The 144,179-nt window shown below is 41.9% G+C and overlaps 1 protein-coding gene across 2 annotated transcripts; it reads right to left on the bottom strand.

Annotated features, from left to right (window-relative positions):
* Window positions 1-58,986: 58,986 nt before the first annotated feature.
* LOC148036643 (uncharacterized) lies at window positions 58,987-108,288 on the bottom strand. 2 transcript variants are annotated; one of them, XM_087678682.1, is made up of 11 exons: window positions 108,143-108,287; window positions 92,849-92,917; window positions 92,543-92,716; window positions 69,711-69,923; window positions 69,519-69,550; window positions 69,339-69,398; window positions 68,036-68,083; window positions 60,928-61,038; window positions 60,546-60,623; window positions 60,244-60,309; window positions 58,987-59,539 (listed from the first exon to the last, which is right to left on the bottom strand). In XM_087678682.1, exons 1-11 carry the CDS (start codon window positions 108,171-108,173, stop codon window positions 59,486-59,488), a joined length of 936 nt encoding a protein of 311 aa, XP_087534808.1. In that variant the 5' UTR covers window positions 108,174-108,287; the 3' UTR covers window positions 58,987-59,485. The 2 variants fall into 2 exon arrangements, 1 of the variants encoding a protein (XP_087534808.1); XR_015690971.1 differs by having other exon boundaries at window positions 59,472-59,539; window positions 60,489-60,623; window positions 108,143-108,288.
* Window positions 108,289-144,179: the final 35,891 nt, after the last annotated feature.

The following is a 144,179-nucleotide window of genomic DNA, read 5'->3' as shown; positions in this document are numbered from 1 at the left end:
TTTAATAAAATAATTAGATTGTCACAATACATAACATTATCCATGATATTAGTATTTTATATGAGGAGATGAAGACATGATTGGATGACCTTTAGAAAGATCAACAGCAAGCTAATGTAGAAGTGTAAACAAAAAAAGAAGCTAATTAGTGAGTTAATTGTGAATAGCGACTAGTGAAAGCGATGTAACAAAGCATGTAAGGAAGCTTAGAGTGAACCTAGATGAGAGTGGGCTTGGATCAACATTAGAAGATTGCTAAAGTTGAGTATATTAAAAAACACTTTGAGCAATCGAAAGTTTAAGGTTGTGAAGGAGAAGGTGATTAAGTCCACATTAAAAGTTGTGCTAGACAAGTTATTTACTGTGAATACACAATCCATTTGTGATAGGGTTGATATTAGTATAGTGACTTACTAAAAAATCTTTCAAGGTATGAAGGCTAGGTTTTGTCATGTGCTGAATAAAAATATAACTATGTCTATTTTTAGACCTTTAAAGTTAATAGAGGCTTGACGATAACTTAATGCAACGGTTTTGGAGATGATAAAAGATCCCATATATATTGAAGGTATGAGAATACTAAAGATTGGGATAAAAAATGCATGAGGTGAAGTTTATCGAGCTTAACAATTATTATTTAGATCTATATAAGATGCAGATAGTAATGGTAATGTATTATAATATATTTGTTGAGAAATGTAATGGTAAACAACAGTTTGTCATAAAATTAGATGAAAGTGAGATCGTCAAAGAAGTAAAGCTTGAAAGAGTTAGTGTAACTTTGATAAATAGAGCTTTATAATTTAACATGAGCAACCTAGGAAAATTTAGTGTTCAATTAGAGCGCCATGTGTGGTGGCTCACTACATTTGAGTTGAGGTGCTATAGCTATTCTTCACGTATACCAAGTATTTTAAACATCACCCTTCATCATGAACATGGTGAGATGCTCTTAGTTGAAGGGTATGGTTAATACTCGATGGAATGACATCTTACAAGAGACTTGAATATTATAAAATGCATGGGTGGAATCTTCAATGGTGCAAATGTAAAGCATCTATATTTATATTACTTAACAAAGAAGGTGGAAGGAAAGGACACGAAGAAGAACTGGCAAAGGGTGATAAGCATTGTACTGATGTGCGAGAAAATTGTGATTTGTGCATAGCTTCTATGAAAACATGGTGTAAGCATGGAAAAAAAGTTTTATAATATATTACATAGTGCGTATTAAATCAATATTTTAAAAGTATAAAAAGTATATCAATTATTAAGCATATTTTTACTCATATAATATATTTTTATAGCATATCCTTGAGACACATGGGCCTTGCAGAATAGGAAAGTATTAGAGTTTGGTTTACATAAGGGATGAAAAATTCACATTAGATAGTGTATGGTGTATACCCAAGAAAAATTGATCATGGTGGAGGGGTGAATGGTAGCAATCCGATGATCTAATTGCTATCTTGGTGGTATAGGATTATAGTAGTAGATGAAGCTCAACTCTTGTGGAAGAGAGAAAATGGAAGTATTCATGAATTGGTTGCAAACGTGATTGAATCACTTCGCATTACTAAAAGAACATGTTACAATGCCTCAAGTGTAAAAGAAAACCATGCCAAGTGGCTAGAGATAAGACTTTGAGAAGGTAGTAAATGGGTTCGAAAATAGCTAAGATAGTAAGATAAAGAATGTATTCAGTAGCATGAACGCAATTCATTATTTAAGAAAAAAAGAGAGTATGTCTATGTGAATGAGTCTTAATAATTAAGCACTATAAAGAGGGTTTCACTTTTTATCTTATTAATTGAGATTAAAAATCTCTTGTTGTATAGGAAAGATGGCTAGGTCTAAGGTAGCTACAAAGAAACTTTCCCTCAAAATCCCATATCGTATTCACTTTCATGGAATATCTACTAGCTTAGATTTAGTCTTGGACAACGACACTTCATAGCCTATGAATGAACTATGCCTTCTTAACCTAACCTTGCTTTCTCAAGCCGCGTTGAGAGGGGTTCTCCTTAGCATCTCCATTAGAAATGCAAGTGAAAGCCAGTTAGAATAGCCTTTAGAGAAATTAGGAAGTATCAATGTTCTTTTGAACTTGTTATTTTGAAGGTGAGTTTCTTAAGACTTGCTCGTAAGATTATGTAAGACCTCTACCGCACATAAAGCAAGAGGTGGTTTTTGACATAGGGTCAGGATAGACCCCATCGCTTCACAAAAGAATGTCTTTATGCTCTCTAGTGTACTGTAGAGGACTTTTTGGTGGACGATGATTAATGCTTAGCATTGTACGATACATGCGAAGTGTATCACTATAACTCCCAAGGGCTTTCAACTTGTGAGTACTTTTTAAGCAGTAAAGGATGCGTTCATTCCAATGGAATGAATATAGTTTGTAATGTACTTATTTTTGGAATAGTGTTCTCCTTGTGCATTGGACATGTGACTATCCCAATGTAAAATTGATGTACTTCCCTAAAATTATAAAGCAAGTTTCTGATCTGGTCTTTCACTCTCAACTTCAATGTGCATCTTTGATGTAGTTTTTTCTAGCACTATCAATTTCAATATGAAAAAATGTAAAATTTTATCATTTTCATTATAAACTTTACTATAGATACCTTTACATAGTATATGGTGTGAAGTCTTTAAGGATAGGCAACAACAATGTTTTTTTTTAAATAATTGATCAATCCATAATTTTGGTGCAATATATTTTTAAAATACCAAACTATATTAGAATGTGATGAAACTTCACACGTGCACTTGTTAGATGGCCAAAAGTTTAATATATTTTTTAAAGAAAAAAAGTGAGAAGATTCCTTGTTCAAATCATGGCGTTTAGAGTCATTTTTCTTGAAAAAATAAAAGGGCTCTTGGCCACCAAATAGGTGCATATGTGAAGTTTCATTAGAAAAGTGGCTCAATATGTTAAACTTCAGATAAGAGATCTCTTTTTTTTTTTCAAATTTTTTTTTTTGGCTCTTGGTCACTTAACAAGTGTATCTGTGAAGTTTTGTAAGAAAAATGACTCCAAATATACTTTAAATAAAAGATTTTCATTTTTTTTGTTTAAGAAAATTGAGATCCTAGCCATCCAATGAGTACATGTGTGAAGTTTCGTCAGAAAAGTGACTCTAGACGTCAAACTTTGAATAAGGGGTTTCTTGGCTTTTTCTTTTATTAAAAAAAATTGGGCTCTTGGTTACTTGATATGCGCACATGTGAAGTTTTGTCGCATTCTGACAAAAGGTTATGGATTTACTTTCACATGATGGACCATGCATATGAAGCTACATTAATCTAGTTTTTAAGTTTAAATGGGTTAAAAGTTCATTCTTATTCTTATTATCATATTTTACTTTTATTACGTTCTCCATTCTCATATCCCTAACCTCTATCTGTCCTCCATTCTCATATCCCTAACCTCTATCTGCCCTCCATTCCACCCTCCTTGAGAGCTTGCATGGCACACATCAAGTAAGCCACTTGTTTTGCCCTGGCAAAGATCCCAGACACCATAGCCTGCCTAGAGTATGAGATAGATTCTCCTTTAGTACAACAGTAGGTACTCCCCCTTGACCACAAAGAGCGCCACAAAAGAAGAGGAGATGGACATTAGGGACTATTTCCCTTTGAGAGATAAGGAGAATCCAACATGCGTATGATCTTCTCATCCCAAAAATTTTCTTTAGAAGGTTATTCGAGAAATATTGTAAAACATGTGTCTGAAAGGGTTGGGAATGTTTTGAGCACAAGTGGCTGATAGCCCATTGCCATGCTAGTAGACAGCCATGGAGGCCTTGCACACAATTGTAGAAGGATTCTCATTGACCTATTTGATTATACACAACTAGCAGCCATCCATGTAAAGTCCGTCATAATCACAACTAAAGACTGAACTTTACCATTTGACTTTCACACGACAAGGAGACTTCTCGGCAGGTTTTGGCATGAGTGTTATAAGACCATTATGCTTGAAAAGCCAAAATATTTTGTGTACTATGTAATATTTTTGTGTATGTGTATCATGTGACATGTACTTAATTCAATTAGTTTAAGTAAAGCTTTTTTTTTGTTCGTAAAATACATGACACTTATTTTTTGTTTAATGTACACACGCATCAAAATTAGTAATAGGTACAGATACGAGCTACGTTAACATACTATGTGTTGACATAATTAAATTAGATTATGTTAACATATGTGAATGTATCATTGATGTCCCACACATTATCATCACACTTACACAAATCACACATTTATTCAAGGAATATTTATTTATAGGAACAAAGAAAAATATATTATATTTATTAAGAGAAATACATGCAATGTTTGATAATAATGACAAATATAAAGAGCCAATAGCCAATAAGAATTCTTATTTGTTCCTTAGCATTTTCATTGCTGGAGAGGAGGGACCAACTTTTGATGAAAATAGTTTTTTTTTCGCTTAAAATTTGATACTCTTTTCCTTTAGCTCTTTCTCCAAGAGAAGCGGATCTAACATTTTTGTAAGCTCACATAATGTAGTGAGCACATACATTGCTCCACCACACGCTTGGTTAAATAGATAGAGAAGCTTTAATCTCATCATTAGCACCACCTTCTCTAAGTTGAATGTTGGAGGTATTGCTTGAAAATGTCAAAGGGTCTGAATTTTCATGATTGTTTCCTCTTCTCGTAGTGACCACTTTTTGTGGAAAACCACCAAGTTGGCAACAATGTTGCCAATATACTCCTTTAGAGTCGAATCCTTCTGTCGATCCGCATGTTGAGATCCTCCTTATCTTAATGCAAATACATCTATATATAGCATATCCTAAATGACATGATTAAATCAAACGACATGATTAGTAACTGATTTAGAGTTATTGAAACACAATGAAACTTGAAGGTAGGGTGCATCGGGTTTCTTGGAGTCCATTGGTGAAATCTTGGCAAAAAATGATACATGCAGTTGCTTGGCATCTAGGTAGGAGATGCATACACTTGCCTTTTCTGAAGTCCTAGTGTCTAAGTTCCTACCCAGATACCAAATTTTGGATAAGGTAGCTACATGCATCATTTTTGCCAAGATTCCTCATAAAAGTCAAACTTTAAACAAGGTATACATCATTTTTTACCAAGATTTCATAAATGGACTCAAAGGGATCCAATGCATCCTATGGTCAAGTTTTGTTGCGTAAAAATGTATAATAGCTAGAAATCTCACATTTTTTAGATCATATTGTATCTTCATTTTCTCGTGTGTCAATGAGTCCCCTCCCTGGGTAGAGGGATCCACAAACTCCTTGGTAGGAAGTTGAGGCCTTGGTCTAAAAAGATCGTGATGTAGTGCTTCAAACTCAACATCCAGCATAAGGTAATCTTCTTCACCCAATGAAATCTACTCCTTTGCTACTATGATGGCACTCACTATGTCTAAGCTTGTGCAATTATATCTTCCATAGAGCCTTTGACATCATTGGATGCATATCCATATAATCATAATCAATGGGGTCTTCCATTGAATCCTTGACTAGGATGGGGAGCAACTCTTTTTCCTTCATTTCCAAGTATTATAGCTCATCCAATAGAAGAGAGTACTATACAACATCTACTTCAATGGGTGTCAAAAGGAGGTGAGGGTTGTGTTTTTCGACTTATGGCTCTTCTAAAGAGAATGGCACCGTGAGAGCCAACCCCCACCATGTGACGTTCCTCTTGATTATTTATTAGCTCTTTACTTGGATTTTCTCCCTTATATGTAATAGCAACAACTTGTGAAGTTCTATCTTTATATCTCTCCTCCTCTATGGGTTTATCCAATGAAAGGAGGTGAATCACCAATGCACAATTACGCTCCATGAGCTCCAAAGATGTTGTTCCTAGTGTATTGTCCATGGGAATAGTGCATAATATGTTCAAAGGATCCACGTGGGCCATACACCTATTTACCACTTTTTTTTGGCTCTTCCTTGCTTGAAATACCATGAGCTGTTCCAAAGGCATCCAAGTCATATTAGATCCCTCGATGGAGTATGTATAGATGGTGACGGTGGTCATAGAGTTTTCCAAGACTCGAAGGGGGGGATTTAGCGATGAGAGCACGTGTTCAAGGTTGAAGTTCTTTAAGAAGACCCTTAAAGATCTCATCATCCTAGCTAGCAATGAGAGTCTCATGGATCCATACATCAAATTGTACATGCGCATCCATTGTAGCAACAAAAAGGAGGAATATGGTGGATGTAGAGAGACGAAGAGAGTGTGTAAAATGAAATAAAGAAACAAGAACTAAAGTAGTTCCATCTTAAAAACCCTAAGTTTTAAACCATCAGAAAACTATTTGTATACAATATTTAATTGTGGCTTTACGTGCATATGCAAACATGCTGATGTGACAATTGCATATTGTATCAACTATGAACTAAAAGGAGCCCCTCCTCCTCTCTCATCCCCTTGTATAGGTATGCACGTGTCTATCAGATGGTCAATAAAAGGGTATTATATATATTTAAAATTTTCATTGTAAATTGTAAGAATATACATGCACTCTATTAATTAACATGGAAAGGGAGGCGCCTTCTCCCCATCCCTAGGTGGATGCTTGAATGTAGGCATCTTATCTTGCTTAAAGAAATGTGTATATGAGTTCAAAAGAATTAAGGTTAGGGTAAATATTTCTTTTTTTTTTGTGCAGTTGGACACATGTATCTTATATCAAAATTTATAGTACGTGTATACATAAACATGTTTGGATAGCTTTGAATATCATTATATAAACATATGACAAGTTAAAAATAGTAAAAATTTAAAATATTACAAGTGTGATTTTGCAAAGCGATAATATTCCATCAGCTTAAAAAAAGTTTACAAGTGTTGGATATTATAACTTGTGGAGTTGAAATTTTAAGGAGACTATATTTTTTAAAATATATGAAGCTATGCACTTTTCAATGGAAATAATATCCTTAGCTTGGCTTTAAATATTTTTACCATATAATTTAAAATAGAAGGTGTATCTTGATCAAGGCACAACCATTCACCCTTAAGCATCCTCTGTCCATGATGCTTAAACACTAGGCATAAAGTTTGTCATGTGACAAAGTACTTGCAATTCGGAAGGAAAGTTAGCTAGTCCATCCTAAAGTTTTAAAAAAAATCCATGAAGAGAGTAAAATTATACCTGAAAGCCATGTCCTTGTTGTGACTCAACACTTTGTTGTGTCAAGACCATGAGTGATTTTTGATATCTAAGTTTTGCCTAGAATCCTTGTTACGTAATCCTCTGATGCACTTTTCATGATATATGTGCTTTTGGTACGTCTTAAACCCTCATATTTCTTGAACACATATGTAAAAATTGTAATTGGTATGAACTAACTTTTCTGTACATTCTTTGAGCCAATGCTTGGCTTCATAGAGTTCAATATGTTCGCCGAACTTTTATGCTACACATGTGTTAAATATTACTACAACACAATGGTTATTCTATGCTATTGAGATTTAGTATGTGTATAGACTCAAGGGTTCCATATTCTCAACTCTCCTTGGACAATATATACTTGAAGTCATAGAAAAATATAAGGTTTTTTGTGAGCTACTTGGCTATATGCCTGTCTATCAATTTTGAGGTGGTAATACTTTAAAAAATATATGAAACTCTCAACATTTTGCTACTCACAACAATCCAAATGGTATGCTTCTATGAATACAAGACAATTAGTTACATACATGTTATACCAACACCTTTGTTACAATGTGAGAATTAACCTTTCTTTGTTTATGAGCTAAAATTTTACCCTTCCAGTGCTTTAATATATTTGCAATTACATATGCTTTCACCCTAAAAGTTCCCTTCATACTTGATACATATGTATCCAAGATAAAGCAATGATACGTATTTATGATTCAATTTCCTTCTTCATCTTTTCTATTATGTACTTCTATCAATATAATGGTTATTCTTTTCTCAAGCATTATAACCAAGGCAATAGATGCAAAGAAGTATATGTTAAGCCCTAAACAGTAAGCATCTTAGGTCCAACTAGTAATCATCAATATGCCATATAGATCAACATGGCATTAAGAGATGATTACAATTTTACAAATAAATATAAACATTGATATCGAAATGCATATAGCTATATACATTGACACAGTACAAATTCAAATTTAAGACATCACTTTAATCATACCATTTACATAAAATGAATGAAAGAGTAGTATAAGAGTACTAAGGGAATTTTACAAAAAGAAATGGCATTATAATGAATAGAAGTTTGATTGACTCAATACATTGCATAAAAATATAAGTGTCAAAGAGTAGTTGATACAAGGATGGTAACCACATGACATGAAATCTGAAAAATGCATGTCAAGAATGGAGTGGTGGGAGAACTTGCTTGAGCTATTGTATCAAACATATACCATACACACAAGAGAAAAATCACTCAAAAATACAAGAAGAGAGATGAAGACAAAAATATTTTCTTGCCAATTTCTTCTTTTTTTATGCACAATACAATATATACAAAGTATAAATAAGATATAATATAAAGAAAAGTGGCCCACTAAGTCAAAAAGTGCATACTTGACTATACTAATTAATTGACACTATAACTATACCAACTATAGGTAGATGTAACAAACTAAATATAATAAGTGATAAGTTAGTAGCCATGTGAGGATTGTAATGATCATTGATGTGCTAAGTATAGATATACGAATCCATCTAACTAGGCGGTCTATCATCAATGTCTGTATTGAACTTATCATCTCAATACACCCAAAATTTTAAAGTTTATTTGCTTCCAATGCCTTTGTGAAAATGTCAATTATCTGATTTTGTTTGTTGACATATACCAAGTCAACATTTCCTGTAAGTATTTTCTCTCTCACAAAGTGGTAATGCACCTCAATGAGTTTTGTCCTGGTATGGAACATTGGGTTCCTAGCTAATCATATGTTGCTCATGTTGTCACAATGGATGCTTACATATCCAAATCACTAATATGCTACCATAGCAACACCTTTATACTCAGTCTTTATACTTGATAAAACAATTGTAAGTTACTTTTTGCTACTCCATGTAACTGTTGTACTACCAAGAACACAATATTAGTGAGTTTCGGAATCTCCCAATTTCCATTTTTTGAATACTAAAAAGGTGGTACTAGGATAACATGCCCATAAGTTTCTCAAAACCATATGATGTGGCCTATCATTGGAAAGCACTTGAAAAATGGAATCTCTTGAGCTATAGAGCACTCAATTTGGAGTTATAGTGTTCAAGTTATGACAAATCCAAAGATTTGACTACGTGTCTCAAACTTATGGAAAATTTTCATATTCCCCAATATGGTGTTCAAGGGAAAACATGAATATGCTAGTAGATTTTCTGTTAGACATGCTACCAACCCAATCTGCATCTGTGTATCCAAATATATATATAACCTTACCTACTTCATAAAAATTTCCATGATACAAAGTGAACTTCACATACATCAATATTCATCTAAATGTATCCAAATGAGGCTTTCTGGACATCTGCATAAATCATTTGACAACGCCAAAAACATACCTCAAGTTTGGCCTTGTGAATCAGACTCCCTACTATCCTCTTGAACATAGTAGGGTCTTTTATCTCATCCTCAACATTAGCACTGGACTTCACAATTTTCTCCAATGGCACTAAAAGAGACTTACACATTGTCATACCATATTTGAATAGCATATCCAAGCCATACCACCTTTGGACAACCATATACCATCATCACATTTGATTACCTTAATATCAAGAAAGTACCGTAGCTCACCAAAATCCTTAATCTCAAACTTCTTCTTCAAAAAGTTCTTAACTTCAACAATCCCATTGCCATTGTCACCTATAATGATCAAGTCATCCACATAGATGACTATGATAATTAAGCATGCATCAAAGTGAGTGATAAGCATTAAAAACATAAAAGCCAATGTTGACAAGTTACTCTCTGATCTTGCCAAACCATGCTCTAAGTGCTTGCTTCCAACCCATAGAGTGTCTTCGTTAACTTGCGTAGATATGCGAGATGCTCTAAATCCCCATTACTGTTGATGGCTACTCTATATACACCTCTTCTTGCAATTCATTATGCAAGAAGGCATTCTTTATATCCATTTGCTGCAAAATCCAATCTTTGGCTGCTACCAAAGCAATCACACATCTAACAATTGCCATCCTAGCAAATGGATTGAATGTCTCTTCATAATCTATGCCGTATGTTTGAGCATAGCGTTTTGCAACTAGCCTAGCCTTATACCTGCTAATAAAACCATTTGCATTATGCTTAATTTTGGTAGACCCACTTACAACCAATAGCTTTCTTATCCTTAGGTAATTATACTAGATCTCAAGTTTTATTGCCTTCTAATGCAACCATCTCCTCATCCATTGTTGATTCATCCCAATGAGCATGACCAGCAGTATTCTTAAAATAAGTGGACTCAATATCCTCAACCACCTTTACCATATAAGCATAATCGTGAGCTGCATAACCTTTAAAACTAAATCTTTTAATAGGGTATTTAATCCTACTAGACTTATGTACCACTAGATCACTTAGTGAAGCCTTTACATTACCATGTGCTCTATATATACATGGTTTTCTAATTGAAGGAATATCAAGCTCATCATCCGAACTCTTTGAACCATTGGAATTTCCATCAAACCCCAATTGACTAGCATGCACATCATTACCATCCGACACTTTCTTCTTTTCTTTGTCTTTACTTGCAATATTTGTAGATGTACTTAAAGATGTGGGACTACTTAGTCTCGCAAACCAAGTGCCTAACTATAGATGTAGTAGTAGATGATGTTTTTGGTCTACTAAGGCAATGTGATTCTTGCTTTTCTTTTTGCATATAACTATCATGTTTATCATTATCATCCAATGCATCACCACTAGATGCATATCAACTACTCATGTCATAAAAAACCCTACTCACTCTAGACTCACCTATGATAGGGTTATAGCAATGATATCATTTTTGCTCTAAAGACTATCCAATAAAATACAATTTTTAGCCTTTAAATCAAGCTTCTTTTGTAGCTCATCTGGCACATGAATATATGCAATATAACCAAATACTTCAAGTTTAACACATTAGGCTTTTTTCCTATAAAGTATTCTTTGAGGGTTTTTCCATAACTTGCAGCTGTGGGAATTCTATTCATAATATAGATAGAGATATGAATAGCACCAAATAAAAAATATTTTGGCATACTCTTTTTAGCCATAAATGCTCGCGCAACTTATGCAATATGTCTATTTTTTTTTCTACAACCCTATTTTTTTGTGGAGGATACCTATAAGTAAATTGTCTCTTTATCCCATGAGACCTAAAGAAGTCACTCAACTCATTAGAGAGGTATTCTCTCTGTCCATTTGATCTCAAGCACTTAACTTTTAAGCCTGTTTATGTTTCAACATCAGTCTTGAAAGCTTTGAAGTGCTTAAATATATCACTCTTTTCTTTCATAAAATATACAAATAGCTTTCTCAAATAATCATTATTAAATGTGACAATATTTATTGTCACCAAGGAATATGTTCTATATAGTCCCCAAATATCTATATGCATAACATTAAGTATATTCTTGCTTACATCTCTATTATGTAAAAAAAGTTATCTTGCTCGCTTACCAAATTGACATGCTTCACACACTTTACGAAATTCTGTAACTCTAAAAATAGGCAACATGTAATCAACCCTTTGGAATGCATTAATCTTAGCCCTTGCATATTTGCATGTCCAATACGTTTGTGCCATATTTCAATGTCTACAACCACTCCTTTACCTTTAGCATACATAACAACATTCATAGCAAGAATTCCAATATTTAAAGTGAATATGCAGCCAACTCTACTTTCTTTTGTGACCAAATTGCATGCATTATTAAAATCTTCCACAAAGCATCATTTTGCAATATGCAATCCTTGCTCTACCATTTGACCAACATATACTAAATTCTTTATAATGGATAGCACATGTAATACATTTGACAGACTCTTTGATCAACCATTATGCAAGGACAAGGAAACTTTTTCAACGTGTGAAATTGGGTGGCATGAATCATCACCAGTCTGCACATAACCTAGATTTTGTAAATTCTACATCTCTTCAAACCATTCAACATGATTGATCATATAATTAGATCCACATGAATCAACATATCATACATCATCATGTGTCTCTTTTTCTATAATAGTATTCATCATATGTTGCATAACAAATAGATGCTCATTTTTTGTCTTCATTCTGTCTCGTGAAGCCACTATTAGTAGAAAAATGGACTACAATATGACTTGTTTTTTCACAATAATGATAAACAATAGCAGAAATGCATCTAACTAGGCGATCTATCATCAATGTCTACATGTGTTGAGCTTGCCATCTCAATGGTACACTAGATTGACACTTGAGATGTTCTATCTCAACACATTGTGTGTTATATGGATGCTATGATACAAGAGTTTCATGGATTAGAGCCAATTGGCATGGAGATCCAAATAGATATGTAGAATCAATAAATCAAAGGATTTTTTAATCTCGACTTCTAGCAGATCCATATTGTCCACCAGTACAAAAGAATCACTCACCACAGTAAAATAGTTGATCAAGAGTTTTGTGCTTCACCTAAATCTTGCATAATATCTGCATATCACAAAAATATAGCACTTCAATAATAATCAAAATAACGAATTATTCATCAATTTTTGCAATATAAAAGAGAGAATTTACCTATTAGGTAGACTATCTACACTACTCTCTTGATTGCAGTAACAACAATATATATAGAACTTATGATCATCAAAACCTATTGAAATCATAGACATGAGAAAATTGTGACTAGATTGTTCAATTGATGGATCCATTTTAACATAAAATATCTAGATAGTTGCATGAATAAAAGCAACACAAAATTGGACGAATTTACCTATAAATTGATTTGTTGAAGATAAGATTGAATTGTTATTTATCAAAACCTAGAGCTATTGAATCTTTGCTTTACCTTGTGTTAAGTGCTACAACAAAAATTGATCTAAAAGTTAGAACTAGCATCAAACCCTACTATAAAGATAGTAGAGAAGGGAAAACACAAAGAGGAAGAAAGAGAGTGTGTGTGAGTGAATGGGAGAGAGAAAGTAATGAGCATCTATTCAATCTTGCCTAAATTGATCTATGCAAAAACACAATAGCAAGAGTTAGTATTTACATGAAGGTATATTGAAAAAAAAATAGAAAATAGAAAAACAGAGAGAGAGAGAGAGAGAGAGATATAAGCACTTATACAAACTCACCTAAAATTATATATGCAACAAAACAACAACAAGGGCTAGAACCAACGTTATACTGTATTGAAAAGATAGCAACAAAGAAAGTCTAGGGAGAGAGCTCAGCACCTTCACCTACTCCAAATGAACTTTGTAAGAAAATACCAACAATTGGAGCCAATATCAAAATCTATTAAATATACAATAAAAATGAGAAACAACACATAGAGGGGGGAGAGAAAAAGAGAGAAAGAGATGAGTACCTATGCCTCCTGCCCAAAACAACTATAACAAAATAATAATAATAATATTAAAGAACATCAAACCCTATTGAAAAAATAGCAAATAAGAGAAAACAAAAAGAGAGACCGGCACCTATATTTTGCCCAAATTCTAGAGCTACAAGGAGAAGAAAGTGGAGAGATAAGCAGAACACTCAAAACCCTAATTACTCACACCAAAGAGCTCCAATGGAGGTGGAAATTTACCAAAATGGAGAAGAGAAAGAAAATAGTATGCTACTAAACTTTTGGATCAAACTGATTTTGTGAGAGAAAAAAGTAAAATTAAAAATTTACCAAAAAATGAAAAAAATACGATGTGAGAGAAACTCAAATTTTGTCTACTATTCATTCACCTCTTTTTTTAATCCCCCACTATCCTATTTTTAAATCAAAAACCTAAGATTTGGAGAGAAGATTTATCCTCCATGGATGTCAATATCTAGCCTTCCTATTGGACAATCCAAAAGGCCCACAACTTAAACTATATTATTTTTAAGGGTCCATTTTTTAGTCCAAATTTAAATGTAATGCTTTATACTCGTGCTAATCAAGCCTTCGAAGTCTCTCTCCAAGAAAATTGTGGCCCTTTGAAAGTGACTTCCAAGTATGCATCCTATATTTAACAAACTCCATTAGCTCTCCATTAAAAGCAAGTTGATGCTCAGTTCTCATCACCCAAGTGCTTGAGGTGTTGAACATCATATTCTTGGTTTTCTCAAGGTTTTACCTTAAGGTCCCTATCTCTTGAATTCTCCATCTTCATGTTTACTAGCATTTTCTTATTGGCTATGTGGCTATGGATATCAAAGCTCAAAGCTTGGAGATGGAGCTTGTTTGAGAATGCATCTTAGATTGTGGAGCTATCGATAGGTTCATGGGAGGTGGCACTCGATCGGATTCAAAGATAAGCTCACTATATTCGTGTGTGTAAGAGCGTGCACAACTATGTGAGAGGTAGCCATAACTCTTGGCTTAAAATGCTTGAAGCAATAAGTGGTCTGTGGGTCTTGGCGGTTTTTGCAAGAGTGGCAACATTTTGGTTCCATTACCAAGACCAACAGATTCAAGCTTGAGTGCTTGCGCACGCCAAATCGAGTGATGAAGTAGGAGTTCATCTTTGAAATGACACTTGGTCTTAGGTAGGACGCAAGGGAGTCAGAGGCCATTCGATCTCTCTTATGGATTAGTTTAGATTTAAAAAGCTTTTTTTTGCATTGGTTAGAGTAGGAGAAGTGTCTTTTGATCATATTTGAGACACTAAGATTTGGAAAATAAGGAAAAAGAAGAAAAATATAGGTCTCTGTATAAGCAAGAACAAAAAAATAAATGAAAAAGATTTCTAATGTCTGGGAAGAAAAATAGAGTGTAAGGGGAGAAAGAGAGAACACAGAAGGTGAAAAGGGGGAAGAGAGAGCTCATTTGCACACAATGAGATGGAGAGAGAGCTATTGAGAGAGAGACAGAGAGCTACATGTCCAGAGATAGCAACAACATCAATCCTTGGCATTTTCACATTTAAGTCTCCCCTGATATTCATTGAATGAGGTTAGCACCCTTGGTGCATTGATGGACTCTTATCCAAATCTAAGATCTATTAGGGCCCACAACCAGCTTTTCAGTAACCCAAGTTGGAATCCGTACTAATAGATGAGACCATAGAGCTGTTTGTATACTCAAAAACTTTGACTTAGGAGTCCAAAGTGACAAAAATAACGGACCACTTGCCACTTACCCCAGATAGAGATCTAAGTTGACCATCTCAGCTGAAAACTCATCAAATCACCTATCAAGACCCAGAAAGGACTCAAAATCCGTTGCTAGGAGTAATCACAAACCATTAAAAAAAGCTTCAATGTCATGAAATTGATTGGATGCGATTGACTCCATCGAAGGTTACACTCTACAGTGTAGACACTTAAGCGTATGTGAAAGTTGGAAAGCCCAATTTTGCACAACTCACATCGAGTCACACCACTCAAGCATATAAGTATGTGTACATTTGCAGACTAACTAGATTAACAAGGAACACACTAAGGGGGATTAAGCTAAAATAAACCCACTAGTAGAAGTGCAATCGCGGGAAGACAAGTGATTTGGAGACACTGGGAACAAATGTTTAGGGAAGACAGAACCATCTGATCATTGAGGGAAGGATCAATTAGCCAAGGTTAGAGACATATTTAGCAGCCTAGATGACCTCATAGAAGCACTAGTGGGTGGTCAGGAGACAACCACCATGGTAGGTACCAGCTTGACTGAGAATGACCTTGATCTTGACCTTGACCTTAATGTGGCAGGGTATCTGGATGACATCTGGCGACTTATCACACAATATGACTAGTAGACAAGGATAGCACATCATGGAAGACCAACAACTAATATCATAGTTGACCTTGAGGAGGAGAGGAGACTAGAAAGGATAGCATTGCAACACATTGCAAGCTATAGCCACGAGCAATGTGGTTAGAGGTTGCACTAGGAGAGAGAGCTCAATAAGGTTCATAGGATCTTGGCCATCTCAGGTAGAAAAAAAATGGGAGGCAATGCCGATAGGGAGAGAGCCTTAGAACCCTACTTTACAATGAGCGAGCTACTAACAAAACGATTGCTAGAAAATATTAGCATCGAGATAGTGGGTAGCCATGGCAGTATCATTGCTAGCTAGGATGGGAGTCATCCCAAATACCAAGAGCCCAATGAAGATACCCATAGTGGGCAAGAAACTAGATGAATATCAAGCAAGCAATGACCCCTACAGCTTTGTTGGGTGGTTTGAGTAGGTGTGCAAGGCTAAAAACCTCATGGACCCCACTCAATGAACACAAGCATTCAATCTTTGCTTGGGAGACAAGGGATGGACTTGGTTTACTGGTCTAGATAATGCCAACACAATAACTTCACTCATCTAAAGAATCTCTTCATTAAGAGATTGTCATAGGTAGGATATTGCAATAACCTCATTGTTAACATGATGAAGGTCAACCAAAAAGACAAAGAGGGCATACGAGACTACTTCACACATGTGAAGAGTCTCTACAAGAGGAAACTTGTAGAGCTGAGCGACCTAATGAGAGAGCAGCCTGCACCATATCCACAACGAAGAGCTCACCCAGAATCTCCATCACTTTGTTATTCATTCTCTTTCTAATAGTTCTAACCACACAGACGGCCCTCGAAGTGTGCATTTGCATACATGTCCTTGCTTCATATTTGATTGTAAAAGCTGAAAAAGTTGTATATAAGCATCTCGATTGATACCAACACTATCTAATGTCTTTTGCACCAACTCAGTATCCAAAGAATGATCCTTTATAAATGACTCCAAGCATTGTTTCTTTGACATTTTAAATTTCTTATTCTCCAAAATATCTTTTGAAACTATTGAAGGAAGAAGATGACAATAAAATGGAGATGCTTTTAAAGAATCTCTTTCACTTGCATTCGATTAAATAAGAGACCTAAAAAAAGTTAACATCACAAATCAATACAATTAATTATAAAAAATACCATATTTAATATTTTTAAATTGAAAAAACATTTATCTTGTTGCTTGGATTCTTTTATTACAACCATCTCCTCCTCGTTTGAGACTCTAAATATTTTTAAGAGCCATTTGTCAATTTCGAAGGCCTAAAATAGTTTGCTTTTGTTGACAAGATTTGATGCGTTTCTCCAATGAATGAGTCCTACATTGATAACTCTCTAGCATTAACTCATTGTTATGTTTTGATAAAAAACAGTTCTCCAATCCGAGGACATCCTTTTTTACAACAACCAAGTCAAGTGTATAACCTAGAAACCTATTATAACCATCACCAATAAACCTAATCAATGAAGAACTATTATAGAAAGGCAGAGTGCTATTTTTGCTAGGATATTTGGGATATAGCCTGCCATCTAACCAATTTAGATCAAGATTCTTCTTTCCTTCAAACATGAGTATATGTTTTGTAGACTCTGTAAATTTAGTAATGGGTTTTGTTTTCTTCCTTATTGGTTCATACTCACAATCTAACTCAATTTGAAGATGATAGAGAGGTCTTTTACTGGAGCTACAAAGATAATTGGATGATTGATCCGATGTTAAGGATGTGATTAGAAGATTGGATTGAAAAACTAAGTGAATTAGAAATAAGAAGGAAAACGCGAAGAAGAAACTAGTAAGGAGGGGAAAGAAAGAAGAGAGTGAGAATGGAGGGAAGTAATCAAATGTTGAACAAAATTCAAATTGAATATTAGTTTTTACTTTAATGAGGATAAGTAAGATCTTCATTATGACAAAACCTTTGTCACCTTTATGGCAGTCTAGATTTCTAGGTTTGATGTGACCATGAGAATATCACGACTATGCCTTATTAATGATTTTTGATATATTTACTTACCAAAATATAAAAGTTTCTAAAAATCTAAAAAATAATTTTATTTCCTGAAATATTTTCTCTCTCTAGGATCGCTTACATGCATTTTCGAGATCTCAAAACTCTCCTAATGGTAGATATCATTATAGAAGCTTGGTTCACATTTGTAGCACCCTACCTCTTGAAAGAGAAGACCCCACCTACAATTTCCTTTCCACAAAGGTATGTGGTTAATTATGACCTTGAAAAACATGGGAGATATGAATTCTCCCTTATCTTCAATGTCAATGTCCACAGAAAGGAAGATAGCCTCAAATTCCTTCAAAATTTATATATGTTGAATATTTGTAGTTTTTAAAAGGACATTATGTTGTTGCTATACTTTTAAAGAGAGTTGTGATCGCTTATGTACAAATTCTAAAATATTTCAGAGTTAGGACAATTAATTGTAACATACATGAGGTGTTGTGGCCATGGAGCTTTGGTTCTCTTAGATTGAAAAAGACCAATAAAACCAAGAAAGCGTGCTTCAAAGGAGGTTTGGATTTGAGTCAAAAAGAGGATAGGGTGCACAATCCACATTTATGCCCTCTTCTTCTTCTTCTTCTTCTTGCTTGCTTGAGCTTGTGCTTGAGAGAGGGAGTGTGAGAGTGTTACGGAGTGAGTGTGTGAGGGCGAGGGACCGGGGAGGAGAAGCTCTCCATCTTCTCCTCTCTTCTTCTCTTCTTTTCTCTTCTCTTGTCTTGCTCGCAGCTATGGAGCTTAGAGCGTGGAGCTTGAGGATGAAGCTTGCTTGAAGCTTGTACTTGGATCGTGGAGCTACCGGAGTGCACGGGAGAGGAGGCAACTCGATCGGCATGGAGGTAAGCTCACTACACCTGTAGATATGGATGGCACGTTGGATATGTGAGAGGTCCGTGGGTCTTGCCAGTTGAGCGAAAGCTCCCACAAGGACCAAGCAAGCAGCACTAGAGAAGTGGATCTCACCAGCTTGTGCAATTTGATTGACAGCTTGGTGGAGCACAAGAACGCGATCATGTCAGAGAAAAGCTTAGACCGCAGGCCGAATGAGGAACTCAACTTAGGAGTTTTTCCAGAGGCGATCCAGTAGCTGGTAAGTAGCTACGATGTGCACGCTCGATATGAGCACTGCGATAGAACAGTAGAAGCCATCATATCAGACTTGGAGGAGGAATGAAAGCTAGCCCACAAGGCACTGCAAGGCACAGTGAAATACAACCAGAACTAGCATGCTAGGAGCTTAAGGCAGAACGGAGAATTGGGCAAGGTACATCGGGTGTTGAATCTGGCAGGTAGAAATCGGACCGATCACGAGAGAGCCTTGGAAGGAGACTTCACATTAAGTGAGCTTCTCATGAAGCGATTGCTTGATAACACTGCTGTAAGAAGCTGGGAATAAGGATTTAGTGTAAATAACATTGATATTATGCCATGTCACACTGACATTGGTATAAAAGGAGAGGACATGTAATTTTACACATCTTTTTGACACATTAATACAATTTTAGTCTTTCTCTCCCATCTTGCTCACAGCTTCTATGGCTTCTCCCTCTTTCTTGTCTTTCTCTCTCTAAATCTATTCTTTCTCTCTCCTCGTCACTCTTCTTCTCTCTCTTCCTACAGTCTTTCTCTCTCTTCTGCAGTCTTCTCTCTCCTCTTTCTCTCTTCCTAGTTCTCTCTCTGACAAGTGATATCAGAGCATTGGTCTTTGATCCATTCTTTAGTCTTATTTTCCTCTATCAAAATCAATTTCAGATAAAAATTGTACAAGACAGTGACTAGTGGAGTGCTGTAGATAATCTACAGTTAGTAAGAGACTACATCTGGAGATATCCAAGGTCAGATATGGTGGAGGATGGCTTAAATGACAGGTCGTTATCAAATTTCATGCAAAATTGGAGGTAATTAGGGTAAAGAAGAGTTAACCGGGCTTAGTTTGGGAACAAACTGTGGTTACTTTGAAAAGAGGGAGTTCTCTTTCCCCTTTCCTGGAGTTTCCTATTGGTTTCATGGAAGTTCAGCACCAAGATCTGTTCATTTCTCTCAAACCCCTGATCTTCTTGGCCAAGAATCTCCTGGAATAGATCCCTCTCTTCATGAGCTTCAGAATGAGCACAAGATTGCTCCATCTTGGCTCAGCCAAGCAACCAGGAACAACCCCGAAAATTGTGACGCAATTTTCGGGCTGATTCCAGCTGCTCTTTGCTCAGGTTGCTTCTTCCTCAGGCCTTGGCACTCTCTCTGATCCTTTGGAAGCATAAAATATCAGTGAAATGGAGATATTCAGCCCTCTTCAAGGTTCTTCAGCTTCTTCCTAAACCCTAGGTGAACAGTCCATGGCAGCCATGAAAGCTTCAACCCAACCTTCCAATTTTCAACAATTTCTTGAAGATTCTTCATCCTTTTAGCCCGTGGGATCATCTCAGCAACCAAGGATGCTTCAACAAATTGCAAGGATTAAGCACGAAATGGTTAAAGATTGAAGCTCAAGAGCTTCCATGCAGCAAAAATTTGGGGGAAATGGGTTTAATGCTTCAATTTCAAAAATTTGAAGCTTCAAGCTTATTCCTAATTACTGAATACACAAGGCTTGGGGATTATTTTACCAACATTGGACAACCGGAGGCTCTATCAAGCATATGAAGATTGATCAAGTCATCATCAGCCATGTCAAAGGTACTCTTCTTCAATTCTTAATCTTTCTCATTAATCCAATTGCTGAGCTTAATCCATTTGATTGAGAGATTAAAGAATTGAATAATATCCATCAAATTTCAGTCAACCTTTGCTTGAATCAATCCATTCATGAATGCAATGCTTGCTTTATGCATACTAGTTCCAATCAGTGAATTAGAGGCTTCAATCTAAAATTTCCAGCATAATAATTGAATCCCATTGATTGAATCTATTGATTGATGAACTTGTTTACTCTAATCCATTGATTGGCTGAATTTCTTTTACCCAAGCTGAAATATTGTAAAAGGGTAAGTACTAGCAATCAGTGAGTCACTGAATTGCATTGGTAAGACCCTTCTCTTATCCAAACTTTCAAGATTCCATTCAATTGCATCTCATGAAAGGCTGAATGAATATTTCAGAAATGCATCTCATGCTAATTAATTAGAATACTAGCCTCTGCGATATACCCACCTAGGAAAAAGGTGGATGCCGAGGGAGATAGTGGGATAAAAGAGAGGTGACCCTCCCTCACTATCAAAGATCCCGAAGGGGTGCAACCAACCGACCTGGGGGGAACTTTGCCCACCTCCCGATGATTCGGAGCCTGTGTAAGGAGCCTGTCATGTCGTTTTATCCCTCACACAGGTACAGCGAGTGGAGAATTGAAGGTTGAAGACTTTCCAAAGGCTCAAGTACCTACAGGTCCAAAACAGGATAAAACAGGGAATTTACAGGGCACTTACAGGATACTTACAGGTGGTTACAAGTACACCCTTCATTACTGAAGTATAGATGCAGGTACTACAGGGTACCCATAGGCTCTATACACACTTTTACAGGGTTTGGTAACCATTTGGGGTTACTATCTTGCACTACAGGGTCAAAATAGGACACTTACAGGTCTAGACAAGGTGCAGGACTGAACAGTTTAGACTCAAAAATCTAGCTACAGAATTTTCTATCCTAAACCTGTTATAGTGTGCTATAGCTCATCTTGAAGAAGGAATTCTTAGCTTCGATTTGAACTAAAAAGTTCTGAAATCAAAATTCCCTAGCAAAAGTTATAGCCATTTTTCTGATAGGGGGTACTACAGGACTGCACTATTATGGCAGGACATAAAGGTAAAAATAAGGTCCAGGAAGATTATGCTCAGCAAATCAGGGATTCCATGCTGGATAATACACTTCAAGAGAGCACTGAAGAGCTTCAACAACAAGGAGAAGTCAGTATACTTAATAATACTTTGTGTGCCCATGAACAAAGACATAGGGAACGACATGAGGCCATCTTGTCAAGAATGGAGCAAATGGTTTTATCTACTGATCAAACGAAGTCTTCCATTGATAAGTTGGTGGATTCAATGACTCAAACCAAGGCTTCTATTGATAAGTTGGTGGAATCTAATGCTTAACTTATGGCACAATTTTCTCAATTGATGCAAATGCAAATGGGATCAAGAGAAGCTAATGAGAAAGCTTGTTCAAACAATGGCCCTTCAGTCCCACTTTAGCCATCTAACCAAAATGGTCATGGATATGGGATTATTGGAAGAGAGGCATTCCAAATAGTCAGTATGATGTAGAAGAGGCTTCACAGAGGCATGATGACTATTTGGGCAGTTTGAATGGAGCCAATTCTCAAGCTTTTGGACTGAATACTCAAAATTCTAGGGGTGCTCTACCAACAGAAAGATTGCATAGTAATTCTCAGCCACTTGTTGGAAGATTTCCATCTCAATTTGGAGGTTCCATACATGGTAATCATGATCAGCCTATTTTGGGACAGCAACCCTTTCATGAAAGAGAGCTTAAGGACAAAATTGTTCTAGCCAAATTTAATGGTCAGTCATCTTCACCATCTGATTTAGAGGAGTGGACCTCTAAGATGGAGTCCTACTTTGACATATTACCTAAAACTGATGACATGAAGATTCACTTTGCTTCCTTGCATTTGGAGGGATTTGCCCATACTTGGTGGAGGTATATTAAAAAAGAAAACATACTTGTAGAGAATTGGGAAGCTTTCAAGGCACTTATGGTTGAAGTATTTGTTTCTCCTCTTGAGAAAGAGAAATCAGCACAGAGATGGTATGGTTTGGAACAAAAGGGCCTAAGTGTAAGAGAGTACACTAACCAATTCCTCAACCTGACCATGTATGTGGAAAGCATCAATGATGAGGCTAAGCTTCATAAGTTTATGTATGGTTTGGAGCCATCTTTATCAGTTGATATTATGGCACAAAATCCTACTTCACTCTTTAAGGCTATTGAGCTTGCGGAGCGCTATGGAAGAAAGTATAGAAGAGAATCTTCATTTCAGCCTGGTCTTGGACAGCCAAGGACTGTTTTAAAGCAGGGGCAAGTTGGTAGCACTTATGGCAGTAATCATGTGCCAAATGGGAGCTTACGGGTACCAACTTATTCTCCATTCAATGCTTCAAGACCTCAAAGTAATTTCAGGACATCAAACAATCCAAGAGTTGATTTCAAACAGGGGGACAGCAAGCCTAAGTCCATCTCAGCCAATACAAATCCTAAATCTATTCCTATGGATCTTTATAAAGAAAGAAAGGACAAAGGCTTATGTTTCAAGTGCGGAAAAAAGTATACACATGATCGTGCCTCAAAGTGTGTATACAAAAATGTCAAACCCAAGCTTCAGAATATGTTGGTTTTTGAGGATTTTGAAGATGACATAGATGAAGCTAATGCAATGGCACTTAATGCTGAAAATGAAGATCTTGAGAAGGAAGTTGGGCAGGAGTATTTTTATGATCCAGCCAACTCTTTTCCTTTTGATCCAAGTGGAAGTGTTCCATTTGATCCAGGTGGGACTTGTGATGAGTTACTTGCTGCCACTAATTGTTCTATCTCTATGGATGCTTGGACAGGATCTAAAAGCCCTAATACACTCCGTATGAAGGGAAGCATATGTGGAAAGACAATGTTCATCCTGATAGACACTGGCAGTACTCATAGTTTTGTGAATAAGTCCATCATGGACAAGCTAAATTGTGTTTCCACAGATTTACAGCAGCCCATTAGAGTTCAAGTGGCTAATGGTGAAGAGGAAATCAGTACACAGATATGCCCACAAGTTTCTTTACAATTGGCTGAAAATTTTGAAGCCAAGGTAAACATGATCACTCTCGAAATGGGGCCTATAGATATTGTACTTGGTTGTGATTGGTTGATGACACTAGGCAGGATCACTATGGATTTCTCACAGTTGTATATGGAGTTTATCTCCAATGGACAGCTTATCCATTTATAGGGAATTCCTAGTAGATCAGATTTTCAGCTTATCACCATTCAACAACTCAAAAGAGAGTACAAGAAGCGCTCACAAATATTTGTTTTGCATCTGAATAAAGAAACACAAGATCAGCCCAATAATTCAGTAAACCATCCAGCCTTCATAGCTCTTCTTGAGGAGTATAGAGAACTGTTTGAGGTACTTACTTCATTGCCTCCTAAGAGAGCAGTGGATCACCCCATTGATTTGAAGCCCAACTCAAAGACAATCAATACGCCACCTTATAGATTATCAAAGTGTGAACGAGAGGAAGTAGCCAAGAAAATCAAGGAACTTCTTGAAATGGGATTCATTGAACCAAGTTCTTCACCTTATGCATCCCGAGTCATGTTAGTCAAAAAGAAAGATGGATCTTTCAGAATGTGCATTGACTATAGGGATCTCAATAAGATCACAGTGAAGAACATGTATCCTATACCCAAGATTGATGATTTGCTTGATGAGCTTAAGGGGGCTCAATTTTTTACGAAGATTGATTTGAGGTCAGGGTATCATCAGATTCACATGCGAGAGGGTGATGAAGTCAAGACTGCTTTTAGGACTGATCATGAGCTCTATCATTTCTTAGTGATGCCATTTGGGCTTACAAACGCTCCAGCTACCTTCCAAAGCCTGATGAATAAAATTTTACAATCTTTCCTCTTTCAGTTTGTCTTGGTGTTCTTTGACGACATTTTGATCTACAGCAAGACTTTACAGGATCAGTTGGCACATATGAGGAGGGTTTTTGATGTATTGAGACATCATAGGCTTTTTGCTAAGGAGAAGAAGTGTTCTTTCATGCAGACTGAAGTGGAATACTTGGGACATATTGACAGTGAAAAAGGAATACAGGCTGATCCCAAGAAGGTGCAATGCATAAAGGATTGGCCAACGCCTACTACTACTACCTCTCTTAGAGGATTCCTTGGTTTATCTTCATTCTATCGCCAATTTATTAAGCATTATGTGGCAATTGCAGCTCCTTTGACTAATAGGTTGAAGAAGGAGGCTTTCTTTTAGGATGTTCTTGTAGATAGCAGCTTCAACCAGTTAAAGAAACTCCTTACCTCTGCTCCTATCTTAGTATGCCCGGACTTCTCCAAAGAATTTACTATACAGTGTGATGCTAGTGACCGTGGCATTAGGGTTGTTTTGCTTCAGGAGCATGGAGTAATTGCATTTGATAGTCGTAAGCTTACAGATAAAGAAATGGCCATGAATGTTTATGACCAGGAGATATTGGCTATCTTGCATGCAATCAAGAAGTGACACCATTACTTATATGGCAGCCGATTCAGAGTACATAGTGATCACAGGGTACTTAAGTACTTCCTTACTCAGTCCAATCTTACTCCAAAGCAACGTCATTGGGTAGCTACATTATAGAATTATGATTTTGACATTACTCATACAAGGGGCAAAGATAACATAGTGGCTGATTCTCTTTCTCGTATGTAGGCTTGCAAAGTTTCAGCTATGACAGAATTGCATAATGACTGGATTGAAGAATTACAGGAGGCCTATCTTCTAGATTAGGAATTCAGCCAAATTTTTCAGAAATTACAGCAAGGTCTTATGGAAGAAAACTCTCATTACCAGCTTAAAAATGGTCTTATTTGGTTGAAAGGCAAGATTGTTATTCCCTCTACTTCTTCTTTTAAGCGAAAAGTTATGGAGGAGATACATTCTTCACCTCTAGCTGGACATTTAGGAGTTTTCAAGACCCATGACAAGATCAGTAAAAGCTTTTATTGGAAAGGACTATGGAAAGATGTCAAGGACTTTGTTATGAAGTGTATGCCTTGTCAGTAGAATAAGGACAGCACCCATAAGCCAGGAGGTTTGTTATAGCCATTGCCTATTCCTACGGGTAAATGGACTCATATTACTATGGATTTCATTACTAGCTTACCTACTACCAAGAAGGGATGGAATAGTATTTATGTGGTGATAGACAGACTCACCAAGGTAGCCCATTTTATTCCAACCAAGATTCAGTTTACTGCTTCTCAAGTGGCCAGCCAGTTTATGGAGTAGATTTTTAGACTATATGGATTACCGCAGGTGATTGTCCATGATAGAGACTCAAAGTTTATGAGTAACTTTTGGCAGCCGGTATTCACATCTATGGGCACTAAATTGGTTCCATCTACGGCTTATCATCCTCAAACTGATGGACAGACAAAAAGAGTTAATAAATGGTTGGAGACTTATCTTCGCCATTTTTGCTATGATGTCCAAACCTCATGGGATTCTTGGTTACACTTGGCTGAGTTTGTTTATAACAATTCTACTCATGCGAGCATAGGAGCTTCACCCTTTGAGGCTTTGTATGGTTACAAGGTGCCCTTATCCACAGTCATCTTTAATGAAAAGATTAATCCTCATGGAAAGGAAGAGTTGGAAAGAATGCAGACCCTTCTTCAGCAATGTAAGGTGAATCTAAGGAATGCTCAAGATCAAATGAAGATGTATGCTGATGAGAAGAGGAGGCCTTTAGAGTTCCAAGAAGGAGAGCTGTTTTTGTTGAAGGTGCCCAAATCCAAGTACTCTACATTAAAAGATGGATCTAGTAATAAGCTTGCCCACAGGTTTTATGGCCCTTACCGGATCCTTAAGCGAATTGGAGATTTGGCATATAGACTAGAGCTTCCCTCTTCTACAAAGATTCATAATGTCTTCCATGTTAGTCAGCTCAAGCCCTATTATGGTGATCCAGTGGATATAGTTGATGAGCTGCCACCTATTGATGAAGATGGTCTTATTCAGTACATCCCAGAGGCTGTTATAGGTCAGCGTGAGAAGAAGCTTCGATCACGTTCTATTGTGGAATATTATATCAAATGGAGAGTTTTGCCACCTGAAGAAGCTTCTTGGAGACCTGATTCTATATTGGATGAGTTTTCTTTCTTGAGGGATACATTGGTGGCTGAAGCCTATTGCTTAAGGAGCTAGTGATGATGCAGACAGGTTCAGGATAGCACGCTGTTTTAGAACAGTTTTTATCGTGCCTAATTTTCAGAATTAAGCTATCTACATGGGCTTAAAGTACTCTTCAAGAGCTTCGTTTTGATATATGGTACGTCCCATTCGGACACTTCTACTAGAAGTTATGGCAGATTTGGTCCAGCAGGGTCTGTTTACACAGCAAGCTGTCTACTTTGTTTTGAGATTATATGTTGAAGACTTTATGGCTCCATATGCTTCTGAAGTAGTCCAAATCATGTATATAGCTGGGGCTTACTTTCGTTCTTCAATTTTAGGTCATATAATTGGTCATACTTCATTCATTTCCTATTTGTAAAGCTGTAAAAACAGAGGAGTACTCTGTTCTATCCATCTTTTTCTAGTTATTTTCAGGTTTGTTTTTTAGGGCAAAAACTTTCAGGAAGGGATAGATTGTAAGAAGCTGGGAATAAGGATTTAGTGTAAATAACATTGATATTATTCCATATCACACTAACATTGGTATAAAAGGAGAGGACATGTAATTTTACACATCTTTTTGACACATTAATACAATTACAATCTTTCTCTCCCATCTTGCTCACAGCTTCTATGGCTTCTCCCTCTTTCTTGTCTTTCTCTCTCTAAATCTAGTCTTTCACTCTCCTCGTCACTCGTTTTCTCTCTCTTCTTGCAGTCTTTCTCTTTCTTCTGCAGTCTTCTCTCTCCTCTTTCTTTCTTCCTAGTTCTCTCTCTGACAACCGCAGTAGAGCATAGTGGTGCAACCCTAGCAACATCATTACTAACACGATTAGGAACAAACCAAGGCTCTAAGGGCCAGTCTAGAATCCCAATCATTGCAAAGCAACTCGACAAGTACCAACCCCACGATGACCCATATAGCTTTGTAGAGCAATTTGAGCAAGTCTGTGAGGCCAACGGCCTCACTGACTTAACTCAATGCTCTCAAGCATTCGGGCTTTGCTTAGGCGACAAGGGTAAGACTTGGTACACGAGTCTAGATACCGGAGAATGAGCGGATTTTAACAGCCTCAAAGATCTCTTCATCAAGTGGTTCTCTGAGCCCGGATACTCTGACAATCTGCTAGTGAGACTGATGAATTTCAAGTAGAAGGAGAAAGAGGACATTCGCGACTATGTCACCCACGTAAGGAGCCTCTTCAAGAGAATCCCCGTGGGCAAATGACCTACCGAGAGAGCGGTGTCCACCGTATTTATCAGTGGAATACGGAGCAAGGAGCTGTATAAGGCCTTGGTAGGTAATTCGAGCTTACAACGAGAATCGACAAGTAGGGTGTTTAAAGAGGCCATTAAAGTGAATGACCAGCTGAAAGAGCGGAGCTCCAGGAGCTCAAATTTAGAAGAAACCAACACGAAAGTTTGGAGAGAGTGTCAGCCTCTAGCGAACGATTAGGTCCAACAGCCCAGGACAAGGGAAAGGCCTCTGAGACAAACCAAGACTTGACTGAGGTGAAAATGGAGATAGCCAAACTGCAAGATATGTTGAGACGACCAACGCGTCCATACGTACAATGCGTGTATTATGGCGGAAGCCACTTGTCGGCCGAGTGTTGAGACCCTAGGTCATGACCTTGCACTAATTGCAATAGATTTGGTCATGATGTTACGCATTGTAGATTACCAAGAAGACTCCCTTACTCACAACCCTACGGCCAGCCATACCTAGCGAGTAGACCCCAGCCATTCTTCGGAAGGGCGACCCCATTGGCCCTTCCTGCGCCTAATGACGTTAAACCGCCTGTTCCTAGAATGGACATAAATCCTACAGGTATACCAAGACCGCCTGGTCCCTACGTGACTCATCCACCAACTGACATGCCAATCCACTATGTGGAGGAGCCAAATGAGGAAGAGACTTATGTATACCCATACGTCTCGCACGACGATGAGGGCAACACAGTCCTTATGGACTATTGGTCAGTGCCGATGATGGTGTTAGGAAGAGGCCGAGGTAGAGGCCTAGGAGGGCAGACACAGGATCCAATCATATGTTGGACTTGCGGTCATCCAGGGCACGTCTCATCATGTTGCCTTGAACGGGAGAAACCAAATAGAGATAAGGCAAACCTAAGATGCCCAGAGTGCGGAATCACTCACCTCTTCATTGACTGTCCCAAGTGAAAACCATCCTCAAGTTCAGCCAACGTGCCATCTGTCCCATTGGGGCTTTTCGGCATTGAGAATCTTGATGGTGAGGCCACATCTATCCCATTGCATGTCATGACCCCAGCACAGACAAGGCAGGCCGGCATATCGTTGCCAGGTCTGAGCAACCTCAATGCAGCCTCGATTGGGAAGAAGAGCCATAGATGGAGAAAGAAGAAACCCGAAGCTAAGATCACGCTGAAAACTGAGACTACCACCACTCTGTCTATGGGAAAGGTTACTGATGCGGAGGCAAAAACCTCAGCCCCTAAGATGGCCAAAAAGGGAAGTGCTAGGCCCTAGGGGAGTACCCGCATTCTAAGCGCCAACTAGAGGCTATCGAGAAAGTGAAGGAATGGGTAAGAGAGGCCCAAGAGCACCTAAAAGATGCAGAGCCCATCCTAGAGGATGAGATCAAAGATCTCTCCATCATAAGCACGCCACAAATACGAAGCTTGACGCTGCACTCTATGCCTAAGTCCTTACACGTTAATGCTTTTTGGGAAGGCACCAAGACGCATGCAGTCCTACATGTCTTAGCCCTGGGCGACACAACTCAAAAGGGAATTGTAGACACAGGAGCGGGGGTTAGTGTACTGAGCCACACAGTGCTTCAGATGTGGGAAAACCCGCCTGTGGAGACCGCCAGGTTCAATGTCACACTAGCAAACGTACAAAAGTGAAACCATTCAGGGTACTTAAAAACTGGCCGGTGAAGATTGCAGGTGTCCAGTTCTCAGTCGACTTTATAGTCATGAGGGAAGTGGACTACGACACCTATTAGGCCGACCCTGGATGCGCAATGCCAGATTCATCGAGGATTGGGGTAACGGCTTAATCTTCCTAGGCAATAGGACAGAAGCTGTGACGGTAGAGATGGACACATGGAAAACCTCACCAGTCGACTTGAATGCTATCTCCGCGATGCTTAAGGGTAACACTTAGGTCAAGAAGCCCTATGGGCCCTTGACCAAGTATATCCCATGCCTGGAGGATGAGCGAGACTGGATACATGTCCTTGCTATGATCGACATGCCATTCTCAGATTATGAGGCATACGAACAAGCCATCCATACAGTTGGTAGGATGACAAACACACCCTCCACACCAATCTATATGATGGCAAGAACTCTTTGTGGGCGACCTAAGCCTGTCACGTTCCAAGTGCCAATTAACAAGAAGGAACTCCAAGAGATTTTGGAGTATTTGACTGGCACGCTAGCTGGCAATCCAGCAACAAAATTCAAGCCACTCTAGGATTTGCTAGATGGACTTAGGTGGCAATGGACCAAGGTGCATGACTTAAACCTCATGTACAATTGGGCTCTTGTCTCTGACCAAAGACAAGAGTTGTGCCAAAACCTAGCAGACGATGAGCAGTCGGACGAAAATGATTCCACAGACAAGTACAAAGACTGTCATTCCTTCAGTGACGAAAGTAAGGGTGAAATAGACACGGTGGAATATGACACTGAGGGACGAGAAATAGAATAGATACGAGTGGACTCCATGCCACAGAAAAAGGGTGCCTTTAGGATGGAATGAGGGGTCATGCGCATAGAATGTGACTGTGCATGGTTGGAACACATAGGAGCCATAGGTTTCGAACGAGCAGGCCTAACCCGACCAGGTACGACACCAGTGCTTAGAGCAGAGTCACCCTCTGAACTACGACTGCCAGGAGAAACCACCTCTTTTAGCGAAAACAGTGAGTTTGATTCCGAGTCCAAAGTGAGCTCAAATAGTGACCCGGAGATACCTCAACCATCCAAGACTAGACGCACCAAGGGGGACCTACCCGTCCACCTGAGGTGCAGACAATTGAAGGAAGATAGGGCAAAATAGCCTAGGGACACACAAATGGAGGAGCAAAGGAAGCCATAGGATCTCCCGAGGAGATTTACGAAGTTCAAGAAGGTTGACAGGGTAGTGATCCTGTTGGGTGCCAAACACCAAGGGAAAACGAGTGAACCCATCGAGGGACTAGCCAAGGTCAAGGAGCTGAACCTAGCACAGGAAGGGGAGGCACCCCGACCGGTCTTAATTGCGAATGACTTGACTAAGGAAGGGGAGACAAGTCTTGTTGCTCTCTTGCGAGAGTATGTAGACGTGTTCGCTTGGTCCCTAGAGGAGCTTAAGGGGATGGATCTGAGTGTAGTGACCCATAACATACCCATGACACCACACACAACACCGGTTTCTCGGCTAGAGGCCGGATGAGAGGAGTTTTCTTTTGCGGCTAGCTTTTAGATAAAATAAAATTTCAATAAAGTTAGGTTAGAAAGCCATGTAATAGGCAACTATTTTGCATGGTTTAAAGAGCACGGTTACGACCATTTTTTTTGGCAGAAGCTTGACTCTATCAGCAACGACCATACCCAATGAATCCAAAACATGCTCATGTAGTCAAAGAAGAGATTGACAAGCTAATGAAAGCATGATTCATCTACGAAATCGAGCACATGGACTGGGTGTCGCCCATAGTCATAGTAATGAAGAAGAACGGAAAGATTAGAGTGTGCATCAATTACAAGAAGGTGAACGCTGCCACTAAGAGAGACAATTACCCATTGTCGTACACTGAGCAGATGCTCGAAAGAGTGGCAGGCAAAGAGGCCTACAGCTTCCTAGATGGCTTCTTTGGATACAATGAGGTGCAAGTGCATCCTGTTGATAGGCATAAGACTGCCTTCACCAGCGAATGGGGCATCTTTGCTTACATAATCATGCCCTTCGGGATGACTAATGCCCTAGCCACCTTTCAACGCCTCATGTGTACCATATTTAAAGACATGCTTCGCAAGGAATTGGAGGTCTTCGTGGATGACTTGTGTGTTCACTCAACCTGGCGAGGATACTTAGGCAAACTTCGAGCAGTCTTTAAGCAGTGTCACCTATATCGTCTCTCCCTAAACCCCTTAAAGTGCCAGTTCTGGGTGAAACATGGGTACATCCTAGGGCATGTGGTGTTGAAAAACAACACTGCCACTGACTTCTCCAAAGTCAAGGTTATTTTTGATCTTCCGCCCCCAATTAACTATAAGGGATTTCAATGATTCCTAGGCCATATGGGGTACTATCGACGGTCTGTGATTGCCAGACCTTTGTACAAGCTATTGATCATTTTCAAATGGACTGAAGCATGTCAACAAGTGTACGAGGAATTGAAAAAGGCTCTGACTACCTGCACAGATCTTACGAGCCCCAGATTGGACCATCACTTTCCACGTATGTATTGATGCTTCGAAATTCGCCGTGGGGACAGTATTGTGCCAACCTGGTGAACACAACCTCGACTATCTAGTGAGCTTTGCTAGCAGACAACTCACTGAGTCCGAAATGAACTACTCGACTGAGAGAGAAGGCTTAGCCATGGTATTTGCGGTAAAAAAGTTTCGGCATTATCTTTTGGCTATGCCTTTTACTTTCTTCGTGGACCATCAAGCCTTGTTGTATCTAGTGAACAAACCCTGTGCTATAGAATGCATAGCTCGATGGCTCCTTCTACTTTTAGAATTTGACTTCTCCGTGGTGGTACGGAAGGGAAATCAGCACTACATGGCTGACCAAATGTCACGCATTCCCACAGGAGAGGCCGCTAGACAAGGCATTATTGATGAATTACCAGAAGCCCATCTGTTTAATCTTTCCAACGAAAGAGATTTATTCAAGGCTGATCTAATACCATACTGGGCAAATGACATCATCCATGTACTAGAGCACGGACTACCTGAGCGGCCAATAGAAAATACATGCCTTAGGCGACTCATCCTCAAAATCGAGCCCTATTAGTTGATAGCAGGCCAACTATATAGGTTGGGGCAAGATGGGTTACTGCGTAGATGCATATGCGAGCATGAGATGCATGATGTGCTCACAGAGACGCATAGCGGAATTACTGGAGGACACTTTAGCAGAGACACGATAGCCCGTAAGGTGCTGCAGTCTCAATTGTGGTGGCCCATGCTTTTTCACGACGCACCACGATTCGTTAAGCATTGTGATGAGTGTCAATGGACAAAGATACCGATTCACAAGGATCAAATGAAGTTAACCCCAATCATTGCACGACAACCCTTCGAAAAGTGGGGAATCATCTTCTAGGACCCATTAGTCTTGCGGCACAGTATTCGCAGGCCACGGACTATCTAACGAAATGGGCGGAAGCGAGAATAACACTCAAAAATGACACTAGAACGAATGCCAAGTTCTTATGGGAACAGGTGATCTCACAGTTCGCCTGTCCCATCGAACTAGTCAGTGACCAGGGCATGCACTTTATCAATGAAGTGATAGCACATTTTCTATCCACCTTTCTTATCATCCATCGAAAATCCTCTCCATACTATTCTCAAGCAAACGGACAAGCAGAATCCACAAATAAGATCCTTGTAAATGTCCTGACCAAAGTAGTCTCTACTTTGCGCAACGACTGGGATAATAAGCTGATGGTAGCCTTGTGGGCTTACCGTACAGCTTACAAAACGTCTGTCGTCCAGACCCCCTTTAGGTTAACCTATGGGACTGAGGCAATTCTACCAGTAGAGTTCTTTGTCCCTAGCCTGAGAATAGCACTTCAAGAACGGTGGGAAGGGAAGGAGGCATGGACGCAACGCCTAGTAGAGCTTGAACGCCTCTCAAAAACATGCCTTCTGGCCGCTCATGCGCTCATATGCGAGAAGACATGACGCAAGAGCTGGTTTGACAAGCATGTCAAACAGTACAACTTTGAACAGGGCGACTTAGTGCTCTTGTACTCAGTCAAAGGATATAAGAAAAAAATGAAGTTTAGAGGTCTTGGGCCTTTCAAGGTTCGTGCAATCAGCCGAATCAGCAATGTTGAGCTCGAGACTCTAGAGATGGCGAAGCCATCGGCTTCTTTAACGGCAATCACATTAAGAAGTACTACCCTCTCGCGCATCTGTTGCACGAGCCACCAATGTTGGAACCCCCTGTCACAATACGAGTCGCCACAATTACGGAAGTTGGTGATGAGGACGAGGAAGTTGTAGAACCCGCATACCTCCATATCACGGTCACTGGCTAGCAAACATGCACTTTCAATGCCTTGATCGACAAGGGAGCAAACTTCAATGTCTTAACTCACAATCATTGGACCCAACTTGGTAAACCACCACTACAGCCCACTAATGCCCAATTAAACCCATATGGGGACCTCTCATACACACTCATCGGCAAGTGCCAAACCGCTGTTGCTATTGAGTCTGAGACTGTACCAATGATCTTTAACATGTTGCTAAACACTAAAAACACGGGCATAGAGTCACTGCTAGGGCAAACCTTCAAGAAGCAAACTCGCTGCAATGTCGATTATGAGTCACAGCGCATCCACCTCACCATAGGCAACATCTGTATTGATACAACCTTCAGCAAGGACTACTTGATTCCGTTAAAGTCCGCAAGGCCACCGGTAGAAATACTCGCAACCAAGTCTACAGAGGGGGGTAGGGCTCAACCACCACGCACCAAGCCTCACGGGCCACCACTCACAGCGGTAAAAGCTAAGGCCCAACAACCCAAGTTTCAATGGAGGCCTAAACAACCGTGACCACTGCCTAGGAGTAGACGCCCACGTCTTCGTAGCTCAAGAGACTCTAAGCCCAGGAGGCCGAGACGCAGTTTTACAGAGATCAAAGCATGATTAAGACAAGATGGGTTCCTAAATCCCGCTTGCACATGCAAGGATACTTTAAGGGGAATGCTTGGCTGTGGATCCCTAAGACCAGAGCGGCCCACAACATCATTCAAATGCCACCCTCTTGTTTAATCAACCCGAGCCCCGTGGAACCTTGGAACTAGAAGCCGCATCGTTTTTCGAGCTTGCCTCCTACCAGCTCACCCATGCATGAGCTCCGAGGAGTTGAGCAAGACTATCGGCCCAAACCCCAAACAACGTTACCCCCTTCAACCCCTACTAATGACGATAAGACTTGCCAAGCCCAATCCGAGTATAGCAGCCCATCCGTAGCAGCCACTACTCTGACACTTATCCCCACGGGACTCAACAACTGCATCATGGGCAACTACCACCATCTGCCACCTCACTTACTAGCCCCATCAAACCCGAGCCACCTACAGGCCTTAAACCATCTTACGAGCAGAAATCATTCTTAACTCTAGCTGCAAACCTAGCCGAAGACACAGGGGATGACGTTATTGCTTGTCTTAGACACTTGGATGCCATGTTCATGTCACTAGCTCTAAGTTATGACCGTTTGGACTTGGGCCTATTGCAAGAGCCCTTAGCGATGAAAGTTCGCACGATGCCTTGTTCCTAGGAAACATTCAAATTCGCCTTTGTCAAAACACCCCACTCAACTGCTGAGTTACTACGTGCTGAGATATCAAGAGACGAAGCCATCAAATAACGCCTCATTATGTCTTACAATAAGCATGTGACTTCCTCCATCATTGACAAAGAAGTCGAGGAGTTGAAAGCATTAGCTGATACTGACTCCCCATTTTTATGAAACTGGTACACTCTGCGATTGTAGTGGAAACTCGAAGGATACCAAATCATGACCAATGCTGAGCAGCACCGTGCAATCAAGACATCGGAGTACGACCCAACCTACGTCGCACCCACCTCATATAGAGTGTTAACCACTCTTTGTGGCTAACCCATGGAAGATCACATCAAGGGACACCCATATCTTGATCGCCTCTTGACCGAGGAGGAGCTCCACGTTGCTAGCCGCGTCGATTCCGGCGATTTCCTAACCGATGTTCTCACTTACATCACACAGGTAAGTACCCGGCCCTCCATCTGGACCCCAAGGCTCAGTTGCAATACAGCCCAGAATTCTATACTTGGCTCATGCACAAGTTAACCTTATACCCGAATGCTGAATACCTTGGATCTCCTAACCTTCAATCCTAGGAAGGATTCTTCTCAATTTGGAAGGGGAGAGGGTACGAGGGTAGCGTGAACGTGAATAGGGTGAAGGTGAATCAAATTAAAACCAATCAAGATCAAGTAAACACAATAAAAACCTAAGAAGCGGGTGACGTAAGAGGGATGCCACAAACCAAGTCTGAAGAGGAGAATTTATATTGGAGTTTAATGATGTCCTTCAACAAACATAAAATCCTTCTTTTCAGCAAATTTTTGTATGTCTAATAATTATAGCACTAATGGAAAGTATGGTTCATGACAGGAGCGAGAGATGTTGCAATAAGACTAGTCCCACTGACTCCCCTTCACAGAAGAAGAGTAAGCATAGTACGGCATCAGCCTGGAAAATCGAGCTTACAGTCAGCTAAAATTCCACAGCATTCATAACCTTGAGAAGATGGTTGGCCAAGGAGCAGGCCACAAGGAGGATAGTGGAACAGTGCCACCTCCACAAGTACCTAGAGAAGTTTGCACAAGAACCTGACCACACGAAGTGTGTGGAGTTCTTGAGAATGTACAACCCCGACCGAGAGTGTGGAATGGTGATGGTGGGAAGGAGGGACAATGCCCAACAATTGCAGGTACTGCTAACCCAGGCCTTGGTGGAGAAAGCACTGGGACTGGAACCTAGGGTGGAGAAAAAACATAAAAGGGATGTGTATGCCCTACTAAAGATGAATAGGAAAGAAGTATTGACAAATGACGGCATCAGCTTGCAAGACATCCCCGATGCTGAGATTCGCCTACAGGCAAAGTTGGTGCATGCCCTTTTCTCCAGCCAACACTACAATTCCCTTATGCACCAGATTAGTGTACATGTGCTAGAGAATGTGGCAGCCTGCACCCTGGACAAGATGGATTGGAATGGCTATGTGCGCAAAAAAATAGACCAAGCGGCCAAAGCGCTAGCCTTGGGCAACAAACAGGCAAGTGGAGAATCCCGCTCATCTACGAATACGGAGAGGAAGAAACCCCCCTCGAAAGCCTCCTTCATTGGGTATGTAAACATACTAAAGGCCATCATCCAGGAGGCCAAGAAAGAGAAGATGCAAAAAGAATATGACTTGTTGATCATGCAATACGAGGATCTAGCAGAAAAAATAGGGTAGATCGAGCAGGGCATGAAGGAGTTTACCACAGGGGAGGAAGGGAGGAAACAAGAAGAGGAGCACCACCAGCGAGAAATGGAAACAATGACTGAAAGGTTGAGCCTCGAAAGAGAAGAATAGGAGCGAATGGGCAAAGAGTTGGAAGATCAACAGTGGAGGCTCATAGCCTTGGTGCAAAGATAGGGAGAAGGCATGGAAGAGATGAAGAAAAGGGCTGAAGTGTGGGCAGGCTAGAATGATCAAAGGGTGAAGACCTTGGCGCATAGCCTAGCTTTGGCGGAGAAAGAGAAAATCCTAGCAGAAGGCAGAGCAGAGGCAGCCCAAGTGGCCTTCCATACTTAGCAACAAATCTTCATGAACACCTTGATGGATGCCATGCATGAGGAAGAAGGGGAAGTCATGGAGGTAGTGAAAAAAAAAACTAAGCATAGCGTGCAAGGCAACACATGCCCTCCCAACCCATGGTAGAGGGGCTAAGCCTAGGGAGAACACCGTAGGTATCTGCTATCGGCCGCCCTAAAACCCCAGGAAATTGATGCCTTAGGGTTTGTAGAAGGGATGCAACAGCAAGAGCGCCTAGGGAGTGAGACAGAAATGCATGTTAACCTAGGAGGATTTGAAGAAGAGGTGGTTCCACAACCCCCTTCACCTCATCCTGAAGGGTAAGGGTAGCCAACAGACGCATCTACGGATAAGAAAACCACCCTGAGGGAGAAGACGAGAAAACTGGTGGAAGAAGCCAGACAAAGATTAAGAGCTAACCCTGTGGCCCAACCCTCTATACCCCTCCCACCATGCCCAAATGACATGCTCCCCAGTTCATGCGGAGCTCATACTTTGGGAGAGATAGGAACAAGCAAAGCAACCCTTCACCTTGAGCTTCCTCACCTCCAATGCCCTGCGCAGAGTTCTTCCCACCAAAATAGTGGACGAGGTGATCAACATCGGAAGCCGCCTGAGTCAACAGTGGTTGCAAGAAAGAGAAAAGAATCCCACCCTTTGGGGCACCAAGGATGCGGAATATTGGCATAATAAAGTTTTTGAAGTGCCTTGGTCCGTGCCTTGATACAAGTGCCAATCACTGTGGCAAAGGCACATCTGTGATGACAACGTCTTCACATGGATGGTCTTCTGTAACACTCTCCCTTCAGAGAGGAATGACCCTGCTTACATGGCATACCCTCAACGAATAGGAGTAGACTTCAATACAAATGCCCACAGCCGTTACGACTTCCCTGTAATATACAACCCATGTACCATCACTTTATCCTAGGCCCTCACCTTCACCTCTGACAGCCTAGATGCCACCATGACACGCTTTATCACCAATTTCTCCTCCTACCCGAATCCCGCCTTCATCACCACTTGTAACTATCTTAGGCTCCTAAAAATCCAACTTAGGCAAGACCCCACCCCAGTCGAACACGGCCTTTCCCCGCTCTTCTTTGATCCTAACGCAATCGACAACTCCATGATGACCCGCCTCATGATGCGGGCCAGCCTTCTCCCTTCTTTCTGCATTATTGTTCTTGAAGACATGAGCGACAGCCGGTTCACTCGGCAGCCATCCTTTTCTCTCCACCACTCCCCTCCAGTTTCATTTGAACCTTAAGAATTTCCTACAGGGTCGAAGATTTTTGAGCCACTCCATTAAATCTCCTTCACCACCCCCCTTGAGAGAACGAGAACTAACAAGTCCCTACAACTAAACCCAATCCAAAAAAAAAACCACATCCGCGTGCCGGTCCTGGCACACTGCTCACAATCCCTCCACCTAGGGGTCCTTAAGTTAGGCGCATTCGGTGACCGCGGTCGGCCAGCCCCGCTCCTAACCCCCTAGTCCTTTTTTGCCCCCACTTCATGCTTAGGGCACACCAAGGGCAGGACACACCTAGGGAGTCAACACTCGCCTATGGTTAGACATGTCACCCTATGCTACACTCACCACACCTCCCTACTGCACGAACGGGGTCCTCAAGTGTGGGACATCACCCAGGCCTACTTGTGGTTAGACCTAGTTTCCCATTTCACTAGCACGCGTAGAGGGCACCCCACAATAAAGAAACTCCCCTTAGATAAGAGCGCCGCACTTTCTCCTCGTAGCCACTGCAAGATGTGCCAAACCATCAACTTCGGAGGCCCCATCACCCACTTGACGGTATTGCCCACACTCCCATGGCAGCCCAACCCGCCTATGGCCCTACCATCACCCCAACAACTTGCCGACCGCTTGCCCTTCCCCAACAAACAGCTTGACATGCCATGGGATTGGAACCTATCTCAGAGGGGGGTAATGTTAACCTCAAATCGGAATGGCGAAAAAATAAAGGAAAATGTGCAAAAAGAACAGAAAGAGAGCAAAGACATAGAGGCGGCCTCGAAAACTAAAAGGAGACAAAAAGAGCAATTTTAAAGGAAAGGCGTCTCAAAAAACTCTAAAAACTCTCGTAAAAGAGCGCCAGGCTCCCTCCTATGCCACTTGTAAAGGAATAGACAGGTATAGGCATGAAGCAAGAAGAGGGAATTAGAAAAAGGGACCTTGCCACAATGGCTGGTGATATAACAAGGGATGGGCGCCCATGGGGGTTTTAGGGTTTGTATATATAAAGTTTGAAAAGTGAAGGAAAGCTCATTCTTTGGTGTGTGGCTAACAAGAGTCCTCTCTTCTTCTCTTCTTCTCTTCTTCTTGCTAGTGTGTATGCTCTTGAGGGAGGAAGTGTAAGAGTGTGAGGGAGTGAGTGAGTGTGTGGAAGTGAGGGATCAAGAGGGTGAAGCTCTTCACCATCTCCTCTTCTCTTTTCCTCTCTCTTTCCTTCCTTTCTCTTACCTTGCACGTGGCTATGGAGAATGGAGCTTGGAGATGATTACACCCTGAGAGGATCGACGGCACATCTGCTAGGTGAGAGGATCGACGGCGCATCTGCTAGGTGAGAGATAGTCATGAGAGCTCACTTTGAATGCTTGAAGCAATAAGCGGTCCGAGGTCTTGGCGGTTGAGCAAAAGCTCCCACAGATGCCAAACCTGTGAGGCAAAGACAAAGGCATATGAATTCCAATTATTCTGCTCTGGTGAAGGCTGAATTATTGAAGCTCCTTAAAGTTGAGTTCATTTATTCTATAGCTAATAGTAAATGGGTTTCGCCCATTGTGGTCGTACCCAAGAAGAATGGAAAACTTCGAATATGTGTGGACTTTCGAAAGTTGAAGTCGAAGACGAAGAAGGTTCATTTCCCTATCCCATTCACAGACCAACTGTTGGATACAGTGGTAGGCCATGAGTTTTATTCCCTCTTGGATGGATTTAGTGGATACAACCAAGTTCAAATTGCATAAGAGGACCAATCCAAAACAACCTTCACAACAGAATGGGGAACCTATGCTTATAAAGTGATGCCCTTTGGGCTGTAATGCTCCTGCTACCTTCCAACAACTCTGTAATGATGGTTGCCTTCCAGAACCATCTGCATGATTTCATTGAGGTGTATCTCGATGACTTCTGTGTCTATAGCCTAATTCGGGAGCATTGGGGACACCTAGAGCAATGTTTTGACAGATGCCGAAAGTATGGGATTTCTCTCAACCCCGAAAAATGTATTTTTGACATCTCATCAGGAGTTCTTCTAGGCCATATTGTCTCTGCACAAGGGATCACAACATATCCAATGAAGATTGAGAAGATTGCAGCACTAACAGCACCAACAAACCTCAAGAAATTGAGAGGATTTCTTGGCCATGTGGGCTACTACAAAAGATTCATTGCACATTTTGCAACCAAGGCAGCCCCTTTGCATAAGTTCCTAAGGAAAGATGCGGATTTCCTTTGGATTGATGACTGCGAAGAAGCTTTCAACACCCTAAAACAGTGCCTTATCAGAGCACCCATCCTACAGCCTCCTGACTGGACAAAGGAGTTCCATGTGCACACAGATGCATCGGTTGAAGGGCTAGGCACTATCTTGTGCTAGAAGGGTTCTTTCAAGTTGGATCAACCAATATATTATGCAAGCCGAAAGGTTACTGATAGAGAACGAAACTATACACTGACAGAGCTTGAGTGCTTAGCAATGGTGTTTGCATTGGAGAAGTTTCGACACTATCTGTTGCTGTTGATGCATTTCAAGTTCTACGTGGATCATGAAGCCCTGTCCTTCCTGATGAACAAACTAGATGTTAAAGGACGAATGATGAGATGGTTGCTCTTGTTCGAGGAGTTTGATTTTTAAGTGGTCACTAAGCTTGACCCTTTCCATGTCCTAGCCGATCATCTATCACGGATCCTGACAAGGACAATTGCCGCACACCGCTACGATTGGGTTGATTGACTTATAGATACCCTTTGGGCATACATAACCTCTTATAAGACAGCTACAGGACAAACTCCTTTCCAGTTGGTGAATGGCATAGAAGCCATCTTCCCTATTGAGCTGGAGTTGCCCTCTTTGCAAGTGGCAGTCAAAGAACGCCTTGGAGATGACGAGTCTCTCCAGCGTCACTTGCTGCATTTGGAATGTTTAGATGAGATTCTATGGATGGCCCTACTTTGCATGGAAACAACTCAGGCGTGATGCAAGGCCTATCATGACAGCTTTATTAAGCACAAGGAGTTCAAAGAAGACGATATTGTCCTGGTTTATGATTCTCGATTTGGCAAGTTTCCTTGCAAGCTTCAACAACGCTGGATGGGTCCCTATAAGGTACTTACCGTCAATCCTAATGGTTATGTCCAAGTGCAAGCCGTCGACGCTTTTGAGGATCCCTTTCTGATCAATGGCTATTGCTTGAAGAAGTACTTCCCTCCCTGGGGATCTTGACAATCATAGTCGACCCACCCTTTCCCTTTTGGGCGTCGCATTATCCTTCTCTTCGTGCTCTTGTTAGCTCTTATGATCTTCCTCATGAGGCAGTCTCGTTTTGCTAGCCCCTCCTAGCCACCTCCCATCCTTACTCTGTTCTCCTCTCGTCTAATTTAGCAGTGGTGATGTGGATGGTCCTGACACATGGTATGTCTACCATTCTCTTTATAAAGAAGAAGAAGAAGAAGAAGAAGAAAAAGATCTATCGGTCATGGGAGAAAAGGACTTAGGTCCCTGTCATGCCGACATATTCTTTGGAAACACCCTCGGGAGTAGGAAAGAAAAAAAGAAAAAAAGAAAAAACAAACAAACTACTATGGGAGAAAAGGAAGCAATTCCCTATCATAGCAAGCCTCATTCCAAGAAAAGGTGGTAAACACCCTTAGATGGGAAGCTGGCTGTGGAAATGGTGGCAACACCCCGCACTCTAGAACAGTTGAATCACTAGCTGACCCTTTTCAGATGCAACTTTCCAGAGCCACCTCCCTTGGTGCACTATATCAACAGTCTCATTCGAAGGACTGATTCCCTACAATAGACTACCTTTTCCAAAGACGGCATGCTCTACAGATCAAACCAAGTACCATATATGTTGGTTACCTCCCTGAGTATGCCTCTTCATCGGCACCTTGTCGACAACCAACCAACGATCTTCATCAACCAACAATTGAGTGATAAGAGCTTTCATCCTAATCGGATGGGGACGTGCATATAGTCTGCCCTCTATATCTATCAGTGAGCGTGAGACAGAGGGTGGGGTGAGTAACCAGTCCTTTCCCTTCAATTCAAATGAGAGGTGAGCTATGTGGAATGGAGTATTGCACGCACGGGATGGGCCTCTCCATATACAAAGCACTATCTGTTCCTGTGCACTGCATGATAAGGCTCCCTGGCCTTCCTTCTTGCGCCATATGCCGGCACAAGGTGGGATGCACAGTTGCACCATCAAATGCGTACAATGCATACAATCTTTGCACAAGTGACTGTGAGGCTTACATCAAGGGGTGTAAGGAATGGGCTACCCTTGTGTATTCTCTAACAAAGTGTCAGTCAGAGGGGAGTCAGAGGGGAGGCAGAGTGTGATCAGTGTGTCCTCAAAACAATCATTGAGAAGTGCGGATTGAGAGACGTTGCGACATTGGAGTCAAGTACGCTTTCTGTTTCCCTATGCACCCACGAGATGGGTCTCTGCCACCATCATAGGCCATGTCACCCTATTCTGTACACTGCACGACAAGGTTCCCTGGCCTTCCTACTTGCACCTATGCCAGATAGTTGGAATGTACGAATGCACCATCAATTGTGCATACTGGCATAGCACCATCAATTGTGTACACTGGCATACTCCCTCCAAATCATTTTTCCCTTATTCAATTCTAAACCGGGTGTGAGTTATAGGATTTTATGCTTATTCATTGAGTGATGTGCGTCACAGGGCGAGTGACTGTTCTATCATCCTCTAGAGTGCCCGTGCGCTGAGAATTCTATTCTTCATCATCGACACTTAAATCAATGGAATTTACCGACAAAGCTACCTCCCTAGGTGTTGTTGCATGGTCCTTGCCATGCTAGACATGTTTTGTGGTGCGCCCTGGTCCCTTCTATCGACGACGCTCCGATCTTCTTGCATCAACAATGACGGTTCCCTTCAGCCATATCCGAAAATGGGCCAAGCGTTGCTCACCCTACATTTCTGTTTGTCAATGCATGTTATGATTTAAGTATGGGGACGTCAGCATCCAGTCGGTTGACAAGTCCTAGGCCGTGTCAATCAATCTACTCTAACCGGTAAGGTCTTAAGTGTGGGGATGCGTCCCTACGCATCCACTGTGCATACTCCCTGCATATGTCATTAACCAACCATGCATATTTACCACATACTAGTTTTGCCCTGATGGAGTCCCTTCCCCACCCAGCCACCCTCATATCCCCTGTCGTCGAGGCCATTTCCCTTGCGATTACTTTTATTGTGCATTTTTTTCCCTTTTCTATGCAAACACACCCTACATTCACCACACTCCCAATCCAACCTCAAAGCCCTGTTTGTCCCTTCCCATGACACACTTTTCCTTTTTACACCCCTCTGTTCCGACTTACTGTTTTTGCGTTATTAATTTTTGAAGCAATTCCCGCCAATTTGACGTTTTTCCATGTGAACACTCCTTCATTGTTTCATAATGCTAATTTGCTATACCAGCCCTGTCCTACGTCTTCCCTTGGACATTTTTCCTTTTACCCACTTGTAATTCCACTGTACGCTTTGTCCGTGTGTTGTATAGGAAATATCAAGCCAGCATTATGTAATTTCTGTAGCTCCTAAAATAGTCAGTCCCTTAGCTCAAAAGGTATATGCCTCACTTTTTTGTCGCACAGGGCGGCTACCTTCCTTCAAGGGAATGGTGTGCACAGCTAAACAAGAAGGAATACCCTCAGCTCATCATAGCTCCAGGTAAAAATATCACAAAATTCTTGGATCAAGGACATATAGTCCTTCCTTTCTTCTAGATTGAGCATAGGCCCTAATTTAATTGGTCGTGGAATGTCCAATGTACCAAGGTCCAACTCAATCACATTCGCATCTCTTATTCTATCTTGAGCATGATTGGATATGAAGTCTTGTAGTCAAAAATATTTTTTAATTAAAGATTCCACTCATAGCTTGCATCTTTAGTTTGTAGGTATTTGGAAGTGCAACAAAAAGAATAGTTATTTTAGAGTAGAGGCAAGATGAGGCATTTGTAAGTCGTATGAAATCCAATTTGTGTATCTTAAAGTTGGCATAAGAAAAGGGAGTGGCATGGAAGATGGTGTGAATTCTAGATTTAGCCAGGCTTTTAGTTCTTCTAGTGAATATTGAATATTTTCTAGAAGAAGGGACATAGGGGCAAAATCATGATCATTAATCCTTTGTTTAGCTAATTGAAGTAAAATCTTTTTACATACGAAATCTCTTCGAGGATTTTGAGCCTTCATTTTTCTCATCAGGAGACATTCCTTTGGACGATACACTATTTGCTTAAGGGAGGGGAGAAAAGTCCCTCCAAAGGTGATAGATAACCCAATTGAGTGAGGGAGAGTTATGTCTTGTGCATAAAAGAACTCTCATAGAAGGGATTTGAAATGCATTCTTTCCATGTGTACATTTGCAAAACAAACATGGATTACTATCTTTCGACATATTTTTGAGAGGTGACTTCCTTCCATGAGGTTTCCTAATTAGAGAAACCTACATCAATTATACAATAGTTTGTTAATGTTACTGCTGGAACCATCCAACATAATGCCTTTTCATTTTAAGTTGAAGATGTACAAATCCTTTTTGCTGATGGTTCATAGAGGATAGTGTTTCTATGATTAAAATTCCTTGGTTTAAAGGAAGGGTGTCCTCTTCTACTACCACGAGATGATACCGAGTCTTGAGAGTAGTTGCCACTTTTGTAGATTTGTGATGCTGAATCATTGTTGTTGGCTTTAGGGGGGAGTAATAGGCATTTATCGATAAGTTTAATGCCATCACCTTACATATTTGCAAGTAAACTTCCATTTCTATGTGTGTCTTCTTCATAGCAAAAAGAATCAAATCTCTAAAATAAGCAAAGATCAATGATGCTTTGATAAAGACATGGCATTCACCAATCCATTTGAAGAAGAGAATCATAGATTTCCTTAATGATCTCCAATAAATATTTTTTTCAACATGATGGATGATGAACCACAATGCATGGTCAAACCATAAAATCAAGCTATTCTTGCATTTTGACCTATGATTAATAGCATCACATGCACACTTCATAAAAGGCTTGAATAATTCACACAACCATATAGGAATTTAGCATCATTTCTACCATTTGGTTCCTTGTGAGTTTTGGTGGCTATACAAAGACCGTATGGTGATGAGAAACAATCTTCCTTGATGTGTCTGCGTGCACGTATGCGTGCGTGCGTGCATGTGTAGTATTAAGCTTTGATTTTGCATTTGTGCCTCTATGTGCTTGCACATATGCATGCATGTATGTGTGGTTTTATATACACACAAGTGACTTTATGTTTTATGGGATACATGCAGTAGTCTAGATATATGACTATGCGATATATTTAGTATTTAAGAAATGTAATTAGGGTGTGCCAATGTGGATTTCAAAGAGTGCACTATGCTCAAATATGTAACTTGATATTTGTGTGTATTTTATTGCAATAACATGCACACTTGTGTGCACTTGAACACACTAGTTTTCTAGGTGGCTCTCTTTTGGTGGTTGTGACATCATCTCTATGTTGTCCAAATAAGATGGTGTCATGCCTGTTATATAGTGATCATGTTGAGCAATCAATGGTGGTAACATATGCAAAGAAGGTCATTGTGTGTCTTGGTGGCATGGCCTATTTAACTCATGAACAAAGGGCTACTACGTTCACTCTTGACCCCTCAGATTGACTAGAATTGTGCCTTCCTATCCAAAAGTAAAGCCAACTTCTCTTATGGCATGGCAAGGCTAGACCAATGCATCACCATTTACCTATGCAAGTTTTTGCATTATGTTTACAATAGATTGAGGTCATCTAGAATAGGTTACGCACTCTTTATTAGCCCTATATGAGATACTTACATTTTTAAATATTCTTTACTCTTAAGGAGCTGTGTAGCAAGCCTATGTGCAACCACTTACACGAAGAGATCTTTAGTGACATTCTTGCACATTTTCTTTGGGTGGCTATGCAGTAGCCACCTAGAAAGCAACCATCATCTTGGAGAGATTTCAGGATGTTCTTCAAAGGTGGACATTTTAACTCCAGTTTCAAAGGGGGTTACTACTCATCGCATGGTCCTTAGCACACCATGGCACACTTGCTTCTTGTACTAGATAAATAGCACACTTGCATCAACTCTCAGTAGGCACATGTATAAAAGTGCTTCTATAACATATATGCACAACCTCCCCTTCCCCTTGTGGAGAACATAAGTAATTTGATTATGTGCTTTTGTGTACTAATACATATGATATCTTTTTACAAGAAACATGCAATTGTCTTGAAATGCTAGAAAATTAGTACAAAAATCTCTAATGCATGTAGATATTTAATCTTTTGTTATGATTATTAGCAATCTTTCCCTTCGTCCCTCCCTCCATCATTTCTGCATGTGTGTGCATGTGACTGAGTGTGTATACCCATGTGTGAATGTATGCGCCAGTGTGACACATGTTTTGGGATCCAAAGACTACATCATGGCTTACTAAATCTATTTTGGTCACAACTTTCTTACCATGCTTAACAATCTACTCATAGCTATTTGGGATCTCTCTCTTATATATGCCAAAAGGATGAATGATATATGGGATTAAAAAGTGTTACATTTGTATGTTTGTATGCATGTGTGGATGTTGGGAGTTGAGAGAGAGAGAGAGAGAGAGAGAGAGAGAGAGAGAGAGAGAGAGAGAGGTGTATTTGTATTTGTATGTGCTTGCACATGTGCATGTGTGTACATGTGGTTTTATATACATATAAGTGGTTTTATGTTTTATGGTGCGCATGTGGTAGTCTAGGTATATGGAAGTGTGTTAGATTTAGTATTTAAGAAATGTAACCTAGGTGTGCCAATGTGGGTTTCAAATGGTACACATGCGTTCAAATATGTAACTTGATATTTATGTGTGTTGGGGTTTGTTAGTTTTTATAGATGTATATGGTGCGTGTTATTTTGAGTGTGTAAGCACATATAGAGAGGTTAATGTGTGCATTTATGTGTGCATCCGGGGATGCCTGGGAACATTTACTTGTGTGTAATGAGCATTGCATTCATTTGGGGTGATCCTCTCCCTTACAAGTCAAGGTTTAGGTTTTTTCTTTCATTAAGAAAGACAAGAGAGGTAATTCTCTCACTAAGAAAGAGGAGACACGTGATTCTCTAGAAGTGAAGAGAGAAGTGATTTTCCCTTTCCAAGGTCTAAAATGACACAAGCTTTTGTGTGGAAGTCAATCTTAAGGTTGAGGCCCAAGGCAATATAATGAACTCTCCTTATCTATGGCTCAAGGTGGTTGCATGGACCATAAGTTAAGAATAGAGTTTAAAAAACTACTTTTCTTAAAATAGACATGGTGAATCCATTTTTTAAATATATTGGAATAGAGCAACGCACAGAGAGATATTCCAAAATTGGTGTTGCAGAGTAGGTCTTGGAACAGCCACATCTTGCACGAAGATCAACCTTTCCAATCTTGGCACTCAAGTCTCACTCCAAGAAGAGAAGCTCTTGGAGCCTATAAAAGGGAGACTCTCCTTGGGTGTGGGAGAGGTGAAGGAAGAATCACTTTGCATGCATCTAAGAGGAGGAGAGAAGGCGGTTTGAGTCTCACAAAGTGCTGTGGAATCTCTGCTAAAATCAAACTCCAAGAGGAGATCCCTACACATATTGTGGAGGAGAGAAGGTGGTTCGAGTCTCACAAAGTGTTGCGAAAGCTCTGCTGAAATCAAGCTCCAAGAGGAGATCCCTACACATATTGTGGAGGAGAGAAGGCGGTTCGAGTCTCACAAAGTGATGTGGAAGCTCTACTGAAATCAAGCTCCAAGAGGATATTTCTACCCATATTGTGTAGGAGAGACTTAAGAAGGATCAAAAGGTGCCAACTTTCAAGTTGTGCAAGTGTTAGCTGGTTGTATACCGTGCAAGGAACCGTGATCTTATTTCCAAGATCTATAAGTTAAGAACTAGTTTATGTGTAACAGAGGAGCTTGCTCCTTGTCAATAATATAACTCCACAAGGGGGGGGACTGGTCCATCTTCTAGTCCTTAGTGTCTTTTCAATCTCTCTATCTTTTTCTCTTTCTCTCTACATCTTTCTTTTCTCTCATCTGTTCCCTCTCTGCGCCAGCATAATATTCACCATATATTTTTTAAGTATATAAGAAGGTTGAGTGTATATATTGGCCCTTATAACAGTGGTATCAGAGCAGGTCTCTTTGCTTTTCTCAAAGTAAAGGCGATCCTTGCAAGAAGAAGGTAAAGATGGCAATTGATGAAGTGCCTACAAGTGAGCAATTACAAGCTCAATTGACAGAGTATCGTACCTTGTTGGAGATTCCGAAGTACGTCAATTGATTGACAACTTTAGGGCAAGGGAAGAAGCTACTTATGAAGGACCGGATCCTCCAAAAGATGGTGATACTGGAGGAAACACAATTGTACCAATTGATGGTGAAGGTGCAAAGCATCCGATTGCTGAGAAGCTTCCTAGAAGGAAGAAGGACTTTCAGGTCAATAAGAGTAAAAAGACCTCACCTCAAGTGAGGCAGATAAGGAGGAAGTCATCTCCCTTAGCAACCAACTACTCCCTTGATTACTCAAGTTCCTCCTCCTCATCTTCTAGTTGCTACTCTCTTGGTTCTAAGTCTCGTGCAATCCACAAATGGACAAAGAGAGACCATAAGCAGAGCAAGCTTAAGAAGACTAAGAATTTCAAGTTTGGAGATAAGGACATAAAGTTTGACTCTTACTCTGGTAAGAGATATCTTGCTAAGGCGTTAGCCTTTGTTAGGTAATTTGAAGTTGCTTTTTCTAATGGTAATTTCTCAAAAAAGTCCAAGCTCAGGTATGTAGGCATGCACTTCAAAGACACTGGTAGCAATTGGTGACTAACTCTCATTTTGGAGGGAAGGAAACCTATGACTTGGAAAAATTTCAAGAATAATTTTTATGTTCAGTTCTTGCCTCTCCTGATTTTGAGAATGATGTCAAGAAGGAGTGGGATTGGCTAGGCCAGAAAGAGCATGAAAAGGTCACTAGTTATGTGGACAAGTTTTGGTCTACTCTTCTCAAGGTTACTCCTTTCATGAAGATCAACAATGAAGAGAAGAAAAGGAAGTTTGAAGCTGGCCTACTCCCTCATTTATAGAGAACCATGAAGGTGTATCCACATGAAATGTTATCTTGCATGATGGAGTCTGCCATCATAGCTGAAAGTTTGCATACACCTGGTATACCTCAAAAGTTGGAGATGAGTTCTTATAGAGCTAGACAAGAGCAACTCTATGATGAACCAAGAGACAGGACTACTCAAAGAAGACCTACATCTACCCATGACCAATATTCAAAGCCAGAGGGTAACAAGAAGAAGCCCAAGTATCTCTCACCCTTTGAGATACAAAAGTATCTCTCAAAGCCAGAGGGTAACAAGAAGAAGCCCAAGTATCTCTCACCCTTTGAGATACAAAAGTACAAAGAGGAAGGAAGGTGTTTTCTTTGTGGTGAGTTAGGGCATATGAAGCCTGATTGTCCTCACAAAAGGAAGGAAGCAAATGTGATTAAAGATCCTCCTCCGCCATCCTCAAATTCTGTTCTAGATGTGCAAGCTAACACTCATTCAAATGAGAAGAAGAGACAACTCTTAAAGGGTTGGGGAACACTCAATAATCAACGAGTTTTGATCATCTTTGATCCAGGGTCCACGGATAATTTTGTATTAGCAGATACTGCTGAAAGGCTACAAATTCCACCGGAAATTCATTACTTGGGCCATTTTGTTTCTCACAATCTGGTGAGAATGGATCTTGAGAAGATTCAAGCCATTATTGAATGGCCTGCACCTACTTCTGTACATGAAGTTAGAAGTTTCTTGGGCCTATGTTTATACTATAGGAGGTTCATACGAAATTTTGCATATGTTGTATCTCCTCTACATGACCTTACTAAGAAGTGAATGCCTTTTTGCTGGGATCAAGGCAACTACAATACTTTGAAAGAATTAAGTTTCTCGTGACTCAAGAACGAGTTCTCATAGTTCTGGATCTTCAAAAACCTTTTGAAGTTCAATGCAATGCTTTTGGGGATTGCTTTGGAGCTGTGCTTAACCAAGAGCATCATGCAGTAGCATTTGAGAGCTGACGCCTCAAGGATCATGAGCTACATGCTCGAGTATATGAGAAAGAGCCTATGGCGGTGGTACATACTCTTCAAGTATGGAAACACTATTTACTTGGTGCATATTTTGTTATTAAAATAGATCACCAAAGTCTAAGATACTTCCTCACTCAGAAGAAGCTCTCAGAGAAACAGATGTGTTGTACAAATTTCTTATCTATGTTTCACTTTCAAATCCTTCACACATCTAGAACTAAGAATGTGGTAGCAGATGCTCTATCACGGCGACCTTGAGTGATTGCAGCACATGCATCTCCATATGCTGGACATAGTTGTATTCTACCCACTACTTAAGCATTGAAAAGATATTTCTTTTGGCCCACTCTTAGAGCTGACATTGAAAGTCATGTGGCTAAGCTATTCATTGCTCATATTTTCAAGCATCATGGCATGCCTAAGTCCATTATAAGTGATCGAGATCCCCGCATGACCAACCTCTTTTGGCAAGCTCTCTTCGAGAATCTCAGGACTCGGTTAAAGTTTTCATCCTCTTATCATCCTCAAACGGATGGGCAGAGTGAAAGTGCTAATTCTACTGTTTTGGACCTTTTGAAATTCTATGTTTCTGATAATAAAAGAGAATAGGAAAAGTATTTGCCTTTAGTAGAGTTTGTATACAATAACATGGTGCACTCTAGTATCGATGAGTTTGTTAGAGACATTGATACATCTTTCACTCAAGTAAAAGCTGCTATCCAAAGGACACAAGAGAAGCATAAACACGAAGCTAATAAGCATCGCCGCCGTAAGTTAGATCTCACTTTAGGACAGTATGTTCTTCTTAAGTTTCAGAAGGCTTGCTTGAAGAAACAAAAAGGTTAAACGGGTAAAGTGGTTAAGCTTTCTAATTGCTATTATGGCCCATTCAAGATCACAGATAAGATAAATTATGTGACTTTTTGTTTGGATCTACCAAGTCATTGGAACATTCATAATGGTTTCCATATAATTTTGCTACGTCCCTATATAGGAGAACCTCCAATGGAACCAATCAATGAATATTTCCATGACATAGAAGAAACATAAGAGTTCCTTGTGCCTAAAAGAATTTTACACCATCAAGACAATACTCTAAGATTAGGTGAGGTATTACAGAAGTATCTGGATAAGTTTAAGAATTATCCCCCATCGACGCTCACTTTATGACTGAGAGAGAACTACAAGACTTTCCATATCTTTTTAAGGACTATGTATCCCCTCTACAGTTGAGGTCAACTATTTACAAGCCAGATGGATGTCACTAAATTGATTGCTTATTATGCATTCTCTATTTAGTAAATTTATGTCAATAAATTAACAATTCACTTTTCTTTAAGTGTTGATGATGATCTAGCATGGCCATGAGACCATTTAGAGATCAGTATTCCTAGTGTATCATTTAATGGAGTGATCAGAGCACTATGGCAGGGATATCTAGTATAGGAAGTGCAAGTTATGAAGGGGAAAGGAAGTGTTTGCCAAGTGTAAGAGTGCACGCAAGAACCAAGGAGTTACACATAAATGAAGATGGATTGAGTTCTAAGAAGAGGAAGTGCATTAGCATTGTGTATACGTATTTATGTGTGCATCCAAGGACGCTTGGGAACGTTTACTTGTGTGTAATGATCATTGCATTCATTTGGGGTGATCCTCTCCCTTACAAGTCAAGGTTTAAGGTCTTTTCTTTCATTAAGAAAGACGAGAGAGGTAATTCTCTCACTAAAAAAGACGAGAGATGTGATCCTTTGGAAATGAGGAGAGAAGTGATTTTCCCTTTCCAAGGTCTAAAATGACACAAGCTTTTGTGTGGAAGTCAATCTTAAGGTTGACGCCCAATGCAATCTAATGAACTCTCCTTATCTATGGCTCAAGGTGGTTGCATGGACCATAAGTCAAGAATAGAGTTTAAAAAGCTGCTTTTCTAAAAATGGACATGGTGAATCCATTTTTAAAATATCTCGCGATAAAAAGCCGATCTCTAAAAACGGCCTGCGTTAGTTATCGAAAACGGCGAGATCTATAACTTTTGTGTTGGCTATTCCAAAATTGGTGCTACTGAGAAGGTCCTAGAACAGCCACATGATGCATGAAGATCAACCTTTCCAATCTTGGCACTCAAGTCTTTCTCCGAGATGAAAAGCTCTTGGAGTCTATAAAAGGGAAGCTCTCCTTGGGTGTGGGAGAGGTGAAGGAAGCATCACTTTGCATGCATCCAAAAGGAGGAGAGAAGGTGGTTCAAGTCTCACAAAGTGATGTGGAAGCTCTGCTGAAATCAAGCTCCAAGAGGAGATCCCTACACATATTGTGGAGGAGAGAAGGTAGTTTGAGTCTCACAAAGTGATGTGGAAGCTTTGCTGAAATTAAGCTCCAAGAGGAGATCCCTATACATATTGTGTAGGAGAGAAGGAGAGACTCAAGAAGGATCAAAAGGTGCCAACTTCCAAGTTGTGCAAGTGTTAGCCGGTTGTATACCGTGCAAGGAATCGTGATCTTGTTTCCAAGATCTGCAAGTTAAGAACTCATTTATGTGTAATGAAGGAGCTTGCTCCTTGTCAATAATATAACTCCACAAGGGGAGGGGGGGATTGGTCCATCTTCCAGTCCCTAGTGTGTTGTCAATCTCTTTATCTCTCTCTTTTTCTTTGCATCTTTCTTTTCTCTCATCTATTCTCTCTCTACGCCAGCATAATATTCACCATATATCTTTTAAGTATATAAGAAGGTCGAGCGTGTATCTCCAGTCTTATAACACAACCAATACTGGTATTTTGACATTCTTAAGCCTTGTAGCATAGGTAATATCAAACATTCGTTAGCCCCTAGGATTGATATGTACAATCACCACTACAAAGAATCAGGAGGTTTGTATAAAGAAGCTTGTTCAATGAATTGGAAGAATATATGCCATTGAAGTTCTCTACAACTTCTTAAAATAATAAATGGTCCAGATTCCTCTTCTCTCATTGTAGCATGAGTGGCTCTATGCTAGGCACATAACCAATCCATTTTCAGAAAAACTTGCCAATAGAGGTGGCTCTCAAGGTCAAGGATCGTTTTATGTATGGTGCTAAACCTACTATTCGAGAACAATGTGATTTTTTATCTATGCATGTTTGAAAACACAATAGTTGAGTTCATACATGCCAACTATACACCCATAGAGGCGAGCTCATCACCAACAAGGTTTATATCTCTTGCACTAGCATAGGAATCATGTGTCCGCCACATTTGTCAATCCTCCCTACCTGAATACCTTGTCCACACACTCATATATTACCATGTGCATGAATCAAAAAGTCCAAAGAAAACAACATCAGCAAAAAAGTTAAGAGATGATTTTTACACTATGAGTTTGGAGGTGCCGATTATACATCCCAGTTAGCCAAGCATGTCATTGACAAGGTTCATATATATTGTTGTCTACATAGATTTTTAGAGAACAGTGTCATAAATGGTGCTTACCTTGATAAAATAATGCTGCCAATGGGTCATTTGGGCATGGGTTGAGTTTGAGGGGTGTGTGAGTTCAAATCTTGAGCCCTGCATCCCCAGTGGCACAATATATATTTGTTTCCAAAATAATGCTAAATTTTCCTATTGTATATGCATCCACTTGAGGCGATAATTTCAATTTGTTAATTTGCTCCTTTAGGTCATCCCCTATTGCCTCTATAAACCACTAGGCATTTCCACAAAGAGTGACTAATCTTCTAGAATATGTGCATAGGATTGAGAAGACGACAAATCTTTAAATCCTTCCAGTACTCCAAATTGAACCTTTAGAAATAGTTGGAGGCATTGATTTCTGATAGAAGGACAATGAGCCCAAATGCACTAATAATTGGACATAACAACAATTGATATCATGGGCCCCAACCATATAGGGGCCCACATAATGACATGACAATGACCTCTAAATTAGGTGGTACATGAAGGTCCTATGCAATAAACAACCCATGTGCTACATTTGGAATATTAGATGGAGCGGTCATGTATCAAGCACACCAAAAACTAAAAACCTCTCCATTTGTAGGTGAAGACCATTCATGCCATCCTCCATAGTATCTACAATGGTATATCTATAAAAGAGATTGTAGACAAGTGGCAAAGGATGGTCATGGGGCATCCTAGTTTGAAGTCTAAGAGGTAAGGGATGTTGAGAGACATCCATCACCAAATCGTACACGGCTTTGTTGTGTTGTGTGTGGGGCCAATATAGTGATGAAACATCATCATTGCTAGGCAAACATGCATCCCTATGTATAAGAATTATATACATTGTGAAAGCACAACTTGATGATCCAAAACAAAATGAAACATAGAGTTAAGAGAAAAGTTATTGTATCATAGGCCAAGCATGATCCTATGCTATCGGTTCTTGGGCATATAAGCCCTAAGGTATCTTATGTGTGTGGCACCCTCATTGGCATTTGCTGTACAGGTCTTGGCATCTATTGCACCAAAATGGAGTTAGCTCCTCGTAAGAGTTAGAGTGTGCATCCTCCTAATGTGTGCTAGAGCTCTCCAAAGTATGAAAATAATCTCCTTCGCATCCTACGATTGGAGCCCATACACCATTTGGAGGTAATGGTGTCCTAGAAGATGAATTGGAATCTGTTTCTCACACGTTAAAAAAGTTATCAATTTTCAATTGAGTAACAAAAATAGTAAAATTAAAAAGTAAATTCTAAAAATCTCAATGTTGATTCACAATTAAAATAAATAGGAGATATGTATAGGTTTATGAAAATAAAAGACCCCTTGGTTTTCATGAGAAGTCTTGGGTGTTTTTCTAGTGGGAAATGCAACTATTTTATGAGTCTATTTGAGTTCTTTTTTTTATTTTTGTCAGTTTGTTGAAGTATAATTTGTCTAATTTTTAGGAATCTGTTATATATTTGGTTTTGTGAATAAAAAATAGGGGGCAAAATATGCCATAGTGTAAGTAGGTCATATGTCTTGCCTAGGTTGTATGGGTAAACATGGGTTTATTGCCACATTTGTAGGTATGAATGTGCACAAATAAAGTTGTTGAAAAGTAAGATTAGAATACAATGAATGAAAACATTGAGTTGGCTTATGTTTCCTAAATAGACAAAAGGCAATGGTCAGGCATCCACGCCCAAGGAGATTGAGATGGAAACCTAGCATGGATATCGAGCCTTGCAAGCAACACTTCCTTTGTCACACCGATTTGTGAGTATATTTATCTACACTATTTTACAGTCACACACATCTTCTATCTTTCTCTCTATATCACTATATGTATTACACACTTATACTTTTGTTCCTTTTTTCCTTTTTTCACAATTTAACTTGATTACAAATGAAACAAAAGGAGTTTGGAAAGACCAACATGGAGGTGGCTTATTAGAAGGCTAAAGTCATGAAGCTAGAGAAAGACTATCGCTACAAAGGGAGACATGCCTAGCCCACATAAGCCACATTGCCAACAAGTAAGGATGTATCAGTGGGACAATTGATTGCAAGGTGATGATCATGGTAGTGATGGCTTTGATAGTGCCCATGTTGATGCCACACAGTTGCATTTTTTATACTAGATATATTAAGCAGGTAGATATTGCATATTTATATCTTACATTCCATTATAGACCTTGCATATTCATGTATTCATAATGGATGGGATTATTAATACATCTAATTGTGAAATCATTGTATGTGCAAGTACTTATCATATTTTGTCTCCAAGAAATGTGTGGAGAGATTTCCACTAAACAATGATCTAATCCATAGATAGTGATCTTGATTTCATGTAGACGTTGAATGTGTGTTTGTGTTTTGAATGTCACAGTTAGCCACTTGAGTATTTGAGAAGGATCAGAGAGACCTCTTGCATCCTTAGTGCACGCGTGCAGACGCACACACAGTGTGTGTAAGCAAGAGAGAATGTTGGGGGGAAGGAGAGAGAGAATGTGAGAATGGTGAATTGTAGTCAAAAGAATTTGACTTGTGTAGTAGCTTCAACAAGAATGTTGGGGGGAGGGGGAGAGAGAATGTGAGAATGGTGAATTGTAGTCAAAAAATTTTGACTTATGTAGTAGCTTCAACGAGCAACCGTTGCTTAACCCATGTCGTGGCATATGCAGTCACTTAAGTTGCACAAATATCATTGCTTAACAATAGCATTTGTGTCACTATGAGCAAAACATATGTGAAGTACTATAAACGATGATAGTAGATGACAATAGCATCATATAAGCAATGAAAGTTGGCATCGTTTTATAGACCCTTTATGTAGTACTGTAAGGATACTAAATAAAAACACTAATTCACCTTTAAACTTGATGAACATGCAAGATTGAACATGAATCCCTAGATCACGGGCTTCAAGAATTAAAGCTATACACAATTAAAGAATCGTGATACCATTTTGAAAAATCAAATAGTGATAAAGAAACTTGATAATTGTGTGGCCTCAATTTGTATAAGTGAGCTAGGGAGAATAATATTGACCACGAGATCTTTGATGAATTTCTAAAATCCTATAAGAAATGCCCCAAAACAAGATCCATCCTCTGTAAGGGCCCATTAGACATTCTATTTTCTTAAGTGAGCTCATTAAACAAGGTGTTATTGGAATAACAAAGAAATCTTGATTGTACATCAAGGGGTTGGAGGCATAGCAAAGAAGAGCACACTATTAACTAGGATGGAGTGTTATTATCTCCAGTAGAAGATGGATTGTTATCATCTACATCCAGGGGATGGAGGCATACTAAAGGATGGAGTGTTACTACTTGCAACAAGGGGCTAGAGCCATAGCCAATTCAAGGGTAGTAACACTCCATTCTCCTTGTTGGCATAGTAAAGAAGTGCACACTATTAACTAGGATGAAGTGTTACTATCTACAACAGGAGATGAAGAGTGCTAGATCAAGGCATAAGATTTTCCACACTATCTTCTTTAGTATGAGGTATATACTAATATGACAGGGATCCCCAAGCCTTTGATGGAGGATCTTTTGATGGTAATGTAGTCCAACAAAACCTTAATAACCATTACTGGTTGAAGATAGCCCATGTGGTTGCTACAAAGCTTTAAGAACTACCAAAATAGTCCATAAACTTCTCTCCTCAAATATAATGTTTGTGGATTGATATGGAAGGGCAGAAGGGTTGATAAGTCTAATTAGTTAGACTTGGCCAGCCTAAAAGAAATGGCCAATGCCATGCCATTGAGATTTGATAGGAGACAAGGTTAGCTCAAAGTTGAGACGATTGACATCTTCCCATGGCTAGTACATTTCTCTTGGACCATGCCCTACTAGGGCATCATGAGAGGTTTGAGGTTATCTATTTGTGCATGGTTAAGCTACTTTTCTTCTCTTCTCACCATGACCATGTACATGCTTCTAACAGATCATGAGTACATCTACAAATGGTCACTTGGACAAGTTCAAATGGGTGAGATCCCAAGATCCGATTTCCCAATAAACAGTAAAACTTAACATCGTTGAAATTTATGTCAGGTGTGCCTCCTTTCTTTTCTCATGATGTGCAAGCACCAACTAGCTTCCTTCCTGGCCGATAAGCATTGCTTCATCTGTACACACGTTTATCCACATAAAGTTCTGTGAGACTAATAATGTTGCCCTCTATTAGGCATGCACCATAGATGTTGAATATATGGGACTTCAATGGCAAGGTTTGATGGAGAGGCCCTGGTGGTTGTTTGAGGGACATGTGGCCCTTGATGATGATGAGGGCGGATGTTCATGAATTTAAAAAAAGTAGTTAATGATGAAGTAACTTGTGGGTCTAAGAGGTTGACATTGAAGGTATAGCCTCTGCTTGCTACGAATGTTGATAACCTTGACTTTGCATTTCCTTTCATGAATGTCTTGGAAGTGCTTAGAAAGGAGTGTGACAAGGGTGAAGGCCTTCTAGGTGAGGTGGATATGAAAAGGTATCCTCCATCATCCATGACCTGCAATTAGAACTTCTTGTGCAATCATTTTCTACACCTAAAAAACCGCTAAGAAATATATAGCTATAAAACATGAAATGTCAATGAGAAGGATAAAGGTGATCATAAAACAATCTATTCCATCCTCCAAAAGCGAGAGAGAGAGAGAGAGAGAGAGAGAGAGAGAGAGAGGTTTTACGAAAAAAGAGAGAGAGAGACCATTCCATTCAATTGCTGTGACTTTGTATCTTTTTCTACATGATGACCTGGAGCCATCTTGCATCTTGTAATCTTGTACCTTTTTTTGTAATTAATGCAATTACCTTTTTTAAAAAAAAGAGACATCATTCCATGCTCCAAAAGTATTTGTAACATCCGAGAGTCCAAAAGACCTTACATTCCATTTTTGGAAGTCGGCATTTTCTACTGATTGAGGTGTTCTTCCAAGCTAACAAAACTGGTGACCAAAACCTTTCTTATCGGGAGTATCTATGCGCGACATTAACAAACGAACACGTCCAACCATTCATGTTTGAGATGGCCATTATTGTAATCTTGAAAGAGTCCCAAAACAGTTAATACATGTGGCCTTCCTTCAATCTTGCAATGCTGTAGTCATAATAGCTGAGGCACCAGAAAACCCAGATTATAGGATTTCTGAATCTAATCACAGAGCCGTACCATTAGCATTCCCACCAATCATTTATGGCAAGGAAAACAATGTTATTCCTTCCAGAGTAGTAGTTGGACCAAGTAACTGCATTCAAAACAATCACATACGTTGATTATCAAGCTTTTACCAATAACTAGAAAAGCAAAGCTGGAACAGTCTCAACTTCAAAATGGCAGCCACTTATAAGTGATTGTGAAAACAACTATGTTGAAGGGCCAATCAAGGCAAACAAGAAAGTAAAAGAAGTGACCTATCTAGGATCTTAAGCATCAGCATCAAGTGCATCAAGATTCAAGGTCATCAAGCATGCATCAAACAAGCACCCAACCACTAGAGTTCCAATGACGAAATAAAGTGTATAAGCAATCCAAAACCCTTCAACAGCCATTATAGTAAGCAAGAAATTACAGCCAAGGGCAACAGGTATACTAGACAGTAAGAGCAAGTATGGATTAGCTTCACACATATAGCTTATTAGAGGGGTACTCCTAGAGAAACACCGTCTCCTGTTTGTTGCTGTTGGCTTTGTCTTCTGAGGAAGATTCAGAAAGGGATAGACTGGAGGTGGGGTCAGGATCAGCCAGTTGTGGAAACCTTCAAGTAAAGCACACAACGGTGCAGACAGAAGAGAGATTGGCTACCTCCCAGGGAAAGATGCACGGCCTACTGCGATCTATCTCTAACAGCATAGCGGGTGAAGAAGCACACCAAGGCACCATTCAAGAGATATAACCAAAATCATCCTTTACTGCTTCACTCATGCACAGAATTCCTGTCCAGACACGTACTTTCTCCGAGTGAATGGCCGAGAAGGTTTTGAACTCTGCTTCCTTTCTGAACAAAATCTTCATTATCTGCCAAATAAAAAGCAGCAGCAAAAACTACAGCCTTGAGAAACAGATTTTGTTTGCAAAACCAAAATCCCACAAGTTAGTTTTAAACTGCTATATGACACAATAAGGCGGTCGACTACTCTTGTTAGGTGTCTGGCAAGGATATGCCCACAGATAAAGTAGTAGGTAAAAACTTATACCACTAGATGAGTTGGGTGTGGGAAGATAAGCAAGATCTACCCTGGCAAAGTATTTACCAGAGCAGCAACATCCGTCCTTGCAATCAAACCCCCTATTCTTGGATCCTCTGTCAAAACTCCTTTTCCACTTGGAGGCTGCCATGACACATGAAATCCACTTAAAATGTTGTGCCTTGCGAGTTTATGAAATTGATGATTACTGGCAAAGGATCCAGTAGGCTTCACTGCTTTTACCAACTATATGGACATTTTATGCTTTAAGATAAAACTAAACAATAAGACCAACATTGGCAAGTTCTAGAATGTCAGAGATACTTGCACATCTGTGAACAAGAAACAATAATAGAAATGTCTAATCACACCAACTAATCCATGAATGCTTGCTATTGTCTAAGTGTTTAGTGCTGTAGTTACACCCAAATGTTAACTGGTTACTAACCCCATTTAATAGACCTCCTGGCCGTAAAATAGTGTAAGGCAAGCCACTTGACTTAAGCTCCTCCTCTGCAACCGCCTTAGCTTCTAGGACAACTTTCAACACCTGAAGCGTCTGCAACCAGTTACCATGACAGGAGTCAAATGCTTCACATAACACTGCTTAATCGAATAAAATATCTGCTTCTGATCATTTGGGATGTGTTTAAGGGTGCAGCATAAGAGTCTGCATGACGTGCGAGAGAATCGTGCAGTCAGTAACAGGTGTGATACAGACTTCAAGAAAAAGGTCTCCTGTTAAGGGTCCGATTCTCCTTTGTTCAAAAAGGGAACCTTGTGAGCATAGTTACAAGTGCACATTTTTTAGTGTGGGATTGAATATGTGTGTGTGTGTCCATTATCTTGGCCTACATACAGTTTTATTCGCCATTCTTGATTTGGATAAGGAATCGTATCGATGACTTTATGTCGCAAGCAATGGAGCTTTGAATATACGTATATTGTTGGCCAGGAAAGCTACATTGCTCCTTGCTTTCTTCAATAAAAACAGCCTTGGGCTATTACGTTGGCAGTCCTGTGTCTAAATATGAAAGCTGAGGCATACTGGCATTGGATACCAACCATTGGCAAGTGGTATTGGGTCGCTTCAAGGCCGTCCTTAAACCTCATTTGATAAAGACTAGAAGCAAATGTTGTTTCATGCTTAGTAGTCAAGGAGGCCTCTTTTACATGATAATTCTCTAAGAAAAGAGAGGATACATCGGAGTGCTGTGTTCGAAGAACCATTGGCAATTCAACACCTGCTCAAACCCTCTAATCTTCTAGAATTGAGAATGAGATCCATTGATGTGTGGTTGATGAGGAGGGTCAGGTATTATCTTTCCTGGCTGCATGCTGAGCTCATGCACTTGGTATGCATCATCAACCCATTTGGAGAAAAATCGGCCTCATGTTGCAGCCATTTTTGCCTGTGCCTATTGGGGTTGAAGATGATGGAATTGATGGATTGGAAATTAAAACATAATACCCTGGGATGTCACCCACTCTCTTCGAAATAAATGTCCTCGATAAAGTGTACAGGGGTATATATTGCCTTTACCTTGGATTGATAAGCATGGGAATGAACAGTGGCTCCTGGATAAACTGTGGGGATGGTGGAAATCCAAACTCAGTAAAATTAAGAAAAACAAAAAGCCTTTGAAGCAAACGCTTTTCTTTTGGAGCTGCATTGTAAGAGTCTCCCTATGGGACAAAAATTGGCCATGCATGGTATTGTTTTCTCCTGTTGCCATAGACATTGGTGGGAATAATACAAGTCCGTATCTACTAAAGATTTGCCCAAAAACTAGAGCATTTTTGGATGGTCTTTCTCAACAATTGCATGCCTGATTTTTTAGGGCGATCTGTCATTACTCCCTCTTCTTTCATTGGGTCAGATACTGGTCTCTACAGACTTTTTAGACTCATAGGAACCATGCTTTTATAGGTGATCGACCATTTCAGCCGTATGTCTTTAGATTTTCACTGTGGCAACCATTCTATGAATGTTGCCATGGTGATCTAGACACTTTCCACTATGGATGTTTCCTACCACTCTTGGCCACCTTTTGAATAGACATTATAATGAAGTCTTTTCACCTTGTATAGTCAACTTTAAGAGTTATGAATAGTGGTTTCACAAAAAAACATGAAACGAATAAAAAAGCAAGTGTTTTCCACTATCCAAGTTCAGCCCACAGCTAGATGTCCTTCAAAAGCGATGTGCTGAATCCGTACAGCCTGTGTCCACAGCAATTGGGTGCATGTCTGTATTTCATAGTATAGAGGCCAGATTGAAAACTTGGGCCAAGGAAGCAGCAAGTGATAATGCCATGCATAATTTCATCTTCCTTGGTAAAGGTTTTGGCCTTGCACAGATGTGGTATTCAATGATCAGTAAGTCAGGTATTTTGGGCAAATGGCCTAGTAGCACATGTCACACCTTAGGATCCATGTTTTAATCTTGTTAAAGAGTTTTTCTTACTGCCCTTTGTTGGTGACAATAAAAACACTGCAAGCACCCTTCGTGCCTTAAAAATGTGTCCGAGATAGAAAACCTCACATCGAGCAGATTTCAAGGTATGAGCATTATGGAATATTCTTATAGTCCATTTTTGAGGTGCCTGACCTTACTGTCTGCAGCTCAACTTTGCTTCATTTCCAAATGCTTATTGTGGATGCAAGCAGATTGCTAACACTCTTCATGCCTAATGTACGATCTCTCGCAGCCATAGAGACAGGGAACGTCCATTCCGGCACTTACGAACAGATTAACGCGTTCTGGGAGGTCTGAGCCTAGGAAATGCTGACGGAACGTTCGAGCCCATTCCACCCCATTCCCTGGCCATTTCCCTATTTGGAACAGCCATTCCAGCAGGCCATTTTTTTAAAAAAATGTCATTCCTGCCCCGTGTCTTGACTCGTGCCTGCTTGTTGTGACTCAACCACCTTGATTGCCGCCTCGTGAGTCATGCCCTAACTCCCGCCTTGACTCCTACCTTCCAACCATGGTCGCGCTTGTAGTCCACGCCGCACAGTCTACCCTTGTCGCCCACGATCAGGTGAGAATCTCTCTCTCTCTCTCTCTCTCTCTCTCTCTCTCTCTCTCTCTCTCGTGGACTTTAGAATCCAGATCAGTCTTCACTCTTCACTCCTTAAGGCTTGCCCAAATTTAGGGGTGATTCATCAGGGATTTGCAATTTTGCCCCAATTTAAAGCATCTATGATTCAAGCTACAATCTCCCCCATATTTGGGGCATTTTGGATCAATTGTTGGCAGTTGCCCCAAAATTTGGGGCTTTCTCAACAAGGATCGGGGCCCAAATTTGGTTGCAATGTCCCCAAGTTTGAGGCATTGGGATCCCGGGATTTGAAAGAGCCCCCAAATTTGGGGCATTTTGAATCAATCATTGCCCCAAATTTGGGAGCTGAAAATGTGCCAAATTTTGCGGTATTTTCAGCAAGGGAATGCAGGCTGGAATGCCCAAATTTGTGGCATTTTCAATAAAAGGAATGCAAGCTAAAGCATCAAAGTTCAGGCATTTTTAGCAAACATTTAACACATGCATGTTGAAATTTTGGCTGCAAATTTCTGCAATTTCATTGAACTTTACTAATTATTTGTCACTTTTATATAGATGGCAGCATTGACATCTATTGGATCTTCATCGTCCTCGGTAGGTACTTTGTCAACAACTAGACAAAGTCGAAGCACTACTTGGTCATGGTGGGATCAGCTAGATGCAGGGGTGCCATTGAGAGGTGGAGAGGCTCGCCCTTGAAAAAATGCAAACTTTGCTTTATGCTCGCACTAGTGGGGCTGATAAAGTGAGAGCCCATCTTCTACATGAGGAGAGGAAAGAGGTGCATTTTTGCACCAATGTATCAATTGAGAAAAAGGCAAGAGTTACTTGACTGCATAGCCACTTCTATGGGGAATTCACATGCTAGGAGAACGCCAAACATAGCAATGGATCCAACAACATAGACTCCAAGGCCAGTAAGGCATGGTACTTTATGCAGAAGATTGTAGTGCAGGCTGTTGGGGCAAAAAATGTAGTGCAGTTTGTGGCAGATGGTGAAGCTACAAACACGGCATCAAGAAACATTTTAATGGCAATGTATCCACATATCACCTTTAGTCCATGCATGGCGCTTGAATAACTTGTTGAAGGATATTGGGGACTTGCCATGGATTGCATCTCTTGTTGCGAAAGGCAACAAGATTGTCACATTATATGTAATCATCAGTACTTGCATGTTGAGTTTTGCATGAGAAGTAACAAAGAACTTCTCAAATACTCGGATACACGATTTGCATATAACTTTCTTATGCTTGGCTGATTGCACTATTGCAAAGGTACAATTAGGGAACTATTTGCTAGTGATGAGTATGAAAATTGGACTAGGGCTGCCACTGCTACTACTGTGTTATGTAATGTATATGTCTTTGATAGAGATTTTTGGGATGAGGTGAATCGCACCAACCAAATGGTTGATCCTATCATGCACATGTTGAGACTTGCACCTGGCATGGATCCATGCATTGGGAAGATCTATGAAGGTATGGATCGCATGATTGAGAAGTTGGAGAGTTTGGAACCAAATGTAGACAAGTATCAGTAGATCAAGGAGTTATGCATTAGTAGATGGAATGAGTATGACTCACCTATGTATGCTGCAACATATATGCTTGATCCTGAGTTTCAAGGAAAGATACAAGAAAGAGACCTTGAGGTGGTCAAGGCTTGGAACACATTGCTTGCAAGGCTTTATCCTAGCCGTGAAATGCAATACAAAACTAAAAATCAGCTCTCTGTGTATTGGGCAAACATTAGGGATGCTTGGTACAGAGGATGCACTAGAGGACAGAACAAATATTAGGGCTACTTTATGGTAGGAGGACTACGAGGCAGAAGCTCCAGAGTTGTAGAGTTTGGCTATTCGTATTCTTAACCAAACAATTAGCTCTTCTTGTTTGGAGCAACTATGGAGCTCATTCAATCATATTCACTCAAAGAAGAGAAATCGACTTGGTACAATTAAGACAAATGACCTAATTTATGTAAGCTCCTATCTTCGCTTGCTAGCTCGTACATAGGCTGATTCTTTTATACGTTGGGAAAAAGATGATGACGATGATGATAATGGTGATGGTGATGGTGATGGTGATGGCTAGGATGATGTTCAACAAGATGAGCATTTAGGCACAATGGAGCCATCTTCCATGAATGAGAGCACTTAGCGGCTAGCCTCTTGGAACTTTAGAGTATTGATTTGGAAATTGGAGCTCTTGTAACTTGGATCTTTAGACTTTAAAGTTTAGTGCATATTTTGTATCTTTGCAATGCAGACTTGTTGGACTTATGCAACATTGTTGATTACAATGTTGAATGCGACAATCCTTTGCTGATTACAATGTTTTGAATCTTTATTATTGTTGAAACTTGATTATTATGTCTCTAATTTCACGAATTATGGTTGATATCTCTAGATTCTAAGACTTAACTCTCTTTTTTTTTCGTAAAGATAAATGAATTACGTAGTGAATATTTACATCAGACCATCAAGTCAACATTCTCTCTGTATCTCTTACTTTCTATTACATCAAACCATCAGGTCAGCATACTCTGTCTCTCTCACTCTCTCTATAACTAATATTTACATGAGGCCTATAGGCTCACAGAACAACCAGAACAACCTACTACATGAACAATACTAATAGATCACACAGAAGGAACAACTAGAGTAGAGCGAACAATCGCCAGCCAAGGAGCAGCAATATTCGGAAGAACCAAGTCCACTGACATCATAGAGGAGATTTGCCAACACTAGTCTACGCACACGGGCCACATGCTCATGGATGCCCGCTGCTGAATCAAAAATAAAGGCATTGCGAGTACGCCATATATGCCACATGGCTGTCCATCTAAGGAAATGAAGTAGACAGGAACAATCTAAACTCAAAGAGGACTTGGAGGACATATTTCCCATAATCCACGAACGAACTGATAGGCAGTGCTGAGTCACCGAGGACCACACACGGGAAATGAAATTCCAAATCTGTCATGTTAGGGCAAGAGACAAAGAGCTGAAGCAATGTCTCATCACACGTAGTGCAGAAAACACAACGCCCAACAGAGATCTTTCGAGCACGAAGCACTTCTCCTGTTGGAAGGCCCCCAATGAGCAGCCACCACATGAACACTTTTCCTTGATATGGGACCTTAGACTTCCAAAGCTAGATAAATCTTTCCTGCCACTTCTTTTTACTATCCCTACTATGCCATAACCTATTCACTTTCCCCATGACCCATCTCTTGGCTTCCACCATCTGATGATATATCTGATTAGCTGACCTTTTCTCAAAATCATCAGGAAGCACAAACATCCAGTCACGCCAAGGATCCAATGGCTATAACGCAAGCAAAGGAAAGAACCTCTAAAGACTGTCCTATACAGACGACCAAATGCCCCTATATCCACGAGGCACCCTAAAGCATTGATGAATATGGCTAAAGGAATAAAGACGGAGCTACCCATGAATAACACCATCACCGACTGTCGTCAACCCCAACCTAGCCATCCTCTGTGTGTGTGTGTGCGCCGTTCCCTCCGTTCCCATTCCCTGTTTCCCGTAACTATGCTCGCAGCACTTCTTAAATGTGCCTGAGATAGAGCACTTCACATCTAGAAGGTATCAGGGTATGCAGGTTATGAGATATCTTTTATGACCAGTGTTGCAGCTCATTGGATGTATCTGACCTTACTACCTGCAACTCACGTTGCTTGATTTACAAATGCTTATTGCAGATGCAAGCAGATATGATATTTTGTTGAACAATTCACAGCAACACTATATGAGGACACAGGAGGAGGAAACAGAACAGACAGAAATTCTCAATACACAGCCAGGTCAATTAAGCCTTTGCATTTACTGCACTGGCTCAAGTCACCAAGTTCAAGCCTCAGGAAAGGGTATGGAAAAGACTGCTTAGTAAGTCTTTTCGGCAAGTGGGCAAATGGCAGAAGGCAAGTTAAAGGCTTGCTGGATTACAATATGGTGACAGTTTAAAATATTTTTGCAGGCTCAACGTTGCATGAAAAACAGTTTACAAAATATTTGTACACTATTTCGAGTAGGAAAGAGCTTTCCATGGGCTGAACAGGAATTCGCAGGCTTTTGGGAAAAGCTCACTAGAGATCCTGTGTTGGTTTTACAGATCTGCAGAGAGCTTTTGTGGTCCAGTTTGATCTTGGGTGGGGTCATGGCACTTTCAGCTGGTTAAGGGCTGAAGTACATCAATAGGATAATTTCTTTGCATACTTGGTGGAATATAAACGGACATTTTGTAGCTACCACCTTCTAGTTCTGAATTCCATTGTTTGTAACAGAGGGTCTATTTTGTAGCCTGTGTTTGGAGAACAAAGTAAAGACGAGCATATGTTACATCAGTTCCCATTCGTTGATGGCACATTCAAAATGGAACAACCATTTCTGCAAACAATTCATTCCCTACTGTGAAACTTGGAAGTTCACCATGCAAATTTTTAGTTGTCCTTGGATTACCAACCTGAGCATCAACAGCTATTACACTGTCTCCAACACCGATACTTGAAACCTGAGAAGATGTGATGGTTAGATTGTCAGTTTCATGAACCTCTTCAACAGAGCTATGAAATGAAAGCTGTACCAACAGGTTTAATTTCAATTAAGAATCTCTAGATATGTCATGTGACACGCTGCAATAACTGAATAGTGCGAAAATAATTGTGTTTCATGATGGACAAGCCTGAATGAAGCACTCTGGATTGAATTGGCCACCTTCTAGCACAGAAGGGAGTAAAGTCATTTCTAAGAGCTTATCTGCAGAACTTCAAGGTCTTTCACGCACTATGAAATTGTGCAGGTGGAACAGCAATATTTGATACAGTGAACCAAATGTCCAGCATGCCTGGTTGAGGCTTATTTTCAGGAAAATGGGCAATATGGCAAGCCTGGGACTTCTTATGTCATGAAATATTGTGTTTCTCTAAAGTACAGGTTTTGACCTCCATGCTAAATTGACAATGGAGTAGACTAGGACCGACTTACATTGAGGATTTTACCTGCTATATAGGTAATGTCACAACTTTCTACAGGATAAGATTACCTGAATTTAGAACCTTGCAAAATAAGGCATTTGCTTCAAAAGCATGAGGTGAGGGCCAACTGTAAAATAGTTAAGTGCATCCATTTAAGCAGAGATAATGCAGTCTCAAATCAAAACCTTCTCTCAACCTTGACCTCCAAAATAAATGCTTTCACCTGAAATAAACCATTTACCACAGAACTTACCGAAAATTATTCCAAAATCAACCCATATTTTCCAGCTATGTTCAAATTTTCCCAGTACTGTGATCTCTGCTTTCAAAAAAATTTTAAGGAAATTTGGCCATTTGCTAGTCATACAGCAGAAATTTTGAAACTTCACTTTTAGCAAACTTGAAAAGAAGGATTCTTGCTGTCATACTAATGCCTTCGGAATATGTGCACTCATCAAGTTTTGTATTACATATTCCTTCAATGCCTCATAGTCTTAGTCAAAATACCAGTGCTCTGTGCATATATACAACAGCCTTAAGTAGCCCAAATCGCCCCCCGCCCCCCCATCCCCATCATTGACTACTCTTGCAACTCAATTTAGGTGGAACAGGTTGTATCTGACTATCAAGGGATTGAGTTTGCATCACATACCAAGAGGAACCTTTTCACTCCAGTTCTTTGCAGCCTTAAGTAGTTCAACCCCCCCACCTCATCATTGACTACTCTTGCAACTCGATTTAGGTGGAACAGGTTGTATCTGACTATCAAAGGATTGAGTTTGTGTCACATACCAAGATGAACCTTTTCACTCCAGCTTTTTTAGCAGCATTCATCACATTGATACAGCCATCCTGTAACAAAGTTGGTGGATTAATAGTATTTGCTTTCTTTTTTAATAAAGTCTATGAATAGATAAAATTTTGGATTGGTCTTAAACATGGCTCAAATATTTTGTTTAAGATAAAGCACACCTTGTCAACTTGTGCATTTTTTGTTCCTCCTCCTGCATTCATAGGTTTTTCCTTAGCTTGCATTTTTCCTCCTCAATTCCCTCGTACTATAACTAATAATAATAAATACCTCCTCAATGTTTTGTTTCCTCAAGTGCCTCAAACGAAAACTAGTCACATGAAAATACTCAACCAAATTCAGCCATCTCTTACCTACTGTACAAACAACTGCATCGAATGTATTTGATTTCAAAGCCTTGTCAAGTGTCGCAGGATCCATTACATCTCCAATAGCCAACATAGCTCCTAAACCCTCAACTTCTTGCCGAAACTTCTCGCCCCTTTGAAATGCTGTTACCCATGAGCCAGCTTTTGCTAGATTTCGTACCACTTCCATACCCAAACCTCCTCCACCAACCACCAAAACTATTCGACACAATGAAATCAGAGAAATTCCATGAGTATAGGGAGAATTTGTTTGGAGAACTCGTCTTTAAGCTTTTATAGCTAGTACAAAAACAGGAAAATAAGAGTAGCATGTCACTCATCATAAACCTTCTTATAAGAGCAGACACAGGGTGCAGCTAGGAACACAATGTCTTCTCTAGTGACTGCAAAGCATCCATGAGAGGTGTTTCAGACTAGTTGAAACACAATTATCAAATGTCTACTTCAGAGTGTTACACCCTAAATGCAGACCTATTACCCCTCAAGTACCAAAAAGCAGGACCAAAAGCAAGCATTGGAAGGAAGAACATGGAGAAAACAGTGGTCTGAAGCAAGGAACATGACCAACAAAAGAATATACACTTACCAAATCTTGCCCAAGAAGCAGCAAAGCATAATGCTCTGACACCATGTTGTGTGGTGGGCTTAAGAGAGGTTGGGAACACAAGAGTCTCGTGTATTTAGAGCATCACAAGAACTTGTTGCTAGGTGCTGAAGAACAAACAAGATCGAGGGGACAATGTTGGTAACTTCTAACAAGCTATGATCATGCAAACCTTCCCCAAAGTGAGCCACCACAACCAAAGGGAACCACGTGTGTATCACCAATTAAGAGGACGGAATAATTAACGAGGTGGCACGTCATGAGAGTGCCAAGTGGGATGCCTTTATACAGACTTCAAATGTATGAGACTCAAAAGACTAAGTTCAATTATTGACATACTGGGACAGCTGGAGTGCCATTACCCTAGCTTGGCCTGGAGCACTTTCAATGGATGTGTCTAACAAGACATTACCCTTAAGCAACCTAAGAGATCTTTTGTATTCAGGCAAAGCTGGACCTTCATAATTGTATTTGCTTTGGTCAGAGCAGGACCCTGTTTCATCCTTCATCTTGCTGTACCTTTATCTTTTGCAGCCCCTTAGCTCATTCAGGTTTTTTCTTCCCCAATATGTTTGGAAGGGGGAGAAGGCCTTCATGATTGTATTTGCTTTGGTCAGAGCAGGACCATGTTTCATCCCTCATCTTGCTGTACCTATATCTTTTGCAGCCCCTTAGCTCATCCAGGTTTTTTCTTCCCCAATATTTTTGTTGGGAAGGGAAGAAGGCGGGGGGGGGGGGGGGGGGGGGGGGGGGGGGGGGGGTGGTGTTGTGGTGGTGGGGTGGGGTTGGTATTAACAGCAAGTTTCCAGCTCCATATCATGGGCATTTGCACCAGTGTTTGGACATCCAACTTTGCCATGTCTGACCATGTTAGTGTTAGCAGAGTGTACATCTCATGAGTGAGAATCTGTGCAGTGAGGTGCACACCAACGTTTTGTACTAGTCACAGTCTTCACTGGCCAACCATATTTTTTGCATGCCTACAAATCTGGTTGACTGATCATAATGTCTGGCACACTTTTTGCCTATTTATAGGCAAGCTCCCTCCTCCACATTCACTCACTTAGATATTCATCCTTCAGCAAAACTCCATCCAGTGGAGAGAGGGAGACTCTACACACTGCTGATGACTCAGTGCCCTTTGTACTGTTCTTGTGTCTTGGTATATAGATTCCATTTCCCAAGCATATTCTCTTTGACTTATTGTGTTCTTTGCAGTCTTCTCTCTTCTTTAAGTATTACAATAGTATCTCTTTCCTTCCATTGCTGCCCACTATTTTGGCATGGTATCGGATGGGAAGAAAATTGTGGAGTAACTCCTGGGGTTTGCATTGAGGAAACACAATGTGTACAACCATGACAAAAACACAATGATGCAGACATAGACCTGCAAAACTCAAACCCTTAAAGCAAAACTCAAAACTCAAACAAAAGAACAAACACAAGCACAAGGAGAGAGAAAGAACTCTAAAGTGAATGGAAGCTATAGATGAATGAAGAGAGTAGATAGTACCCAAGGGCAGAGCAATAGTGTCGGATGGCTAAATAAGACACCTTTCAAATGCAAGGTCTTTCTTTGGCGAGTGATGATTGGTGGTCTTCCTCTGGCCTCGGCCCTTGCCAAGCGTCGCATCTCGAATGGCAATTGTTTCTTCTGTACCACACCGGCGGAATCGGCCCGACATCGTTTTCTCTCTTGCCCGCTCGCCAAGAATATCTGGTCACTCTTGTCGCACATTTGGCGTGCGGTGGTGGGGTCCTCGCTAACTCCTTTCGACTGGGTTTTTGTGCGCCCGAAGTATCCCACACCGCCACAGTTGCCTGTGAAGATCTTATTTCACTTTTTCAGATATTGGGGATGCTGGCACATTTGGACCACGCGCAATGCTTTTCTCTTTGATTCGGCCTCTAATGTACCGCGACATATTGCCAGGCTTAAAGGGCTCTTGCATTGGCAACTAGATCTCATCCGACACTCCGACTTGCTCCCTCGGGAGGATTTGCATCCGTGGCATATGGCAATTGCCTCTGGGTCGTTGCCATGATTGGTGTAACCGTTTTAGTGCATTACTACGGGGATTCCCCACACGTTGGCCTAGGGCCCTCGTGTTTCTTGTAACCAGGAAAAAGAGAGAGAGAAAGAGAGAGAGAACCTCTTCACATGATGGCTTCGTGTCATCATGTATCTTGTAATCAAGTAATCTTGTATTTTTTTCGTAATTAATACAATTACCTTTTACGAAAAAAAAAAAGCAATAGTGTCGGAGAGTGATGTCCACCAAAGATGGATCCAAAGTATTGTAGTGACCAGTTGGAGATGAGAGAGTGCTGAATAATGAAGGCAGCAGGCTGGTCACTACAATAGTCAGAGGCTGAAATCTGGTAAACACAGCAATGTACCACCAAAGAAGGCTGAAAACTAATCACCCGAGATAGAGAACTGTCCAGTGACAACAAGAGAGGTGTTTGCTGATGTAGGCAACCTGCTGGACAGAAAAAACATAAGTATTGCAGTAGTTGCTTGGTAGGAGCAACAGCCTGTCGCCTAGCACCAAATGTTGAAAACACAGGTTGCTCACGTGCTATGATGACACAGCAGATGGAGACCTCCAAACAACAAGGCGATGGCTGGAAACATGCCGCTTAGGGCTGGATAGTGCTGAGCTATAGTCAATGATGCCTGGAGAGCAGATGGTAGGTGGTTGATGGCTGAAATCTTCACAGTAGAGTGGGAAACCTGCACAAAAGGATGAAAACTAAGGGCAGCCTATCTATTTATAGATATGGATGGACCCTCCCAAATTAGGGTTTCATAGAGACTCTCTCGAACTACGCACCATTTTTGTGCTTTTTATTAAAGAAACATGTTTTGAGGCTATTTAAGAGGCTAATCAGCACATGTAATGCATTTCTTAGCTCAATATCCCCTCTCAAGCCCAAAATAAGGCTTGGAAGAAAGAACAACCTACATTTTCCCATAGTGGTCTACCAAGACTACAAAGGCGATGGTTACCTTACCAAGGGAGTCCAAGTAGTCATCCTAGAGAGGACAGGGCATTGGACAAAGGGTCCTCATCGACTCCACTGATCTACTAAGTCCTACAAAGGTGGATGGAACCACAATGAACTCTTTTCTTCTTCTTCTTCTTCTTCTTTGTGGTTTTAAAGGTGTTTTTCAGAGATGGTTTATGGTCATTTCAATAATTGTACCATACGGGAGAATGAGAAGAGATGGTTATGTCCAACCCATCACAAAACAGACAAGCTACCTATCCACTCAAGGGTGTTGATGACGAGGGAAGGATGATGAAGTAATGGTGGTATGGTTTATAAACCGCTAGTGGAAACAATGTAGGATCCGTCTAGTGGTGCTCTGCACAATTAGTATGTTACATATTGTTAAATGATCATGTAGCAAGTGCCACTCACACAATGTCGCTCGTGGAGAAATTGTTCACTTGCCCAAGTGCACTTTACAAAGTTGATGAAATCATGCAATGCAAGGGAAGGAGGTACAACAAGGGGAAAATGTCCAATGTCAAAGACAAGTGCCGACTCTCAACTATAGATGGCGATGCCAAAGGAGAAAGAGAAGTTGGATGTAAGTCTTCTATGTGGTGCCGAGAACCATGATGTAAGAAAGCATCCCAACGCGAAGAACAAGATAAAAATCATTGTCACGATAGCATCAAGAGAGATATCACATGCTCTGTCTCGAGAGGGGAAGTCTTCATGCTAACAGAAGAGCAAAACTCCTAGGACAATGAAACCATGAATGAAAGGGTACCTATCCCAAGTCTCAAGCCCAAATAGGATTGGTGCAAACTTGTATGCTAACCCTACACTAAAAACAAAATCTTGCAAAAGAGATGAAGATCTACAAGCATAGAGGTCACTAGTGAGATGCTCCAAATAAAAGATGAAATAAAAAGCTAACTGAATGAACAATGCAATGATGCAAATGTATATATGTGGGACAATAAATGCAAAGAAAGACTTAAGAATGAAAATCTAAGGACAAAATCCTATAGGCTCCGCTCAATAGCCTAAATACCAAAGACTGTGAAGATGGAGATAATCTAAGGATGTGGCCACCATCGCGTATGCCCACTAGCAAGTCTCTGCCAATGAAACGCCTGCCAAGGTGGTGAGGTAGTCCTAGATGGAGGTGAATGTGAAGTGGATGCATAAACGCAATGGGATCAAAACTCGCTAACCAATTAGCCAGTCCCTTAGGAGTAGTTGCAGCAGTTTGCTATGGTTTTCTAGGCGGAAGACCCTAGGACTTGGTATGAAACTCCTTGTCCATATGGCTTGATCTTTGGCAGTGTGCACAAAACCTACTTTTCTTAAGAAGTTACTGCTAGATGGGTTTGGTTTCTTTGGTTACATCTGAGAAAGAGGTGTCGCCCTTTGATTGGCTTGCCTTTGTATCTTGCGAGTTCTTGTCACTGTTGGTTTTTCCTCCTGAAGAAGAGGCAACCAACCCCCTTTGCTTTGAGTAAGGCTATGTGAAGGCTTTCTTATGGACTTGATTGTGCAGCCTTGTGTAACGCAAGAACTAGCACCCAAACTCGTAGAAGATCAACAATCTAGGTAATGAGATAATATACTTGATAAATGAAAGTATTTGTTGGGCAACTTGTTCAAGAAGAATGTGACCTGCTAACTTCAGGGAGCTAGTAGTAGCAAACTCAACGAGTAACCACTAATATTTGGCCAACTTCACATTCAAATCATCCCCTTTCTTTATGGAAAACTCCTCAAGCTCAAAATTGAGATTGATACATCAAGTGCGATATCTAACTACATAGGGGTCAATAAGATGACTCCAATACTCAGATGCGAGGGAAAAATGCTGTAAACTGAGAGTGGAACTCAAGAAGTAATCTCTGCATTAACTCCACATTGGCACGCAGCATTGTGGGCTCTCCATTGTTGGATGTGATCAGGGTGAGCTAATCGAGGGTCTGGCATAGGCTCCAAACCAATGACTATTAGCAAATATGTCAGTTTACATGTGAGTATATGGATGCTATCTAGGGCTAGGCACATTATTGTTAATTTAGGCATTTTTTCTAGTGGACTCTTCATGTTAATTTGGCATTTATGATGCCAATCGACCAACATTAATGTTGGCCAACTGGCCTTTATTTGAGGCACGTTTTATGCCTATATATCAGGACTGCTCCTCCTCAATTAGTATCATTCACCTCCTCAGGTTTTGTGTTGGGAATGAAGGGTCACCGTGCCTTTTATTGTGTTCAGTCACCCTTACACTTTCTACTTTATATATATTCAAAACCTGAAAATGCAGTACATCACCATTGTACCAAATACCCATTGTGTCATGCTAACTCTCTTACTCGATTGCTCTCAACTCTCTGCACCTTCACTCTCAGCTCAGCTCACACACAACCTTCACAACAAATTGGTATCAGGTCACAAGCTATGCACGCTTCCTGAAGCCAGTGAGAAATTCATCAGGCCGTGTGACAAGCAAGCACAATCTTTAGGCACTAGTCGTCAATGTCCAGCAGGTGCAGGAGAGGCAATCGGACCAGCGGACGGTATTGCAAGTGTTGCAAGAGTTGCACACAGGCTCGACGGGTAGCAGGCCTAGGCGACACGCTGCAGGAGACCAAGCCTAGGCGACACGCTGCAAGCGACCAAGCCCAAGCGACACGCAACCGAGCTCAGCGCGGACGTGACAGTACACGCTTCCCGAAGCCAGTGAGATAGTCATCAGGCCGCGTGACAAGCAAGCATGAGCTTTAGGCACTAGTCATCAATGTCCAACAGGTGTAGGACAGGCAGTTAGACCAGCGGACGGTATTGCAAGTGTTGCAGGAGTTGCACACAGGCTCGACGGGTCGCTGTAGGCGACATGCTGCACGCGACCAGGCCCAAGCGACACGCAACCAAACTCAGCGCGGACGTGACAATCAGTAGACGGGCTAATCCGACAAGACAAGCGGTGACCTGTTCGACAGGTCATCCATGACCAAGCGGGTCACGGACCCATTCGCCAGTAAATATTTTTTTTTCTTTATCTGAATTTTATAAAAAAAAGGGATTCTTTTCCTTTCCCTACCGGATGTTCGTGCGTACAAGCACAAAATACAAATCTGTGCACATTTACTCCTGAAAAATTGGGGGTTTTCCCAATTTTGGGGACTTTAATGCAGAAGTAGACAATCTGACTCAGAAATTGTAAAATTGGTGCACATTTACCCGTGGAATTTTGGGTTTTTTTCACATTTCTGTGAAATTTCTTCAATTTCAATGAAATTTGTGTTTATCGAACCCGAGATATTTGGGGCTTTTACACAATTTCATCAATTTGTGCAAGAATTCCAGGTATATGCACTTAGGTAATTGAATTGATGCAATTTTGAACAGATTATCCTCAAAAAATTGAGAATTTTGATTGAAATTGTCAAATTTGTGCTCGAGAATGCTTTTGGAGCAAAAATTGCAGTGAAATTTTGGGGATTTCACATGTAGCTGGTGGCTTGGTCTCTAATTTTGTCAGAAATTGCTTGAGAAGTCCAGCAAACGACATTTTTTAATTCTGAAAATTCATTTGCAGATGTGAAATTTCTGCAATCTTGGGATTTTCACTGCTAGAAGGTACCCTTGTGCATTGTGGTCACTTGTGTCATATTTGGGCTTGCCTTTGGTGATTGGTTCTTGAGGGTGCCCATAATTTTGCAACCTAGTAGAAACAATGCTATAATGTCTTGGCGCAGAAGAAACATGTAAAGCCCATCAAAACAAAGGGAATCAAACCAACAGACATGAAACAAGACGAGTGGGATGACTTGGACGAGCTTGCTCGCTCTACCATCGAGCTCTCAGTGTCAGACAACTTGCTCTTCAACAATGAGAAACTGAATTCAGCATATGCAATGTGGCAAAGGCTTGAAGAAATGTATGCTTAGAAAAGTGCAGCCAGCAAGGTTCATTGACTGAAAAAACTGATGGACTTTCGCATGAAAAAGGGTACAGCCATGTCTATACATTTGAATGAGTTTAACTCAATTTTCAGTCAACTGATTGCTTTGGATTTTCATATTGATGAAGAGTTCAAAGCTACCTTCTTGCTATGCACCCTACTTGAAAGTTGGGATACTTTCAACACAATCTTGAGTAATTCGAATGCTCAGCTGTTATACTCTAATGTGGAGAGTTCTTTGCTGATGGAAGAACTCAATAGGCAAAATAACTCAGCAAACAAGTCTTCAAATGCATTATATACTAGAGGCAGATTTTAGCATAAGAGCAGTTTTGAAAACCGAGCACGCAGCAAATCTCGTGGAAAGAATGTGGAGTGCCATTATTGTGGCAAAAAAGGGCACTACAAAAGGGATTGCTTTCAGCTGAAGAAAAAGAAGGGTAAAAACAAAAACAATGAAGCCAACAAGGCTGAAAACAAGGACAGCCAGCATGCCAAAAAGAGCAATGTAAAAATAGAAGAGGTTAATGTAGTCACTCATGATAATGATAGTAACGGTGATGTACTTCTAGCTTCTTCTTTGGATGCACATGCATTGGTTGCAGATTCTGAGGATGATATTCACACTTGGATACTTGATTCAAGTGCGTCCTTTCATGTCACACCATATCATAAGTGGTTCTCTAACTACAATGGTGTTGTACGTGGTGTTGTCCACTTGGGGAATAACTATGCATGTAAAATTGCAGGCATTGGCAGTGTGAAATTGGCATTTCAGCATGGTTCTATGTTTGTTTTACATAATGTGAGACATGTACCTCAGCTCAAGAAGAGCTTGATAAGCACGTGGCAACTAGATGATGAAGGCTATCACACCACCTTTGGGGATAGCAAATGAAAAATATGTAAAGGCTCTTGCATTATTGCCAAGGGGTCCAAAAGTGATACTCTGTATCCTTTGCATGTATCTAGTGTGCGTGACCATGTTGTCGCCATAATTGAGCAGCCAAGTGTTTCTTTGTGGCATAGCCAGTTGGGACACATGAGTCAATTTGGAATGAAAGTGCTCTCTCGTTTGGGTTATTTACCGTGTTTGAGGTATGCTGATTTTGAACAATGTGATCAGTGCATTTATGGTAAACATGCTCAAACGTCACACAAAAGATCTCTTTCTCTAAAGTTTTCACCCTTAGAGTTAGTACATTCAAATGTATGTCAAATGCTAGGGTTATCTTTAGGGGGGGAGAAGTATTTTATTACCTTTGTTGATGATGCCACACACAAAGTTTGGGTTTATCCAATCCGTCGCAAAGATGAGGCCTTGGATAAATTTAAAAAATCCTTGGCACTTGCTGAAAATCAAACCAGCAAGACGTTAAAATGCCTTCGCTCTAACAATGGTGGGGAATATGTGTCCAAAGCCTTTCAAGACTTTTGTGACAGCAAAGGAATTAAGAAGGAGCTTATTGCTCCTCATAATCCACCCCAAAATGGTATTGCAGAGCGTATGAATCAGACCATTCAAGACAAGGTCCGTACAATGTTCTCACATGCTGCTTTACCCCATGGTTTTTGGGCAGAGGCTATTATGACAGCCGTGCACTTAATTAATTGGTCGCCAAACAAGTCTTTAGGGGAGGGAGGGGGAGGAGAGTTCCTCAAGAAGTGTGGTCGGGCAAGCCACCTTCGTATGCATACTTGAAAGTGTTTGGCTGCAAGGCATTTGTGCACATACGCAAGGAAGAACGCAGCAAATAAATGTATTTTCCTATGATATGGTGATGAAGGTAAAACGGGATATAGATTATGGGATCCCGAGAAAAGAAAAGTAGTACACTGTCATGAGGACATGATACGGTGATGAAGGTGAAACGGGATATAGATTATGATATCCAGTTGCATCTCACATATGCATAATAGATTATGGGTTAAAGTAAATTTACGAGCCCAGGATCCAAAGAAATCACGGGATGTCAAAGGCAAAAGTTGCTATAAGTTATGCCGCATAGGTACTTGCTGGCATTTGGTGCCAGTTGTTGGCCTAGGTCATCCATTTGGCCGTAAGAGTCAGTTGGTGACACTAGAGAAGTAGCATTTAATGATACCTAACGCCAATCTGATGGTCAAAGATGACGCAAAGATACTCAAGAATGAAAACTGCCTACCCAATTTATGTATTGGCCAGTCAAATTATTTTTCAATGCACCAAAATAATTATTAGATTAATTTTTAGTATTTTAAGATTGAAAATTAATATTTAATTATGGAAAATGTTGAAAGGGTAACAATAGTAAATGACTGATTTTCTTCAGTTCTTTGCATCTACAAGCTGTTGTGGCGGGGCAGTAGTTGCATTTGACTGATTTTCAGTCATTCTTCGCGACAAAACTCTGAATTTTCTCTCTCTACAATTTTTCCTCTCATCTCCTAGCCACTTCACAGCCTTACTCCGAAGATCTCAGCATTTGGACTCTTGGAGGCTGAAAAGTTGCAAATTTCTCTTATGTAAACCCTAATTTACAGTAGAAATTAGAGTTTAGCAGCAGCCTTGGGAAGCGTGCCAAAAATTGGAAGCTCCAAGGCTTGGATTCAACAAGGCTGAAGGTGAATTTCAGCTGAATTCAGGTGGAGGACTAGCCAGCCATTGAATTTGGAGCATTTCCATTGTCTACGAAGTGGGTGAAGCCCTATTGAGTGTCCGAATCAAGGGGCAAAATAGATTGAAGACTTGCTGGTCACTTTGGACAGCAAGGGGAGTTGAAATACCGCAAGGGATTGGGAGAATCCCATTGTAAGTCAAATTTTTATTCAATAAAGCTAAAGAAATACCGAAAGGGGCGCCATTTTTGGGGCCAATCGAGTGTGCATTGTCCAAGATATTTTCAGATTTGCATTTATTGTTTGCTACTATAATTAAGTTATAATCAGGAATTTACCACCCTATCCGAGGAGGAAGGCTGGTTTCATACACAGCAATGATGTCATCTTCCGGGAAGATCGCATGCACAAACAGCCCGAAAGAATAGAGGAAGTCACAAGGGTTGTATTCCGGGAGAATGTACCAATTGGACAGCAAAGAATACCAAATTAGACAGCAGCAAATACCTGCTGAAAATGTCCCTGAAAATGTAGGGAATGATGCTGTAAATGATCGGCAAGATCTTGCTCATGATGTCCCACAAATTTAGTAAGAACATGTGTACCTGAAAGAACCTAAACCAGTTATATAGCAAGCTGTTAATGCACATTTACAAGCTGAACAGCCAACAAATATTGACCACTAGGTCCGTAGGTCGACCAGAGTGCAAAAACAGCCAAATAGATTTGTTCCTGGAGTAAATTATGTGGCTGATTATGTCATGTTAATAGATTGTGGTGAGCCATCATGCTTTCAGGAAGCAATGGACAGACAAGATAGTAAGAAATGGCAAAAAGCAATGCTATCAGAGATGGAATCTCTCATGAAGAATGGCACTTGGGATTTGGTACTTTTGCCAAAAGGACAAAAAGTGCTACCCTGCAAATGGGTTTACAAAATGAAAGTCAATTCTGGTTCTTTGCCCAAGTATAAGGCACACTTGGTTGCTGCAAGAACATGGAATTGATTTTGATGAAATCTTTTCTCCTGTAGTCAAAATGACTACTTTGCCAACCATCTTGGGCTTGGTTGCATCTGAGGATATGGAACTCATACAGATGGATGTAAAAACTGCATTCTTACATGGTGATTTGCATGAGGAAATCTATATGCAGTAGCTTGATGGTTTTGTTGCCAAGGGAAAAGAGCACATGGAATGTAAACTCAACAAAAGTTTGTATGGGCTGAAGCAGGCACCATGAGAATGGTATCACAAATTTGATACATTTATGCAACCTCAAGGATTTCATCGTTCCCAAGTTGATCACTGCTTATATACCAAGATGGCAGCAAATGGCAGCCTTATTCTCTTGGTATTGTATGTGGATGATATGCTAATTGCAAGCAAGGATGTTCATGCCTTGGACTCCTTGAAGCAGAGTCTACACAATAGCTTTGATATGAAAGATCTTGGTGAGGCAAATCACCTTCTTGGTATGCGTATACTCAGAGACAGATCAAAGGGTCTTCTTTATGTGAAACTTAGTGCAGATGGCAGCCCTACATCAGATGATGGTAAGGTTGAAATGGCAGAGATACCTTATGCTTCAGCTGTTGGTAGCTTGATGTATGCTATGGTTGCTACATGTCCTGACATTGCATTTGCGGTGGGAGCAGTTAGCAGATACATGGCATATCCTGGCAAAAAGCATTGGAAAGCAGTGAAGGGTATCATGAGATACCTTAAGGGCACAAAGAATTTGTGTATTTGCTTTGGTAAGCAAAAGTCATCTATTGTTGGTTTCACGAATGCAAACTATGCTGGCCATCCTGACTGCAAGAAATCTACTTCAAGATATGTGTTTATGTTCACAGAAGGGAGCAATCTCTTGGATATCTAGGTTGCAAAAGTGAGTTGCATCGTCTACCACAAAGGCAGAATATGTGGCTTCCACAGAGGCATGCAAAGACACTTTATGGCTTTCATGTTTGGTGAGAGAGCTTGGGATTACAAAGGCTCCTATCCTCCATTGCGACAGTCAAAGTGCTATCATGCTAGCACGGAATCCTGTCTTTCATGCAAAGACAAAGCACATACAAGTGAAGTATCACTTCATCAGGGATGTACTTGACAACAAAGGCATTGAGCTTGTCAAGGTACATACAGATGATAATCCTGCAGACCTTCTCACGAAAGGTCTCCCAGCCAAGCGGTTTGCTCATTGCTGTCAGATGATGGGGGTTGGATAGTATATGTCTTTCAACTTTGTAAATACATACACTTAGCTGATTTTTTTCTCTACCTTCAAGCAAGTTGTTGTTAGGTGGGAGGTTATTGGGAATAAAGGGTCATCGTGCCTTTTATTGTGTTCGGGTGTGAACGCACCCTTACACTTTGTACTTTCTATATATTCAAAACCTAAAAATGTGGTACATTGTCATTGTACCAAATACCCATTGTGCCATGCTCACTCTCTTACTCTACTGCTCTCAACTCTCTGCACCTTCACTCTCAGCTCAGCTCACACACAACCTTCATAGCATTCTGATGGAGGGAGAGAGTTGGTGCTGGCACTCTGTCAGCCAATGACTCACGTTGGATCTGTACTGTCTCATATATTGGTATATGGATTCCATTTCCCCAATTTCTCTTTGCTTCTGAGTTTGTTGTGCAGTGTTCTTTTCTTTTGCAATGTTGCCCTTCCCTTTGTCTCTTGTGTTTAGCAGTCTATTACAATAGTTTTTGATCACTGTATCCACTTTTGACGTGGTATCAGATTTCAGGATCACTCTTCCTACTGCTGTTTTATGCTGGTGCAGGTCTATGTTTTGACTTTTTGTCTGTTGCTTGGACCTGTTCTTACTATTGCAACTACTCTACAGCCTAAGCAACCATTGTCTGCTCATTTTCAGCTTGTTTTCTATTATCTTTCTCAGTGTTTTGCTGTCTGCCATCTGCATTTACAGTTTATTGAGTTGTTTCACGGCTAGGGACCCGTACTGACCCTTCCACATCTGCGTTTTGGGGACAGCAGGCTAAGGCAACCTGTTTTCCTGCAAGTCGACTACATATATTACAGTTCCTGACTGCATTTTGTCATCCGCATCTGTGTTTTGCTCTCTTGCTTCTATGTAGGGCTAGAGGGGCAACAGTATTTCAGGTCGGTTCTAGCTGTTTTTGGTATGTCTCTTCACTTTGTGATACACTGCTCAGCTTTAGAGATTCATGTATATCCGGTTGTCGTGTTCTCATCACTACACTTTGGTTATTGTTGATCTTTTCTCTATGTGCTTTCTTTACTATTTTGAACTCCTGCAATCCTTGTGACTCTATATTTTTGGTATACTTTTCTCCTTGAAGATCTCTTATCTTTCTTCCGCTTCTCTGTATCCCCCTCACCATGGCTCCTCCATCATCTCCTCTTGATGGTCATCAGCATGTAGATATCCTTTACTCATCTACAAGTGTTATGTTGGAGACTTGCCATTTTTAGCTTTAGGTTTCTATGCGGATACTATCTCTTGGTGCTTCACATGTTCCAGTTTCAAAGAGGGGTGACATATAGAAGAAGCAAACGAAGTCTCAATGCTATTACGGTGGCAAGAAGGGACACCTTCAGAAGGACTGCAGGACATAAGCAACCTTGTGGCAAGAGCACGAGCAGATGGTGACGATGGCTCCTCCAGCATCTCCTATTGATGGTCACCATGCAAATATTCTTTACTCATCTACAAGTGTTATGTTGGAGACTTGCCATGTTCAGCCTCAGGTTTCTGTGAGGATACTATCTCTTGGTGCTTCACATGTTCTAGTTTCAGAGAGGGGTGACATACAGAAGAAGCAAACAAAGTCTCAATGCTATTATTGTGGCAAGAAGGAACACCTTCAAAAGGACTGCAAGACATTAGCAACCTTATGGCAAGAGGCAAGAGCAGATGGTGACGACTCTCTCAATGAGTCTTTCTCATCTCCAAGTCCAAGTTTAGGCTCCAGCTTTTTGGGCCCTGCACTAGCTGGAGGGGCCTCTCTTCCCGATTGCTAGTACACGTGATGCAGTCATCCCTCATGACTCTCCAATGCTAGAGAAAGTGTGAGAGGGTGGTAAGGTGGGGCTGGTGAGCCTCATCTATATAGGTATACATGTGCATAGGTTCCATAGAGGGATTTCCTTGATGCATTGACCGAAATGTGGCAGGTTCAAATCCTGCAAGCTGGGATTGACATTTAGGTTCATAATGAGTAGGTTATTTAACAAAGAGCAGGATTGGCTCCTAGTCTTGTGCTCACATGAGGAGACACTTTGGCAAACTAGCCAAAGGTGCGGAATCCATGGTCACATATGTTTAGAGGTATTTTTGAGAGGATGGTCTTGTATGCTAATGCGAGACGTTGTTGACAAATATTGAGAGCTGCTATGATTCTTCTCTATTTTCACAAGCTAGTACAATCAACATTGACATTCAGACTTTCTCTGAGGCATCTTGGTGGTGGGCTAGCCACTCCCACCTGGATATCCATGGTTCTCTTCTGGCGGTTATGGTTGTATAGCCTTTGATGGGTTCTTCTCATTATATCATTCTATTATAGCGGATCACCCATGATCTAAGAGAGGGAGTTAGTAAATATACCAATTCAGGTGTGAGTTTGTACATGCCAACTAGGGCTAGGCACATTACTACTATTTTAGACATTTTTTCTGGTGGACATTTCATGTTAGTTTGGCATTTATGATGCCAAACAGCCAATATTAATGCTGGCCAACCAACCTTTATTTAAGGTATATTTTATGCCTATACTGGAGCTCCTCCTCCTCAATTAGTATCTTAAGGGATGAGTGCGCAATGGAAGTATAAGTCAAGAGTGGAGCAACAATGTTGAGTGCAAGAGAGTGAATCCCAAGATGAGTGTACCAAATTTGTTATGGTACACAAAGAATAAAATATATTTATATATTAGGGTACAAATACCTACTACATAAAATGGAAATATTTCTTGGCAACTTGATTAGAAACAAGGTAACTTGATCATCAAAGACCTTAAGAACCCCAATGGTTGAGAACTTAGCGAGTAGACACCGATACTTAGCCAACTTGACTTCCAAGTCATCCTTGTTACTTATTGTAAAGTTTACAAAGTAAATTTTAGTTGGCAAAAAGGACAACTTATAGACTTAGGCCATGTCAAATGGAACTAATTTTGATTATTTTCTATCGATTTTGCCTACACAACTCATTTTCTCGCTCTAGTATAAGGCACGTTGTCGTATTTTAGCGAATTTTGTTTTTATCTCCTTGTCTGTGATCTTGAAGTTTTTGAGCTTTTGATCCAAACTTATGCAACAAACGGTCAGTCAAGTGTGCCGAACGCTTGAATGCTAAGTCGAAATGTTGAAGCTGAGAGTGAAACTGAAGCAATAAACCTTGCATAAGCTCGACAATAGCTAAGGTGTTACGAGTCTTCTACAAGTAGACGACCTTGTATGAAACAAGTACAGGATCAAGTTGAGGTTCGAACCCTTGTACTAAATCTCATAGGTTTTGAGAGTCTAAGACATGCCTCATCAAATCTGACCAAGTGGTGTAGTTTGACCCATTGAAACAAGTCTTATCATTAAATGCATGCTTGACCGATCAAGAGCTAGAACTATGAGGTATCTGTGAAGATGGATAGATAGGATAAGATGGAGGATAAGATGGTGGTGGTGGATAAAAAGTAGGGGAGGGATGGGAGTATATATGTGGATAGGCAAAAATAGGCTACTAATGTCCAATGAGTGCTTATTGCTGCGATGGTACCGAAACAGGTCCATATGATACTTTAGGTGTAGATGGAGGCACCGAGACACGATAGCCTTATCCAAATGTCAACTAGGGCACAACATAATGATCGGATGGTTCACTCACTAGGTAATGCCATAGAGGCAAACTGCAATACCAAACAATCCACACCAAAGTATATCTGGGATGTACTCCCAAAAGGATAACCCAAAAGTGTATGTATGGGAGGTCGAGTATCCATCACAAGTACACCACCCAAAAACAAGTATGTAGAGGTCATAAAGGCTGTGCATAAATGTGCAGAATCCCCTAGTGTCTTGTGTGGTGCATAATTTGGTGCACTTAATGCAAGCGGAAAGCAAGGTGCGTGGGAAGATAAGGGAGGGAGGGATGGATGGGAGACCAAATGGATTTGTGATGGATGTTGTTGTCGAAAACATGGTTGGTTCCTTTTGTCCATTAAATGCATTAGATAAAGATGCACCTACTCCATATTGGCCATAATAAATAAAATCATTTGAAGGAAAAAGAAGGGACAAAATACTTACAAGTTCTTTTTTTAGCTTCTTACCTAGTTTTGAGTTCATAAAGAAATACGCATCTTCCTCATTACTCACAAACCAAAGTTTGTTTTGAAGAGTCTCTTCTTGACGACCATCCCCCAATCCAATAGAAAATACAGAATCAATCGGTATAGAATTTGAAATAATAGGATTCGTACTTCGCATTGGAGAAAAGAAGTATTGTGAAAGCGATGTGTAATCTGAGCCAAGTTCCACTTATGGATGGCCAGTCTGTAGTGGAGATTTCGAAGGTTCTACAAGATCATTAGTTCTATACACCGCATCTAAAGGAGAAAACTCAAGCTTACCTTCAACCTCCTGTTGAGCCCTACGCTTAAGGATGATTATACTCTGTGACAGAAATTTGATATGGTCTGTGGACTCCATCCATGGTAGTCCGATGGTTCTCCATCCATATTTAGATCGTACAATAGCAAGCTGAGAGGTCCACTACTGATCATTTTTGTCCATGTTTGGCTATGGAGACTGGAGCAATGTTGTGAATGTGCTCGAAGCCATCTGACCCTTCTGTTATTCTTGCTTTTGCAAATGAGCTTTCTGATCAAAGGCCAAGGTTTCTCAGAGAGTACCTAACTTTGATACCACGTGAAGAAATGTTCTAAATGCAGAAAACACAAAACTAATCATACGACAAAGAACAGATTGATAAATATAGAACTCAGTTAGGGTTAGGGTTAAGGTAACTCAGAGAGTGAATAGAATGAATAATGAATATATTGTGCCCATGCAACAATCACACTATGTAGTGGATACTGAACCTCAAACTCTCGTATCTCTAGAATTAAGGAAGAGGTTATAAGCTATAGAGTGTGTCGTACTCCGAACGGATCCCGAATCACAGCAAAGGCAACCTCTGAGTGTCAAACACCAACAAACGCAGCCAAGAAAGGCTAGATCTGATGCAGATGGCACTGCAAGAGAGAGAGAGTAAAAACGCAAGTATTCGAGGAGAGAAAAACTCGGCGATAGATGTTAGGTGCAAACGCAGCCTGTGGAGCAGAGAGAAGATTAGGGCAACAACCAGAAACTATAAACACTACATGTTGAGGAGAAAGAAAATCACGGTGACAACTCCAGATTGCTAGCGATAGCACCAAATGTTGACGTCAGCATCAAACGCAAAAGACAAACTACAAGTGACAGCTCCAAGGTACCATGTGACAACTACACATAGATGGTGAAGACTAGAATCAGATGCAGATGGCTAGAGGAAGCTCTGGACCATGATATCCTCCATGAACAATTATGGACAGTAGAGATACAGCTCCCGAAACCTAAAAAAACGAGATCAAGGGAGAGTGGTGGACTGCATGTGTATTTATAGAAGGTTTAGGGCACCTAAATTAAGATTTTGCATGTGGAACATTGTAACTCTCTAGGAACGCGTTTCTTTTTAAAATAAGAAGGGCTTTTTCATTAACTAAGCCTGTTTTGGGGTTGATTAAGTCAGGCTAATGCATTTTTAGCTCAATAAGGCACATGTTGAGAATATACACCAAAGTATTAACAGTCTCAACCAAAAGGTACTCAAGGAACTCTACTGTCATGAGACAAGTATTTTTTGAAACCTCACTTAACATGTGGATTAATTTTTTATCACATGATTAAGTAAATGTTGCACATGTGAGGTGCAACTGGGGTTAGAGTAAATTTACAAGCCTGGGACCCGAGAAAATCACGGGATGTCAAAGGCAAAAGTTATTATAAGTTATGTTGCACAGGTACTTGGTGATATATGGTGTCAATTGTTGGCCTATGTCATTCATTTGGCCATAAGTGTCAGTTGTAGTGACACTAGAGATGTGGCGTTTAATGGTACCTAACGCCAATCTAATGGTCAAAGATGACACAAAGAGACTCAGGAGTGAAAGATGCCTAGCCAATTTAATTATTAGCCAATCATATTATTTGTTTGAGCACCGAAAAATTATTAGATTAATTTTTAGTAATTAAAGGCTGAAAATTAATATTTAATTATGGATAATGTTGGAAAAACCATTTGGGAAGGCTGCCACTTGGCAAACTTGCCCATATAAGCTAGTAAAAGCTTGAAGAAGAGGAAAAACGAGATCATTCTTACTCTAGTAAAGATGGGAGATCTATGAGTAGCCGTGGCCAGCCTATTTTCAGCCATTGCAACCAACCACAAGTGAGTTTTGAGGAGGTAATTGCAAATTTGGACCCTCCACAACTGGGCGATTGCATCCAGATACAAGGTGGCAGCTGATTTGGATGTCTTAGCTATAGGCAACAGCACTTAATGTTGTTGTGGCAAGGCAACAGCTGCATTTGACTGATTTTCAATCATTCTTTGCGACAAAACTTTGAATTTTCTCTCTCATCTCCCAACCATTTCACAGCCTTGCTTCGAAGATCCCAACATTTGGACCCTTGGAGACTGAGAAATTGCAAATTTCTTTGCTGTAAACCCTAATTTACAGGAAAAATTAGGGTGTAGCAGCAGCCTCGAGAAGCAAGCCAAATATTGGAAACTCCAAGACTTGGATTTTTCAAGGCTGAAGGTGAATTTCAGCTAAATTTAGGTGGAGGACTAGCCAAACATTGAATTTGGGACATTTCCATCGTCTATGAAGTAGGTGAAGGAGAGCATGGGGGTTCTTTGAGTTTACAGGGGCAGCTACCATCTCGATATGGTGGCATGTAGGAAGCATTTTCTGCTTCAAAGAGGAGTGATAAGCAATAGAATAAAAAGGCATAGTGTTATCATTGTGACAAGAAGGGGCACCTTTGAAAGGAAAGGTACTAGCAATGTAGCGAATGGAGGAGCAGGAGAAGAAGAAGGGCAAGGACTCCCCTAACAAGTCATCATCTATATCAACTTCAATTTTAGAGTCTAACTCAAACCCTCCAACCAAGGCTACAAAAAGGGCTATTCATCTGTAGTGAAGATGAAGGCCGTGAAGGCCTCCACTTCCACTTTCTAGCCCTCGTGGTGCTATCATCCCTCAAGACTCTCCAATGCCAACAAGAGGGAGTATGAGAGGGTGTGGTGTCGAGGCATCCTAGCCTCATCAATATACAAGTATGGGGGACCCAAAGTGCGGCTTTCCACATGCATTTTTGAAGTCTAGAAAGTTTCGAATTCCTAGAGCTGAAATTGACATCTGGGTTTATGATGGGTTGTTTTGCTTGATAGAGAACAATCTTTGCTACTAGCCTCAACTCACACAAGGGGACACTTTGGTAGTGGCCAAAGCAGAGAATCCAAGGTCATATACTTCTGTAAGGCAATAGTGAGAGGCATCATGAGCTACTGTGACTACTTCCTGTGGTCAAGGATTTAACAATAGACATCGACATTAATGTCTTTTCAGTGCACCTTTGTAGTGGCTTGATCACTCGTTGCTTGGGTATCCATTGTCCTACCTGATGGTCACTATTGCATGTACTATGATGAGTCGTTATCATTGCATATTTTATTGTACTGATCCCGATGATCTAAGAAAGGGTTAGCAGAGTGTATATCTCATGGGTTAAGAGTTTGTGCAATGAGGTGCATAGCAATATTTTATACCAACCATATTTTTCACTACCCACCCTATAGTTTTTGGGCACCCATAGATCTCACCAACTAGTCATCATGGCAACATATTTTTCTATTTATAGGCAGCTTCCTCCTCTGATTTGAGATGCTTAGATACTCATCCCTCAGCACAATTGCATCTTGGTGAAGAGCATGAGACCATGCACACCACCGGTGACTTAGTAGCTGAACCTTTGTATTGTGCTTGTGTCTTGGTATATGAATTCCTTTTCCTGAGCTTTTATTTTTTGAGTACATGTGCTCTTTGCAATGTTCTGCTTCGTTCTTTGTGTTAATTCAATCCATTACGCCTGTGAGTCTTTGCTTCCACTGCTGCCCACTATTTTGGCAGTTAAGTCAAACTAGTTATGGTTGCCTAGGTGTTTGTCCAATCGCAGAAGCCGTCATCAAATCTTCGAGAGAAGTATCTCTACATCTTCCAGATGCTCCCAAAGATTGCTGAGGAGGAGAGACATCCTCTTCTTTTCAATAAATTAATCACTGACATGGATGGCCACACCTAAGGACAAAGACCTTATCTTTCTTGCAGCACATTTGTTCAGAGATCTTAAACATTGCAGGGGAGTAGCAAACATTCATAGACTTGCCTCTAGACATTCAAAAACAGAGGTTATCCGTCCCAATTGGTTCGCTCATGACTCACAACTAGTGGATAAATCTTGCTCACCAAGGGAGATATGTTGATAGCAATTGCTACTCACAAGGATATGCCCATCCCAATTTCAATATAGGACAACAATCGACCTATTAGTCAAAAGGGACTTGCAGGAGCTAGCAAGGTGTTCTAGACAAAGGATTCAAGTGGTGGCTCACATAGTGATACGACCTGGGGTATAGAATCATATCCTCACATTATTACTCAGCCAGGTTGAAGATTTTGATCTTATCACAGGGGACCTCAAATACTGGGGATTTTCTCCAAGGTGTTATTACCATATCTTTCTTTTCTCAGGAACCTCTTCAAATATGAGAGCGGAATGCAAAAGAGTGATTGTAGAACCCATTTTATGAGAGAAAGAATCCAATGAGCGGGAACAGACCCCTCCAACAGCTATAACCCATTGTGCAAGCAGGGCATCACTCACCCTTTTCGTGTGGATTTCTAGAGGAGTCTAGATGGCATCCTTTCAACTCCAAAAATTGTCTTTAATTTTGTAGTTGCTAGCTCACAAAGGCCTAGCAGGGGACTTGGCTGGACTTGGTAGGATTCCCAATTTGTCTAGATGTGGGGCAGTTGCGGAAACTTTGAGACATTGCTTATGGGGTTTGCTTACCACTGAGGAGGTTGGGAGGGCCCTCTGAATTTTAGTCTTCAAGGACACTCATGAACAAATGATAGCAACTTGGGGAACTATAACCTAACCAACCAACAAAGAACTAGGTCATGGCTATGAGGACGCCCATGAATCATCTCTACATTGTATGAGGTCATGAACCACATGCGATCCAGAGAACTTGACTTCTCAGAAACTCAATGGTCTAATAAGGCATTGCCAAAGGTAGGAGCTCATTGCTAGCACTATTGCATGGTCTACTTTGTACAACCACATGCAATCCAGAGAAATTGACTTCTCAGAAACTCAATGGTCTTAAAGACATTGCCAAATGTAGGAGCTCAATGCTAGCACTATTGCATGGTCTACTTTGTACAACCAGATGCAGATAGGCCATAGACCATAGGGTCACCTCCACCTTAGAGACCCTTTCGTATACAATGAAAGCAAAAAGGGATAGACTCTGAGGTGATTCATAGAGCATACTGGCCAAGCACTATGACTTACCTGATGCTGCCACATGGCAGGTCTAACCAATGTGGTCAATTGGCTGACCTAGCAAGTCACAACTGGCTGCTCATCCAGTTGTCCACTATGTATGGATCTCAACCTCAATCTACCACATGCCCAAATGAGTCACATTTCCTCTTCAAAAATTAGGTGCTCAAGGAAAGGCTCAATCCATCAACCTCCATGTAAGTGCCACCACAAGTTCATTTGAGTGTTTTTCCCATTGGCCATGGCTTCAAAGAGATATCCATGAATTTCATGGACCCATGCCTGGTTTGCAAAAAATCCAAGTATGACATACAAAAAGCACACACACACACTACAGAAGGCATATGGTTACACTACCGATTCTGAATGCTCCATGGAAATCCATTACCATAGGCTTTTTTAGATATTCCAAAAACTTGACTAGCTCAAGACATGAATTGGTTACCCAACATGAATTGGTTACACAATAGTATATTCAATAATCACAGTCACATTTCATGCCATATCACAAATTGTACAGCTCCTCATCCTGCAGATTTTAGGTTGTTCAGGACATCTTTCAAAAATCATTCATGGCATGCTTTACTATAAAACTTGGAGACTACTTTGAAGTTCTGCTCTTCTTCCCATCAAGTTCTAATGAAAAATGACAAAAGCCAGTTGAAGCAAGGCTCTAGTCAGCAAACACTATTTTCTCCAAAGACCATTTCTCTGCTCAACTTGCAGTCTTGTGTCCAATTCACCTACAGTCTTTGCTAGCCATGCAATCTCCACAATCAGCTTAACATTGGAATTTTCAACCAATACACAACCTCCTTACACTTGACAGAAGTTCAGCTTCCTGTTCACTTCAAGAATTCATGAGTCCATTACTCAGTCAAAGCAGTGTTTTTAAAGTCCAACAAAAGAGCAACAAATAACTTCATACAGCAGAAACCCTGACTCCAACATAATTGCAGTATGCCATAAAACACATACCTGTGGAATTGTCAATTGTGACATCTTCTTGAGATTGACTTCGCACTTTTGTTATACTCATTTTTCTGATTGGCTTCAGAGACAACTTAGGTCTTGCCTGTTGTCTGATAGCTGGACTTCCATAGTAAAGTGAATGCTTACTATCCTCACACCATTTGTGTTTACTAGGTAAGGCTAGATACATGTAGATGAAATGTATCAGGACATGATATAGTTTGTCAATTAGCCTAGTGTCACTTTACAACTTCAGTTCTATCTAAATATAAGAATAGTTTGATAAAATGATGGTCTAGTCCAAATGGTTACCATGCATCCAACTCTTGTAATCACCACTACAAAGATTGTTACTGCATATGGAACTCATGCAGCTTTGCCCTGCAAAATAAAGAAATTGTGTCAGTGAAGCACTTTGGCAGAGTTACCACACACACACACATACATATATATGAATATATGAGATAAAATGGTCACATATTTATCTTATGTATGATACAACAATTAATAATCTATATATTTCTGAGTACCCAACATGGTATTATACAAAGTATAAACCTGCAAACAAATGGGTAAAAGACAATCCATTTTTTAACACAGTTCTGTTACACATGCTTGGGGCAGGCTATATTTCCCAGCAGTCAGGCTTCCTTTTTCTTTTTTTGGCAGTGATCATGAGAGTGGTAAGAATGCAATATTTAGCATTTCAAGGGTAGAACATTTCAGACTAGGATAGCTAGGTGCACCTAAAACTATGAAGATATGCTAGGGTTTGCACTAAGGAAACACAGCATGTATGGCTAAGACTGAAACACAAAGACTCTAACAGAGACTAGCAAAACTCAAACCCTAAACGGAAAACGCAAAACACATAAACCCAAAACTCAAACATAGAGAGAAGAAAGTGTACAAAATGCCCAAGGGCAGAGCAATCCAGTATTAGAGAGTGACATCCACCAAAGACAAATCTCAAGTGCAATAACCACCAATCGGAGATGAGAGAGTGCTGCATAATGAAGGGCAGCAAGCTGGTCACCAAAACACAGCAGTTGAAGGCTGAAATCTAGTAAACGCAGCAGTGTACCACTAGAGGAAGGCTGAAAATTGATCACCCAAGGCAGAGAAGTGTTAGGAAATAACAAGAGAGGTGTTTCCTAATGTAGAAGGCCCACTGGACAGCAAAAACGCAAGTACCGCAGCAATCACCTAGTGGGAGAGATGGCAGCAGCCTGTCGCCTGGCACCAGACGCTCAGAACACAGATTAATCACGTGCTATGATGACGCAGCAAATGGAGACCTCCAATTAGTAGGGCGATAGCTGAAAACGGGCTGCCTAGGGCTAGATACAAGCTACAATTGGTGATGGCTAGACAGCAAATGGTATGTGGCTGATGGCTGAAAACTGCATGGTAGAGTGAGAAACCTATACAAAAGGATTAGGCTGAATGGTGGACAGCTTGTCTATTTATAGATGTTGAAGGGTGCCCTAACAAAATTAGGGTTTTGGGGGACCACTAATACTCTCTCGAACTGCGCACCAAACTTGTGTTTCTCATTACTTAACTGTGTTTTGGGGCCATTTAAAAATGCTAATCAGCTGTAAAGCATGTTTTAGCTCAACACCCCCTCTCAGGCTCAAAACTGAACCTAAAAGGGAAGGCCAACAATGTGTACCCCAAGGCATCCCATCCCAAAGCAACCATGGCATCAGACAAAGGGTGCACGTTGGCTACCCAATGGCCTACCAAGACTACAAAGGTGATGGTTATCTTACCAAAGGAGTCCAAGTAGTCACCCCAAGAGAACACACCATTGGACAAAGGATGCTCATTGGCCACCCAATGGGCTACCAAGCCCTACAAAGGCGAATGGAACCACATTGACCTTTTCTTTTTCTTTCTTTTTTGTTTTGGTTTTGTTGTGGTGAAAAGTTAATTTTGGGGCTAGCGGTGGATTAAGTAACAAGAATATGACCATAAAAGATGCGTAAAACAATCCAAATAATGCCCAACCCTAAAGCATGCACAAACTCACACATGAGTTGGCATATCTGCTCACACCCTTGTCCAGATCTGATCTAATACAATACAATGGTACAATTATAATGAGCTGACATATCTGCAAACACCCTCGCTCAGATCATGGGTGATCTAATACAATATAATGGTACAATTATAATGAACTATAAATCATATAACATAGAACCACCAAGTAGAACCATGGATTCCCAAGCAGTGGATGTGCAAGCCACCACCAAGGTGCCTCGAAGAAAACCTGAAGTCGATGTCAATCGTACTAGCACCTAAACATAGAGAAGATGATAGCATATCTTTATGTTTGTCGCAATGTCTCTCAGCAGCATACATGAACATCCTTTCAAAAATGCCTTTGGAACATACATGACCATGGATTCCCCACCTTTGGCCAAACCACCAAAGTATCCCCTCATGTGAGCTCATGACTAGGAACTAATCCCATTCTCTGTCAGACAACCCATCATGAACTTGGATGTCAATACTTGTTCCAACATTTGAATCTACCAGACTTTAATCGATGTGTCAAGGAAGTCTCTCTCTGGATCCTGTGCATCTGTATAGATGTATAGATGAGACAAGACTGCCCCATCTGTCCACTGTCTCATACTCCCTCTCTGGCACTAGAGAGTTGTGAGGGATGTTGTTATCACCACCACTAGTAAGCAGCACAGAAAGGGGCCGTCAATCCCTTCCCATGATCCAAAGAAGCTAATCCTTTCCACGCCTTGGCCCTCTCTATGGCCGAAGGATCAAAGTCTGAGTCTGAGACAAATGATGACTCGTCGAAGGAATCTACTTCTTCTTCGAATTCTTACAAGCAGCTAACTCTACGCAATCCTTCCGTGAATGACCTTTCTTCCGACAGTGGTAACACTGGGTCTTCGACGCCTTTTCTTCGAACCCCTCTCTGAAGTTACAAAAGCCTCACTCGAACCTCCATAAGATGACTAAAGCCACCCCTGTAACCGCAAAGACGCCTCATACTCAAGTAGCATCAAGGTCGTATGTGTAAAACTGACACAAGTGATGATGTCTGCACCCTCAAAGCATTTGCCACTTCATCAAACACCGAAGGGAGTTTGGAGAGTACAAGTCCAATAAGATGAGTCTCTAGAAGCGTAGATTGCATTTTGCCGAAGCTGGCCTTGGATCTGGGTCACACGAAGTAGAAAAGACTAGACAGTATCTTTGGCCTCAAATGTAATTTGCTAGATCTATCCATAAAGAGAGTGACTACCCTCATGGTAGACGTGCCACGTACATCAGCTGCAACTTTGTCCATACGTCAGAAGATGCCCTATAGGAGGTAACTGCCGGTAGGACTTCTTTAGAAATACACCAAAGCAAGGCCGAATAGGCACATGTATCGTCTGAATCCCATGTAAGCACTGCTTCTGCATGGTTGTTTTCATCAAAATCATCCAATTGCGAAGTAGGACGCTGAGGATGAGGAATAGCTCCACACACGACGTACCATAACCGCTTCTGCACAAACCAAGATTTCATCATAGCAGGCCATGTAAGATAGTCAAGTCCATGTAGTTTATCATCAATGGATGTGCACACAGGAACCATCTGTAGAGGATGAGAAGATAAGGAGAGAAAAGAAGGTATTTGGAGAGGAAACACAGCCAAACCACAAGCACAGACTGCAAAAAATGAGAGTTCACATGCAGTATTGACCAAAATCTGACCAAAACAAGAAGAAATCTGCTGCAAAAAGTCAAAAAATCAGCCAAAAACTGCTTGAAATAGCAAAAACGGCTTGATAATGCAGTCGCCCAGCCAGGAGGAGATGTAGAAATATCAAAATGCAGGCTAAACACTGCCACCAACAAGAGAAAACTATCGCAAATGCAAGTGGATCAGAAATGCAGACAGCACAAGGGCTGACGCAGGCTGTACGGATACTGACATCAACAAACACAGCATTAAATGTAGGAAAACAGGTCACCTTGATCAAACTAGCAATCGCCTGATCAGCAATGGTCAAAACAGTCCTGAAATCAGCAAAGAAAACCAGTAGGTGCATAGATCCTGAAATCTAAATACCATGTCAGAAGTGGATACAGCAATGGAAGAATAAACATGTGCTGAAATAAACTACTTAACACAAGACAAAAGAGAAAGGAAAGAAGAAACACTAAAGAACACAATACAAATGAGAACTCACATGTCTACTCGGGAAATGGAATCCATATATCCAACACGAGACAGTCACACACAACAGTGAGTCACTAGTTGTGTGGACACCGACACCGGCTCCTCTCTCCGACAAAAGATCCACACATGTGATGGTGAGTGAATGACTGAGGAGGAGGAGCCTGAATAAGAAGAACAAAAACATGTCCTCAATATGATTAAGTCAGCCAGCATTTAATGTTGGTCGGCCAACAATAAATGCTAAATATGACCAAAATGAAGACCATAAAAATGCCTAAAATAATCTAAATAATGCCCAACCCTAAAGCATGCACAGACTCACACACATGAGCTAACATATCTGCTAACAGCTACATGCTGAAGAAGAATGCTCATGTAGCAAGTGCCACTTGGACAGTGTCCCTCCTAGGAAAATTGTTCACTTGCCCAAGCGCCCTAGTACAAAAACGATAAAATTATGCAATGCATAGGAAAAAGTACAACAAGGGGAAAGGCCGATGTCGAAGACAAGTGTCAAAACCTGTACAATACCAAGAAGGATAGGAACCCCCTCTCAACTTGAATGTCAATGGCAAAGAAGAAAGAGGAGTTTGAGGATGACAATCTTCGCATGGTGCCAAGAACCATGTGGATGAAAATGATGAAGCATCCCTACTAAAAGAGAAATAATAGAAGACACACTCATGATAGCAACAAGAGAAATGTTGCACAATCTACCGCGGGAGGGGAAGCCTCCATGCTAGTAGAAGAGCAAAACTCCAAGTAGATGGAACCATGAAAATGATGAAGCATCCCTACTGGAAGAGTAAGGATAAAAGACACCGCCATGATAGCAACAAGAGAGATGTTGCACGATCCGCCGTGAGAGAGGAAATTTCCATGCTGGTAGAAGAGCAAAACTCCAAGTAGATTGAACCATGAAAGAAATGGTGCACATCTCCTGTCTCTAGCTCAAGAAGGACTGATGCAAACATGTATGTTAGCCCTATACTAAAATACAAAAACCCTGCAAAAGAGATTAAAATATACAAGCACAAAGGTGAGTAGTGAGATGCTTCCAAAACAAAGATGCAAATAAAAGAAAAAGCTAAGTGCAATGCAATGAGTATATAAGTATGTAACAGAATTCTAAAAAAAGGGAAATGTTGATTGTGTAGCCACCATCGCGTACGGCGAGGTGGGGAAGTGGTCCTAGAAGGTGCAGTGGATACCCTAGGAATAGATGCATAAAGTGCAATAGGCGAGTCACTAGCAAACCAATCAACCAATCCTTCCGGAGTAGTGAAGGAGGTAGGCTGTTGAGATTGTCAGCGTGCCACATATCTAGTAGCTGCTAGGGAAAATGGTGCAATAGTGAGAGGCGTAGCCCCATTGGACTAGCCAACCGGAAAGTCAATATTCTGTGGTGGTTTTCAAGGAGGAGGACCCTAGGTCTTGGTACGATACTCCTTATCCACATGTCCCGACCTCCAGCAGTATGTGCAAAACCTATTTTTCTTAGGAACTTGCTACCAAAGGGGTCATGTTTCTTTGGTTCCGTTGGAGGAAGTGGTGTCACCCTTGTCTTGGCTTGCCTTTGCATCTTGCGAGTTTTGCCATTGTTGGTTTTCTTGCCTGAAGAAGAGGCAACCAACCCTCTTACCTCATAATAGATGTATAGAGGACTTCTTGTTGACTTGATCATGCAGCCTCGTGTGACATAAGAACTGACACTCAAACTCATAGAAGGTCGGTAATCTAGGTAGTGAGATAATGTGCTGGGTAAAATGGAAGTATATATCAGGCAACTTGTTCAAGAAGAACAAAACTTGATCGTCATCTAACTTCAGGGAGCCAAAAGTGGTAAACTCGACTAGTAAATACCGATATTCGGACAACTTAACTTCAAATCATTCCCTTCCTTAATAGAAAACTCTCGAAGCTCAATATTGAGATTGATAAGTGGAGTGCAATCTCAAGCCGCATAGCAGTCAATGAGATGACTCCAACACTCAAATGCGAGGGAAAAATGTTGTATCTAAGAGCGGAATTCAGGAAGCAACCCTTGCAGTAACTCAACATTGGCTATGGCATTGCAGGCTCTCCATTTACGGATGTGATCAAGGTGAGCTAATCGAAGGTCCAACATAGGCTCCGTATCAATGACAATGTCCCAAAGGCCCTGAGATTTAAGCACTTGTTGGGTGAAATTCAACCCGTTACAAGAAGTCTTATCTATAAAGGCATTCTTGGCTGTTGCAATAGGAGTGACACTGTGGGAGATAAAGTGTGTAATGGGCATAGGGTGAAGAGGGGGGATAGGGTAGGAAAGGGGAGTACACTTGGAAAGGAATCCCAAAGTGCCCACCATGCATACGAGAACTATGCATAGCAGATCCAAATGTGGGCAAGGGCAAACTAGGTATGAACATGGTAGCCCCCTGTGGAGCCCAAGGTGAAGGGATAGGAACATAGGGAGCAGAGGACGGAAATCCCTATGTAGAAGTGATCCAAGGGATGTGTGATAACAGTCCATAAGTAGAGGATGGATATCCTTACGTTTGAAAGGTCATGCGAGGGGTTTGTGAGTATCCAAGTGTAGTGAGGGGGATGCCCATCACAGCCATCCCATAGTGAAAGGATGTGGTAAAGTGGGGATAGGTGAAAGGTACAGTGTTAAAGGGTGGTGGCATTTTCCCTAATGATGCACCAAGAGGTGGAGTGATTGGAGGGTAGGTAGACGGTGGGATGGAGAAAGAAAAAGTGCTAAGAGCAAGATGGAAGATCCAACTCCTAATGTGCTTTGAGAGGAAGTGTAGTGTGATCCAAGATTTTGGTTAAGTCAGAATCGAGTCGCGTGTGAGTCTCGCACAAAGACTAGCCTCCACAATCACCACAAGGTACTCTTTAGAAGAGCATGGGCTCTGATACCATGTGAAAATATGCTAGGGTTTGCACTAAGGAAACACAACATGTACGACCAAGACTAAAACACAAAGACTCAAACAAAGACGAGCAAAACTCAAACCCTAAACGCAAAATGCAAAACGCAAAAACTCAAAACTTAAACGCAAAGACGAACACAGAGAGAACAAAAGGGCAAAGCAATGCAACAGGCCAGTCACCAAAACACAGCAATCAGAGGCTAAAATCTAGTAAACGCAGCAGTGTACCACCAAAGGAAGGCTGAAAACTTATCACCCAAGGCAGGCAATAACAGGAGAGGTGTTTGTTGATGCAGACGGCTTGCCAGACAGCAAAAATATAGGTACTCCAACAGTCGCCCCGTAGGAGAGAGAGCAGTAGCATGTCGCCTCGCACCAAATGCTGAAAACGTAGGCTGATCAGGTGCTATGATGACACAGCAAATGGAGACCTCCAAACAACAAGGCAATGGCTGAAAACAAGCCACCTAGGGTTGGATAGTGATGGGCTATAGTCGGTGATGGCTGAATAGCAGATGGTAGGTGGTTGATGGTTGAAATTTGCATGGTAGAGTAAGAAACCTGCACAAAAGGATTAGGCTGGATAGTGGGCAGCTTGTCTGTTTATAGATGTTGAAGGATGCCCCAAAAAATTAGGGTTTTGGGGGACCATTGAAACTCTCTTGAACCGCACACCTAATTTGAGCTTTTCATTAATTAAGCATGTTTTGGACTATTTAAAAATGCTAATTAATTGTAAAGCGTGATTTAGCTCAACAAAAACCTCCCACTAGAATCCATCATGCACACATGACACAACACAAACCGTAAAGCACATAGACAAGCATTAGAAAACAGTCATTGTGCTCATCTCCCAGCCATAGAGCCACCATGGCTCAATCCTCGACTTAGGAAACATATGCAAACAGGCCAAGCCTCCACCATAAGAGTTAGCATCCCATACCGCCAGCCCACACCAATAACTTGGCAAGTAGAGTTGCCTAGGGTCTAGAGTCAAAAAGTGCAATGCACGATAATGTGTGCATATGAGCAATGGATTGCTTTTATAGACCCTATCCTGACACTTTGGGATTTGTGTTTTGCTGCCTAGGTTACTCCTCGGCATTAGGGGATTGCGGTTCACTCCCTTGATAGTTAATGATTATCTGCCACATCTCTGACGACATCAGAGAATTGCAGTTTGCCCCCTCGACAGCTATCCTTCACCTTCTAGTGATTACTTCGATAGCCCACTACCTTGGAGGATTGCGTTTCGCTCCCTTCATTGTGGAGATTCCCACAGTTGATGCCGCCTGATTCAAGCAAGACAATGCAATTATCTGCTAAGCTTTGGATCTGTTGTATCATCTTTTCTTCTTGTAGCATGATTCAGTGCATCATCATCGTGTTCTTTTTATGTTTTTGAGGTTCTCTTCCCTCTTAGTATTTGTCGTACACATTCTGTGTTACTCATCGCAAACCCTATTGTCTCTCCGCATTGTCGCTTATTTTGACATGGTATGAGAGAATACCTATTATTTTGACATGGTATCGAAGCGCAAGAGCTCAAACAGCTAAAGACCCTATTCATCAGAGAAGGCAACGACAAGTTGCTAGTTTGGCGTCATCTATTGGATTTTCCCCTTCATTTCCATTGCATCAACAACAGACAGAGAATATCCTTCTCTTCCTCTCCCACCCACCCACCCTTTTATAGGTTGACACTTTGGTGCTATGGCTTCTCAACAAGTAGATGGATAGACCAATGGGTGCTCTTTCGGCATCACGGGAACCCCCACCGATACTTGCCGACATGGACCTTTGCTCCCTACCCCACCGGAGTATATGTGTCTACCCCTAGGCACTTGTGCCACCTCTCCCTTCTAGGCCACAAAGTTTATTTTGCACCGACTCTCAAATTTTTATGCTCAAGGCAATTAGACACATTCATTGCGCACTAAGCCCTTTCGAGCCATAGGAGGATCAACTGGTACCACAGCCTTCTTGCGACTGTCACAATGCGCGGAGGTTGCTTCTACTTCTTCTAGGGTTTCAAGAATGCCATCTCGACAACCCAAGGTTCTACAGTTTGCTCCGTTGAGAGACGGTGATTGTTGGATACCATCTCTGGATGGTCATCAATTGCTTCTCCTAGCTCCACAATCGGGAGTTGGAAGCCATTCGCTTTTTGTGGAATAGTTTTGTTGTTTGTAGAAGAAAGTGGTAGTCGTTATAGTCCTAGGTTGCTAGCAATTCCTAGCAAACAATCTTCTCTATAGAAGACTCGATCTTATTGTCTTTTCTAGAGATAAGCTTTTGTGTCTTGCAACACTAATCTCCATGGAAGCATGGTCTTTTTGAGATTGTATTTGCTCATGATCATGCTAAGCACTTGGCTACTGGCCATAGTGTGTGTGCTTGTATACACTTATGAGCTGAATGGTACTAATTGGTTGGGCTTCTCATCCATTGCAAATTCCCGTTGGATTCTTACATCCTTGGAATGTCACGGATGGATTACTCCATATAGCCATGGTTTGCTAGCCCAATGAAATCATTAGTAGTTATCTTTCTTAGCTCACTTGTCATTTTGGCAAGTGGGCTTCTTTACTTGGAGTCATGTTTCTCTTTGCTGTCCTTGGACTACCTCAAGACCAATGGATTGACCAATTGGAGAATGTGTTGAGCATATGTATCCCATTGTTAATCTAATTAGAAGCATTCCATTTCTTGGATGAAATTCAGTTTGCTTGTAGCAATACTAGGTTTTTGGCTAGTAAATATAGACCATTCTCTCTGATGTACTGTTATGAGTCACAATGACTCAACCACTGTTTGCCAAGGGCTCAAAGGAGCAAGAATGCAGTCCGTACCGACTTTCTGCATGATATGTTGGAAATGTCAATAATTTCTAGTTTGTAGTGTGAAGATATGCTAGTGTTTGCACTAAGAAAACACCAAATGTACAAACACGACTGAAACACAATTACTCAAATAGTAACACAAACCCTAAATACAAGGCACAAACTCAAAACTCAAAACGCAAAAGACACAAACACCAATAGAGAGAGAGAGAGAATTCTGAAGTGAATGAATCAATGTAGAAAATGAATGTAAAAGTATACATAATGCCCAAGGGCAAAGCAGTGAATGATGTTGGAGGGTGATGTCCACGGGAGACGGATTGTGAGTGCTGAAACCACCAGTCAGAACTGTCAGAACATGGGAAAGTGCAAAACACTAATCACTAAGTTAGCAGGTGACAGTATGAGGAGGGGTTTAATGATGAAGGAAGCAGGAAATCTGCAAAACGCAGCAGCTGATGGAGTGTTGGATGATGTGTCAGGGCTTGCACTGCAAAACACAGCATGTTTGATGTCATCTGGACAGCAGGACAACCTCCCTGATCAGCAAATGCAGCAGTTTGGAGGGGCTGATGATGTTGCCAGCAGCTGGGAGTGATGGGCGGCAGCAATGCACAGATTGGCAGGGGCTGATGATGACGTGGCAGCACTCTGGAGGGGCCAGGCAGCCATAGGAAGAAGACTGATGGCTGAAATCTGCATGTGGAAGTGAGAAACCTGCACACAATGGGGCTGAATGGTGGGCACCTGCATAGCACTACACCAAACCTCCTATGCAAGAGCCTCATCAACTACAATAGGCTCGTGATCCTAAAGAGTCTGACCTAAGTGTTAGCAGTCATGTTTGTCATGCCTTGTCATCTCCTACCTGTGAACCTCAATCTACGTCAAACAAGGACTTTAAGAGCTCTGACTTGTCTATCACTTGTTTTGACGGAGGAGGTAGCTCATTCTAGAGCACTCAGTTTATTGCATTTCAGTGCATTTTCTCCTCCAGTCAAGATTTTATGTGCATTTCCCAAGGCAATTTTTGCATTCTTCAACCTACCTCACCTATCGGACATTGTCCACCTTTTTTGGGATTTTTCTAAGCATTTCTAGCATTTTTACCAGCATTAAATGCTGGCCGGCCATATTTTTGACCCTAGATTTCAAATTGACCAGTTTTTGGGATATTTGGAGATTTATGGGCCATTTCCCTCTTGGCAGTCATATATATCATCATCTTCCCTCCTTCCTTGGCAGGTGCACTCTTCGAATCCATCATCTTCCTCTGTCCTCAGTGCTACCATCATCATCAGCCTGATCTGGTGCCTTCACTAAGGCTATGGGCTGCATGCACGGACTGATCAGTCCTCCTCTAGTATTCAGCATCTGTTCCTTGTTCAATGCAGGTTTCTTTTCTTCTTTTCTTGTACACACTCTCTCTCTCTTCCTCTGTGTTCAAGTTCCTTCTTCCGTTGCGCACTGTCACATGGTATCACAGCATGGTACCTAAGAGAGACAAGGAGCTAACTTCTCGTAGAGGAGACTGCCCCAGACTGCCTAGCGGCCTTGCCATGTTGGCGTTTTGTTGAAAACGCAGCGTTCAGCTTAGAGGCGTCCACTTTTCTTGTGCCAAGTACCCGTTTTGCTACCCAGTTCCTTTCCTACTAGTGGCAACAGCTTCCTCGGTCAAGCGACAATCTTTTGCTGCAAACGCAGTGTTCCTTGGTCAGGCGATAGCTCTCCTCAGCAAACGAACAGTCCTTGTGCAGGCGACAGTCTATCTCCCCTAGGCAGACCCTATACATCGACTTCATTGTGATCATATAGCCATTTCCTCCTGTTTCAAGGTTGTCTACTGCCAAAACGCAAATTTCTTGTGGATGTCTTGCAAGATATCGAAGATGTCTTATCGTCAGTTCTTTGCTGACTCAGAGCATGAGGTCTTTGTTCCTTCCTCTACGAGCCAGATAGATTGTTGTGCTACTTCACGCGACGACTGGATGTCACGTAGCCTGTTTGTGCAGGATCCCTCTCCTCCCCGTTCTCTCCATGTTTCACAAAAGGCCCATTCTACCGGCCTTCATATGCCTTTCATGGCATTCTCTATACAGGTGCCAGTACTCCCTTCTTTGCCCAAAGAAGACCAGCTTGATGGTTCCAACTACTCACTTTGGTCGTGTAAGGTGGAGTGTATCCTTGATACCTTCGATCTTTGGGAGCTAGTTATCGACCCTATTCCCCGTCCAATGGAGAATCCCACCATTGGATCATTGATGGATCGTGTGGCCTTATGGGCTCAGCTCAACTCTAGAGCTCGATCTTTTCTCTTTATGAGCTCACAGAATTTTGTCCTAGTGCATGTGCGCAGGTTGCGAAAAGCAACGGAACTGTGGACAAAGCCAGCTTCTTTGTACCATCAGAAGACATTTGCCCATCACATTACTCTTGAGAAGAAATTACGAATGCTCGCTATTGATGATTCTCCTTCCATGAAGGATCATATCAACAGATTGAAAAACATGAGGGATGAGCTTGTGTCCCTTGGCAGGATGATCTCTTCAGAAGATATGGCTATGATTCTTTTGACTCGGCTGCCATCTCCCCAATTTGATGTCATCTACACCAGTCTTCTTACATCAAGGACCCATGAGAAGCTTGTATGAGAGGAGCTTGCCCCGCTTGTTTTGAAGCATGACGAGCGCACCAAAGAGATAGCCACTGGATCCACCTCCACCAAAGCTTTTGTTGTAAGTTCAAGAGGGGGGACGAAGAAGAAAGGGAAGTCAAAGGCTAAAAGATAGGAGAGTTCTTCAAGTTCTAACTCCAATTCAAAGAAGCCTGAATGCCCATATTTTGGGAAGGGGACACGTCCAGAGGAGAAATGTTGGAAGAAGTACCCTCACCTTCATCTGGGAGCAAAGGATGGAGCTAAAACATTTGAGCTCCCTTTCACAAGCCCTTTATGTTCTGGTTTTGGGCTTTCACTCCTCTCAGTTTATGGCCTTACAAGGCTTGGTACTCGGGTTGTCTTCACCAAGCAGGCCATTTGTATTAAGGATCCTTCTACAAGGGTAGTTATCGCAATAGGTTGGCAAGAGAGCGGACTTAATAGGCTCCATTCCCCTGCTCTTATGCAAGGTCCTCCAAGGTAGTCGTCTATTGCTACATCTATTCCCCCACCCTCTCCTCCGGTGGTTTACTCGTTCTCCCCATCCCTTTTAGAGGGAGACAATCTCGATGATGTGGCTATGGATTTCCTAGCCCCCTAGTGTTTCAGAGGGGGTTTCCCAAGATCGTGATGAGCCTCTTCATCAGCAAACTTTATCATCGGACTTCATCGACATCAGCATTCCTCTTGCCACCCCAAGATCCATTTCTCCCCTGGCCTTCCGGCACATCCAGAATCTGAAAGGAGGTGTTAGTAGTCATGTTTGTTATGCCTTGTCATCTATTGTCTATGGGCCTCAATCTGAGTCAGACAAGGACTTTAGGAGCTTTGACGTATCCATCACTTGTTTTGACGGAGGAGATAGCTCATTCTAGAGTACTCAGTTTATTGAGTTTCAGTGCATTTTCTCCTCCAATCGGGATTTTATGTGCATTTCCCGAGGTAGTTTCAGCATTCTTCAACCTACCTCACCTGTTGGACATTCTCCACCCTTTTCAGGATTTTTCTGAGCATTTTTGGCATTTTTACCAGCATTAAATGCTGGTTGGCCATATTTTTGGCCCCAAGTTGGCCAATTTTTGGGATATTTGGCTATTTATAGCAATTTTCCACTTGGCAATCATATATATCATCATCTTTCCTCCTTCCTTGGCAGGTGCACTCTCTAATTCCATCCTCTTCCTCTGTCTTCCGTACTGCCATCATCATTAGTCGGATCTAATACACTCACTGACAATGTGAGCTGCATGTAGGGACTGATCAGCCCTCTTCCTGTATTCAGCATTTGTTCCTTGTTCGGTGCAAGTTTCTTTTCTTCTTTTCTTGCAGATTGTCTCTCTCTCTTCCTCTGTGTTTGAGTTCCTTCTTCCGTTGCACACTCTCATAATAAGGGCATAGTTCACACAGAATAGCTTATCCTTGCAAAGGCCTCCTTTGACTCATCCTCGAATTTCGACTTTGATTTCAGCCTTGTAGCAAAGGCTCCAATGGCCTTGGGATTGTTCTTCTAGACCTAGTATTGTCTTCATCCTTCACAACTCTCCTACCAAAGAGGGAACGTAAATGGGTGGTGGGGATGGTGAGGGATCCGAGCCCCATCCGTATATAGGGGTGTATACTTAAGCATGGCTTTCTACATGTGAAACCTATTTCTAGTTTACCTTTCAGGTTCATGATGGGAATTGGGGGGTTGTGACAGAGAGCAATCATTGCTCCTGGTCTATTCCCACACGAGGGGATACTTTGAAAGGTTAGTGGTCTGGCCAAATGCCAGGAGTCCATGATCATGATAGTGTTTTCGGCAAAGCTTTTTTCATGACAAACATCGAGAGTCAGCTATTTCTACACTCTATGGTCAAGGATGGCAACCAGTAGAAGACTGACTAACAAAATGTGGCAGGCTAAGTTCTCATCAGTTCTTTTGTTTGCCCAGGTTGTGTCTACATCAGGGCAAGCTTCAGTCCTTGGCATGTGCATTACTACATGATCAGCTCGTCTATCTTGCATCATCCTGATCGAAGCTCCACCGTGTGCAGCAGTTTGAGAATCTTTATATCCATGTCAATTAACAAGCTGCTCCAACTTGTCAGGTTCTCCAAGTAGAGCAAACCAGTTAGGGGAGGTGGTTTTTAGTGGGTTTGGAATTCTCACTCAACACCACACTTTTCTAGTTTCAAATAAGTTTTCTATTCTGAAGTATTTGGAAGCATCAAAGCAACTAGGTTTCATAGAAGAGTCCCCAATTACCCCCTAAGCTTCTACATGTAACGTTCTACTGATTGCTTTTCCAGAAAACGCTGTGATTTCTGCAAAAGATGCAGCTACTCTCAGGTCTCCAGAGAGAAAATGAAGGCAAAACTTTTGAAATGCCCCAGAAAATATCGATACAGAATGTCGATCCTGATAGTCAAATTTTGGATCATACAAGAGACAACTGAACAAGCTTGGGATAAGATCGGAGAGCAGTGACACTCACTCAAATTTACACAGGATCATCAACTTCACAAAGGATCAATTAGCTGTTTCGTCTCACTTTAGTTAGTCCAAGCCTTGAGCCTCAAGCGAGAAGAAATTCCAGCAAAGTTTGTTGCAAATGTCTGGGACTGCCTTCAGGATCTGTACTCTGTTCCAGAATGACAAGTGCTCTGACATCCTTGATAGGGAAGGTGCCTATAATGTGGAGGAGGTCAAGGAGGTTCAGATACAAGAACACATTAGAAGCGTTTGGTGCAGGTTACAAGCCAAGGCACAAATGTTTGTCTGCCGAGCTTCAGGAGAACCATTGCTCACGTGTTGATGGTGGAGATGGCATGGATCATTGCTACTGCTTTGAAAGTTAGACTGCACACGCATTTCATGGAGCCGCCTCGCCTTAAACTGGTTCTACTTATTGACTCCACTATCATAAGCATAAACGTTTCTTAAGAGAAAATAGAACAAGCGCGCACGAGAGAGAGAGAGAGAGAGAGAGAGAGAGAGAGACCTGCATTGCAGAGCATGATGGAGTTCGCCATTGTTGCCCGAAACCGGTAGGGGAAGGTCGAAGTGGAATTACTACGAAAATAAGGCCATCCGACGTTGTTAACGTTTGTGGATGGATAACACTTTTATTTACTGTATTTTGGATAACACTTTGACTGCCGCAGTCCAATCACAAGGATTCCTAAGCTAAGACCGTTTAGTTTCATCTTAATCCAACCGGAAACAAGTCTTCACGTGTGTGTTCCAACTGCCTCTCGGGGAGGGGGTAGAAGAGTTAATGGGTTAGGTGTCTAGTTGTGGATTGAGTTGGTGTCCTGCATGTGATGGCACCTCACCTCCAAAAGAACTAACGGACATGGAACCCTGTGCTACATAGGTTGAGCATCCAATGACCTCCAAAAGAGTTAATGGACATGGAGCCTTGTGCTACATAGGTTAAGCAAAAGAAGATGGGCCTCTCCCGAAGCTCACAACAGCAGTAAGATCCTTTAGCACATAGGTGGTGCCTCAAAAGAAAGATAGTAATCAAGGTGAGAAAACCCTTCCTATCAAAAACTAGACAATATTGATCTTTGGCAAAAAAGGAAAGGTAAACCGCAAGGATGTAAAAGAAGACTCTTGGCTCAAAATTCCTACTCAACTTGATGACAAAGGAAAGTTGGCCAACTAGAACATTTTCTGTCAAGAAAATGGTCAAAGGAATCATGCTTTTTCTAGTGTGTATGCCCCTCGTGAAGGGTTAGATGTGGTGGTATCAATAGTCACATGTGATGGTATGCAAAATTAGTACTTGGGACATTAGAGAGGATTGCCTAGATCACCAAAAGGGCAAGCTTGAGTAGGTTGGTAAGGGACAAGAAGCCTAACATGATAACACAACTAGTCAAGTGGAAGCGAGGTTCCACCTTTAGCCTTAGATCCTTCTCAGATGTGCCATGCAAGGGTCCTAAAGGTACTATGATTTTTATTCGTCGTCAATTAGTCATAATGCAATTATTATTGTACAAGTGGAATCATGTGGGCATAAAGCCTATATGTTAAAGGCACTAGAGTAGACTTTGTACTCGGTGCATGCTTCAAACACTAGTGAAGAGACATGGATTGATCATCCTATTCGATCTTTCTTGGGGATTAGAACATGGTGGAGAACCCCTCAAACAAGTCAAACATATTAGGGACACCTTGTTATAATGAACAATAGTAGTGGCCTTTAAATGTAAGCACAACCTAGATTATGCTTGTATAGAATTGGTGCATGTAGGAGCTTTTCTTGGAGAAAGAAGCATGATGACATCATCAAGAGAGCAATGTGTCTTGATAAGGTGTATTTTTTGGATGGAGTGGGTGCATCCAACTATGGAGATCTTTTTCATCTCAAATCTGTCTATCCCTCATCACGTCCCATTGATAATTAATTCTAAGATTGTGAAGAGCAAGAGCACATATGCTAGGGGACCCACATCACTTCCCATTGATAATTGATTTTGAGATTGTGAAGAGCAAGAGCACATATGCTAGGGGGGGCCACCATTCAAGCATAATACTCCAGTGTTGAAGCAAGAATAATACCAACAAAAGGTGGTGAAAGTGTGAACAAGAGTCAACCTACAAAATAAAGCTTTATGGGATAGATGTGTCAAGTAATGATTAAAGTATTCGATAAGAATGTGGAAAAGTAATGGACCACACTAAGAAAGGACATGTTTCACAATGTCAGGATACTTTGTTTGTTTTGTTGTGGATATTCCTAATGACTACGCTATTTCTTGGGGGTCATGCAAGGGATTGAGATCATTTGGAGAACCACAAGGGACTTATGCTTTGCAAGGAGCATGAGTTTAGGCTAGGATTCATTGTTGAAAGGAAGGAGACTACCAACTCTTTCATGTTCAAGGTGATTGGAAAATAGAAAACCCATGAATAGCCAAAGTTAATGATAGCAAAGAGGTGAAATACCTTTTGAAAAGGGCATTGTGTCAGTGTTTAAGAGCTTTTGGGCAATCATTGTTGGCAAAGAGTCAAATTTTGATGTAGCTTTTCTCTAAACAGTTTATTGATGTTTGGATCCCATACCAAGGTATGGGAAAGCACTACTCTTTGACAAACCCTATTTGGAAAATGAGATTGTATTTGTGGTCTTTTTAACTAGCAAGAACAAAACTCTCAAGATAGATGGACTTCCAATAGATTTCTTTTACTGTTTATGGGAGTCTACAAATCAAATTTATGTGCCATGTAAAATGAGGTGAGAAGAATCAAGGTCAACTCATCAAATGTAAATACGTGCAATAAAATTTATCAAAGTCCCCTTCTAGAAAGGGCTATAGCAATTGGAGACCTCTCCCTATGCTTACAATAGGCAATATGGATTTAGTTTATGGAAGGAAGACACACAAAGCAATTTTTAACTTTACTACTTTCATAGAAGATTCCAAATTCATTATGGTGAACCTCAATCTTGACAAGGCATAAGATCAAATCCCATGGGATTTCAATTAGGCTATGCTTAAGAAGAGGGCCTTAAGTGACATTTTTTGTTGTTTGGTCAAGGCCATTTCTTCTAATGCATCCATGGCATTGTGCCTTAATGGGTACAAACGATAAATTTTTGCTCTTAAAAGGTCAATGAGGCAAGCATGCCCACTTACACCCCTACTCTTTGTTGTGTTTTCACAGCCATTGCTTATAAACCTTTCTAGAGGGGAAATACATATGGGAGAGTGTTTGGTCGATAGATGTTTGTTGCTAACAAATTGAATTTAATCTAAGAAGATCCCAAGGTATTGCCAATTTGTTTGGGTTCCATGGTAGATTCTTTGAGGTTTCTGGTTCTAGAGATAGCAAGGGAAAATTTGAAATGTTTTTCCTTTCCTATGAAGAGAATAATGGTGTACTTGCTCAATTTAGCCAAAATGCTCTCACCTAGCGTCTTACACATCGCAAGAAATCTAAAACCATTGTAGTGAGCTCCCTTGGCCATCCTTCAATAAGGTGGCTCTTGGAAGGCTCCACGACCCACTTATGCACCCACTCTCCCTTCTCACCCTCTATGACCTTCACATGCAAGGTGGGAGCATGAGGATAGGCATGAGAGAGCGCTCAAGAGAAGAGATGGGGGCTTCACCCTTGGTCCCTCACTCTCTCACGCACACTCTCTCTCTTTCTCTCTCAATGGAAAACAAGAAATGAGCACACATATGAATAGCCTCTTCCATTCTCTTTCATCCCTTTTATACAACTTTTTAGGATTAGGATTTTCCCATCCCCCTTGGCCATCCAACCCACTTTTTGGGCTAAAGACCAATCTTCCCTCTATGCATGCACTCAATTTCATGTTCCTATGCTACGTGCTATGAAAATTAATTACAATTTGCACAAGAGGGCCCTCATTCACAACAATTGATTTTTTTTCCAAGGCCTAATAATCACAAAATTTTTTGTGGCTTTCATGTTCCTCTTTCTCTTCAAGTCTTCTTTTCTTCAACTGGTTAACATTTGTCCCTCTCCTATAGTCAAGTGCCAACCCCATGACACTTACTCTAGTCATAGCAAAGTAAGGCTAGTAGATTGTGCTAGGATGGTTGATGCATGGTCCTAGGGTGAAGGGGATTCCCACTCTTGAGGACCTAGTTGGTGTAGGATTGGGTGTAGTGCTATGCCCAAGGTGTTAGGTCTATTGAGCGTGCTTGAGTTGTCTTGCCCTTAATGTGCATTGGGGTTGTGGTGTGGTGGCATGGGCTAGGGGGCATGCCCCTAGGTGATGTGAACATGTCATTATGCTTCTTTTCTTTTCTTTTTTGTAAATAATTTGACAAGTTGTCATGCTACTTAGTAACTGGCTTGAGTGCATGTTGAATGTATCCCACGATGCTAAACATGCATTCTTTTTTTCCTTTCCTTTTCTTTTTCTTTTTCTTTTGTAAATAATTTTGGCAAGTTGTCATGCTACTTAGGAACTAGCTTGAGTGCATGTTGGACGCATCCTATGATGCTAACCACGTATTCCTTTAGGGAATTGCACACCTGCAAGTGCAACTCAAGGTAGAAGGGATATGCACACAAGATAAACCAACTATCCACCATATCCTCTAGTAGCTCAACACAATAAGGAGATAATAGTGCTACTCCAAAATGAAGTCATATCATCACCACTCGGTCAATCCTTGTAGTCACATAAAAAAAGAGTGGTGAAAGTCACTCCTGATATGGCATGATGGGTTATCAGAGTAATGTAATGAGAAGGCGTGGATAGTTGCAAGTGGTGTTGATAAAAGAAGAATCAAGGCAATTAATGAATCTTCTCACAAAAATGGTAAAGATAGGATGAGGTCAAGGGGCTAGAATAGGTAGGTATTTTTCTTGTCATTGGTTGGAAAGTTATACCTACCATATTCTCCTTCCTTCTATTCTTTGTCATGTCAACAAGGGTAGGGCCAATGGAGTGGGTTTACCTTCGTGATGTTGCTTGAGTAAACAAAGGCTTGATAAGTTGTCTTATCATTTTCTATGATGGGATATCTCCATTCCAACTATCTTGGCCAAACTTCCCATGATTTCATGGTAAGGTATCTGTTTTTGCTTCATGTGGCCTAATAAGATTCTTTAAATGCTTCTATATCAAGTTGCCATGCCCATTTTTCTACTATGCTTTTAGTTACTTGGATGATTACTCACACTATGCATGGGGGGTAGTGACTCCTTGAACCTATTCCCTTCATCCACTTTGTTGGTGCTTACTTATGCAATTTGACCTTGACTTTTGGTGATCTTCTCTTTATGAGCTTGCTCCTATTCTACAACCTCAGTTTGTAGTCCTTCCATGGTTGTCATGAGGTTTTGTAGTGTTGTTGCTTCGATAATTTGTGAGCCTTCACCAATCTTCTATTTGCCCTTTTATGTCCTTGTTCCTTCTTATTCTTTTCAGAGTATGATCAGGAATATGCTTCTTCTCTTTCCTTCTTTTTCCTGCTTTTTGGTTGGTCAATGTATTCTAGAGGTAGGACATCCTTGAGAGGAACTCTTAAGTGTTGGGGGTAAAGGCGCCTCCGCCGTGCCGCCCCGTGTATTACTACACTGACAGTACCCGCCACTGCACACTGCAGGTGGCGGGCGCCCGTCACGTCACTTTATTCTTTATTCTTTTAGTGACAGTTTGAATAAAGGAAGGCCCGGTCACACATTGTGACCGTTGGAGTTCCCATTTCTTGTCTCTCTCTTTCTTGCTCTTGCTCTCCCGCCATAGCTCGCGTGTAAGCTTCGATCCTTCTCACCTTTCAACTGGTATCAGAGCTTGGCATTCTCTTGCTCGAGCTCGACTCGGTGCTTCCCGACCTTCGCATCGACTCGCTTCACGCATTGGGTCTCCATCCCGGCAGCCATAGCCGACCTCTTGAGCTCCCGACTCTCCCCGGCTTCCCGAGCTCCATCCTGGCCTTCTTGAGCTTCATCAGGGCCTTGCCCTTGAGGTATTGCTTCAGCATTTGCAGGCATTTGAGTGTATTCTCAGATTGAAACAGGGCAGGAACAAAGGGCAGCCACTCTTCTTGAGCTCCATAGCTCATATCTTCCCTCCCCTTTGCATTGGGCCTTCATGGCTTGGTATGTGCCTACCTTGGGCCATCATTGAGCCCCCCATTACCCCCTTTTCAGCCCATGTGGAGCAGCAGCAAGTTCAGCACCAACAGGGCAGATTGCATCATTTTTTCCAGGCTGTGAGCACTCATCTACTTCAGCTCCACACTTGGCCATTGCTTCTTGCTCTCTACCTTGATCAAGAGGGCTATAGACTTCATGTTTGATGTCATTAAAGCTTTGGGCATTGGTCTTGATCTTTCGGGGCTGATTTCTTCAGATTTGGGACTGTCATAAACTGTCATAACAGGCTGAAAACAGGGCAGCACCATTGGCATTAGCATTTGTTGCTTATACTCCATTCCGGTTGTGCTATTTGATGCCCGTATGCGGTCTACATGATGCCTAGTGCCTTGGGAATGTATGCACATGATTATGCCATGATTTTGGCTTGAAATATTGGCTGATTTGGGACTGTTATTTACTGTTATACAGTGCTAGAAACAGGGCAGCCACACTTGGCATTGGCATTTAATGCTTATACTCTACTCCGGTTACCTTGTTTGATGCCCGTATGCGGTCTACTTCCTACCCGGATGTATTGGGGATGTATGCATTTGGTTTGACCATGATTTTGGCTTGAATTTGGGGCTGAAATCTACTGTTTAGAACGGTAAATACATGCTGGAATAACAGTGGGCTGAAGGTACTTTACATGCTTTGGCACTTACCTACCGATACCGGATGTATGCTTTGAGCTTTGGCATGATGTCTCTGACATTTGGGGACGACTTGGAGCATATGTATGAGATTATGAGATGCTTTTGAGCTTCGCATTAGCTCCGTCTTCATTGGCATTTCGACCGACTTGGCATGCTCGTGGACCACCTATGCCTCATGTCTGTGCTTGACACTTAGGCTTTTGCATTACATGCTTTGGTTCGTGACATATGCTATTTGGTTCGTGTATGCCATACCGACATTTGGAGCTTGGATTTCGATGTATTTGAGCATTCCCGGCTTACTTGATCACTGATCTTGGTTGCTATTTGGATGTCATTGAGTTGACCGAGAGCTTATTTGGGCTTATGTATTGCTTCATGGTTAATACGACCGGTGCTTCATGTATGTCATGCTCTCTTGGATGCGCTTGATGCATTGACAAGGTCACTTATCACTGGTGCTTTCTCTTGGGTTGTTTGAGCTTCTGAGCTCGCTTTGTACGCCTTTTGTGCCAGTGGGAGCATTTTACATTCTTACTTGACCTTTGACAGTTGCATGCTATTGGAGCACTTACATGTATTTGGAGCAGTTTATGTCTTGAGCAGCTACATACGCATTGAGACTTTGGGATCATACTCTGATCTTTATGGATATGCATTGATGTACTCTTGGTTCACAGGATGCTTATGAGCTGAGTCTCATATTTGGATCTTTCTCTTTGAGCAGACATCTATTTGTGTCAGGTTTTGGCAGTTATAGGAACACTTTGCCTAGAGTGTCTGGGGGTGTGCCTTTCACTGGCAGATGTTATTTTGACATGCTTGGTGTTGAGCTCATGTTCTTTTCACTGTCATTGGCCTTGCTTATGTCCATTTCATGCCGGCTTTGGACCTAGCATTGTTTGCTTGACATTGGATCCTATTTTGGGACAGTTTGCTCTCTAGACTGCATACCTGCAATTTATTACAGCAAGCAGTTATTGGTGGACTGAGGTGTACTTTTCATGCTGAAATATCCTGATTTGGTGTACCGCACCTAGTACTAAGTGGGCAGCAACTTTTGGCACACTTTGCTCGCCCTTTGGACCCCGTTTTGGTCATTTTTGGGCAGTTTCTGCAGTAAAACAGCAAGCAGTTTTGGGCTATTTGGGCATTTCCAGCCTGCATAATGGCGTCATCTTCGCATGATAGTGCCATCTTTAACATTACAAAGTTGGATGGTACCAACTACTCTTACTGGAAGAGTCAAATATGGCAGGTTTTGGTGCAAAAATCTCAGATTAAGCCACTTCGGTTGAGTGGGGAGCAGCCTGAAACCATGGACAATGACGACTGGCTTGAACTTGATGAGCTATGCAAGTCCACGATTGTATTGTCTCTCACTGAACAGGTACATTATAATGTATTTGAGGAAGCACAGAGTGCATGGGATCTATGGAATAAGATCAAGAATCTTTATGATAAGAAAAGTCCGGCGAGTCAGATGTACTGGTTGAAGCAGCTTATGGATCTGCGCATGAAGGATAATGCGACTATGTCTGCTCACTTGAGCCAGTTCCATGCTATACTGAAGAACCTGACTTCGCAGGATATCACCTTTGGAGAGGAAGTAACTCCTCTTTTCTTGCTTGGGACTCTGAATGAGTCATGGGATGTATTCCGCACTGCCCTATGTGCCTCTAGTGCTACTCTAAAATTGGCAGATGTTGAGAGTGCTCTTCTTCAGGAAGAGGTGAATCGCAAAAACTTGGATGCCTCTCGTGGTAGTCATGCTTTGACAGTTAGAGGCAGGAATGACAGGTATGACCGTGGTAATGGCCGAGGCCGTGACTCGCAGAAGGGTCGGTCTAAATCTCGTGGTGGCAAGTCGCGTAGTAAGTCGCGTGGACGCAATGCAAATGTCACTTGTCATCATTGTGGGAAAAAGGGCCATATTAGACCACATTGTCATGAGTTGCGCAATGAGAAGCGCAAGGATAAGGGGAAAGATAAAGTGTAGGAGAAGTCCTCTGATCGCAGCATAGTACCTGCGAAGTCCAACGTCAAGATTGAGGAAATTAATGTCACGCAGACTGAAGAGTCCGATGGTGGTGATGAGTTTATACTTGCAGCTAGTTCTTCTGATGCTTCACACTTGACTGAGACACCTAGTATGTATGCACAGTGCTGGTTATTGGATTCAGGTGCGTCCTTCCATGTGACGCCTTACCGTGAGTGGTTTCACTCTTACCGTACTGTGTCTGGATCAGTCAGACTTGGAGATGACAGGTCTCTTGATATTGTGGGCTGTGGAGATATTTAGTTGCAGTTTTCCACTGGCAGTTCCTTTTTGCTCAGGGATGTACGTCATGTACCTGCGCTTACGCGTAGTCTTATGTCTGCAGGACAGTTGGATGATGCAGGATTTCATGTCTGTTTTGGGGATTCTGCCTGGAAGATTACCAAAGGCAAACTTGTGCTTGCTAGAGGCGCCAAGGCTGGCAGCCTCTATCCTCTTGTTGTATCTGGGTCTTCTGTAGACCATGTTTTGGCAGTGGGCTCTATCCCACATGTATCACTTTGGCATGCCCGTTTGGGGCATATGTCTTTGAAAGGAATGAAAATGTTATCTGGTTTGCAGTATCTTCCGCCTTTGGATTATGCATGTTTTGACTCGTGTGATCATTGTCTTTATGGTAAGCAGAATAGGTCTACGTATAAGAAATCGGGTAGGCCACCCATGAGTGAGCCCTTGGCATTGGTGCATTCCGATGTTTGTGGGCCTATGCCTTGCATGTCTATGGGTGGCGCGAAGTACTTCGTTACCTTCATTGATGATTTTTCTAGGAAAGTGTGGGCTTATCCCATAAAGCAGAAGTCCGATGTCTTGGCAATTTTTCAGAGATGGCTTGCTCTTGTTGAGAACCAGACTGGGTATAGGCTGAAATGCCTTAGGACAGATAATGGGGGAGAATATGTCTCGCATGCTTTTGAGCAGTTTTGTGATGACAGGGGTATTAAGCGTCAGTTGACCGCCCCTTACACCCCACCCCAGAATGGTTTGGCTGAGCGCATGAATAGGACTATTCAGGAGCGTGTGCGCTCTATGCTTAGCCATGCAGGCCTACCCCCGAGTTTTTGGGCTGAGGCAGTTAGTACGTCAGTGCATGTCATAAACCGATCGCCTTCCAGTGGATTGGATTTCCAGGTTGCAGAGGAAGTTTGGGCTGGTAAGCCACCCTCTTATGCGCATCTCCGTGTCTTTGGATGTGAGGCATTCTGCCATGTGCCCAAGGACAAGAGGAGTAAATTGGATCCAAAGAGCATTAAATGCATATTCCTTGGCTATGGTGAGTCAGGAGAGATGGGCTATCGCCTATGGGATCCGCAGGCGCGGAAAATAGTACGCAGCCATGATGTCGTCTTCCATGAAGACAAGATGCACAGGCAGCCTGAGAAGGTGGTTGAGATCCGCAGAGTGATCTTTCAGGAGGAGCCTAAAGCTCCAGCACAGCCAGTAGTACAGCCTGCAGCAGTTCCTCCACAGGGCCAGGATGTTGGACATGTAGTTAGACAGGCAGCAGGGCCTGCGATGAGATGGTCTGCTAGAGATAGACGTCCACCTGACAGATTTCAGCCCTCTATGCATTATGTTTTGGTTACAGATGCAGGAGAGCCTTTCACTTATGATGAGGCTATGCGCAGGGGTGACAGTCACTCCTGGGAGAGGGCTATGTAGTCTGAGATAGACTCCCTGCATAAGAATGAGACTTGGGATTTGGTTGCCTTGCCTAAGGGCAAGAAGGCTTTGCCATGCAAGTGGGTGTACAAGCTGAAAAGTACCCCTGGACACCCCAAGCCGGCATACAAGGCTAGATTGGTAGCAAAGGGTTTTAAGCAGGAACATGGTGTGGACTTTGATGAGGTCTTCTCTCCTGTGGTTAAGATGACCACCCTGCGCTTAGTCTTGGCTTTGGTTGCACAGCTTGACTTAGATCTATATCAGATGGATGTCAAGACGGCTTTTCTACATGGGGACTTGCATGATGAGATCTATATGGATCAGCCTAAGGGCTTTGCAGAACCTAGCAGGGAGCACCTAGTGTGCAAGTTGAAGAAGAGCTTGTATGGCTTGAAGCAGGCACCTAGGGAATGGTATCATAAGTTTGATGCCTTTATGCAGTCACAGGGCTACAGCAGGAGTGCTATGGATCCGTGTCTTTACACGAAGAAAGCTCGTGATGGCAGTTTGCTTATCTTGGTACTCTATGTTGATGATATGCTGATAGTAGGGAAAGCTCATGATGAGCTAGATGCTCTTAAATCTCAGCTGAAGAAGAGCTTTGAGATGAAGGATTTGGGACAGGCCTCACATATACTTGGGATGCGCATTAAGCGCGATAGGCATCAGGGACTTTTGTATCTCTCACAGCGGGAGTACATTCATAAAGTCCTTGAGCGCTTCCGCATGCAGGACGTAAAGCCTATTGGCTGTCCATTACCTTCTTATGTGAAGGTATCACAGGCCGATTGTCCGCAGACAGATGAGCAGAGGGCCGAGATGGCCAAGATCCCTTATGCATCAGCCGTGGGCAGTTTGATGTATGCCATGATAGCCACTCGTCCAGATATTGCACATGCAGTTGGTGTTGTGGCACACTATATGGCTACACCTGGCAGCAGACATTGGGATGCTGTGAAGGGTATCATGAGGTACCTGAAGGGCACAGCAGATATGTGTATTTGCTATGGCAGCCAGGATACAGGGGTCGTGGGGTACACTGACTCCGATTATGCAGGACATGCAGATAGTAGGAAGTCCACTTCTGGCTATGTATTCACCTATGCTGGAGGGGCTATCTCTTGGATGTCCAGGGTTCAGAAGTGTACGGCTTTGTCTACCACTGAGGCCGAGTATGTTGCAGCCACTGAGGCTTGCAAGGAGGCCATATGGTTAGGCCGTCTAGTTGCTGACCTTGGGATTGATGCTACACCTACACTGCATTCGGATTCTATGAGTGCCATTCAGTTGGCTAAGAATCCGGTCTTCCATGCGAAGACGAAACACATTGAGGTGAGGTATCACTTCATACGTGGTGTCGTGGAGGACAGGTCTGTTGACCTTGTCAAGATCTCCACTGACGAGAATCCTGCAGATTTGCTCACGAAGAGCCTCACTACTGAGCGCTTTGCCTTCCTCAGGAGGTTGATGGGCATTGGATGAGATGTCACCTTTCCTCATCCCTTGTACCTATGTACATTTGTACTGTCTTTTCTTTTTCTTTTCTCTCTCACTAGGGTAGATTCGCCTTTAAGTGGGAGGTTGTTGGGGGTAAAGGCGCCTCCGCCGTGCCGCCCCGTGTATTACTACACTGACAGTACCCGCCACTGCACACTGCAGGTGGCGGGCGCCCGTCACGTCACTTTATTCTTTATTCTTTTAGTGACAGTTTGAATAAAGGAAGGCCCGGTCACACATTGTGACCGTTGGAGTTCCCATTTCTTGTCTCTCTCTTTCTTGCTCTTGCTCTCCCGCCATAGCTCGCGTGTAAGCTTCGATCCTTCTCACCTTTCATTAAGCTGTAAATTAGAATTTTTGAAAGGAGCCCTTTGTAGTTGATGAAGCCATGCTTTCCTTCTAACTTGTTGAGCTTTTCATTGGGGTTCTTCTAGAGGACCTTGTGGGCTTTGGCAAAGATTTTGTGATTCACTCTAGACATAGTGCATTTAAGTCTTGATTGACTAGATTATCTATCACAATGTCCTCCATCAACCATCTTTGGCACTTGGATGGGTAGGCTATGGTTTTATAGTGAGTGAACATATGATGGAGCACTTGTGTTGTGACTCTTAGTTTCTCCTCTAGGATATTTTTCAAATTAACACCATATGCACATTGTTGAGTTCTCCAATTGTTGAGTCATTTGAGTCACACAGGACACACTGACATTTTTCCCAAATCCTATCTTGATACTTAAGGTTTCCTCAATCAATTTCAGAGTAAACTCAATGGCCACTTCTTTGTCTTCATAATGCTAGCATGTTCGTACTAAGTACATGATGAGTTTTCAAGTACTAGGGTTGTAGTTTCTAATGAGGCCATCATAAGTTAGAAAATAAATGGCTATCTCTATAGCTTTGACATACTCAACTAGGCCACACTAGATGAGTAGATTTCAAACAAGCTAATGCCTAGTTACCAAGTTTGTGAGGTTGTTCAATACTCTGAACTTGAGGTGGCCTACTCTCCATCTTTGTATATCCATAAGTGCTATTGTTGAGTAGAGAACACAAATTTATCTTCATTGAGGGAATCCTTAATGCATAGAGGGGTTGGGATAGGCTTAAGTGTAGGAACATGTTGGGCTGCCATCTACTAAATAAGAAATTCAATATTAAATTTCATCACAGAAAGGATTATACTAAAATTTTACCAACCATATTTTTACTTGGTTAACCTTTTACCATAATAATAAATTTTACTATGGGTGGGTTAGGACTTTGATTGGTTGATTTATTTCATTGGTTGATTGAGGGTAGCACTTCTCAAGCTTGATTAAGATTAGTCATTAATCTTCTTCCCCCTACAGAAAATAAGGTAAGCTTCCAAGCTTGGGAATTCATGTTCAATTTGTGTGGTTATTTTTGAGTTTTTGGGTCATACAAATGATTGTGTTATTTGTATCTACAATTGGAGCCATTTGTTGAGGGATAGAAGCATTGGGAAACCACCAGTTGTAGAAGTCTAAGTTAGCAAGAGCATCCAGGTTGTTAGGGCAAACAAGGAACGAGCAAAGATACAATGTGAGGTCATTAGGAGTGAATGTCCATTGAAGCTATTGGTGACATGGGGTTCTTCTTCAGATAGCCATTTGTCAAGGAGTGGTTGGTGAAGTAACTTCTTGGGTAGAGTTAGTGCATGAGACTCAATGATGGCACGAAGAGATGTGGTCTCACAATATGTAGGATCATACTTTAGGAAGCTTACAATCTTTCTATGTTCAACATTGGTGACAATCTTGCATCTAAGCATGGTAGCTTCATGTTAAAAGGAATACCATTTATTCAAGAAACGAGTGGTAGATCTACATAATTGTTCTAAACTATTGACACTTTGAGGGTCCTTAATTGTATTCATCATATAGGATGGAAGTATTCTACACTTTTCTAGTTGTTTTTTGTGGGATCTCTTGTGTTAATTGATCCAGGTTTGTTAGGCTTTTGTAGAAGAGGTGTTTGTGTTCTTCCCATGTGGGATACCATTAAGATGCTAGCAAGAGCATGTTAGGATCACCTAATCCAAGGTTCATGAGAGAAAATAGTTTAGCAAAAGTGCCGAAGATGGAGTTTAGTTGCACAAAGCAATCCATAATTGGCTTGTTTGAGAGTATCATCAAATCTTTAGCCATTTTGTAGATTGATTGGCATTGGTGTGGTCTCTTAAGGATGGCTAGTGTTGGGTGTCAATACCTACTAATTCGATATGGAGCAATTGTATGAAGCCCGGAAAGAACAACCTCTTGTGAAGGTGATATATCATTTCCTAGCATGTAGACAGGGTGGGTGCTAACAAGTCCGATGGGTTTGGTGTAGATGTGGAAGGTGAAGAAAAAGGAGAGGTTAAGGGGGAGCCTTGTTCAATGATAGGCACGTGGTGCTTGGCCTCTCTAGGAGTTGTATTGGAAGAGGTAGTAGAAGGGGTCAGCATGAGTGGGCACTTTAGGCAACCAAAGTATTTGGCAACCCTCATAGTAGCCTCGTGCTTTTAGGAGGATTTTAGGAACCCAAAGTGGAGTGGTGTGTGATTGGAGTGTGGCTAATGAGGCACGTGGTGCTTGGCCTCTCTAGGAGTTGGTTTGGAAGAGGTAGTAGAAGGGGTCAGCATGAGTGGGCACTTTAGGCAACCAAAGTATTCGGCAACCCTCATAGTAGCCTTGTGCTTTGAGGAGGACTTTAGGAACCCAAAGTGGAGTGATGTGTGATTGGAGTATGGCTAATGAGGCATGTGGTGCTTGGCCTCTCTAGGAGTTGGATTGGAAGAGGTAGTAGAAGGGGTCATCATGAGTGGGCACTTTAGGCAACCAAAGTATTCGGCAACCCTCATAGTAGCCTTGTGCTTTTAGGAGGATTTTAGGAACCCAAAGTGGAGTGATGTGTGATTGGAGTGTGGCTAATGAGGTCGATGTGAGGGTTGGTCCTTGTGTTTCCATGATATGTGAGTTGTGAAGGTTTGGAATGAGGTTTTAGATTGCCACTACCATTGCGGTGCATATACACCACCACCATAATGGCAGTGGCAATATACAAAGTTAATCTCTCCTACAAGTACCTTCTCTCTCAAAAAATGGTAATGCACCTCAATGTGTTTTGTCCTAGAATGGAAGACTAGGTTCATAATTGTATACTACTTATATTATCACAGCAAATGGCAACTCGACCATCTCCCTCCACATCCAAATCACCCAATACTTTTTGTAGCCATATTTGGCACATATTGTAATGACTATGACTTTATTTTTTGCTTCGAAAATTGTTTTTTAAAACATTGAAACATTGGATGGTATGAATTTTTTTAATTAGAAATAGCATATTTACAATGTATTGGTATAGAATAGGTTGATCAAGCCAATGCACAAAGCCTGAGGAAATGGACAAGGATGTTTTTGATGAGATGGATGAGCTTGCATGTCTCTACCATCACACTTACTCTCTCTAAGTTGCCATAATTCAATGTAAAGGATATGAAAGGTGGTGATTTTGGAGTCTAGAAGAAGTTATGTGACTTATACGAAAAGGAAAATGCTACATCATATATATATTGGTTGACAAAACTTATTGACATTTGCATGGAGGAGGGGACTTCCATCTCCAATCATATCAATGAGTTTAATACCATCTATAGTCAGTAAACAACATAGAAGTTTACTTTCCATGACTCAATGAAGGCTACGTTTTTTCTTTTCCATCATTGAATGAAGGCAATGTTTTTTCTTGTCACCTTACCTGAAGGTTGGAATACTTTCAAAACTACCACTATAGCTTGACATCTACTAGTGGACTAACTAGCGCAAATGTGGAAAGCAACTTGCTTACAAAAGAGATGAATATGAAGAACGATATAGGTTTTAAGAACAAAGGACATATAGGTAACGGGGAAGTCTCATGATAAGGGGAACTCAAGGAGCTAGTTTCCCACTAGAAGAGACATAAAATGTTACTATTACAACAAAAAGAAACACATCAAGAATGATTGTTTTAAGAAAGAGGAGAAATTAAAGGTAAAGATCAAAGAGATCAACAGCATAAGCAATAATGATGGTGATGTGCTTTATGTCTCGTCACTTTATGATGCATTCCTAGTTACTACTAATAATGGCATGTGTTGGGATTGAATTCTTGATTTTGGAGCATCATATCATATTACTTCCCCTAGGAGAAGGTTTGCTACATACAATGCTAGAAAAAAGGGATGCATCTTCTTGAGAGAGAACTTCACATGTAGCATGATTGGACGCATGGGTGCGCCCTTGGCTCTTGTGCACTCAGATGTATGTGGGGCCCATGCCCTATCAATCACTTGGTGGGGCAAAGTACTTTGTTACTTTCATAGATGGCAGAATGCCTCACATCCAAAGACACACAAATGATCATAAGAGGGGGGCTTGCCTACCCATACCTCCTCTGCAACCTGAAAATCTATGCCGCTGCTAGGTGACCTGTTAATGAGATGCACTGTAGTAGTAACTATCTCAGCCCAAAAGTGCTGCGGTAAGCTAGCCTAGCTAAGCATGCTACGAACCCTTTCCTGAATTGTCCTATTCATGTGTTCAGCCATACCATTTTGGGCAAGGGTGTAAGGAGCGGTCAACTGATGCTTAATACCCCGCTCATCACAAAACTGCTCAAAAGCACATGATACATACTCACTCCCATTATTTGACCTTAAGCATTTGAGCGCTAAAAGATCCACCTCAGTTGGTTAGTGTTCTGCACATGAGTAGAGGCTTTATTCGATCGTTGGTTCAGGACTACATAATCAATCATTGAATGACATAAAGTGTTAGGGCAAGCAGTCACTTTAGAAGAATAGCACTGGAACATTTCATCTATCCTCAACTCCAAATGGTTGACATATAAGGCAACGTATAAGACCACATCCCCTACATACCAAGCCAGATCTACATCATCTGGAATCAATAGATCACCTCATAGATACATATAAGACATCATCATTGTATCCAAAGTCACAGAATCTTCAAAGACCATACGGACAACTTATGTCAGAAAATCAAAAGATGAGGCTCCACTTCAACCATCCTTTGGAAGAGGTAGATCCATCATTGAGAGCTTAATATAGAAAGCCAACTTCTACAGCTGATAGTGGACAAAAAAGGAATGGTTAGGAGAAACACACTCTTGAAATTGCTCAAATGTAGACCATAATAAATCCATCCTAGACTGCAATCTTTTCACTTTAGCTTGGAACAACGGACATAATGTGGCCTGTCTTTGGAGAACTGCCAAGTCCGCAAGGGTCAAAGAAGGAACTAATTGCTCAAGACCTAGTGTAGAAGAACGTGGCTGGACCAATTGCTCGTTAAGGTGCTGAATTTGGTTTATGCTCTGTGCTATGGTGGCGTTTGCTATCTTAAGCTCCTCTATCTGGGCGGCTAGAAAAGCCTGAAGCTCGTGAGATTCCTTCAACAATCTCTCTCGTTCCTTAGTTACATTAACCACTTGGGTTTTAGTGTCAGTCAATTGAGTGTGCAAACTAGAAATTTCCATTTTTTGAGCATCAATGATCTTAGACTGTTGCTCCATTTGGGTACAAAGATCAGAAAAGCGTTCATGAGCAAAAGCTAGCTCTGCATTTGCTTTTGTAAGCTCTTCTTTGATCTATTAGACTTCATCATAGCAAGAGGAATAGAGTTGTTGGATACATGCAGTCACTAAGAGCTTAATAGAATGCTGAACATCTTGACATAGGAAGGGAATTGCATCTCCAGCTACCAAGTGTTGTACTGAAGGGATGGAAATCTCTAGAGTACCCTCACGATGTGCTGTGAAAAGATTCGATGTTGTGAGGAAAGCTGGTAGGTGATTGCTAGATTGATCAGGAACGGAGATTGGAGGAGGAGTTGGGGCTGATTCAGCCACTCATTTTAAGGATTTCCTCTAAACTACCACAGGAGAGATATGATCAAGATCCTCAATGATGACATCAGAGTGTTCAGTAGGGGGAGGAGCATCTAGTGGATCAACTATCAAGGTAGAAACTTCCTTTGAAGGGGTGGCATATGCCAAAAAGACAAAAAGGTAGGAACCAAATGTAACATTAGTTACATTACCCTTGGTGGCTCTGACAAAGTGTTGATCCATTTTTGACAGAAGGTAGGAACTCCAATCAATTATTATGCCTTTCAACACCATTCAGGAAGTTGTAAACAACTCCTTTGAAAGGTAATTAGAGGGTGTCTTGGCAAGCATAAACCTGTCCTAAAGGAATTGGCATAGCTGCTTCCACACAGGATTGGAGATCATGGAGACACTGATGCCAAAAGTGGTAAGAACCTTCTTGGGATCCAACACATCTTGGGTCTGCTTCTGCAACAATTTAAGGATATCCTCATTCGAGAACAGTTGTCTAGCAATAGGGAAAGAGTCTCCCCGATAGGGTAAAGACAAAGCCTTGCCCAAACTTTTAGGCATGAATTGGACAACTGTTCCTCTGAAAGACTAAACCTTTTACTATAAGAGGCTAGAAACTGATCAAGTGTCAGTATCCTCTGGGATGAGTGGTAATGAGAGTGCGATGAACTTGGCTAAGCCTGCTTTGCCAATAAGTTCATACTCCAGCAATAAAGAATAATCGTGAGATACCAATGGGACGTACTAGATTGGAGGAGGAGCTTGAGGCACCATTTAGATAGATTATACACACACACCACACACACAGACAATCACAATGAATGCCTACAAAACAACAGAATATCCATAAAAAAGAGATCAACCAGAATAAGCACACACAGATGTGATTGACCAACTGACCACCCCAAACAATCCACATCCTAGAAAAAAATTCGGCATGACCTCTACACATATGCAACCGAAAGCTTCATGCGATGCAAGACATACAAACACCCTGAATCCTCATGTCAGGCAAAAAAGAAAACTTTAGACCGTACCCATAATCATATCATAGAAACCAAACCAGAACACAACAACAACCCACTCATAACATGGCTAGAACTTCGGTTGTTTAGAAAAATGTGTGTTTGGCGCAAGTGCGCGTGGAAAAGTAGGTGATTAAAGTTCATTCAAGCAATTAACCGTGGTTAAGGGGTGACCAAAATAAATAAAGCAGGAAATATAAATACATGGCAGGGGTGTATATGTAAGAAACTGAGGGCGTACGGATGGGTCCCAAGATGCAATGAGTCCAACAAAAAAGCAAAAGCCACTACTAGAAAAAAAAAACGAAACACCTTATTTTATAAAAAAAAGAAATATCAAGGTGAGGTTAGTGGGGTCCTATGTAGTTTGGTTAGTTGTGATTAGTGTTTGTGTGTTGTGTTTTCGGTTTGGTTGTGTTTGTGTGTTGTTATATTTATTATTATTATTTTTAAATTGTTGTTGGCAAAATTGATAAAATGGGACACATAAATATGTTGTGAATTTTTATGGTGAGGTTTCAGCAATCATCAAGTGTCAACAAAGGGTCTGTATTTTTCAGCATATTTTTTGGAATGTAAAATGAAATGTCTATGAATCTAAGTAAAAACTTAACATTTGGGCCTTAAAATAATAGGGTGATCATGTGTCAAGGCTTTTTCAGCTTATAAAATATTCCAAAAGTAGTCAAATGCATTGATGGAATTTTTTGAGTTTTTTTAAATTTAATTTTGATTTTTATTGATTTTTAGTGATTTTTTCTCAAATTTCAATGAATTTTGAAGGATTTTAAAGGTTGTTAATTTTTTGCAATTAATTCTATGCATGGTAACCCGCAAAATAAACAAAAAAAAATCCCAATTTATTCAGGATAATTTTAGCTATTTTTCTATTTTTTAATTGAAGGTTTATGAAATTTTTATGAATTTTTAGGGGTTTAGGTGTTTTTCTAGGTGTCAATAGGTTTCTAAAAAATAAAAAAGGAGGTACCCGGGGTGTGTGTGAACAGTAGCTTGTGCTCGGACAGCACGCACCACTGCACGGACAAGTTGAGCCGCACGTCCTCATGCGTGAACACCCGCATGCAGCTCACGAACGCGAACACGAACACAAACACGCGGCAGTGCGCGAACACCCGCAAACAAGGTGGGGGGGACAAGGTAGGGGTGTAGACCCGTGGGGGCACGAAAAAGGAGGTAGGGTTGTCAGGGGATGGCGGCGGTGGGGGGTGTAGGGCTACTGGAGAACAGGGACAAAGGGGGCTCGAAGGGTGCGGCAGGGGAACGGGGGCCAAGGGAGTTTTTTTTTTTTGAGTGTGGGGGGGTGGTGGCTCCCGTTCCCCTGCCGCACCCTTCTGGGCAGGCAAGGGGGTGAGGCAAGGGTGGTTGGGCAGGGGGGTGGACAAGTGGGTGGGGCAGGGGGGTGGGGGGAGGGGGAACGACGGGTGGTGGGTAGGGAGATGGTGGGAGGGGGTGGTAAAGGGGGTGGGCAGGTGGCAATGGGCGGCAGGTGCAGGTAAGGGAGGAGGAACAATGAGGAGGAAAAGGAGGGGGAGCAAGAGCAAGAGCAAGAGGAGGAGGAGGAGGAGGAGGAGGAGGAGGAGGAGGAGGAGCAGCAGCAGAAGAAGAAGAAGAAGAAGAGCAGGAGCAAGAGGAAGAGGAGGAGGAGGAGGAGGAAGAAGAAGAAGAAGCAAAAGGAGAAGATGGAGGAAGAAGAAGAAGAAAAAGAAGAAGAAGGAGGAGGAAGTGCAGGAGCAGGGTGGGAGGGGAGAGAGAGAGAGGGGTCAGGGAGAGAGAGAAGGAAAAAGAAAGAGAGAGGAGGAACTAGAGGGGGGGGAAACCGTTGGGTGGGGGGGGGGGGGAATGGGGAGTAGGGAGAGAGGGAGAGAGGGGAGAGAGAAAGAGAGGGAGAGAGAGAAGGAAAGAGAGAGAGAGAGAGAGAGAGAGAGAGAGAGAGAGAGAGAGAGAGAGAGAGAGGGAGGAATGAGAAGGAGGGAAAACCGTTGGGTGGGGGGGGGGGGAGGGGGAATGGGGTTGCTTTTAAAAATATATATATTAAGATAAATAATTAAGAATAAGAATAATATTTTTAAAAAAAGAAAAAACAAGGGCGCGAGGCGAGGTAAAAAAAATTGTAGTGGCGGGAAGCAATGGGGGTCGGGACGGTAGCACAGGGGCAAGTTGACATGATGGACGCAATCATGAGGAAAAATCGAAAAAAAAAAAAAACGGTCACGCGCAACGTGAGAGGCACGACAGGTGCAAATTGGACAGAAAATTTCAGAAAACCCAAACCATGCACCAAAACGAAATAATGTAAAAAGGAAAACTGGGCGGGAAGTCAAGGGGAAGACAACAGAAAAGGGCAATAGGGTGCCCAAGAACAACGCAGGGCGTTCATATGGGAAAAACACAAAAAGTGGGCCCAAAAAATGCATACAAAAAGGAATATCGAAAAATTTGGGCGCCAAAATGAAGAGTGAGAAAAAGGAAAAATGTGAAAAAATTCATGCTGGATAGGCCGATCATGTCAGAACACAGTGCTGACGAAGATAAGACTTGTTCACAGGGAAAAAACCGAAAAAGTATCCCCGAAACGGGATGCGAAAAATTGGCAGAAGAAGATACGGGCACCGGAATGATGGGTAGTAAAAAGGAAGAATATTCGAGCAATAGTGTGTCATCGGACTGTCATGTTGGAATGCATTTTTGGGGGGTTTAGGGGACATTCATATGGAAAATTTAAGAAAATTGAGCTCGAAAACTCCAATAAAAATTAATAACAAAAAATCCAAAGGGCAAAATAGGGCAGAGGAAAAAGGATAATTGTGCAAGAAGGGTGATCAGACAAGGCTATTAGTCAGAATTGAATTCCGAGGAGAATAGAGCAGGTTCATATGGAAAAATGTCCAAAACAGATGTTAAAAAGGTACGAAACCCTGCAAAAATGAATCATGGACAAACCATACAGCGGAATTACAAGTGGGTAAAAGGAAAAATGTCCAAGGGAAGACGTAGGACAGGGCTGGTATAGCAAATTAGCATTATGAAACAATGAAGGAGTGTTCACATGGAAAAATGTCAAATTGGCGGGAATTGCTTCAAAAATTAATAACGCAAAAACAGTAAGTCGGAACAGAGGGGTGTAAAAAGGAAAAGTGTGTCATGGGAAGGGACAAACAGGGCTTTGAGGTTGGATTGGGAGTGTGGTGAATGTAGGGTGTGTTCGCATAGAAAAGGGGAAAAAATGCACAATAAAAGTAATCGCAAGGGAAATGGCCTCGACGACAGGGGATATGAGGGTGGCTGGGTGGGGAAGGGACTCCATCAGGGCAAAACTAGTATGTGGTAAATATGCATGGTTGGTTAATGACATATGCAGGGAGTATGCACAGTGGATGCGCAGGGACACATCCCCACACTTAAGACCTTACTGGTTAGAGTAGATTGATTGACACGGCCTAGGACTTGTCAACCGACTGGATGCTGACGTCCCCATACTTAAATCATAACATGCATTGACAAACAAAAATGTAGGGTGAGCAACGCTTGGCCCATTTTCGGATATGGTTGAAGGGAACCGTCATTGTTGATGTAAGAAGATCGGAGCGTCGTCGGTAGAAGGGACCTGGGCGCACCACAAAACATGTCTAGCATGGCAAGGACCATGCAACAACACCTAGGGAGGTAGCTTTGTCGGTAAATTCCATTGATTTAAGTGTCGATGATGAAGAATAGAATTCTCAGCGCACGGGCACTCTGGAGGATGATAGAACAGTCACTCGCCCCATGATGCACATCACTCAATGAATAAGCATAAAATCCTATAACTCACACCCGGTTTAGAATTGAATAAGGGAAAAATGATTTGGAGGGAGTATGCCAGTGTACACAATTGATGGTGCTATGCCAGTATGCACCATTGATGGTGCATTCGTACATTCCAACTATCTGGCATAGGTGCAAGTAGGAAGGCCAGGGAACCTTGTCGTGCAGTGTACAGAATAGGGTGACATGGCCTATGATGGTGGCAGAGACCCATCTCGTGGGTGCATAGGGAAACAGAAAGCGTACTTGACTCCAATGTCGCAACTCTCTCAATCCGCACTTCTCAATGATTGTTTTGAGGACACACTGATCACACTCTGCCTCCCCTCTGGCTGACACTTTGTTAGAGAATACACAAGGGTAGCCCATTCCTTACACCCCTTGATGTAAGCCTCACAGTCACTTGTGCAGAGATTGTATGCATTGTGCGCATTTGATGGTGCAACTGTGCATCCTGCCTTGTGCCGGCATATGGCGCAAGAAGGAAGGCCAGGGAGCCTTATCGTGCAGTGCACAGGAACAGATAGTGCTTTGTATATGGAGAGGCCCATCCCGTGCATGCAATACTCCATTCCACATAGCTCACCTCTCATTTGAATTGAAGGGAAAGGACTGGTTACTCACCCCACCCTCTGTCTCACGCTCACTGATAGATATAGAGGGCAGACTATATGCACGTCCCCATCCGATTAGGATGAAAGCTCTTATCACTCAATTGTTGGTTGATGAAGATCGTTGGTTGGTTATCGACAAGGTGCCGATGAAGAGGCATACTCAGGGAGGTAACCAACATATATGGTACTTGGTTTGATCTGTAGAGCATGCCGTCTTTGGAAAAGGTAGTCTATTGTAGGGAATCAGTCCTTCGAATGAGACTGTTGATATAGTGCACCAAGGGAGGTGGCTCTGGAAAGTTGCGTCTGAAAAGGGTCGGCTAGTGATTCAACTATTCTAGAGTGCGGGGTGTTGCCACCATTTCCACAGCTAGCTTCCCATCTAAGGGTGTTTACCACCTTTTCTCGGAATGAGGCCTGCTATGACAGGGAATTGCTTCCTTTTTTCCCATAGTAGTTTGTTTGTTTTTTCTTTTTTTCTTTTTTTCTTTCCTACTCCCGAGGGTGTTTCCAAAGAATATGTCGGCATGACAGGGACCTAAGTCCTTTTCTCCCATGACCGATAGATCTTTTTCTTCTTCTTCTTCTTCTTCTTCTTTTTTATAAAGAGAATGGTAGACATACCATGTGTCAGGACCATCCACATCACCACTGCTAAATTAGACGAGAGGAGAATAGAGTAAGGATGGGAGGTGGCTGGGAGGGGCTAGCAAAACGAGACCGCCTCATGAGGAAGATCATAAGAGCTAACAAGAGCACGAAGAGAAGGATAGTGCGACGCCCAAAAGGGAAAGGGTGGGTCGACTATGATTGTCAAGATCCCCAGGGAGGGAAGTACTTCTTCAAGCAATAGCCATTGATCAGAAAGGGATCCTCAAAAGCGTCGACGGCTTGCACTTGGACATAACCATTAGGATTGACGGTAAGTATCTTATAGGGACCCATCCAGCGTTGTTGAAGCTTGCAAGGAAACTTGCCAAATCGAGAATCATAAACCAGGACAATATCGTCTTCTTTGAACTCCTTGTGCTTAATAAAGCTGTCATGATAGGCCTTGCATCACGCTTGAGTTGTTTCCATGCACTGTAGGGCCATCCATCGAATCTCATCTAAACATTCCAAATGCAGCAAGTGATGCTGGAGAGACTCGTCATCTCCAAGGCATTCTTTGACTGCCACTTGCAAAGAGGGCAACTCCAGCTCAATAGGGAAGATGGCTTCTATGCCATTCACCAAATGGAAAAGAGTTTGTCTTGTAGCTGCCTTATAAGAGGTTATGTATGCCCAAAGGGTCTCTATAAGTCAATCAACCCAATCGCAGCGGTGTGCGGCAATCGTCCTTTTCAGGATCGAGCAGAGGATGCGATTGGTGACTTCAACTTGGCCGTTGGCTCTGGGGTAATAGGGGCTAGACTTGCGATGGCGGATCTTATAGAGGTCTATCAATTCTTGCATGATTTTGTTAAGGAAATGAGTACCTCTGTCACTTACCAGCTCGAGGGGACTGCCAAAATGGGTGATGATGTTTTCATACATGAACATGGCTATGCTGTTACCATCGTCCCGCTTCAAAGCTTTAGCTTCACACCACTTGGTGAAATAATCCGTACATACCAGGATGTATATGTTCTGCTTTTATCTTGTGGGCGGATCAATGGGACCCACGAAATCAATTTCCCACTTCTCAAACGGCTTTAGGGGAAGGATAGGTTGCAGTGGCATGGCATTGGATTTGGTGGGCTTTCCCATTTGCTGACAAGCATCACATCTCTTGCAGTAGTCATATGTATCCTTGTGGAGGGTCGGCCACCAATATCCTACAAGCAGAGCCTTTCTTGCTATCGCTTCTCCTGCAAAGTGTCCACCACATGGCTCGTCATGGTATGCTTTCAATACTATGCCGATTTCATCTCCTGCAACACATCTTCACAACACTTCATCTTTGCCTTTCTTGTACAGTGCACCACCTAGCAAGGTGTAGGGGGCTGATTCCAACAGAAGCTTCTTCTTCTCATGGCTTGAGATGCCAGGGGATATTGTTAAGTTGCCAGAAGGTTGGCTATGTCTGCATACTAGGGAGTTATAGTCTCAACCAAGAATAAGGAAGCATCAGGGAGGTCCGGATCATCATGTTCCTCTTCTACAGTTTGAGGGATTCGTGATAGATGATCGGCTAGGACATGGAAAGGGTCAAGCTTAGTGACCACTTCAAAATCAAACTCCTCGAACAAGAGCAACCGTCTCATCATTCGTCCTTTAACATCTAGTTTGTTCATCAGGAAGGACATGGCTTCATGATCCACGTAGAACTTGAAATGCATCAACAGCAACAGATAGTGTCGAAACTTCTCCAATGCAAACACCATTGCTAAGCACTCAAGCTCTGTCAGTGTATAATTTCGTTCTCTATCAGTAACCTTTCGGCTTGCATAATGTATTGGTTGATCCAACTTGAAAGAACCCTTCTAGCACAAGATAGTGCCTAGCCCTTCAACCGATGCATCTGTGTGCACATGGAACTCCTTTGTCCAGTCAGGAGGCTGTAGGATGGGTGCTTTGATAAGGCACTGTTTTAGGGTATTGAAAGCTTCTTCGCAGTCATCAATCCAAAGGAAATCCGCATCTTTCCTTAGGAAGTTATGCAAAGGGGCTGCCTTGGTTGCAAAATGTGCAATGAATCTTTTGTAGTAGCCCACATGGCCAAGAAATCCTCTCAATTTCTTGAGGTTTGTTGGTGCTGTTAGTGCTGCAATCTTCTCAATCTTCATTGGATCTGTTGTGATCCCTTGTGTAGAGACAATATGGCCTAGAAGAACTCCTGATGAGATGTCAAAAACACATTTTTCGGGGTTGAGAGAAATCCCATACTTTCGGCATCTGTCAAAACATTGCTCTAGGTGTCCCCAATGCTCCCGAATTAGGCTATAGACACAGAAGTCATCGAGATACACCTCAATGAAATCATGCAGATGGTTCTGGAAGGCAGCCATCATTACAGAGTTGTTGGAAGGTAGCAGGAGTATTACAGCCCAAAGGGCATCACTTTATAAGCATAGGTTCCCCATTCTGTTGTGAAGGTTGTTTTGGATTGGTCCTCTTATGCAATTTGAACTTGGTTGTATCCACTAAATCCATCTAAGAGGGAATACAACTCATGGCCTACCACTGTATCCAACAGTTGGTCTGTGAATGGGATAGGCAAATGAACCTTCTTCGTCTTCGACTTCAACTTTCGAAAGTCCACACATATTCGAAGTTTTCCATTCTTCTTGGGTACGACCACAATGGGCGAAACCCATTTACTATTAGCCATAGAATAAATGAACTCAACTTTAAGGAGCTTCAATAATTCAGCCTTCACCAAAGCAGAATAATTGGAATTCATATGCCTTTGTCTTTGCCTCACAGGTTTGGCATCTGTGGGAGCTTTCGCTCAACCGCCAAGACCTCGGACCGCTTATTGCTTCAAGCATTCCAAGCAAGCTCTCATGACTATCTCTCACCTAGCAAATGCGCCGTAGATCCTCTCACCTAGCAGATGCGCCTCGATCCTCTCAGGGTGTAACGAGCTTACCTTGATGCCAAAACGAGTTGCCTCCTCCCTCACACAAGTCGGTAGCCCCACGATCCTAGATGCTAGCTCAAGCATCTTCAAGCCTCCATCTCCAAGCTCCATTCTCCATAGCCACGTGCAAGGTAAGAGAAAGGAAGGAAAGAGAGAGGAAAATAGAAGAGGAGATCGTGAAGATGGTGAAGAGCTTCACCCTCTTGATCCCTCACTTCCACACACTCACTCACTCCCTCACAGTCTTACACTTCCTCCCTCAAGAGCATACACACTAGCAAGAAGAAGAGAAGAAGAGAGGACTCTTGTTAGCCACACACCAAAGAATGAGCTTTCCTTCACTTTTTGAACTTTAAATATACAAACCCTAAAACCCCCATGGGCGCCCATCCCTTGTTATATGACCAGCCATTGTGGCAAGGTCCCTTTTTCTAATTCCCTCTTCTTGCTTCATGCCTATACCTGTCTATTCCTTTACAAGTGGCACAGGAGGGAGCCTGGCGCTCTTTTACAAGAGTTTTTAGAGCTTTTTGAGGCGCCTTTCCTTTAAAATTGCTATTTTTGTCTCCTTTTAGTTTTCAAGGCCGCCTCTACGTCTTTGCTCTCTTTCTGTTCTTTTTGCACATTTTCCTTTATTTTTTCGCCATTCCGATTTGAGGTTAACATTACCCCCCTCTGAGATAGATTCCAATCCCATGGCATGTCAAGCTGTTTGTTGGGGAAGGGCAAGCGGTCGGCAAGTTGTTGGGGTGATGGTAGGGCCATATGCGGGTTGGGCTGCCATGGGAGTGTGGGCAATACCGTCAAGTGGGTGATGGGGCCTCCGAAGTTGATGGTTTGGCACATCTTGCAGTGGCTGTGAGGAGAAAGTGCGGCGCTCTTACCTAAGGGGAGTTTCTTTATTGTGGGGTGCCCTCTACGCGTGCTGTGAAATGGGAAACTAGGTCTAACCACAAGTAGGCCTGGGTGATGTCCCACACTTGAGGACCCCGTTCGTGCAGTAGGGAGGTGTGGTGAGTGTAGCATAGTGTTGACTCCCTAGGTGTGTCCTGCCCTTGGTGTGCCCTAAGCATGAAGTGGGGGCAAAAAAGGACTAGGGGGTTAGGAGCGGGGCTGGCCGACCGCGGTCACCGAATGCGCCTAACTTAAGGACCCCTAGGTGGAGGGATTGTGAGCAGTGTGCTAGGACCGGCATGCGGATGTGTTTTTTTTTTTGGATTGGGTTTAGTTGTAGGGACTTGTTAGTTCTCGTTCTCTCAGGGGGGGTGGTGAAGGAGATTTAATGGAGTGGCTCAAAAATCTTCGACCCTATAGGAAATTCTTAAGGTTCAAATGAAACTGGAGGGGAGTGGTGGAGAGAAAAGGATGGCTGCCGAGTGAACCGGCTGTCGCTCATGTCTTCAAGAACAATAATGCAGAAAGAAGGAAGAAGGCTGGCCTGCATCATGAGGCGGGTCATCATGGAGCTGTCGATTGCATTAGGATCAAAGAAGAGCGGGGAAAGGCCGTGTTCGACTGGGGTGGGGTCTTGCCTAAGTAGGATTTTTAGGAGCCTAAGATAGTTACAAGTGGTGATGAAGGCGGGATTCGGGTAGGAGGAGAAATTGGTGATAAAGCGTGTCATGGTGGCATCTAGGCTGTCAGAGGTGAAGGTGAGGGCCTAGGATAAAGTGATGGTACATGGGTTGTATATTACAGGGAAGTCGTAACGGCTGTGGGCGTTTGTATCGAAGTCTACTCCTATTCATTGAGGGTATGCCATGTAAGCAGGGTCATTCCTCTCTGAAGGAAGAGTGTTACAGAAGACCATCCATGTGAAGACGTTGTCATCACAGATGTGCCTTTGCCACATTGATTGGAACTTGTATCAGGGCACGGACCAAGGCACTTCAAAAACTTTATTATGCCAATATTCCGCATCCTTGGTGCCCCAAAGGGTGGGATTCTTTTCTCTTTCCTGCAACCACTGTTGACTCAGACGGCTTCCGATGTTGATCACCTCGTCCACTATTTTGGTGGGAAGAACTCTACGCATGGCATTGGAGGTGAGGAAGCTCAAGGTGAAGGGTTGCTTTGCTTGTTCCTGTCTCTCCCAAAGTATGAGCTCCGCATGAACTGGGGAACATGTCATTTGGGCATGGTGGGAGGGGTACAGAGGGTTGGGCCATAGGGTTAGCTCTTAATCTTTGTCTGGCTTCTTCCACCAGTTTTCTCGTCTTCTCCCTCAGGGTGGTTTTCTTATCCGTAGATGCGTCTGTTGGCTACCCTTGCCCTTCAGGATGAGGTGAAGGGGGTTGTGGAACCACCTCTTCTTCAAATCCTCCTAGGTTAACGTGCATTTCTGTCTCACTCCCTAGGTGCTCTTGCTGTTGCATCCCTTCTACAAACCCTAAGGCATCAATTTCCTAGGGTTTTAGGCCGGCCGATAGCAGATACCTACGGTGTTCTCCCTAGGCTTAGCCCCTCTACCATGGGTTGGGAGGGCATGTGTTTCCTTGCATGCTATGCTTAGTTTCTTTTTCACTGCCTCCATGACTTCCCCTTCTTCCTCATGCATGGCATCCATCAAGGTGTTCATGAAGATTTGTTGCTAAGTATGGAAGGCCACTTGGGCTGCCTCTGCTCTGCCTTCTGTTAGGATTTTCTCTTTCTCTGCCAAAGCTAGGCTATGCGCCAAGGTCTTCACCCTTTGATCATTCTAGCCTGCCCACACTTCAGCCCTTTTCTTCATCTCTTCCATGCCTTCTCCCTATCTTTGCACCAAGGCTATGAGCCTCCACTGTTGATCTTCCAACTCTTTGCCCATTCGCTCCTATTCTTCTCTTTCGAGGCTCAGCCTTTCAGTCATTGTTTCCATTTCTCGCTGGTGATGCTCCTCTTCTTGTTTCCTCCCTTCCTCCCCTGTGGTAAACTCCTTCATGCCCTGCTCGATCTACCCTATTTTTGCTGCTAGATCCTCGTATTGCATGATCAACAAGTCATATTCTTTTTGCATCTTCTCTTTCTTGGCCTCCTGGATGATGGCCATTAGTATGCTTACATACCCAATGAAGGAGGCTTTCGAGGGGGGGTCTCTCCCTCTCCGTATTCGTAGATGAGGGGGATTCTCCACCTGCTTGTTTGTTGCCCAAGGCTAGCACTTTGGCCACTTGGTCTATTTTTTTGTGCACATAGCCATTCCAATCCACCTCGTCCAGGGTGCGGGCTGCCACATTCTCCAGCACATGTACACTAATTTGGTGCATAAGGGAATTGTAGTGTTGGCTGGAGAAAAGGGCATGCACCAACTTTGCCTGTAGGCAAATCTCAGCATCAAGGATGTCTTGCAAGCTGATGCCATCATTTGTCAAGACTTCTTTCCTATTCATCTTTAGTAGGGCATTCACATCCCTTTTATGTTTTTTCTCCACCCTAGGTTCCAGTTCCAGTGCTTTCTCCACCAAGGCCTGGGTTAGCAGTACCTGCACTTGTTGGGCATTGTCGCTCCTTCCCACCATCACCATTCCACACTCTCGGTCGGGGTTGTACATTCTCAAGAACTCCACACACTTCATGTGGTCAGGTTCTTGTGCAAACTTCTCTAGGTACTTGTGGAGGTGGCACTGTTCCACTATCCTCCTTGCGGCTTGCTCCTTGGCCAACCATCTTCTCAAGGTTATGAATGCTGTGGAATTTTAGCTGATTGTAAGCTCGATTTTCCAGGCTGATGCCGTACTACGCTTACTCTTCTTCTGTGAAGGGGAGTTAGTGGGCCTAGTCCTATTGCAACATCTCTCGCTCCTGTCATGAACCATACTTTCCATTAGTGCTATAATTATTAGACATACAAGAATTTGCTGAAAAGAAGGATTTTATGTTTGTTGAAGGACATCATTAAACTCCAATATAAATTCTCCTCTTCAGACTTGGTTTGTGGCATCCCTCTTACGTCACCCGCTTCTTAGGTTTTTATTGTGTTTACTTGATCTTGATTGGTTTTAATTTGATTCACCTTCACCCTATTCACGTTCACACTACCCTCGTACCCTCTCCCCTTCCAAATTGAGAAGAATCCTTCCTAGGATTGAAGGTTAGGAGATCCAAGGTATTCAGCATTCAGGTATAAGGCTAACTTGTGCATGAGCCAAGTATAGAATTCTGGGCTGTATTGCAACTGAGCCTTGGGGTCCAGATGGAGGGCCGGGTACTTACCTGTGTGATGTAAGTGAGAACATCGGTTAGGAAATCGCCAGAATCGACGCGGCTAGCAACGTGGAGCTCCTCCTCGGTCAAGAGGCGATCAAGATATGGGTGTCCCTTGATGTGATCTTCCATGGGTCAGCCACAAAGAGTGGTTAACACTCTATATGAGGTGGGTGCGACGTAGGTTGGGTCGTACTCCGATGTCTTGATTGCACGGCGCTGCTCAGCATTGGTCATGATTTGGTATCCTTCGAGTTCCCACTACAATCGCAGAGTGTACCAATTTCATAAAAATGGGGAGTCAGTATCAGCTAATGCTTTCAACTCCTCGACTTCTTTGTCAATGATGGAGGAAGTCACATGCTTATTGTAAGACATAACGAGGCGTTATTTGATGGCTTCGTCTCTTGATATCTCAGCACGTAGTAACTCAGCAGTTGAGTGGGGTGTTTTGACAAAGGCGAATTCGAATGTTTCCCAGGAACAAGGCATCGTGCGAACTTTCATCGCTAAGGGCTCTTGCAATAGGCCCAAGTCCAAACGGTCATAACTTAGAGCTAGTGACACGAACATGGCATCAAAGCGTCTAAGACAAGCAATAACGTCATCCCTTGTGTCTTTGGCTAGGTTTGCAGCTAGAGTTAAGAATGATTTCTGCTCGTAAGATGGTTTAAGGCCTGCAGGTGGCTGGGGTTTGATGGGGCTAGTAAGTGAGGTGGCAGATGGTGGTAGTTGCCCATGATGCAGTTGTTGAGTCCCGTGGGGATGAGTGTCAGAGTAGTGGCTGCTACGGATGGGCTGCTATACTCGGATTGGGCTTGGCAAGTCTTATCGTCATTAGTAGGGGTTGAAGGGGGTAACGTTGTTTGGGGTTTGGGCCGATAGTCTTGCTTAACTCCTTGGAGCTCATGCATGGGTGAGCTGGTAGCAGGCAAGCTCGAAAAACGATGCGGATTCTAGTTCCAAGGTTCCACGGGGCTCGGGTTGATTAAACAAGAGGGTGGCATTTGAGTGATGTCGTGGGCCGCTCTGGTCTTAGGGATCCACAGCCAAGCATTCCCCTCGCGCTGTGACTCATAATCGACATTGCAGCGAGTTTGCTTCTTGAAGGTTTGCCCTAGCAGTGACTCTATGCCCGTGTTTTTAGTGTTTAGCAACATGTTAAAGATCATTGGTATAGTCTCAGACTCAATAGCAACAGCGGTCTGGCACTTGCCGATGAGTGTGTATGAGAGGTCCCCATATGGGTTTAATTGGGCATTAGTGGGCTGTAGTGGTGGTTTACCAAGTTGGGTTCAATGATTGTGAGTTAAGACATTGAAGTTTGCTCCCTTGTCGATCAAGGCATTGAAAGTGCATGTTTGCTGGCCAGTGACCGTGATATGGAGGTATGCGGGTTCTACAACTTCCTCGTCCTCATCACCAACTTCCGTAATTGTGGCGACTCGTATTGTGACAGGGGGTTCCAACATTGGTGGCTCATGCAACAGATGCGCGAGAGGGTAGTACTTCTTAATGCGATTGCCGTTAAAGAAGCCGATGGCTTCGCCGTCTCTAGAGTCTCGAGCTCAACATTGCTGATTCGGCTGATTGCACGAACCTTGAAAGGCCCAAGACCTCTAAACTTCATTTTTTTCTTGTATCCTTTGACTGAGTACAAGAGCACTAAGTTGCCCTGTTCAAAGTTGTACTATTTGACATGCTTGTCAAACCAGCTCTTGCGTCGTGTCTTCTCGCATATGAGCGCATGAGCGGCCAGAAGGCACGTTTTTGAGAGGCGTTCAAGCTCTACTAGGCGTTGCGTCCATGCCTCCTTCCCTTCCCACCGTTCTTGAAGTGCTATTCTCAGGCTAGGGACAAAGAACTCTACTGGTAGAATTGCCTCAGTCCCATAGGTTAACCTAAAGGGGGTCTGGCCGACAGACGTTTTATAAGCTGTACGGTAAGCCCACAAGGTTGCCATCAGCTTGTTATCCCAGTCGTTGCGCAAAGTAGAGACTACTTTGGTCAGGACATTTACAAGGATCTTATTTGTGGATTCTGCTTGTCCGTTTGCTTGAGAATAGTATGGAGAGGATTTTCGATGGATGATAAGAAAGGTGGATAGAAGATGTGCTATCACTTCATTGATAAAGTGCGTGCCCTGGTCACTGACTAGTTTGATGGGATAGGCGAACTGTGAGATCACCTGTTCCCATAAGAACTTGGCAGTCGTTCTAGTGTCATTTTTGAGTGTTATTCTCGCTTCCGCCCATTTCGTTAGATAGTCCGTGGCCTGCGAATACTGTGCCGCAAGACTAATGGGTCCTAGAAGACAATTCCCCACTTTTCGAAGGGTTGTCGTGCAATGATTGGGGTTAACTTGATTTGATCCTTGTGAATCGGTATCTTTGTCCATTGACACTCATCACAATGCTTAACGAATCGTGGTGCGTCGCGAAAAAGCATGGGCCACCACAATTGAGACTGCAGCACCTTGTGGGCTATCGTGTCTCTGCTAAAGTGTCCTCCAGTAATTCCGCTATGCGTCTCTGTGAGCACATCATGCATCTCATGCTCGCATATGCATCTACGCAGTAACCCATCTTGCCCCAACCTATATAGTTGGCCTGCTATCAACTAATAGGGCTCGATTTTGAGGATGAGTCGCCTAAGGCAGGTATTTTCTATTGGCCGCTCAGGTAGTCCGTGCTCTAGTACGTGGATGATGTCATTTGCCCAGTATGGTATTAGATCAGCCTTGAATAAATCTCTTTCGCTGGAAAGATTGAACAGATGGGCTTCTGGCAATTCATCAATAATGCCTTGTCTAGCGGCCTCTCCTGTGGGAATGCGTGACATTTGGTCAGCCATGTAGTGCTGATTTCCCTTCTGTACCACCACGGAGAAGTCAAATTCTAAAAGTAGAAGGAGCCATCGAGCTATGCATTCTGTAGCACAGGGTTTGTTCACTAGATACAACAAGGCTTGATGGTCCACGAAGAAAGTAAAAGGCATAGCCAAAAGATAATGCTGAAACTTTTTTACCGCAAATACCATGGCTAAGCCTTCTCTCTCAGTCGAGTAGTTCATTTCGGACTCAGTGAGTTGTCTGCTAGCAAAGCTCACTAGATAGTCGAGGTTCTATTCGCCAAGTTGGCACAATACTGTCCCCACGGTGAATTTTGAAGCATCAATACATACGTGGAAAGTGATGGTCCAATCTGGGGCTCGTAAGATCGGTGCAGGTAGTCAGAGCCTTTTTCAATTCCTCGTACACTTGTTGACATGCTTCAGTCCATTTGAAAATGATCAATAGCTTGTACAAAGGTCTGGCAATCACAGACCATCGATAGTACCCCATATGGCCTAGGAATCATTGAAATCCCTTATAGTTAATTGGGGGTGGAAGATCAACAATAACCTTGACTTTGGAGAAGTCAATGGCAATGTCGTTTTTCAACACCACATGCCCTAGGATGTACCCATGTTTCACCCAGAACTGGCACTTTAAGGGGTTCAGGGAGAGACGGTATAGGTAACACTGCTTAAAGACTGCTCGAAGTTTGCCTAAGTATCCTCTCCAGGTTGAGTGAACACACAAGTCATCCACGAAGACCTCCAATTCCTTGCGAAGCATGTCTTTAAATATGGTACACATGAGGCGTTGAAAGGTGGCTAGGGCATTAGTCATCCCGAAGGGCATGATTATGTAAGCAAAGATGCCCCATTTGCTGGTGAAGGCAGTCTTATGCCTATCGGCAGGATGCACTTGCACCTCATTGTATCCAAAGAAGCCATCTAGGAAGCTGTAGGCCTCTTTGCCTGCCACTCTTTCGAGCATCTGCTCAGTGTACGACAATGGGTAATTGTCTCTCTTAGTGGCAGCGTTCACCTTCTTGTAATTGATGCACACTCTAATCTTTTCGTTCTTCTTCATTACTATGACTATGGGTGACACCCAGTCCATGTGCTCGATTTCGTAGATGAATCATGCTTTCATTAGCTTGTCAATCTCTTCTTTGACTACATGAGCATGTTTTGGATTCATTGGGTATGGTCGTAACCGTGCTTCTGCCAAAAAAAGTGGTCGTAACCGTGCTCTTTAAACCATGCAAAATAGTTGCCTATTACATGGCTTTCTAACCTAACTTTATTGAAATTTTATTTTATCTACAAGTTGGCCGCAAAAGAAAACTCCTCTCGTCCGGCCTCTAGCCGGGAAACCGGTGTTGTGTGTGGTGTCATGGGTATGTTATGGGTCACTACACTTAGATCCATCCCCTTAAGCTCCTCTAGGGACCGAGCGAACACGTCTACATACTCTCGCAAGAGAGCAACAAGACTTGTCTTCTCTTCCTTAGTCAAGTCATTCGCAATTAAGACCGGTCGGGGTGCCTCCCCTTCCTGTGCTAGGTTCACCTCCTTGACCTTGGCTAGTCCCTCGATGGGTTCACTCGTTTTCCCTTGGCGTTTGGCACCCAACAGGATCACTACCCTGTCAACCTTCTTGAACTTCGTAAATCTCCTCGGGAGATCCTATGGCTTCCTTTGCTCCTCCATTTGTGTGTCCCTAGGCTGTTTTGCCCTATCTTCCTTCAATTGTCTGCGCCTCAGGTGGACGGGTAGGTCCCCCTTGGTGCGTCTGGTCTTGGATGGTTGAGGTATCTCTGGGTCACTATTTGAGCTCACTTTGGACTCGGAATCAAACTCACTGTTTTTGCTAAAAGAGGTGGTTTCTCCTGGTAGTCGCAGTTCAGAGGGTGACTCTGCTCTAAGCACTGGTGTCGTACCTGGTCGGGTTAGGCCTGCTCGTTCGAAACCTATGGCTCCTATATGTTCCAACCATGCAAGGTCACATTCTATGCGCATGACCCCTCATTCCATCCTAAAGGTACCCTTTTTCTGTGGCATGGAGTCCACTCGTATCTATTCTATTTCTCGTCCCTCAGTGTCATATTCCACCGTGTCTATTAACATGTAAGGACTTAGGCATAGAGTGCAGCGTCAAGCTTCGTATTTGTGGCGTGCTTATGATGGAGAGATCTTCGATCTCATCCTCTAGGATGGGCTCCGCATCTTTTAGGTGCTCTTGGGCCTCTCTTACCCATTCCTTCACTTTCTCAATAGCCTCTAGTTGGCGCTTAGAATGCCGGTACTCCCCTAGGGCCTAACACTTCCCTTTTTGGCCGTCTTAGGGGCTGAGGTTTTTGCCTCCGCATCAGTAACCTTTCCCATAGACAGAGTGGTGGTAGTCTCAGTTTTCAGCGTGATCTTAGCTTCGGGTTTCTTCTTTCTCCATCTATGGCTCTTCTTCCCAATCGAGGCTGCATTGAGGTTGCTCAGACCTGGCAACGATATGCCGGCCTGCCTTGTCTGTGCTGGGGTCATGACATGCAATGGGATAGATGTGGCCTCCCCATCAAGA

Source organism: Lygodium microphyllum, chromosome 5, assembly GCF_053477565.2.
Source record: "Lygodium microphyllum isolate KBCC chromosome 5, Lygodium_microphyllum_v1.1.10, whole genome shotgun sequence".
Taxonomy (NCBI): Eukaryota; Viridiplantae; Streptophyta; class Polypodiopsida; order Schizaeales; family Lygodiaceae; genus Lygodium; species Lygodium microphyllum.
This window is presented reverse-complemented; position numbering and strand designations above follow the sequence as displayed.

What these genes read in the sequence shown, in the direction of transcription:
- LOC148036643 (XM_087678682.1), bottom strand. Translation starts at nt 108,173, where the DNA reads ATGGCGAACTCCATCATGCTCTGCAATGCAG. An exon ending in CACAATTGACAATTCCACAG is followed by an intron (nt 69,924 to 92,542) that starts GTATGTGTTTTA and finishes TGTGTCGAATAG; the next exon opens with TTTTGGTGGTTGGTGGAGGA. An exon ending in GGACGGATGTTGCTGCTCTG is followed by an intron (nt 60,310 to 60,545) that starts GTAAATACTTTG and finishes TTTATTTGGCAG; the next exon opens with ATAATGAAGATTTTGTTCAG.